This window comes from Budorcas taxicolor, chromosome 4 (genome assembly GCF_023091745.1).
Source record: "Budorcas taxicolor isolate Tak-1 chromosome 4, Takin1.1, whole genome shotgun sequence".
NCBI classification, from domain to species: Eukaryota; Metazoa; Chordata; class Mammalia; order Artiodactyla; family Bovidae; genus Budorcas; species Budorcas taxicolor.
The window spans coordinates 89,784,333-89,928,511 of NC_068913.1; the positions used below are offsets into that span (position 1 = coordinate 89,784,333).

Here is a 144,179-nt window from a genome sequence, read left to right on the forward strand (position 1 = left end):
AGCCGTGTCTCTCACAGTGCAGGCACATTCTTTACCATCTGAGCCAGCAGGGAAGACTGTATGTGCCATACACATGTATTTAATAGTCAAGATAAAGTTAACTGGAAACCTCAGTGCACCTCCGTGACGGTCCAAAGAGTTCCAAGAATTCCTGGGATGAAGGGGTAGGGGCGAGAGGCTTCTCTGCTCATGGTTGTCTCTGGCTCCATGCACCAAGCATGCCTCTTGCAAATCTATGGTTGCCTGGCCCTATTTCTGTCGACAGTGACCTAATGTGACGATAGACCTGTGACAGTCAGCCCTCTTTCTTGGTTTCCACAGGCTCGACATCACGTGAAAATTCGGGAAATGAAGGAAAGGTCGTTATTACAGTGACACAGTGACTTCAAGCATGAGATGTTAAAACAGTAACAGAGGGACTAACTCCCTATTTGAGATTTTTCCCCCCACTGAAATTTTATACAACACGATAGTCTGTATTTTATTGTTAGTTTATCACTCCTTCTTCTTCTCTCATGATTCGTCTTCGTTACTATCCTCCTCCATCACTCCTGGGAGTTCCAAGTTCTTTTCACTCTGTTCTGCACAGCAAATTCAACTCTCTTCAACCCCTGCCCAAGAGCAGCTCCGGTTTACTTTTGCATATGCAAACTGGTCAGAGTGAGGCAGATCAGAAGAAGCTTTAATTTAACAGGAGATTCCCTCAGGTTATGGCCATGAATAGAATTTCTCCTCTTAAAAAAGTCATATCCTCTCCTTAACCACCATAAAAACCTTTGAGGAGTCACTCACAATCTGTTATCTGGACTGTTGTTTTTGAACTGGAGTTTTCCTAACCAGTTGCTTCCTAACTGATTTCTGTCTCCATTCTCCCTGGCCCATTTTTTCTCTACTTGCTTCAGTGATATTTTTTCCCAAATGCAATTTGTGATAATCCACATTCTACAGAATAAAGCTCAGCTCCCTTGCCCTGACAAACGTGGCCCTGCTGATCTTTCATCCTCATCTTGAGGCAGGCAGTAGATGAGGCCCCCAAGGGTAAAGTGATTGGCAACTCATTCCCTATGGACTAAAATTCCAAGACAAAAATAGCAGGACAGTTAAAATTGGGCCCTACCCAGACCACATATTTCTCATTCTCCAAGTCAGGAGATCTCCCCAACTATACATACTCAGGAAAGCTCCTTAGAGATCAAAATGAGAGTGATGTCAAGGGATGCTCTACCCATAGGCCTTTGTGGTGTAATTCATCTTGGCTAAGAGTTGTGTGTGAACTCATGGGAGGATCCTGAGAGAAACCAAATATGGACTGTGACTCAGGCAAACCAAAAGGATTGGCCAAAGGAAACCCGGAAGAAATGCTCCATAAAAGTGATTCAAACTGCCGAAAGGGTGCAACTCAGCGGCTCTCTCTCTCTGAGATAGTTCTATTTACACATACTATACTTTTCCCTACTAATAAATACTTTCACTTGTTTCACTGTGTGTGTGTTAGTCGCTCAGTCATGTCCAACTCTTTGAAATCCTATGGACTGTAGCCCTCCAGGCCCCTCTGTCTGAGGATTTTTTCCAGGCAAGAACACTGGGGTGGATTGCCATTCCCTTCCCCAGGGGATCTTCCTGAACCAGGGATCAAACCCCGGTCTCCCGCATTGCAGGAAGATCCTTTACCATCTGAGCCATCAGAGATTACTTTCTGTCTTAGTGGGAATTCTTGTCTGCAAAATCGAAGGGCCAGGTGCCCTGTCACAGACCACCGGCCTAGTGGCTAGGATCTGGTATTCTCACCACCATGACTCAGCCTCAATCTCTGCCTGGGAACCCAAGCCCAGCCTCAAGTCATTGTAGACCGAGACCACCCAAGATCAATCTGTCCTCATGCTCCCCATACTTAAGCAGTTCACTGAATCAGTGATGCCACCTCTTGACACACACCTTTCACAGACCATCGATCTGCCTGGAATTCCCTTCCCACTCTCTATATCTAGGGACCACCTACTCATTCTTCAGCAGACCTTGAAAGATGAGTCCCTTATTGCACCAAGGAGATGGGGATAGGGGCATCTTTCAAAGGAGATCTATTCTTTTCCACACTCTCCCTGGGTGACCTCATCCAAAGTCTCATCTTTAAATTCCACTCTTACCACATGATGCCCAAATTCTTACCTCCAGGACAAATACCACCCTTATGATTCTAAATCTACTCTTTTAAAAGAACAAGCGCCCAGACAGAGTATATAAGGCTGAACTCATCTTCTTCCTCCATCATCTACCCCTCTTGTATTCTACATTCCACAGTCTCACAATACATCTAGCCTTGCATTATATATGTTATCTGTGTAGATGTCTTAATCTTCCTGCTCACCTACTGGATTCTATATCCTAGAGATCAGGGACTTTATCTTACCTTCATTGCTAATAAACAGCAAGCACTCAATACATGCAAATTGATGGAGATGATTAGCTGTTCAGCAATGAAGAGACAGTGTGATTGTATATCCTTGCCATTCCTCCCCAGGTGGCTAAAGGGTAATGAGGAACCAAAAATAATAGTGGCTGAGAAAGGAAGTGTAGAGGCAAGATTTATCCCAGGGTCTATGACAGGGTGGGGCTTCTCTAGTGGCTCAGTGGTAAAGAAGCTGCCTGCCAATGCAGGAGATAGGTTCGATACCTGGGTAGGGAAGATCCCCTGGAGAAAGAAATGGCAACCTACTCCAGTATTCTTGCCTGGAAAATCCCATAGACAGAGAAATGTGGCTTGCTACAGCCCATGGGATAGCAAAGATTTGGACTGAAAGACCAAACCACTACGACCACTCATGACAGGGCAGGACCTACATGTGGAGACTAGGAGCTCCAAGGATGGCATCTCTAGGGAGCAGCCAAAGGTGGGCTGTCTGTTTGTGCGCATGGCAGGACCAGAGCTCTAAGAATATCTGCATCCACTCTTGCTGGCTCTCTCCCCTCGAAGCCTCACTCTACCTTCTCCCGTGGGATCACGGATCTGTGCTCAGGATACAGTCATGAGTGTTTGGGTGAGCTGAGGACTGACAACTGGAAAACAAAAGTCTTGTTCTCTAAATAAACCATCCTGAGGTCAAGTTTGTATAATCCTTTACCCCCTAACATTGAATTCATTAGACAAATTCGCACTCCGAAGCTGAAGTCTTTACTTTGATCTATTATCTGCTTGTTCATTGGCTATTCTGCACTAATTTTCAGATGACTAATCACTTGTCTCAGATTGAAACCTTGTGTAATTAGCCATGTAGGCTTTATGACAAGTTCAGCAGCTTCTTAGCAACACAACTCTTGTGGTTATATGTTTAGAAGTTTTAAAAATTAGGTATGTATTTGGAAAGTCTGGTCATCTCTGATCAAAATCCTATTATCAGTAGCTCCAACTGTTAAATTTTCTCTCTTTCTGAATGAAATCTCAGTTGATGCATCTGTGCAGTCCTTGTGTAGTCGTTGAGTCATGTCTGACTCTTTGGCATCCCCAGGGGCTGTAGCCCACTTGGCGCCTCTGTCCATGGAATTTTCCAAGCAGGAATACTGGAGTGGGCAGCCGTTTACTCCTCCAGAGGATCTTCCCAACCCAGGGATCTGAACCTGCATCTCCTGCATTGCAGGAGGATTCTTTACCTCTGAGCCACCAGTGAAGTACATAAACACAAAAATGATCTAAAGGCAGGCTCAGATTACAGTTTGGAAGTTTCCCTTCCTGCATTTCTCAAGCATCAGTTCCCCTCCAAGTTGGGGCTGGGTGGCAGCCGCACTTAACATACACGTGAACCAATAATCCAACAAACGGCAGCTGGAGAAACTCTTTACACTGGAGGAAAATTGGGAAAATTAAGCTTTTATTTTTATTTTTTGACATTTAAAGGAAGTGTCAGAGGGAAAATACATTCACTTATATGTATTTGTGAACGTCTTTCTGGCAGATATAGTTTAATCTGCAGCTCTTTATCATCATTTTCAGCTGGAGGGGGGTGTACAGAATATGCAGGAAACCAGCAGAAAACTGAAAATAACACAGTCAGGAGGAGCATGAGCAGACCCTCCAATGCATATATTTATTTTTCTCTGAATGCTGCCAAGACTTTTCGGTGACTCTTCTCCGAGACACTTGTAGGAAGTATAACAACTGTAACAAGAAACTTGACCATCAAAACCTATGGGGATGGTATCTATGCTTTTACCCCCAGAAGCTGTCATTAATATCAATAAAATTTGTTTTTTAAAATGTGAATTATTTTTAAAAGAAGCTAAAGAATAAAAGGCAAAACAAATCCAGCTTCTTCTCCATGTATGATCGTCATAAGTTAAAAGTCACCATGGGGTGAAAAAATATGAAACCAATGAAAAATGCTTAAAGAAAGAGACACATTGACCGAGGTTACTTGAAATTCAGAGACAGGATTCTGAGGTAATTCCAAATAAATTCTTGTGTAATCATTTATTAAGCATTTGGGATGACTCAAATCACTTGTAATCATTTATTAAGCATCTGGGATTATTAAGCATGCCAGTTACCTAAGCTAACATTTAAATGGAAAAAAAAATATTTTGATGGTGATGGGAGGAGGAATGGGAATTGGGGATGAGCAAACAAAAAAATGACAAAAGATTCTATTCATGAATACTCCAAAAGTCTGAGGCTGTAGTAATCTCAAAACTTGCTTTGGTTTTCTTTAGTGGCTGCTGGTTTAGCTGTATGATTTCAACATATTTTTTTCTCTCTTTTTTTAATAGCATATCTAAGAACAAAACTAGTGAAGGTGATGAAATTCCTAAAAGATGATGCTGTGAAAAGTGTTGCACTCAATGCCAGCAAATTTGGAAAACTCAGCAGTGGCCACAGGACTGGAAAATGTCCGTTTTCATTCCAATCCCAAACAAAGGCAATGCCAAAGATGTTCAAACTACCACACAGTTGCACTCATCTCACATGCTAGAAAAGTAATGCTCAAAATTCTCCAAGCTGGGCTTCAACAATACGTGAACCGAGAATTTCCAGATGTTCAAGAGGGATTTAGAAAAGGCAGAGGAAACCAGAGATGAAATTGCCAACATCCACTGGATCACAGAAAAAGCAAGAGAGTTCCAGAAAAACATCTACTTCTGCTTTATTGACTATACCTAAGCCTTTCACTGTAAGGATCACAACTAACTGTGGAAAATTTTTAAAGAGATGGGAATACCAGACCACCTTACTTGCCTCCTGAGAAATATGTATGCAGGTCAAGACGCAACTGTTAGAACTGGACGTGGAACAACAGAATGGTTCCAAATAGGAAAAGGAGTACGTCAAGTTTGTATATTGTCACCCTGCTTATTTAACTTATATGCAGAGTACATCATGCAAAATGCAGGGCTGGATGAAGCACAAGCTGGAATCAAGATTGCTGGGAGAAATATCAGTAGCCTCAGTTATGCAGATGATACCGCCCTTGTGGCAGAAAGCAAAGAACTAAAGGCCCTCTTGATAAAAGTGAAAGAGGAGAGTGAAAAAGCTGGCTTAAAACTCAACATTCAAAAAACGAAGATCATGGCATCTGGTCCCATCACTTCATGGCAAATAGATGGGGAAACAGTGGAAACAGTGAGAGACTTTATTTTGGGGGGCTTCAAAATCACTGCAGGTGGTGACTGCAGCCATGAAATTAAAAGATGCTTGCTCTTTGGAAGAAAAGTTATGACCAACCTAGACAGCTATTAAAAAGCAGAGATGTTACTTTGCCAACAAAGGTATGTCTAGTCAAGGCTATGGTTTTTCTAGTAGTCATGTATGGATGTGAGAGTTGGACTATAAAGAAAGCTGAGCGCCAAAGAATTGATGCTTTTTATTGTGATGTTGGAGAAGACTGTTGAGAGTCCCTTGGACTGCAAGATCAAACCAGTCGATCTTAAAGGAAACTGGTCCTGAATAATCACTGGAATGACTGATGCTGAAGCTGAAACTCCAATACTCTGGCCACCTGATAGAAGTACTGACTCACTGGAAAAGACCCTGATGGTGGGAAAGATTGAAGGCAGGAGAAGGGGATGACAACAGAGGATGAAATGGTTGGATGGTATCACTGACTCAATGGACATGAGATTGAGCCAGCTCTGGGAGTTGGTGATGGACAGGAAAGCCTGGTATGCTGTAGTCCATGGGGTTGCAAGGAATCGGACACGACTGAGTGAATGAACTGAACAGTGTGACAGCATTTCCCTCTGGGTCTTCGCATTGCAAAAGCAGAACAATGCCAAGCCTTCTACATTTGAGTAAAGATAATGGAGTAATATTTTAATTGTTTATTCAGATCATTACTGGTGTCAATGCTCTTAGGAGACAGAGAACTATAGTGGTTTAGGGTACATCTTTTGTATTAAGTCAGACCTAAGTCTGATGCTCAGCTCTGCCGTCTACTACTTGTATGTGTTAGCCACTCATCATGTCCAGCTCTTTGCAACCCCATGGACTGTAACACACCAGGCTTCTCTTGTCTGTGGGATTCTCCAGGCAAGAATACTAGTGGGTTGCCATTCTCTTTTCCAGGGGATCTTCCCAACCCAGGGATTGAACCCAGGTGTCCTGCATTGCAGACAGATTCTTTACCAGCTGAGCCACCAGAGAAGCCTCGATTTACTATTTAACTTTGCGCCAATTGTTTAACTCAACTTTGCAATTGCTTGACTAAAAAATTGGAATAATAACTCTTTCATGTAAAACATTTCATGTCATGCCCAACTTACTAAGTATTCCAATGAATAGTGGTTAGTATTAATATTATGGGGCTTCCCAGGTGGCGCTATTGGTAGAGAACCTGCCTGTCAATGCAGGAGATGCAAAAGATGCAGGTTTGATCCCTGGGTCGGGAAGATCCTTTGGAGTTGGAAATGGCCACTCCAGTATTCTTGCCTGGAAATGATGGGTCCCTTTAAACCTGATTTTTCTCAGCATCTCAGTGATGAAAGGTCTGGCAGTGGTGAAAGCACAGCCAAGGGGCTTCTGGAAGCCCCTTTACTGGCTTCACCATTATTATCAAAAAGTGGTTTGGTCTGAACTAGCTGGGTGCTCACATTTCAGTACCCTCTGCAGACAGGAGACAGGGCCAGGGGATGCCTCGCTGAGGAAGTTAGAAATCAATCTACATTGGGAATTGCAAGCAAGTGTTGACAGTGCCCTCTGGGGACAGTGTTTATTAGAAAAACATTTGTGTGGGCAGGTAATGTACTCCCCATACAAAGCAGAACTAATATTTGAAGGTGTTCTTCCCACCTCCCCCCTCTTTTTGGCCACAAGATCTTATTAATAGTTCCCCAACCAGGGATCAAACCCACACCTCCTGCAGTGGAAGTGTAGTCTTAACCACTGGACCACCAGGGTAGTCCTTACTTGAAGGTGTTCTTGATATCATGAATACTTAGAAGCAGCCAACTTTCACTGTGCCTCCCCAAGTTCCAATAATACCTCACAAGTTTCAAGAACTCACACATGCAAAACCAAGTCCTCTTCTGTGCATTTTATACTCCCTAGCTAGCCCTCTTGGTTACCAACTATTATCTTCTGTCATGGGGGAGGGACGACTGGAGCCATGCAACAATAGCAAAAAATTGGGTTAGATAATTTCCAGGAGAGGTGAGCAGAATAGAGGTTGTTGCTTTGAGTCAGAGAAAAAGTAAAGCTAGAGGATGACTTAAGGGGACAATGCTTTCAGGAGAAGCAGTAACTGAAGACTGGGAAGCAGCCTCGTAATTTTCTGAAACCTGTTGCTTCTCCCGGTTTCCTGTTCAACATTGTGTAGTAGTTTCTATCTTTGGGGAACATGCTGTTAAAAAAAAAAATGCCATTGGGAATTAAGGCATGGAAACCAAAACTTGGGGAAAAGGTTTCTATATTTTGATCTTGACATAGCATCAGTTTTGCTTCTCCAGACTTGTCAGAACAATTCTCATGAGTTGATATCATTGTTAAAGTGTGAAGAATTCCACGGACAGAATATCCTGGCAGGCTACAGTCCCATGGGGTGGCAAAGAGTCTGACACAACTGAAACAACTTAGCAAGCACACACACTTTCTATTTCTAGTTGCGTCAAGGTAACAAACTACAAAAACCTACTAGGGATCTGGCAGACAGGGTTGAGACGGAAGCCTGATCTCTCAATGGGTCTTAAAATTATATGGTCACATGAATTTAGTCTATTACCCTAAGGTAGAAATATATTAATACATGGCATGAGAGATTTATCTTGAGGCTTACTTCCACATTACAGTAACAACAATCATTTAAAATAGTTCGGTTTATAAACACCAAGGTTCTAATGTATAGCATAGGGAACTACATTAATACAATAAATCATAATGGGAAAATATTACAAAAGACTGTATATATGTGTATAACTGAGTCACTTGGCTGTAAAGCAGACTGGTATAACATTGTGAATCAACTATATTTCAATAAAAATGAAAAATATAATAGATAATAAGAACTTACTGTATAGCATAGGGAATACTACTTAAAACTCTGTAATGAACAATATGGGAACAGAATCTTAAAAAGAATGGATATATGTATATGTATACTCACACACTAGCAAAGCAGTGCTCAAAACTCTCCAAGCTAGGCTTCAATAGTATGTGAATCAAGAACTTCCACATGTTTAAGCTGGATTTAGAAAGGCAGAGGAACCAGATATCAAATCGCCAGCATCCATTGGATCATCAAAAAAGCAAGAGAGTTGCAAAGAAACATTTACTTCTGCTTTATTGACTATGCCAAATCCTTAAACATTCTTTAAGAGATGAGAACACTAGACCACTTGACCTGACTCCTGAGAAATCTGAGTGCAGGTCAAGAAGCAACTCTTAAAACTGGACATGGAACAATAGACTGGTTCCCAATAGGGAAAGGAGTACATCAAGGCTGTATATTGTCACCCTGCTTATTTAACTTATACGCAGAGTACATTATGAGAAATGCTGGGCTGGAGGAAGCACAAGCTGGAATCAAGATTGCTGGGAGAAATATCAATAATCTCAGATATGCAGATGACACCACCCTTATGGCCGAAAGTGAAGAGGAACTAAGAAGCCTCCTGAAAGAGTGAGAGTGAAAGAGGAGAGTGAAAAAATTGGCTTAAAACTCAACATTCAAAAAATGAAGATCATGGTATCTGGTCCCATCACTTCATGGCAAATAGATGGGGAAACAGTGGAAACAGGGGCAGACTTTATTTTGGGGGGCTCCAAAATCACTGCAGATGGTGACTGCAGCCATGAAATTAAAAGATGCTTGCTCCTTGGAAGAAAAGTTATGACCAACCTAGACAGCATATTAAAAAGCAGAGACATTACTTTGCCAACAAAGGTCCATCTGGTCAAAGCTATGGTTTTTCCAGTAGTCATGTGTGGATGTGAGAGTTGGACTATAAAGAAAGCTGAGCCCCGAAAAATTGATGCTTTTGAACTGTGGTGTTGGAGAAGACTCTTGAGAGTTCTTTGGACGCAAGTAGATCCAACCAGTCCATCCTAAAGGAAATCAGTCCTGAATATTCATTGGAAGGACTGAGTCTAAAGCTGAAACTCCAATACTTTGGCCACCTGAGGCGAAGTTTGAAAAGACCCTGATGCTAGGAAAGATTGAGAATGGAAGGGGATGACAGAGGATGAGATGGTTGGATGGTATCATTGACTCAATGGACATGAGTTTGAGTAAACTCTGGGACTGATGGACAGGGCATGGTGTGCTGAAGTCCATGGGGTCACAGAGTCGGACATGACTGAGCAACTGAACTGTACATAGTGACTAGAGGAGCAAGTTTTATAGAATCAAAATGGAACTCAAATGCATAATGTTATCTCCCTACCATCCTTTCCCAAGCAGGCTATTGGAATAACTAATGGAATAATGATTGGTTTAGTATTCAGTTAGCTGGGAAGTAATGAAACATATGAAAAATACACAGTCATCCCTCAGTATCCACAGAGGATTTGGAATTCCATGGATACCAAAATTCAAGTCTGCTGAAGCCCCTTCTATAAAATGGTAGTTCAGTTGTTCAGACTCTGCACTCTCATTGCCATGATCCCTGGCTGAGGAACTAAAATCACACAAGTTGCATGGTGTGGCATAAAAAATTAAATTAAAAAAATACAATTTAAAAAAATTTAAATAAAAAATTAAAAAATAAAAAGGCTTGGTACAGGGAATACAACTGGCCCTTCATCTTTTGATGCAAACCCCACAGAAACAGAGGGCTGATTGTAGTGACTCCTCTCAACAAGTTTTTGTTGTTCTGGGTTCTAGAAATCAAAGCAATGAAAATGTCAAGTAAAAAGGATGCTGACAGGGCTCAGGTTGTATGTAGAATTTCTCTTTGCTTGTTGTTTAACTGGCATAAACCATGTCAGGCTGTCCCAGGCATGTTGGCTATAAACTGCAAGGCCCTAGTAGAGATTTTAAAGCATTCAATTGGCTCACAATTTACCTGAACTTTCTAAACATCTTGAGGCAGCAGGACCTTATAATCATGCTCTATGGGATTTGGAGGCATTAATGCATGAACAAAATAAGACTATAACAACAGATCATTTAGAGGTGGCTTGGAAAGTAGTTTCAGGATGAGGTTTATTAGACTGTCATAATTACTTAACTATTAATGTTACCTACATCACAACCTTCAGCAAATACCCACAGCAAAGTTTGGCAATGTTTTTAAGAAAGTTAAAAATTTTCTATCTGAATGGACTATATTGAGCCTTAGTTGAATATACAACTAAGAAGTTGGCCTTTCTACACTTACATCCTTGCTCAATAAACAAACAGAACCCAAATATTCTGTTGCATCAGTTTCTCCCTAACTAGTTATTATCCTTCAAAATGGAGATTCGAACCCACTTAATTTTACTTGCTGAGTTTTCTCTCAATCCCAGTCTTAAACAACGGCTGGAGACACAAATTCTGTGTAGACAAACACACACAAAATTCTTTTCTATGCTCTGCCTCCTTAGACTCCCACTCATTAAAAAAAAAAAAAAAAAAAAAGGGTTGTTTCTTTTTAGGCCTGGAAGCTCATTTAAGGACCCAAGTTGTCAAATAGACAACTACAGAATTGAGACGTTATAAGCGGGTTTGTTGATTTCCCTCAAGTTAAGTGGACATGATAATGTCTTTTCCTTTCACTTAATTTCTTTCAACACCACAAATACTAGATATATTTTATTTTCCTGCCCCTTTTACAGCAAAGGCGAAGTACATGCAACCTAGTTAGAATTCTGTCTCAACAATAAGAGGAGCAAAAAGTTGGATTTCAAGTGTCCAGTTTGTCCTTGTGCTCCTTGGAAGAACTCCTGGTCTTTAAATTGACAGTACAGCTGTTGGCTGATAATTAGGCAGAAAGATTAATACATTCTCAAAGTAATTTTCTGTCAGGCCATTGACCATTAAGTGTTTACAAAATACTTATGTTTAAAGGCAATGCCCATTTACAAGAACCTAATGAAAAGAATTTGGTTGTAGAATAAAAACCTCAATTTGTTTTCAACTCAGTACTAAATGACAGAAGTGTCCTGTGCTGACTGAATGCTTGGACAATGTAGGGTGACTGCTATCACTGAGCCAAGATACTATCACATGCTTCAGAGTCAGGGGCTGGCTCCTCAAAGCCAGCCAGCTTTACTAGGCAAAGACGGGAACAGGAAGCTAGAGGCTTTTATCAACACCCAGCTGACAAGTGAAAAAGGGTGAAATTTGTAGCCGTAAATCTTCCAGAAACAAAGTAAATCTGCAATTTATCCACAACTTAAAAAAACAGTGAAAACAAGAATAAAACAGTATTATGGTATATGGGAAAGATCAACTGATTTAGTAGTCAGATCTGGCTTCTACTATTAATATTTGGCTCTAATGGGACTCAAGCAAGTCCCTCAACTATCCCATATACTCTCTCATCCAGGATATGAGTATATGCTTGATATAACTCGATGGTCTCCCAACTGTTTTTCAGTTGTGACGTAAGTATTTTAGATTGAAGGAAGGAGGGGATCAGAGACTATTGTTATATTTTAATGCCCATCATATATTTAATTTTAATAATCAGTTTAAATACAGAGATATTGATGCTGGCCTTGATGAAAACCCTCAAACATCTATCAAGAACTATGATAAAACTGAATTTAGGTCAAGACATGCCAACCAAATTCAAGATTAGAAAATGCCAATATGACACGTGGAACTTCAGTTTCCATAATGCAATTTGATACTCCTAAAATTGTAGTTAACAAATTAAAAAAAAATCCTTACTAAGGATAAGAAATTTTTGCAGTTGTTAAAAAATTAAGAGTGCTTCAAATTTATCAGAAATGCCCCAATATGCAAACACCTAAGCTAGAAACCACCTATAAGCTACTGTTATATTTTACTCAAAGTAATTGTTATTCATATCTTGACTGATCTTGACAGTGGTATACATGGCTGGTTTAGATTTACACTGGACTTGTGTAAAATGTAGTACTATATATGTATCAATAGACTGATCACTGGTGCAAATTAACATTTCTTTTTTAGTGAGCTGAGTGAGTGTCACTCAGTTGTGTCCAACTCTTTGCAACTCCATGGACTGTAGCCTGCCAAGCTCCTCTGTCCATGGAATTCTTCAGGCAAGAATATTGGAATGGGTTGCCATTTCCCTCAATCTTTCCAATCCAGGGATGGGTCTCCTGCATTGCAGGGATATTCTTTACCATCTGAGCCATCAGGCAAGCCTGATCACTCATGTAAATTGAAAAAAAAAAAAATTTAAGCTGCTGTTGATTTATCCAGATTTGTTATTTACAAATCCAAAATTTTCAATGGGTTCCCTCATGGCAAAGGAAGATGCCATGCAGCACATATAAAAGATACAGACAGTCCTAACATTAACTGCAAAGTAAGTTCCCCATCATATTCATAAGAGCCAGGTTATTATGCCTTTTTCTAGTGGCTTCACTAGAAAGCATACTTAAAGGAAAAAAAATCTAAGAATAAAAGAACAAGAGGTTACAAAAAGCATGCTGTTTTGGAGGTATGATGTGACAGTGTCAATAAGGTAAGTGTGCTAAGTAAAATTTCCATAAAGAATTTTCCATTGTATTGTAATAGGCCTTTTCCCTATAGCTGTCCTTTAAGAACTCCATTTCTGAAGCAGAGTAAGTAATTTCAGGAATTTCTTCATCAAATAGATAAATATAATGTTACAAGAGCAATTCTAAGGCACTTCTCTCTTTAAAAAACTTTTAAAAAGTGTGGTTAATACATTCTTAAGGGTTCACATTTGTACAACAGCAACAAATTTGTAATAGGACATATCATTTTGGAAAATGTTTAAATGTGACTAATGGTTTTAGAAGGCATTTTGTAGCATCCTACACAACACATTCCACAACTCAGCTTAATCTTCCGACACCCACTTGTGCCAGGGTTAGTAGAACAGAAAATTCTATTTATCAAAAACTGAATTTCCTGTTTAAAAGTAAGCACCACCTTTGATAGCAAGCTCTTTAAGTTCCTTCCACACGAATTACTGTATTTGGCTTTTACTGAAACTACCAGTAAACTCCACTATCACTCTGATTTAGGAAAGGACAACATTTTCGGTGTGCACGAATTCCAATGTGACCTTGCAATGTGAACACTCTGTATACCACAGCAGTGGCTCCCAGGGGAACAGCTGAGCAGCTGTCACGTTTCCCGGCAGAACAGGGTGTAACATTCTTTTGCTCACCAAGTTTATTTAATGGCACACTCTAACTCTCAGGGCATGCAGTTGGCTGAAAACTTCAACCATTTCCATTCACTGCTGTGAATCCATTACTAAACAGTTTGAATTTTTTTTTTACCCATTTTAATCTCTTAACAATAAACAAATAAAAACACACTATTTTATACTATTTGGGTCAAATTAATTTTATTATGCTCCATGATGAATTGCCACCAGTGCAACATCCTATTCACTATACATTTCAAAAAAAAATTCACATACTAAACAAAATTTCAGTTGATAAATGGAAATGAATGATTGAAAGTCTTTATGAATCTCATACATACAATATGTGGCTAACTGAAATTGTCTATCACATAGCGTTTAGATATAAAAAGCCTCATGCTAGTTTGTTAAACGCGAAGGCTATCAGACAATCATTTAGCTGGAGTGCATGTGGGAAGCTCTCAGACGACGCACAGGTATAGTGCTGTCCACGGTGCGAGGTGGTGGAGGACTGAAAACATGCAACCTTTACACTAAAGTGGATTTAGTCTTCATGCCTGGACCGAATCCCACAGCTGCTGTTTCAACCAATATTAATTTAGACTTTGTGCAACAACAAAAGTCTTATTTTTTTTTCCTTTAAGAAGAAAGAATAAACTCAATTACCATTGGCAAATTTTATACCCATCTTACATGTTTAGAATTGTGTTTCCAATTCGAAGATTTGATATCCTCTGCTCAGAGCAGCTCCTGATAAATCTTTATCATAACAAAGTTAGCTAGAAAACCCTGCATTCCTTGCCCCAAAGTGAACAGATATCTTAAGTTGGCATTAAAGACATTTCCAAGATATTGTAAAAAATTTATATAATGTCTAAAAGAAAGAAATAAGAAGGAAAATGATCAATATTACTTAAAATAATTAAAACGTTCTATTTACCATTTGCACAAATTCCTAATTTTATTGGTTAGTTGTTGTCCAGCCTCATCCACACCAGACCCACAGAGATTAAGCCACAATTTAAAAAAAAAAAAAAAAAGTAAGCAGAAAAAGGTTTTTAGCAGCAGAGGGCACTGTTTTTTTGCAAGAAACAAAAAGTCTAGAATCTTTCCCATGAGCTTAAATTATTCCTGCAAGGTAGGTAACATTCTCTGAATAACTTAACTATTGTACTGCACCACTTACTGCTTTCAGCAACAAAACCTTTTAAATTATTTCTCATGATAACTAGATGCATGATCACTAGAGATTATGTGATAACTGGTTAAAATTCAAGCCACATCTTGCAGGTCCAGCCTGTCAAGATCATGCCAATAACTAGATTTTGGTCGGTACAATTATAGAGAGCTTAATTTTTAGTCAGATATTGTGACTATAGCAATGAAATACATTTGGAACTACATTCTGTATATGACTCAATGTGAGAAAAATAGGTGTCTGTATTTAAATCAGATCATTTTTCTACCTAAAATTTAAAGTAGGCAGGTACGATAATTAATGCTATATATATGAAACAATCACCCTTAGGCAGACTAGTGTGCTGTAGAGAGGCAAGGAAACCCTAATTTTAACACATCATGTAGCATATAAAACAAATATGAAGGTTGTAAAGTTTTAATTTTCTTTTTAAAAATCTATCATTTGGTTTTGCGTTCCAAGAAACTTGACATTGGGACCACCATTCTTTTAAGAAAAAGGTAACCCTTCACCTGACATTTGACAAAAACCTTGAGAAATTATCAAAATTAAAAAAAAAAAACAACACCCAGCATATTATAGTTTCACCATTTTAGGGTATACCTTTGCCAACTAGGTAAGATTTCTATGGTTGGTATTTCTGAATATCTCAATCCATACAGACTGCAAAATATAAATACTTAATCCTACCTCATTTTTATACTTTTCTGAATTTTATAGTGAATTAATCAAATACCACAAAGTATAGCCTCCTTCAGTTCATGTAGTACGGAATTATCTCTAAGATCCCCTAAACTTTAACCTCTTAACTTTTCTTTCAGAATAATACCAAAAATACTTTTTAAAAATTTTTTGCCAAAAAGAGCCTGCCACATTTACTATAACACAAAAATAACCTCAGTCAAGTATTAGGTATGCAAGGGCTCCTTATGATTCCAGCCTCCAAATACCAAATCTGTACAACAATAGGCAATATTGCTGTAAGAGGTGTGTTACTCCTTTTCCCAACTAGCATCTCTGTAGTGATTTTATGTAGAGCATGTTGCTAAAATTTGAGAACCTGCATCAGTGTAGTGATGTCTAGAGAACTGTGCAATGTATCAGTTTCAACATTCATGTGGCATGTGTTCAAAAAGAAGGGGCTAAATAAAGTAAGGTTTGCATCACTTAAAAAAGAATGTAGTGCTATACTAGATTTTAATAAGAAAATTTAGGTACAGAAAAAGTAGGGTATGAAAATAGTGTTTTCCTTCTGGCATTATAACTACATTACATTAAGGTTTTCGTCAGTCTCACATATAGTATTTAAACTCCCTTGTTGATGGAATGAAAAGCACTCACAAATCAAGTGAGCATCCTGGTGTAAACGTGCACACAGTCACAGGGAGTAGCTTTGCAGAGGATTATGACAAACCCTTACAGATTAAATGAGGTATTGCACAGATTAATAAAAAAAAAGCAAAAAGGCAACAAAAATATACAGCAAATTGGTAGAACATTTACATGATAATTTTACAGAATCCATGGACAGAAAGTAGTGTTTAGTATTTCACCTTAAAAATATATATATATAATATATAGATCAGTCTTCCCATTCATCATCATCTTCAAAATCTTCATCATCATCTTCATCCTCATCTTCATCTAGAAGAGAATCAGTAAGACAATTAAAACATACACATTACATAATTGACATTATGTATTGACATAAAATGACATTACATAATTCTTGCTATTCAACTTCTAAAATATAACCTGGAGGAATCCAGTTACTAAAATGGTTTAAAATGAATCAATAAAATACATCTAAAGAGTATTTGATTGTGAGCTGAAGATTAGGAGTAAGAAGACTTGGATTCTAGTTCCTTAATCTCTATGGAACCAGTTTCAACCTGTGCTTCCTTATGTGTAAAATCACATGAGTTGATCTCTCTGAATCAGCAGGGCTTCCCTGGTGGCTCAGATGGTAAACAATCTCTGCCCACAATGCAGGAGACCCGGTTCAATCCCTGGGTTGGGAAGATCCCCTGGAGAAGTAAATGGTTACCCATTCCACTATTCTTTCCTGGAGAATTCCATGCAGGGAGGAGCCTGGTGGGTTACAGTCCATGGGGTTGCAAAGAATCAGACTGGGCAACTAAAGCTTCACTTTCTCTGAATCAACACACATATCACAAGAAAAGCTGTAAAAAATATATATATACTTGCACATTGTTTAGCTGATTTCAGTTATAATTCCAGTGACAGGTAGGAACTGCATCAGCACTAAAGAAAACAGAGTAGGCACCCCAATACCCAATCTCTTTTTCTACCCAATTCTCTCTTGAACCCACTGGCACTGCTCTTTCTCAGTCACCAAGGACCTACTATCACTAAAAGTAAACTTGAACACGAAATTCGCTCAGTCATGTCCGACTCTTTGCGACACCATGGACTATACAGTCCATGGAATTCTCCAGGTCAGAAGACCGGAGTGGGTAGCCTTTTCCTTCTCCTAAAGCTAAAGCTCAATTCTCTGTTCTCAGTTTTGTGACCCATCACACCCATCTGACCCAGATGATCACCACACCCTCCTTCAAACTTTTCCCCTGACTTCCAAGATATCACATTCGCCAGTCCTCCAAACTCTATTAGACTTTCTCTTCTCTGTTTATACCCACTTCTTTGATGATCTCATCCAGTTCTGTACCTTTAAATACCATGTACTTAATGACATGCAGATTTATATTAACAGTTCACATCTCTCCCCTGAATCTGACTCATAACCAAATGCCTACTCAACATCTACTTTTAAATTTTTAGTAAGTATCTCAAATTTAACATGTACAGAATCAAATTCCTATCTTTCCTTTCAAACTTGCTCAAATCTTTCTCCATTCTATTAATGAAAACTTCACTCTTTCAGCTGCTCAGGTCAAAAACCTCAGACTCATCCATCACTCTTTTTTTCCCAAACCTTGTTTTCAATCCATCAACAAACCCAATGTTATCCACATTCAAAGTATAACTAGTCTCCAACCACTTCTCAGGAGCTACCAATCTGATTCAAACCTGCACCATCTCCTGCTTGGATCACTGCCACTCATTACTCTGCTAAGAACCTTCCAGGGGCCTCCCACCACATTCATGGCCTCCAAAGCCTTACTCTTGGCTTCCTGCCCCCTCTCATACTGCTTCCTGTTTTCTTCCTCATTCTTCTTTCTCTTTCTTCTTTATTCTTCTTGTTCCACCCCTACTGACCTCAGGGAGTTTGTACTGGCTGTACATACTTTTCTGTTTTCTACACGGTTTACTCCCTGAACTCCTTTGAGTCTTTTCTCAAATGATATCTTAGGTAAGCCTCATTATCCTATGATAAATGAAATTCTCTCTCACAGTCTGTTAGTCTTTTCCCTTTTCTGCTTACTTTCTGTCCTTAGTACATATCACTATTTAAAGTGCATATTTTCTAATTTGTTTTATTTATTGTCTCTCTCTTTCTCACTGGAATGCATGCTCCATAAAGGCAGGGATTTTTCTTTTTCTCTTATTATCTCAAAATAAATACTTGTGGACTGAATTAGCCTATTCTATCTTTTTAGCACAGTATAGAAATAAAAATGCCTATTTAAGGAAAACAAATGTTGCTAAAGGATCATAGACATCCACATCCTTAAGGGGAAATCAACAGAAAGAAAACAACATTTATTGAGCACCTACTATGTGCTCAGCAACCTGCTGGTTATTTGCATAATAATTTGCTGTTCATATCAATCATCTGACGTATGAATTCTCTCCATGTAATAAACTGGAGAACTGAGGTCCACCACAGAGAATAAATAATAGATTTAATAAGAACAAAGATCTGCTTCTAGTACATCATGCTCTTCAGTAAATCTCAGCCATTACCACAGCAAAACCCATATTCTTTCTCTCTTTCAAAAATGATACTCATTTAATGGTGGTGTGCATATGTTTAATAACCACAAGTACAAACTATTTTATTCAAATAATGTTTTGGGAAAAAACAAAAAAGAGGAAACAAAACACTAGGGTTCTTTAGTAAACCCCGGAAACAATATAATTTATCTCATATCTCAATCCCAATTCTTACAAATCAGGGAAGCCTAAATTTCTTAAGTCACAAGAATGTCTCAGGAATGAGATACAGCAATGTCAAGTCTTTTTTAAGAAGTTGTTTGCCAGGCATTCTATTAATACTTCTAGTTTGGGAAACAAAACTGCCATTTTTGCCAAAACTGTTCTTCTAATTTATGGTTATGACATAGCATCCATTAAGCTTCAAACAGACTAGTCACAGTCACAACTTCTTAAAATATGCCTGAGAACCTAAATCAATAAGTTATCCAATAGCAGGAAGAAAATCTAGAAAAGACTGTGTCATAGAATAAAAAGAGAAACAGAACTTCAAATATTCAAATTTATTAGCAATACATATACAGATGCAAATATACCTGAAGAATGAATGGCTTTGCTCCTCTTCTGCATCACTTCCATTAATGCACCTACAATTCCTGAAGTGGGTGCAGGTGCTGGTGGTGTAGACTCTGGGGCATCAGTTACCTTGGAAAGGAAAGTTAGCAAAACTGAGTAATGCATCCTTAGCAAAAAGTCTCTCTCTCCAGAAAATCTTTCTCTCTTACAATCACTTTATTATTTTAAAACAAAATAAAACCAAGAAAGCAAACAATCAAGCCCAGGATAGGATTAACGGAATTAAGAAAAAAACCAAAAAAACAAAATTGCTGCTTTAAAAGACTTATGCAAGATATATTTCCCATTCTTAATGTATAGGCCATCAATAGATTTCCAAATTTAGATTAAAAATCAAACTTTCTGCTACTTGCCCTTGAAGTTGGGTTACTTCTGTTCATTCTAATACACAGTGATAAGAAACTGATAAGAAACTGGCTGATAAGCAACTTTAAAACAGTTATCAAAGGATATTGTTTTATAAAACTGAGGACATATTTAGATTCCTAGAGCTACTAGGTGAGAAGCATATTTTAAGATATTTAAGAGCATTTAAAGAGACATATTTTCCTGAAAAAATCAGCTTTGCTAATAAGCTTTATAATTTTAAATATTATATTTAATATAAAGTTATAATATAAATATGTATAATAGACAATATATATACTGTAATTCAAAATGAACCTTCTTTCTCATGTATGTGAAACTTACAGGAGATCAGATGGGTAGCCTTCAAAATGTACCTCACAAGGCAACTAACTTTCCCCAACTAAAGTACTGTTTACTTTATCTAATATAAACTACATTTGGAGAAAAAAATCAATATTAAAGGGACTCATCAAAGAGACTCCCAGACTTGAGAATGAACTTATGGATGCGTGACGGTTCGGGACTTCGGGAAGGTCACATACACACTGCTATATTTAAAATGGATAATCTATTATATAGCACATGGATGGGGCTTGGGGGAGAATGGATACATGTACAAGCATGTCTGAGTCCCTTCCTTGTTCATCTGAAACTACTACAACATTGTTAATCGACTATACCCCAAAACAAAATAAAAAGTTTTCTTTTTTAAAAAAATACCCTATCAATAAGGGTCTCATTTTACAATCTAATTTCTATATAAAATAATCCCTGATTTCAACACTCCCGACTCTTTTCAACCCCATGGACTGTACAGTCCATGGAATTCTCCAGGCCAGAATACTGGAGTGGGTAGCGTTTTCCTTCTCCAGGGCATCTTCCCAACCCAGGGATTAAACCCAGGTCTTTCGCATTGCAGGATTTCTTTACCAGCTGGGAAGCCCCATTAAAAAAGAGCCTACAGGAAATCTGTAGAAACTAAGGGCGGGGCGGGGAATGCAATTTAGAAAGTACTGCTCTATGGGCACTTTGATTAAAATGAGTAGTCATTTATACAAAATACTCACAGTTTGTTAATTTTGTTCCTGACAGTATCCACAGAAAAGTATGTTACTGGTATAATCAAAAATGAAATAGCATAGCTATACTAAATAGTTACACATACACATAGCTACCCTTGAATAACATGAGTTTGAATTGCATGGGTCCACTTATATGCAATTTTTTTTCAATAAATATATTGGGACATTTTTAAAAGATCTTCTACATCTGAAAAAACTTAACAGATGAATCACATTGTCCAAATACATGAAAAAATTAAGAAAAAGTTAGACATGTCATGAATACATAAAACATATGTAGATGCAGGTCTACTTTACCATTTACTACCATAAAGTATACACAAATCTATTGTAAGAAGTTAGAATTTATTAAAGTTTATGCACACACAGGGACTTTGGGAAACGCTACATACACGGCACCATTCCCTGTTAACAGAATTGTAAACAAATGTAAAGATGCAGTTTTAAATCATAACTGCGTAAGATTAATTGCAGAGCACACTGTACTACTGCCCTAATCTTGCAGATACCTTCTGTCGCTAATTCAGTGAGCCAAGCATGAGTATCTACTTGAAACTCCTTGTGATCCCACTAGTGTGAGCAGTTTGTCTCCCCAGTAAATTGTGCATCACAGTAAAAAGTGATCTCTTGCAGTTCTCATGTATTTTTCATTGGATTGAGTGCAATATTGCAATCCTTGAATACAACCACGGGACCCATATGAAGTGCCAACTAGTGATGCTGGAAGTGCTCCAAAGAAGTGGAGAAAAGTCATGACATTACAAGAAAAAGCTGAATTGTGTGATATGTTCTATAGAACATATAAAACCTACAGAGGTTTGCAGCTGCCCACCATTTAAGGATAAATGAGTCGAGCATTAAGGATCATAATGAAAAAAGAACAAGAAATTCATGAAGCTATCACTGCAGTTAGGTGTAGGAGACCAACCCCTCCTTTTCCTCCTCCTCCTCCTCCTCAGCCTACTCAGTGTGAAGACAACAGTGATGAATACCTTTGTGATGATCCACTTCCATTTAAGAGGTGGAAGTAATCATCAGGCCATCATCATGCAGAGTTCCAAAGAACAGCAAGGAGAGATAAGAAACCTTCCTCAGTGATCAATGCAAAGAAATAGAGGAAAACAACAGAATGGAAAAGACTAGAGATCTCTCCAATAAGAGATACCAAGGGAGCTTTTCATGCAAAGATGGGAACAATCATGGACAGAAATGGTATGGACCTAACAGAAACAGAAGATATTATGAACAGGTGGCAAAAATACACAGAAGAACTATACAAAAAAGATCTTAATGACCCAGATAACCACAATGGTGTGATCACTCACTTAGAGCCAGACATCCTGGAATGCGAAGTCAAGTGGGCCTTAGGAAGCATCACTACGAACAAAGCTAGTGGAGGTGATGGAATTCCAGTTGAGCTATTTCAAATCCTAGGAGATGATGCTGTGAAAGTACTGCACTCAATATGCCAACAAATTTGGGAAACTCAGCAGTGGCCACAGGACTGTAAAAAGTCAGTTTTCATTCCAATCCTAAACAGAGGCAATGTCAAAGAATGCTTAAACTACTGCACATTTGCACTCATCTCACATACTAGCAAAGTAATGCTCAAAATTCTCAAAGCTAGGCTTCAACAGTACGTGAACCGTGAACTTCCAGATGTTCAAGCAGGATTTAGAAAATGCAGATGAACCAGAGATCAAATTGCCAACATCTGATGGATCATTGAAAAAGCAAGAGAGTCCCAGAAAACATCTACTTCTGCTTTATTGACTACGCTAAAGCCACTGACTGTGTGGATCACAACAAACTGTGGAAAATTCTTAAAGAGATAGGAATACCAGATCACCTGACCTGCCTCTTGAGAAATCTGTATGCAGATCAAGAAGCAACTGTTCGAACCAGACAAGGAACAACAGACTGGCTGCAAATCAGGAAAGGAGTAGTCAAAGCTGTACATTGTCACCCTGCTTATTTAACTTATATGCAGAGTACATCATCCAAAATGCAGGGCTGGATGAAGCACAAGCTGGAATCAAGACTGCCAGGAGAAATATCAATAATCTCAGATATGCAGATGACACTGCCCTTATGGCAGAAAGGGAAGAAGAACTAAAGAGCCTCTTGATGAAAGTGAAAGAGGAGAGTGAAAAAGTCGGCTTAAAACTCAACATTCAAAAAACGAAGATTATGGCATCTGGTCCTATCATTTCATGGCAAATATATGTGGAAACAATGGAAACAGTGACAGATTTTATTTTGGGGGGCTCCAAAATCACTGCAGATAGTGATTGCAGCCACGAAATTAACGCCTGCTCCTTGGAAGAAAAGCTATGACCAACCTAGACAGCATATTAAAAGCACAGACATTACCCTGTCAAAAAAGGTCTGTCAAGTCAAAGCTATGGTTTTTCCAGTGGTCATGTATGGATGTGAGAGTTGGACTATAAAGAAAGCTGAGCGCAGAAGAATTGATGCTTTGAACCATGGTGTTGGGGAAGGCTACTGAGGGTCCGCTGGACAGCAAGGAGATCAAACCAATCAATCCTAAAGGAATTCAGTCCTGAATATTCATTGGAAAGACTGATGCTGAAGCTGAAACTTCAATAGTTTGACCACCTGATGTGAAGAACTGACTCATTGGAAAAGACCCTGATGCAGGGAAAGATTGAAGACAGGAGAAGGGGATGACAGAGGATGAGATGGTTGGATGGCATCACGAACTCAATGGACATGAGTTGAGCAAGCTCCGGGAGTTGGTGATGGACAGGAAGCCTGGCGTGCTGCTCTCCTTGGGGTCATAAAGAGTTGGACTGAGTGACTGAACTGAACTGATCATGTCATGGGGCCATACCCTTTAGAATTTCAGGTACATAAGTTGACCCTTGGATAGCATGGGAGTTATATGTACCAGCCCCCTGAGCAGTCAGATGTGTGTATAACTTTTGACTCCCCCAAAACTTAATTACTAATGGCCTGTTGTTAATAAAATAAACTTATCTGTTGTTTAAGTGTGCCTTTTTGTAAAAATCTAATAACGACATGACGAGAACTGTATGAAATATTTTTGTATCAACATTGCCCAAGTATTCATCATGTAAGACACAGTGTACAAGATTGAATTATATCACCATGTGGTGCCTCTCATAACTGGAGAAACTGTGTAGCTGCCTATCATCACAGGTAAGTGGTTTTGAAAGAAACAATGTTTCCAATACAGTATTAAGAATATGACTATAGTAATATAGGCCATAAAAATTTTATAATGAATTTATTATTTTATAATAATATTGACTATACTACGCTACCATAAAGCAATCATTATCATTATCAATGTATGAATTGTTATACCTGTAAATAACTATATATTTCTCATATTTTCATTTTCAATGTCTAGTATATTACATATAACATCTAGCATTATATAAAGAATATATATATATAAAAGAATATTGACCAATAATGACGTAGGTACCAACAGACTATTCATCTTTGAGCAGATGATGTAAAGTTATAGTATCAATAAATCCAATTCAGTACTGTAAATGTATTTTCTTTTATGATTTTCTTAACATTTCTCTTCTCTAGCTTAGTTATAAGGATATAGTATATAGTATAACATATATAAAACATACAAAATATGTTAATTTTTATGTTATTGTAAGGCTTCCAGATAACAACAGGCCATTAGTAGTTAAGTTTTGGGGGAGTCAAAAGTTATACACACATCTGACTGCTCAGGGGGCTGGTACATATAACTCCCATGCTATCCAAGGGTCAACTTATGTACCTGAAATTCTAAAGGGTATGGCCCCATGAAAATCTGCTCTTCATCTGGGCTGCGGTCATTCTGACAATAATTCTGCCCACTAATAACTATTCCAAGTTCCTGAGAATCCTTTAGTTAGAAGTAAATGGGAAGAGGGAACAGTTGATTATTCCGAGGCTGATCTAAGTATCATTCTGGATACATGTTAAGAAAAGATCTAACTAAACACATTTTAAAGACCAGAAAGTTTCTTAAATCTGTGCTATGCTAATGTTTAAATGCCTTCATTCAATTAGTTGTGTTTCCTATCTGTCATTTCCTTCCTAGACAGTTTCTAGGATTTAGGAATTTATAATTCTCTACATACTGCAAAATAATTTTCCATTAAAAATTTCCTTCTTTTAGTTCCATTTACTTCATAGAAAAAGCTATCATTTGTAACTGTCTGAAGTCCTGCAGAAAAGTGTTCCTCCAAGAACTGAGAGACCACGTATAAAGGTCTGGAGGAAGCATATGAATGTTAGGTAGCTTAGGCTTTAGGTCCGGGGTCAGGAAACTTCTGCATGGGCCAAATCTAGTCTGCCTCGTCTTTTTGTATAACTATTAAAGCTAAGAATGATTTCTACACTTTTAAATGGTTGAAAGAAAACAAAAATGAAAGACTATTTGTGATATGTGCAAATTATCTGAAATTCAAATTTCAGTGTCCATAAATACAGCTTTATAGAACGTAACCATGTCCATTCATTTATGTGCTGTCTACGGCTGCTTTCACAGAACATGTACGGCTGTTGTACCTGTCGTACAACAGCAGAGCTGAGCAGCTGTAACATACTATATGGGTTTGCAAGCCTAAAATGTTTACTGTCTAGTCCTTTAAAGAAAAAAGTTTGGTAACCTTTGCTCTAAGTGAAAATGAAGTCGCTCAGTCGTGTCTGATTCTTTGTGACCCCATGGACTGCAGCATACCAGGCTTCTCTGTCCACGGGATTTTTAAGGCAAGGGTCATGGAGTGGGTTGCCATTTCCTTCTCCAGAGGATCTTCCCGACCCAGGGATCGAACCTGGGTCTCTCACACTGCAGGCAGATGGTTTACCGTCTGAGCCACCAGGGAAGCCCTGCTCTAGAAGGTGAAATGATGATCTCATCCAACTCAGAGAATCCAAAATTATCTGCCATCACTACAGAAACTCTTTCAATTCTCTGTGGAGTCTGATTCCCTACTAATCTAAATTTCAGATACAGAAACTTTAAAATATAGTTTAGTTTTCATAAAGTTAATGGTCTGACTTTACCAAAATGATTACGATTGGTTTCAATATGGCTACTTTTACTTCTGTGTAGTTTAATAAAGGTTTTTCTCACAATTAAATTTTATTTAAAAGTCTAGAATGATGAATTTTGAACACAGTGCAATATTCTCTTTATGAAGTTCTATAATAGGCAAACTAAAACTATGGTGACACAAATAAGATCAGTGATTCTTTTTGAGAAGGGAGAGAGGCATGAGGGAACTTTCTGGGGTGGTATTTTGATACAGCAATATAGGTTACACAGGTAAAGGTATAAATGTGTGCATTTTATGGTATTAAAAATATAAGAAATTCATAGGGTTAAAAAAAATACCAAGAGAAAAAGTGAAAAAAAAGATTTCTTTCCAAAGACGTCTTATAATATTTTAAAAATTTCAGGAAGACAGGTAGTCTAGATTGAAAGGAATGGATTACTTACAGATTTCAGTTGAATACCCTGTCGTATCTGGTCTAAAAGTGCATCCCTTCCGGAGCAGGACACTGGCCGACTGTTCTGTTCCACTTTTTTTAGCTGAGCACCCTCTCTAATTTGATCTAAAAGAGCTGCTTTGCTTCCTGCAGGAGTTGGAACTTGGTGGTCACCATCAGAAGGGAGGCCAGGGGGAGGTGGTGGCCCTGGTGGAGGCGGAGGCGGAGGCGGAGGCGGCGGTGCCACTGACCCGCTCACTGACAGAGGTGGAGGTGGTGGTGGAGGCCCTGAAGGTGCTGAGGAGGGAAGAGCTGGAAGTGGAGGAGGGTACATCCTGTTTGGCGGTGGTGGAGGGACTCCTACACCCGGCCTGGATGGAGGCGGTGGTGGCGGTGCAGCTGTGGGAGCTCTTGAAGGTGGTGGAGGAGGAGCCCCTCTTCCCCTGGCAGGAGGGGGAGGAGGGCCCGAGCTATGTGGAGGCGGGGGAGGAGGGGGCGGCCCTCCCCTTGATGGTGGTGGAGGTGGTGGTGCTGAAATAAAACAGAAAAAAGAAAGCATGCTTTTCTCCCCCACAAACACTATACTGAAAAAGCAACATATTTCAACATGCATTAAAACAGTATGAGGAAAGGCCTCATCTTTGTATTTTATTTTACAAAGCTATCTGAGCAAAGATGATATCTTATAATTCTTATGATATCTTATAATTCCCAATAATTTGGGAATTCTCAGCCTAAAGATCACTTTCCTCATCTTGAAAAAGTATTCGCTAAAGTAGTAGAATTTAGTTGTTAGAAATCAGCACCACTTCTCAAGGTAAGGGAATAAACACATTTTTATATAATAATAATAAAACTATAACAAAGAAATTAAACATTTTGGTCAATAAGCATCATTTTACATTTTAATAAAAATAATGGTTACTTTTCCTCTTTAAAGAATCAAGTATAGTTAGTTAGCTGTTCTATGCAGTTAATTTACATTCAGAATTAAATAGCTAATGTAGTATAATCTATTAAAATTTATTCAAGTTAATTTGAGCTAAACTCAGCTGAAATGTTCAACTACTTATTCAGGAGACATTAACAAATTTACTGAAAATTTCTAAACACTGTAAAATTCAAGTTAGTAAAATATTAACATTACTCTGGTAGTAATAATATATACCTTCTTATTTTGCTAAAGGTAAAGTGTAAGTTAAAACAGAGAAATTCAAAGTATAAATTTATTCCATTTCCAGAGGCATGATTTTACCAAGAGCGTACACAAATTTACAGAATAATAAACTTCATTATTTTTTCATTAAAGAGTGATAGGAAAACAATAACTTTCTTTTTTTAAGGAATAAAGCTATTTATATTTACTGGTACAAACTAATACATTCCTGATGGATAGTTCTATAGTCTATACAAATATCCACCTTAATTTCAAATAACAGGGTTAGATGCTCAAAAATGCAATGATACCAAGAGGAAAAAAAAAACAAACCCTCACTTCAAAGGAAAGCCAAACATTATTTTCTGATTTCATTTGAGACAATCATGGGAAATATGCTATAAAATATGATATCAAATATAGTCATAAATATGAGATGAAAAAGACAGTAAGGCAAGGCTCACAAGGGTATTGTCCCCTGATACAGAGACTTTTAAAACTGGAAACATGGAGCAGCAAACAGGAGAGTCATCCTACTTGGATATAAGCCGCCCCTGAGGGAAGTGCCCATGATTTACACTCAAGGCATGCTGCTGCTGCAGCTAAGGTTCACCCAATTTTCTCACCAGATCCAAAGCAAGAAGACAAACTTGCTAAGACCAGTCTTTTTCCAACATAGTTTGTAGTAACAGTAAAACCAAGAGGACATGGTCTATGTACGTTATGTACACCCCCTGAATAAGAGAGTACGTCAAATCCTCCAAGCAGATACAAAGATTTCATTTTAATCAATTTAAGGCTTGCATTTCAAAAAGCAATGATATTTACCGGAACTAGTATTTTTTATGATTTAATTGTTTGCTAATCAAGAGGAAAAGGACTCACTCTATTCTACTACAAAAACTGTATTGTTAGTCAATCATTTCCTGTGGTTTTGCTAAGGACTCTGGAACCATAATCTTCTATGTACAGTGAAGAATCTCTTCAGTAGAGAGAATAAAGTTCTTTTGAACTGGGAGTAAGCACACTGATTGGAATAATTTGGGATTCAGCTAATAATCATTCAAGGTGAAGGTGAAGTCGCTCAGTCATGTCCGACTCTGCAACCCCGTGGACTGTAGCCTACCAGGCTCCTCCGTCCATGGGATTCTCCAGGCAAGAATACTGGAGTGGGTTGCCATTTCCTTCTCCGAGACACTAAATTACTGCTCAGGCAAGGGGAGAGCATTAATTTATAGTGAATAAATTATCAGCTATACCAAATTTGGGTACAGCACAAGTTCAGCATTTCTATTCTCTGAAAAGTGACTGGAAATATCTCTATCATTTTCGTGAGGAAAACATCTATTATCACCTTTCTATTTTTATAATCTGTACTATGACTACATAAAAAGGAAAGTATGCCAAAGATATGCCATATCCCAAGGTAAAAATATGAAGGAATTAAAACAGGAGAAGATAGGAGAGATGGCACAACATTAGCTAGGTTCACATGCACAAAAATGTCTACTGGGCAGACACCACACACCACTATGAGAAAGTCTGAAGGCCTACAGGTTTTCAAAACTCTGAGTCACCACAAACACCAGATTCAGAATGACAATGATAGTTCTTAGATATTTAATTAGTAAATAAAAAGCATGACACAAAAGTTATAACAAATCAAACTGCCCATACTATCAAAGCTTAGTGAGAAAGGAAGAAAGACTGAAGCTTTCAGAAAAAAACTTCATCTTGGTAGTTTTTTGGTACACTGTAACGTACAGTTACACTTTATGGAACACTAAAACGAAAAGCTGATATACTTAAAAATAATTATTTCAGATCAAGTTAAGAGTAACCAGTAGATAACTCTAGATATTTGATATTTAAGGGAATTATAAGCAGAAATTATAAACAATATAAATAAATTAATATTTAAAAGAAATGTGTTACAGAATTCAGGAAACACTTTGAAGAACTGCTCTCATACACTCTCATCAGGATTAAGCAAACCAGGCATATATTATTCAACACAGATCTAAATCTATGGAAATACTGACAACTCCCTGAGTTGTCCTTTACCCAACTGCATGTTTATGTTTAGTCCTCCCCGCTTAAAGCTCAACATTCAGAAAACTAAGATCTTGGCATCTGGTCTCATCACTTCATGGCAAACAGATGGGGAAACAGTGGACACAGTGGCTGACTTTATTTTTCTGGGCTCCAAAATCAGTGCAGATGGTGACTGCAGCCATGAAATTAAAAGATCCTTACTCCTTGGAAGGAAAGTAATGACCAACCCAGAAAGCGTATTAAAAAGCAGAGACATTACTTTGCCAACAAAAGTCCATCTAGTCAAAGATATGGTTTTTCCAGTGGTCATGTATGGATGTGAGAGTTGAACTGTGAAGAAAGCTGAGCGCCGAAGAACTGATGCTTTTGAACTGTGGTGTTGGAGAAGACTCTTGAGAGTCCCTTGGACTGCAAGGAGATCCAACCAGTCTCCTTTTCTCCTTCAGAAAAGGAGATCAGCCCTGGGATTTCTTTGGAAGGACTGATGCTAAAGCTGAAACTCCAATACTTTGGCTACCTGATGCGGACAGCTGACTCATTTGAAAAGACCCTGATGCTGGGAAAGACTGAGGGCAGGAGGAGAAGGGGACGACAGAAGATGAGATGGTTGGATGGCATCACTGACTCGATGGACGTGGGTTTGGGTAGACTCCGGGAGTTGGTGATGGACAGGGAAGCCTGGCGTGTTGCAGTTCATGGGGTCACAAAGAATCGGACACGACTGAGTGACTGAACTGAACTGCCCCAAATTAATGTAAAAATATTAAGTATATTTTATGTAGGTTATTGAAATAATGCCAAGTGTAAAAACCTATCACTAAAAATAAGTATAGTAATAATAAAAAAAGCAGTGCTGTAAGAGGTAACCCACAGAATTTAAAAAAAAATTAATTACAGACAAAAATGAACTCTGACTCATAGAAATAAATTTCCTTTCTTACTTTAGCATCTATATACCCCAAACATTAGTTTGAATAAAGGGAAGAAAACCTTACTGGATTAGTTTTGGAGGCAGGATAAATGAGTTATAGCTTCTTTGAAAATAAACACATGCATAATTTAGGACACTGGGTCAAATAACATCCCCCATACATACCACTCCATTGTGGCGGACCTAAAGAGCAGATTATTTATTATAAATTAATGGACTTCAAACAACTGCACAGATACATAAAAAGATATACTGGAAATGATAAGGTTTACCACTTTCTACAAGCCTGATGACATGATTTTACAAAATAATTTTAAGAAATTTGAGTCAGGTCTTACAAAACCTATTTTTATGGCAACTTCATAAATTCTCCCTATTTGTATCATACTTTTGAACGTGCTATATGCTTTGCCTAGGAAACATTTCCATAATAAATCATTATCTGTCTTTTTATTCTTCCTCTTAAAAAATGTATCTTCTATAAAATCATTCTTGGGTGTCTAAAAAGTTCCACACTGGGAGTTAAGATTCTTGAGTATTAAGTTCCTGAAGTATATTTTTGGTAATGCCTATGAAATTTTTCCTTTGCTTTAGGTAATTCAATTGAGGACTTTGCCTAATTTGATATTTTAAAAGCAGCTAGAATAAAAAGCAGTAATAAGGTTTAAAAAAACAAACTCAGTCAAGTTAATACAAACCACTCTCGGTTACAGATATTCAGCTGAGAGGCCAGCAATATGGACTGTCTAATAAATGCCAAGAGTATTTATAAACTTATAAATTCAGACAGTTCAGAGAGACCCTGGAGCATCATCTGGTATAAGATGAAGGTGAGTGATAACAGTGGAGAAAAAGAGAGTCAAGGAACAAACTAGGTCTTCCAGACCTCCATCATTTGCACACTAATTATAACCATGACTTATTTTGGCAGCATTTAAAAACAATGTTGCCCAGATGTTTTTATTAAAAATCCACACAATTTGGAAATGTGATTTTTTTCAACAAAATAAGATAAATCATCATCATACTGTTTTCAGTGGAATTAGCATTGTGTTTCCACAACAGCAATTATGACTGCATGATTGTTTACATTATCTGTTGTCACAATAGATAATAAGATTTCTGAGGGCAGAAACCATATCTTTGTATCTAAATATCCTGAGTAGAGACTAGTGCTAACACAATAATGTTTACTGAGTATATGAATGAATGAATGAATGAATGAATGAATGAACATCAGCAGTGAAAAAGATACAGGTAGGTCAAATACCTAATTTAAAATGTCACTGCACGGGGATGACCCAGAGAGATGTTATGGGGAGGGAGGTAGGAGGGGGTTCATGTTTGGGAACACGTGCACCCGTGGTAGATTCATGTCACTGTATGGCAAAACCAATATAGTATTGTAAAGTAAAATAAAGTAAAAATAAAAATTAAAATAAATAAATAAAAAAAATAAAATGTCAGTTAAATTCTTCAAAAGAATGCTTTGATTATCTGGAGCTTTTGTTTTGCTACACTGTCTTATCATGAGTATGCAAAAAGGAGAAAGAAAAGTAGCCCCCAATGAATAAACTGGCAAAGAGGTAACAGTCATATTAGAAAACTCAGAGTTAACTGTATTTACATTTAATTGTGACAATTATTAAGATATGACCAAAAAATATGGTGACTTAAATAAAATATCAAATCTTAAAAAGGTGCAAGTTGTCTGTGTTTTCCGGTACCAAACGGCGAGTTTTATATTTTAGCTAAGAAAAAAATTTACTTCAAAATAAACAGATTTTACATTATTTATATTCTAAAAATGCTTATTATACATTATAGAATTCATAATGACATTTAAATTACTACTTCTAATTGTAATAAATGCAACTTTGATAGTGGTCTCTAACATTTACCAAGTGAAATATGCAACTACACTTTTTTACTCTAAAACCAAACAGTCAGAAGACTTTTTTCATGAATATAAGACTTTTAAATAGTTAGAAAAGCCTTGACAAGTTTTTTAATTATACTGAAATCATGTAAAATATAGTACACTGGGCTAAACAAGTTATCCCATAAATTACACCATTCTGCTTAAGGAAGGTTCACATGAACATATGTAGCTGTCATCCATGCAACTGACCTCAAAAGATTCAAAGGAAAAATAGTCAGAATGCCTAAATAGAAATAAAAGTTACCTTGCCTTCGTAGTTCATTTTTAACAGCTTCAACACCTCCTGTTTTTTCAATGAAGTCATATATAACTTTTGATGTTTCTCTGTCTTTAAGTTGTGCCTCTGAGATTCCACACATATCAAAAAGATTCTTCAATTCTGGATCCAAATTATTCAGCTACAACAGAGAAAATAACTGCTAACTATAAAATCTATCCCCAATTTTTCACAATAGCAAGTTAAAATTTTATTCTCATATCTGTGCCTTTTATGAAATTATTTTATGTTTATAAATTTTTAATATAGTTAGAATATTTATATGCTAAGTAAATATCTTATAAAAAACAGAAAAAGATAAGAACAAATAGGCTTTATATTCTATATTTTCTTTTTGTTTCCTACCTTTGTAAAGAAAGCATCTTATTTAGATTTTTACCAATCCCTTCATGACTGATACATCTCTAAAGTTCATCTATTCTACCTTGTCCTAAATAAAATTTATTTATAATCACTAATAACTACAAAAAGTATTATTAAATCTATTCAAAAATTTGAGGTCAAGTACCTCTTCATAACCCAAGTAACCCTGTAAAATGCCCAACACAAAGAGGCATTCAAAAATACTGTGGTGCTGTTTATAAGACATGGAAGCAACCTCAAAGTCAGCCGACAGGAATGGATAAAGATGTGGTACATATACACAATGGAGTATTACTCAGCCATTGAAAATGAAAGAATGCCGTTTGCAGCAGCACAGATGGACCTGGAGAGTGTCATACTGACTGAATGAAGCAGATCAAACAGAGAAATACCATATGGCATCCCTTATATGTGGAATCTAAAAAGAAACAATACAACTGAACTTACTTACAAAAAAGCAGACGACTTACAGCCTTAGAGAAGGAATTACGGTTGCCAAATGGAAATGTATACACTGCTATATTTAAAATGCTTAACTAACAAGGACCTACTCTACAGCACATGGGACTCTGCTTGATGTCATGTGGCAGCCTGGATGGGAAGGGAGTTTGGGAGAGAATGTGCACGCTAAGTTGCTTCTGTCGTGTACGACTCTTTGTGATTCTATGGACTGTAGCCTGGTAAGCGCCTCTGTCCATGTGATTCTCCAAGCAAGAATACTGGAGTGGGTTGCCATGCCCTCCTCCAGGGATCTTCTCAACCCAGGTATCGAACTCACGTTTCCTATGTCTCCTGCATTGGTGGTTCTTTACCACTAGAACCACCTAGAAAGCCCCTGGGGGAGAGTGGGTATATGTATATGTATGGCTGAGTCCCGTCACTGTTCACCTCAGACTATCAAAACATTGTTTGTTAATTGGCTATACCCTAATAGAAAAAATAAAATTCTTTTTTTAATTTTAAATATTGTGGTGCTACCACTGTAGTTCTATTAATAAAAAAGTAACCAAAATAATTTTTGATTCTAATCACAAATAATATTTCTTTTCGACATAATTTTTCCAAACCGTGATTATCAGTCAAATGGTAAATACGTAAACTTAGGTAGCCAATTTTCAATTATTTTGCTCAAATGCTATAAATGAATGAATGTTGAAATCACCAAAAAGCGTAATAGAATAAAAAGATCTAGACCATCTTTGGATATTCAGAATGTGACTTGAGTACTTTCAAGTAATTTGGCTTATATTCCCCTCAAATGATCACTTTGAAGAAACAAATTTCTCCTCTTTGGCTTTCAAAACATAGAGATTTCATATTATAGTAGATAAAGCCAAAGAGTTAAAAAAAAAAACTCTCTAAAGAGATTCTCTAAAGAGTCTTAGTTTCTAAAGAGACTTAGCCATCAATGATAGAACAATACATGATTTCAAACCTCAGTGGAATATGAACATAAATGTAAGCACATTCAACCAAACACTAGAACTCACAAAAATGTATAAGAATAAAAGTCTAAAAGTAGGACATGACATTCCCATATATTTAGAGTTATAACATTTATGGCTTGAAAATAACTTACATCAAAGCCAGTATTCGGATCCCAACCCACATGTCCAATGTGTCTAAAGTAGCAGACAGAAAAAAAACAGAAAAAAAAAATGCGTAAGTGACAATAAAAACATAATATACATGAAATCCAACCCAACCAGTGAATTTTTGGCCTGAACTAATGGTTCTCACAGACATAATCATTTTCAGGGAAAAAAAGTGTAAGTAGTCAAGAGACCAGGATTCTAGCCCCAGCTCCACTACTAACTGAATCCTAACATTTTTGCACGATCTTTCTGAGCATCCATTTCCTTAACTGTCAAACTAGCATAAGAATACAAGCATTACATGTGTAAGAGGACAGGAATTCTGTAATGAAGAAACGAAGTAATGCATATGAGAATGCTTGAAATACATCAAATGAATATCAAAGGTTTGATGCCTACAATAGACTGTATGTTTTCCAAAAACTCCTATCTTGAGATCGAATCCCAATGTTATAATTCCTGGAGATGAGGATTTGGGGAGGTAATCAGGTCATGAAGGTGGATTTCCCAAGAACAGGATTGGTGCCATTAAGAAAGAGGCCTGGAGAGCTCTCTTGCCCTCTTCCAACATGTGAGGACACAATGAGAAGACGGCAATGAACTAAGAAGTGGGATTTTACAAGACACTAAATAAATCTTGCCTGCCTCTTTACATCCTCCAGAACTGTGAGAAATAAATTTCTGTTCTTTATCAGCTATCCAGTTTATAGTATTCTGATAGCAGCCCAAACAGAATAGGACAATGCCTTTAGGTAATTTCCAAATATCACCTATAGGGAAAAGTGAGATTTCATTTTCATGCCCAACAATTAGTTGAAAAAGCAACTCTAATTTTTCTTTTCTGATAGGTGGAAAAGTAAATTAAGTAAGATTCATAAAAAGTCTATTGATCAATAGCCTTTAAAAACTCTAACAACAAAATTATAGCTGAAGGTATGCAAGCAATAAATGGAAGGGGTCTCCCAAAAAGAAAACAGAACTTTCTAACAATTTAAAAAAAGAGTAGAAATGAATAAATCAAAAGTAAAGAATAATAAAAGAACTGCCTTACTGGAAATTGCTCGGTGTTCCAATATCTGCCTTAGTTAACCTCTTCTTTTTAGCTTTTCCTTTTTTCTTTTCTTTGGTATGGGAGATATTGTTGATTTGTGGACCATAAAATCTATTTGTGGTAATTTCTGGATTTTTTATGTCAACTGTTGCCATGGGTAGATTAGGACCTGCAAATATAGTCAAAATAATATGAAAGAAATTTAAGAATTATCACAATCATAATTTATAATTTAAATACCTTTTTCTGAAGCAGGACCACTTCAATACTATAAATTACTTGTTTTAAAACCACATGTTAATTTTTATAAATAATAAATTTCAAAAATTCTTAAATTGCAAAAGTCTATAACAAACTCTTAAATTAGCATAGATACATTATTTCAAAGAAAACTTCTACTTTTATAATACTAAATCTCATAAAGTACATGAATTTTCAACAAGAACTTAAATTTATCTGATCCATTAAATTTTGACTATTACAAGCTTCACATCCAACATATTACTCATTAATCAAGTGGCATACATTACATAAGAAGAGTAAAAGAAAAGAAGCATCTTTGTTTTAAATCTAGTACAGAAATCTAGATTTCTTTATTTCAACATTATTAGTCTATGAGGAAAAAAAATGCTTATATAATTATTATTATCATTTTTTCCAAAATGGTAATATTTAAGTCTAGTAGCATCCTCCTCATTACTATACATATACTTTGGCTATCAGAAGTATATAGCTCCAAAATTTAAGACACAGAAATTCTTAAAACATTTTATCTTCCACAAGGATCAACAGTAAAAAGACCTCAGGCATTTTCAGGTATTATTAACAGCATCTCCAGGAGTGACACTAATGTAGCACAGAAAATTTTGCTTTATAATTCATAAAAGCACTCTTGTTCTTAAAGGTATGAAAGAGCAAATGAAACAAATTCATCTTAGAAGTTCCTTTAAAAATTAAACTCAAGGGCAACACATGTTCCTCAGTGATTCCATTTAAATGTATGATTCTTTGACAAAACTTCCTATTAAACCAAACTCCTCTGAGATGATCATGCTAAGTCGCTTCAGTAGTGTCCGACTCTGTGTGACCCCATAGACGGTAGCCCACCAGGCTTCCCCATCCCTGGGATTCTCTAGGCAAGAATACTGGAGTGGGTTGCCATTTCCTTCTCCAATGCATGAAAGTGAAAAGTCAAAGTGTCCGACTCAGTCGTGTCCGACTCTTAGCAACCCCATGGACTGCAGCCTACCAGGCTCCTCTGTCCATGGGATTTTCCAGGCAAGAGTACTGGAGTGGGGTGCCATTAGTAATGACAATTTTAAAAACGTTGTATAAAATATAATCACTATTATGCAGAGAGAGAGTTAACACAGTAGGCCTAAGACTGCTATCTTTAGAAAGGCCTGCTTGCAGGGCTGGCCCTTAGCTGGCATCTAAGGATCTGGGATTTTAAGAGGGTTCTTATTCCCTGATAAGATGGGCTCATTGTGTCTCAACTATTAGTGCTATCAGTGTGTTCTATGCTGATACCTGCTTTCCTTCTGTGAGTCTAGAATCTTGGCATGTACTAGACAGAAGATGCCCACATGACTAGCCCCCAATAAACCCCAGGCACTGAGTTTCTCCTTAACACATTTCATGTGTGCTGCAACAACTCATTGCTGGAGAAATTAAGCACATTTCCTGAGACCAATGACAGAATATTCTTGGAAGCTTGTGTGTGGTTCCCCCCAGACTTAATCCCACGTGTCTTTCCCTTTTTTTAGTTTTTGCTTTGTATCTTTTCACTGTAAGAAATCTTTACTATATACTCAGTCTTGTGAGTCCTTCTAGCGAAGCACCAACTGGAGGGGTGGTGTATGGAATCTCCAACACAACCATAGAATGGCAGATAGAAACCCTAAGAAATCATAGGCTAATGTATACTGCTGCTGCTGTTAATTCACTTTAGTCGTGTCCAACTCTGTGTGACCCCATAGATGGCAGCCCACCAGGCTCCCCTATCCCTGGGATTCTGCAGGCAAGAACACTGGAGTGGGTTGCCATTTCCTTCTCCAATGCATGAAAGTGAAAAGTGAAAGTCAAGTCACTCAATCGTGTCCGATGAGTGATCACTAAATGCCAGCTTGACAATAACTCTTCAATTATTCTGAAAACCTCAAAGGCAACCTATTCATAAACACTGTCTGAAATAAAACATTTATCTCCATAGGAAATTACATATAACTAATTTTTTCTCCCTCAACTCTACTACTGAAGATGAAATACAGTAAAAATAAAATTATAAATGCCGTCTGCCAATTTATCAAACAAATAATTTGTACACAACTAAAAGATATACACAATTCAGCTATTTTCCCTTAATATTCAAAGTCATTAAGTATAGTATGTAAATGTCTAAAAGTTCTATTTATAGTTTCATACAAAATTCTGTGGGAAATTGCTCATATTGGCAAGAAGTAAAAATTCTTCTTGGAAAAAAATGGAAGCTAGTGAACAATATGGATAAAACCATTAAAAGCTGATTTAGCATCAAGGAATAATCTGACAATAATTGGACAAAAATTAAAGGTTAGTTAAGCAATATAGAAGTTTATTAAATAGGAGATAAAGAACTAGATTTTCAAATTTGTTCACATTCAAGATTTGAGTTCACTGTAGTTTCAAAAAAAGGGACTTATTAAAAATAACGAGAATTCAAGTGTTAAAGGGTTGAATTGGGATCATACTAGTATCTTCATAGACTTATCTAGTGCTCACTTTTTACTTCTCATTCTGTTTTCTCTCCTCTTACAATTTATCATTACTCATCATTATCAGCAACACTGTCCAAAGAAGATGCTGCAAATTATCACTCTCCTATCTTTATACTTAATAACATTTAAGAACCCCCTTAATCATTTCATTATAGGGGACTGGAATGCAAAAGTAGGAAGTCAAGAAACACCTGGAGTAACAGGCAAAATTAGCCTTTGAGTACAGAATGAAGCAGGGCAAAGGCTCATAGAGTTTTGCCAAGAGAACACACTGGTCATGGCAAACACTCTCTTCCAACAACACAAGAGAAGACTCTACAGGTGGACATCACCAATGGCCAACACCCAAATCAGACTGATTATATTCTTTGCAGTCAAAGATGGAGAAGCTCTATACAGTCAGCAAAAACAAGACCGGGAGCTGACTGTGGCTCAGATCATGAACTCCTTATTGCCAAATTCAGAAAAACTGAAGACAGTGGGGAAAACCACTAGACCATTCAGGTATGACCTAAATCAAATCCCTTATGATTATACAGTGGAAGTGAGAAATAGATTTAAGGAACTAGATCTGACAGACAGAGTGCCTGATGATCTATGGACAGAGGTTTGAGACATTACAGGAGACAGGGATCAAGACCATCCTTAAGAAAAAGAAATGAAAAAGCAAAATGGCTGTTTGAGGAGGCCTTACAGAGAGCTGTGAAAAGAAGAGACGCTAAAAGAAAAGAGAAAAGATAAGATACCCATTTTTATGTGGAGTTCCGAAGAATAGCAAGGAGAGATAAGAAAGCTTTCCTCAATGATCAGTGCAAAGATAGAGGAAAAAATAGAATGGGAAAGACTAGAGATCTCTTCAAGAAAATTAGAGATACAAGGGAATATTTCATGCAAAGATGGGCTCAATAAAGGACAGAAATGGTATGGACCTAACAGAAGAAGATATTAAGAAGAGGTGGCAAGAATACACAGAACTATACAAAAAGAACTATATTAAAAAAAAGAACTATCTTCATAACCCAGATAATCACGATGGTGTGATCACTTACCTAGAGCCAGACATCCTGGAAAGTGAAGTCAATTGGGCCTTAGGAAGCAATCACTACAAACAAAGCCAGTGGAGGTGATGGAATTCTAGTTGAGCTATTTCAAATCCTAAATGATGATGCTGTGAAAGTGCTGCACTCAATATGTCAGCAAATTTGGAAAACTCAGCAGTGGCCACAGGACTGGAAAAGGTTAGCTTTCATTCCAATCCCAAAGAATGCTCAAACTACTGCACAACTGCACTTATCTCACATGCTAGTACAGAAATACTCAAAATTCTGCAAGTCAGACTTCAGCAATACGGGAACCGTGCACTTCCAGATGTTCAAGCTGGTTTTAGGAAAGGCAGAGGAACCAGAGATCAAATTGCTAACATCTGCTGGATCATCGAAAAAGCAAGAGAGTTCCAGAAAAACATCTATTTCTGCTTTATTGACTATGCCAAAGCCTTTGACTGTCTGAATCACAATAAACTGTGGAAAATTCTTCAACAGATGGGAATACCAGACCACCTGACCTGCCTCTTGAGAAATCTGTATGCAGGTCAGGAAGCAACAGTTAGAACTAGACATGGAACAACAGACTGGTTCCAAATAGGAAAAGCAGTACGTCAAGGCTGTATATTATCACCCTGCTTATTTAACTCATATGCAGAGTACGTCATGAGATATGCCAGGCTGGAAGAAGTACAGTTGGAATCATGGTTACTGGGAGAAACATCTAACCTCAGATATGTAGATGATACCACCCTATGGCAGAAAGGGAAGAACTAAAGGGCCTCTTGATGAAAGTGAAAGAAGAGAGTGAAAACGTTGGCTTAAAGCTCAACATTCAGAAAACTAAGATCATGGCATCCGGTCCCATCACTTCATGGCAAATAGATGGGGAAACAGTGGAAACAGTGGCTGACTTTATTTTTGGGGCTCCAAAATCACTGCAGATGGTGATTGCAGCCATGAAATTAAAAGATGCTTACTCCTTGGAAGGAAAGTTATGACCAACCTAGAGAGCATATTAAAAAGCAGAGACATTACTTTGCCAACAAAGGTTCGTCTAGTCAAGACTATGATTTTTTCCAGTAGTCATGTATGGATGTGAGAGTTGGACTATAAAGAAAGTTGAGTGCCAGAGAATTGATGCTTTTGAACTGTGGTGTTGGAGAAGACTCTTGAGAGTCCCTAGGACTGCAAGGAGATCCAAGCAGTCCATCCTAAAGAAGATCAGTCCTGGGTGTTCATTGGAAGGACTGATGTTGAAGCTGAAATTCCAATACTTGGCCACCTGACGTGAAGAGCTGACTCATTTGTAAAGACCATGATGCTAGGAAAGATAGAGGGAAGGAGAAGAAGGGGACGACAGAGGATTAGATGGTTGCATGGCATCACCGACTCAAAGGACATGAGACTGGGTAAACTCCGGGAGTTGTTTTTGGACAGGGAGGCCTGCCTTGCTGAGGTCCATGGGGTCGCTAAGAGTTGGACACAACTGAGGGACTGAACTGTACCGAAGTCAGTTTGAGGTATATCAGAGTTAGATACTCTCTTTATGCATGTCATCCTTCCTGAAATAGGTGTGTCCAAATAGCAGTAATAAAGGAATAACCAGATTCTCCATTATAAAACAACAGAAATTTGGGAATTCCCTGGTGTTTCAGTGGACTCTGCACTTCTACTGCATGAGGACTGGGTTCAATCCTGGTTGGGCAACTAAGATCCCACAAGTTGTGTGGTGCAGCCGGAAAAACAAAACAAAAGTTTAACAGTTGTAATTAATTTTAGGAAAAAGGAACAGTAAAAATATTTTGATGTTACTTTAGTTTCTATAAAAGTAACCTACTATCCTAAGAATGTCCTAAATGGTATAAAGTTGGTAAAGTTAACAGTTTAAATTATTCAAGCTAGTAAATTCTTTTCTGGGAAATAATAAAGTTAAGATTCTTGTAAGCCTGATTTACAAGTCACTAGAGAAAATAACTCAGCCATCCTGAAGAAAGTCTAGGATGAAGAGGACAGGAATGAAACATAAGTGATATTCAGAATGAATACCAAAGTTTCCCCTCCTCACTGTCCTCCAAAATCAGGTGTGGATATATTGTTATACATCTACCAAGCTGTGCCATTAGCTACTTAGTGTTATTTCACACAAACTTCATCAGTATTGGTTAAAAAACACTATTTAATTAAGTCTATATAGAAAAATTCAGATTTTAGAGACCTATTAAAAAAACTGGTATAAGCTGGGAAATTAGCTAGTTTTTTGAAATCTTTCATTTTAGACAAAAACTAAGGACAGGGTCATCATCAACAGAATGATACTCAGCTGTGTTCTTTCTATAATAAAAACCAAAACAAACAAAAAACAACAATTAAGGATAGTAAGAGGCAGGTGACCTGTCTAAAGTCACAGTCAGTGACAAAGCAAAAGGTAAACTCTGCTATCTTGGTTTCTAGTCCACCTTCTACACAACAGTTAAATGACAAGACTGATCAATAGCGCTAACTTTACAATAAGTATATTTTATGTCTTTACCAGTTTATCAGTTCTTTTATTTTGTGGTCCAACTGTTACAAGAAATGGTTATGAGTTTCAAAATTTAGAAAAAAGGGCTTTTTACACATTCAAGAGACTAAGTATTTGGCTATTTCAGTTGGCAGCATTTACTTTACAGTTTGAAGATGTCAGGAAATAAATTTAAAATAATGTTCTAAAACCTAATTAAATAGTTAAAAGTGACAGACTAAAAAATTAATAACTTGTATAAAGTACAGAATCATTTTTAAAATAAAGTTTATGAAAGATATGGTAACAGAAATAAATCATTTCTAGTAAACTTTACTTATTCCATTTCTGAAATTACACTCATCCTAAGAACATGTATTCTGTAAATACATAATGAAGGGGTGCTGTTTCCCTTCTTTTTCAAAAAGCAGTTATGACAAATTACCTTCTTCTGATGAACAACAAATATTAGAGAAAAGGTTTTTTAAATATTCTCACTCAACAGCATTTCTAGTTAAATTTAAAACTAAAAGAACTAAACTCTTCCGCTTAATTACATAAAAAGCAGAGAGTTCTCACCAAGGTAAAATAGTTGAGAAACAGGTGGCCTAGTGACCTCTGATGTCAAGCAGTCATGAAGCTGAGAACAAATCATTGGAAAGCGTCTAAGTTAAAAGGTGAGGTTGATCAATAAAGAAAAAAAAGAAAAGTGTATGGATTAGGAGTTAATGAGGAAAACACTTGTCCTAATTGTACTTTACGGCAGGAATACATGTAACTTCTAAATAAAGTGTCTTTTTTACAGTTACAATTTGAAAAGGTCGGTTAGACTGATCAAAATGAGGATTGGAACAAAGCCCCTGCATGGACTCTGCAAGGTGGTTAAAAGCATCCACCGCCACCTAGTGGCAGCGCAGCAAATGCAGAAAAGCAACAGGTCATCTTTCAGAGACCTCAGGGAAAAATATGAAAATTTCTATTAATAATTGTATGTGTATCTTATAAATAAATAAGTATGCAAATATTGGCAACACATGCTGTATAATTTTTTAACAATACCATTTTTTAATTTTCTGTTTATTTAATGAAAAAAAGTTTGGGACCACTGTACCAAAAGGTTAAAACTTTGTATCTTAAGATTTACAACCAAGAACCATAATGGTTCTTTTAATTATGAGTATTTCTTAATAGGGGTAATAAAATTGTAAGACATCACTGTCACATAAAGAATACCCAAATTCAAATCATTGTGGATTAGGTGCTTCTTTCAAAAATGTATTTTATATGTATTGATTAAATTACAAAATCAAAGAGTACTTACATCCTTAACTTTAATTATGTTATTTGTACAACATCTACACTTTATAATCTCAGATTACTTCCCCTAAAGATGCTAACACTAGGAAGCCTTCCACACTAGTACTTAATATATGCTCACAGAAGGCCAAATAGTTTAATAAATTAAAAGAGGAGATTAAAATATTGAGCACACAACAAGTGGAAAAACTTCTAATGCTACATTAAAGGTTCACAGATGAAAGATTTCTGGCTCAGCTGCTCTGCTTCCCTTGTTTCTGTGACAAATTAGCTGCACACCTCAAGGCATGTTATGTAGCCTCTCTAGGTCTCAGTTTCTCCTTCAAAACCATCCTGATGTATGTAGCACAGTGGTTACAGCACAGTGGTTAAGGAGCCAGGCTCTGGAGCTAGAACACTTGAGACTGAATCTTGCTCCACTTTCCTAGTTCTGTGACCCTGAGCAAGTCACCTATTTGTGCCAGTCTTCTCACCTACATCAGGGATAATAGCTGCTACTTCATGTGGTTTCTGGACAATGCCTGGCAGGTAGGAAATGACCATTAAAGGGTAGCTGTAAGTATGATCACTGTCACTGTCTTCATCGTGGTAACTAGTATTAAGCACCATGCTAAACACTTTGATTACTTTATTTATCCCCAAGCAGTCCTGTAACCTAAGTATTAAAAATTTCTAATCAAGAGAAAGTCAAAGTATACAATGTTTGGCACATATTAAGTAGTCAAGTTTTTAGAAAAATTCTAATAAGGTAAATAATCCAAAATCTAATACAGCAATGTCTGGTTCATGTTATTCTATCACAAAAACAAATTTAAGGACAAAATCAGAAAGTAATATGTTGGTTTAAAAGAAACAAAAACCAACAACCACCAATAGTTGTCATACATTAAGAACTCTGTATTATATTAAGTGTTTCCCTGAATAATCATCCTACATTCTGATGAGAGAATTGAGATGCCTTTGAAAAAGCAGCAGCTATATTTCCCACTATAACAAAGGCTCCTGGAACAAAGTATCTTTACTATCATAAGATCAGGGATCCCATTTCAATGTGATGAAAGCCATGGATCCTCTCCCCTCAGAGAAAAGAAAGTGAAAGTGAAGTAGCTCAGTCGTGTCCGACTCTGCGACCCCATGGACTATAGCCCATCAGGCTCCTCCATCCATGGGGTTCTCCAGGCAAGAATACTGGAGTGGGTTGTCATTTCCTTCTCATATATACAATATTTAGCACAAAACTTTAGCTAGGGTTTATGGGACCCAGGATGAAACTCTGCACAAAAGATCTAGGACCTTGTCCTTTCTATCTTAGTATCCTGTTTTTATTCTTTAGTGTAACTACATATATTTTAAATAAATCAATCTACATTATTTCAGTTACTAATACTTCAATCCACATTACTTCATTATCAAATTAAAGAGGATTATGTGCAGCTACTATGTGTTCTAAACACATCAGCACAGTAAGCACAGCTACTATTTATTTAAACACACCAGAACAGTTAAGTGTTCATTCTGAAAGGGGCTAGTTTCATATTCACATTGCAAAATAATCTTTTGAAATAAGAAAAAAAAAAGAAACATGAAAGTAGGAAATGAAGAAATATGATAGATAAAATTTACTGTTTTTTAAGGAAGACATTAAGACCAGTTTGTATAATTTTTGAACTTAAATCAACTGTACATAAGGAATTAAGATGTAATTAACAGTGAACGGCACCCCTTGTTGTCTTCCCTCATCCTAGAAAAAAGCCAAAGAATAGTACATTTCTAAGTCCCCACCTATTATTTATTTTAAAATAAGAACACAATGAACTATAATATTTAATCATACATATTAAATAGTAGGTATTAATGTGTATGATGGGGCTTCCCAGGTGGCGCTAGTGGTAAAGAACCTGGCTGCCAATGCCCGAGATGTTAGAGACTTGGGTTCAATCCCTCGGTCGGAAGATCCCCTGGAGAAGGAAATGGCAACCCACTCCAGTTTTCTTGCGGGAAAATCCCATGGACAGAGGAGCCTGGTGGCCTACAGTCCATAGGGTTGCACAGAGCTGGGCATGACTGAAGCAACTGAGCACAATGTCTATGATACTTGTTTCTACAAGGATTAAATTACAATCTAAACTTTGTTTGATCAATAATTATTGAAGAACTTACCATTTGGGGGGTCTCGTCTTTTCTCTGTTGGGAAATAAATTGAAAGAATATTATTAGACGTATGTAATACAAAAACCAACATACAAAATTAACTCATCTAAACTCTGTCTTATTCTTATAAGTGGATAATAAGAGTTTCTCTGAGGAACTGACATTTGGGCACCATTTGAATAAAGCAAGAGAGGGAACATATTTAAAGGCCCTCAGGAGAGAACAGCATAAAGGCAAAACCATAATACTGGACTGCAGTGAACCAAAAGAAGAGTGGAAGGAGAGAGTCAGAAGGGAAACCAGGGAACTGAGCATGTAGGATCCTGCAAGACATGGGTTAAGGAATACTGACTGTATTTCATATATGACAGGAAGCTCTTACAAGGTTTTGAACAGGGGAATTGGCATGATCTAATCTGTTTTTAAAAGTTCTGCCTGGTTACTATGTGGAAAAGAGAGAGTACAGTGACAGCAGAGGGACAAGTGAGAGCGTTAGGTAGTCCAGATGACAAACGACGGTGGCTTGCATTAGGGTGGTAGCAACAGAGGTGGTGAGAAACAGATTCAAGACATGTTTTTGAAGGTAGAGACAATGGGACTCACTGATAGGGTTTATGAAGAACCATTGTGAGCCAGAGTGACAAGGTGGAGCCAATGCCTTTTACTGGGACGGGGAAGACCAGGAGAGTAGGACCAGGTCTAAATCAGGTTGGGGAGCCTAGATTAAGTGTTCTGTTCATACATATAAGTTTGAAGGCTATTCTGACACACAACTGGAACACACAAGTCTGAAGGTCAGGAGTGAGGTCAAAGGGGGTAGATATAATTTTGGGAGTCAGCAGCAAATAGTATTTAAAGCTATGGGACTGAATGAAAGCATAAAGCTAATGAAAACACCTATAGATGCGTAAACACGGGGGCAGACAGAAATAACACTGGAAAACTACAGCCAACTAAGTAGGAGTAACATCAAGAGAACCGCTATTAACCTGTTGCATTCATACTCGTACTCTTGCATTCATACTAGCTTTGACACAATTTTCACTTCATGGAAGTTCAAAAGTGGTTGAAGAATTTCCAGCAAACCCAATTTCCACAGATTTTTGTAATACAAAATTTTCCAAAATCATATTTCCAAAATATTCCAAATTTTCCAAATACCATAAATAAAAATATAATAAAATATTTAGTTTCTAAACAGTCACAATCCTAAAATTAATAGGATTTAACTGAGGGGCAATTTGAAAATCCTGGCAATGGGAAATACAAATGGATTACTCCATCTGGTGGTCTGATGAAGTAATTTTCTGTAACATTTGATATAAGCACATCCTGTGTCCATGAATGTCAAATCTCTGGTTTCCAAGGTGATGTTACATCTGCATCCAGAGAGGGAATACTTCTTAAACTGGTGGTGACACAAACATGGAAATATGCTGAGATAATGTGAAGTTCAGAGTATAAGTTCTAAAAAGCAATTACTTAGAAATATAACACTATCCTGGCTTGAGAACCATGTTAAGAAAAAAAGAACCTTTGGTTGAACTAAAAATGAGAGCGAATGGTGTGAAGTGTTCGCTAGAAATGTTAGCAGAAGAGTGTTTAATCGTATCAGGGGAAGTTTTTAATATCACAGTACTAGTCATACCATGGTTGGAGTACTATGTTCAAACCTGGACATCATATTTGAAGCAGGACCATTTTCTAAATGTGGATCATTTGAAGAAGATATAAAAATCTACAGTGCATTCAGAACACAATATACAGACAGTGAGTCTATAAATTGTATCATGTGAGGAGTAACAAAATGGAAGTGGTTAAGCTAAACAAGTGAAGGCCTAAGGAGGGCACAGTAGGTAGACTGCTTTCAAATTAAAACTGGCTGATTATCTGCTGCTCCAAAAGGCGGCCCCCGTGCATCTAAGTTAAAGAGAGGCGAGGCTGAAGGCTGACTTAGCATGACAGGATGCCCAGTGATGAATCAGCTATCTCCCATGTGGGTTTCCATCTTTCTGCTTCTGAAACACTATGACTAAAAGCTTAGGAACTGTATAAACAGAATTCCTGCACCAGGCGAAAGACACCTTTAGGTGACCTATCTATTTCAAAGTCAATTATTCCATATGGTAAGAAGTGTTTTAAACTTTTTTATATTGAAAATGTCACATAGTTTGACTAAAAGGAGTTCCAGGGAGCCTCTGGCCTACCACCACAACACGTCACTGAAATAGGAACTGAACCTCAAATTCTTCCACAGAATTAAATTCTTCCACAGCATGGAATCAAGCGGTAAACAAACCTAGCTCCAAAAAGAAGTAAAAAACAATAGGTGCCTAATAATTCTATTCACTCATTACACAGAGGATATAATAAGATGACAGCGAGGCAACAACTCAGTTCATTTTATTTTCATTTTGCACATTACCTCCTTCTTGGAAACCCATTAAAATAAGTTAACATGTATAAAATGTAACACATGCCTTTACATTCCTGTGCTTTTTCATGACTTATTCCCTCTTACTGGTAAAGCAGATCCTTGAATACAGTGATTTTCAAACTGGGGTAACGTATACTTGGACGTACAAAAAGACTTTTCAAGGAATATATGAGCATAGCTAGTTTCAAGGGGATCTATTTGCTTGTCACATCTCCCATAAGCTATTTGTCCTATAAGTGATCTGCTTAAGAAGATGATTCTGGAGAGGTTCACTTTTCCTAATCACCTTTCTCCCACTTTACAACAGGGATGCCTGGTATTTGACTACTGTTGAGTAGTTAGTTCTACATCAATGAATTTAAAGCTCTATATTATCCTGCATCATTTGCTAATGTCTTATATATATTAGAGTCTCATGCATTAAACTAAGTTCCTTATGATTTTATAAAATACAACATTAGGTATAAAACACAGAAAAAGCAATGTTTACAGATCTTGTTTGCAATTTTGCATATCTGCTTCTAGGCTTGTCTAAAGTCTTTGTTCACAAAATATAAAATACTTTTTAAAATGTGAGTTACAAATAATGGAATAAAAATGCAAACATTAAGAGTCAGTGTATGTTAAATATTATCAACAAAAAAGATTATTGGAGTTCTCTAAAAAAATCTTATAAAAAAAAACAAACAATAAAAATAGTAGTTTTTTAAAAGGAAAATTAGTGACCTGTTTTGTGTAAAGGGCCAGATAGTAATTACTTTAGGCTTTGTGCTTCACAGAGTCTTTGTCATAACTATCCAACTATGTTGTGGGAGAAAATATAGTCAAGGACAGTATGTAAACCAACGAGCAGAGTTGTTTTTAATAAAACTTTGTTTACAAAAATAGATGGCAGAACAGATATGTCCCGTAAGCTATAGCCAGCTCCCGTTTAAAGAAATTTTTAAAAAATGCTTACCAGATTTCCTTTGTCGTCGTCCCAACAAGTCTGTAACTGCTTTTCGGAATTTTTTTGCTTCTTCTTCATTGGCAAAATTAAGAGCAACTTGACAGGTCTGAAATATTTTCAACAGAAAAGGTAAACAACAAAACCCATAAATTTAGCTTTATTTAAGTTAATAACCAACAAAAGTACATTTCTGAAGAAATCAAGCTTCACTTTACTAGCACACAAGAACTTACTTTATCACTTGAATAATTTAAGAAGGCAAAAAGCATGGAGAAGGTAGAGTAAAAGACTACTATTATGTTACAGTAGACACGCAAATGTTAAACTGATGCTTCATCTTCAATAAAAAAAAGTGAACAGAATTTGATCCTTCAATAGATCTCTGTAAACATTTGGATTTGAAAAGGCAAACACTAGAAACATTGATCAAATGCAGATCAACTCTTTCTTTTTTATGATTTTATTTTGCAGCTTAATTATAGGTATTCACATACATTATTAAAAGTGTGAGAACACACTGACATTATTATGGCATTTAGTCACACTTTTATATATGTACATATATTTACATACAATGAAGAAAAATGTGAAAAATAACAAAGAAAGAAGAAAATACATTTTGAAAAGACAGATATATCATCTAATCCAACCTTTTATTGTACAAAATCTAGGAAATACAAATATGAAAACAAAGAATATTAAAGTCACTCATCGTCTAGTCCTCCCTCAGACAACTCCTGTGAGTATATAGTACAAAAATCATTCTAACATTGTCCCCCAGTATGTTGCTGTTGTTGCCATTGTTTAGTTGCTAAGTTGTGTCCATCTCTTTTGTGACCCCATGGGCTGCAGCCCTCCAGGCTCCTCTGTCCATGGAATTTCCCAAACAAGAATACTGGAGTAGGTTGCTATTTCCTTCTCCGGGGGATCTGCCCAACCCAGGGGTTGAACCCGCATCTCCTGCAGTACAGGTGGATTCTTTACCCCTGACCTACCAAAGAAGCCCTGTTCCAGGTACAGGCAATAAATTTTTAAAATTCTGTTTCCCCTGTCTCACTTTCCCTGGTGACTCAGACAGTAAAGAATCTGACTGCAATGCGGGAGAACTGGATTCGATCCCTGAGTCAGGAAGATCCCCTGGAGAAGGGAATGGCTACCCACTCCCTTTCTTTCCTGGAGAATCCATGGAAAGAGAAGCCTGGTGGGCTACCGTCCATGGGGTTGTCAAGAGTTGGAGAGAAGTGAACAGCTAACATTACTGTATTTTAGTACTCTTCTAGGTCATGAACTATTCTTTCACAAAGTAATTTGTATGGCAATATAATCTTCAATATTTAAAAGTTGCCATGGATTAGGGGTTTCATTTTTATGGACAGGAAAACTAAAATTCAGAGAGTTAAACTATTTGTCCAAAATCACACAGACAGGTTAAAACTATATGCCCAAAGACAGAGAAGATGAAAAAGAAACCTTTTCCACATGCCAAATTATATTTACATTCCTCTCGGAAACCTTTTTTTTTCCCTTTAAATCTTAGCCGTTGCTTCCTATTAAGGCGTTAATATCTGTGACTAGGCTTTTAAAAGTAAAATAATTCCTTACATTTTGTACAATGGATTTACACAAAAAGCACATACTTTCCACAGACAAATGTAAACAAAACTACACTAAACAGGGAAATAAAGGAAATATGACTTACATCTCCAGCAAAGGTATGAAAATATCCTCTAGGACTATTATATACAAAGTTATTGTATAGCTCTTGTTCCCACAATAGTTTCCCATCCTAGAAAAAAACAAAAGTTGAAGTAAGAGTTACCAATAAGAAAACCTCTAGGAATAAAAAAGAAAGGAACAAAAATAAAGGAGATGACTCATATTAGGGCACTGTTTATATTAACAGCCTTTACACACAGAGCACATATATGTACACATAAATGACACATAAATAACATATAAATAATACACACATAAATAACATATCACATAATTTAATAAGTAGCAACAAAACAGTAAATATTGGATAATGTTTCTTCCATAAAAATTACATACCAAGTGAGTTGAACTCAGTATGCTAAGATATAATCTTGTTAGCCAAGCATTTCCAAATATATACTTGGTCAAATATATATCTAGAACAATTACTAGATCATCAATGTTAAAAGTGGTAAGATTCTTTTGTACATGCACTGATTATCAAAGCATAGTTCTATCAGCAGTATTTAGAGTGTACACTATCAAATATTACTCGATTTCATTCTCCTTTCCTCAATTCTGTAGACGTTGAGAGGGTTAACTACGTCTTCTCTGTACTGTTCATTAACAATCTTTGAATTTCTAACTTTTGCAGAGTGGTCTCCTAATTAATTATCATTAATTCTCTAAAATTAATTCTGATCAATTAATTCTCCAAAAGAATTGATGCTTTTGAACTGTGGTGTTAGAGAAGACTCTTGAGAGTCCCATGGACAGCAAGGAGAACAAACCAGTCAATCCTAAAGGAAATCAGTCCTGAATATTCATTGGAAAGACTGATGCTGAAGCTCCAATACTCTGGCCACCTAATGAGAAGAACTGACTCACTGGAAAAGACCTCGATGCTGGGAAAGATTGAAGGCAGGAGAAGGGGACGACAAAGGATGAGATGGCTGGGTGGCAACACCAACTTAATGGACATGAGTTTGAGCAAGCTCTGGGAGTTGGTGATGGACAGCAAAGCCTGACGTGCTGCAGTCCATGGGGTCACAAAGATTCAGACACGACTGAGGGACTTAACTGAACTCCTGATTAAACACTGGGAGAAGTACTATCAATCATGAGCAGAAAGAGAATGATGATTAAAGTGTACAAGGTTATACTATGGTTAAGGGATCCATGAGTGACTGTCATATCGATAGCCCTAGTACAAGAAATATAATTAACCTTAATACCAAATGTGGCTAATTGTAATATTTAGCAATGGTTATCTATAATTGGAGATGACTGGTTAGGGAAATATAATCACAACCCTATTCTGAAATGCAAGGTTCCACCTAGACCACCAATTCAAAAGTATTTTAAAATGCTGTACACACGTAATGGGGCTTCCCTCATAGCTCAGTCAGTAAAGAATCTGCCTGCAATACAGGAGACCTGGGTTCAATTCTTGGGTCAGGAAGATCTCCTGGAGAAAGAAATGGCAACCCACTCCAGTATTCTTGCCTGGATAATTCCAAGGACAGCGGGGCCTAATGGTCTGCAGTCCATGGGGTCGCACAGAGTTGGACATGATTTAGCGACTCAACCACCACCACACATATTATGACCTTTATAATGGAATCTCCTTCTTCTCCTTGGAGTTCTATGTATATCTGCTTTCTAAATAGTGCTTTTCCTTGCTGATGAGAAAAGGACTTAGGAGTGTCTTTTAAACTATGCGTCTGTTCCCCACCCCCCGGAATCGCTGCCATGGTTGAACTCCTGTTAGTAACAAGAGTACACCACATCTCTGAGCTGTCTTGAAGTATGTGAAATGCGTGTTACAAATTACTAATTTACAAAGGGCAGTGACTTAAACTTACTTACTCTCAGGGAAATACTCCGCAACAGACCCAGATGGTCAGTGCACTTTACAAATAAATAAGCCAAAGCCCAGAAAAGTAAAGCAGTTTGATTACACCCTATTTAATCGTAAGTACTGTCTAGAAGTTCAAAGTTAGTTTTATTTTTTTGTAACTACAACCCTATTATACTTATTGCCACACATAAATATTAAGTAAGGAGGCTTACCCACAGAAAATATTTTAAAAGATAAACAGAGACTTCATCTCAGCAAAAAGATGATTTCTACAGTGACTATCAGAGATGAGTTCCTGACAAAGGGCATCCAATCTAAGACAAGGTGGATTTACACCTGAGACAGAGGGATACAAAGCTGGGAAAATCTGAATATACCTATGCTGAGAAACAACATAAAATAGGCAGCAAATACATTACTATAGATATTGTATAATACTTTAAATCCAGGCTGCAGTAAATAAGAACACACCAAGCTAAGATACACTTTCGTAGTTCCCTGAAAGAACTATATATGCTAGTCTGTGATGGACAGGATGGAATAAAAAGAGTATCATTAGAAAATAAGAGAATGTGGGAAAAGTCCAGATCCAAAAGAAAAAAAAACAGACAAACCAGGAAAACCTTTAATGTGTGGATAGATAATATGGGGAACTATTCACATTTGGCTTAGGGTTTACTGCCAATTTGATCACAACGCCCATGCTTCAATATCTTGAATCAAGCTTCACTCTTCTAATATTAAGTTTAATTTAAATATTACATAAAGGATAAACAAATCTATACTAAATTACAGTTGAGGTAGAAAACCTAATCATCTACACTTTAAGTGAAGGCAAAACAAAACTCACCTTGATATCAAATATTCTTAAAAAATAAGATCTCTGTGGATTGTCCTTAACAAGACAAGCAACACCACTGCACTTCTTTGACCACATACAGTTCCGATCTGCTGCATACAACTGTACCACTGCCGAAGACATGGTCTGCAAAACATCAAATTTATAGCCATTAGATTTAAAATTCGCTATGATAACCAAGCCCCTACTAACACCTTGAATGCAATCTCACAAGAGACACTGAACCGAACCCCCTGCCAACCTGCTCCTAAATTCTGGACCCGAAGAAACAAAAACGTAATAAACATTTATCATTATTTTAAGCTATGTTTTGAACTAATTTCTTATGTAGTAACACATAACTAATACAATAACTATACTAAAAATAGTTACTGAAATATGCATTGAGGCTTAACATGTATAAGGAATGTGCTAATAAGCACTTTTAAATATAACTCAATTTTTATTACTATTAAAGCTTCATTTTATGCTTAAGAAACCCAAAGTTACAGAGGATACTTTGCCCAATATCACACAGTTGAGTAGCAGAACTCAAATTCTAATCTAGGCAATTTTTAACTTCAGATCCTGTATTCTTACTCCCAGTACTATATACTGTTTTCCAATAAAATGAAGTGAAATTCAAAGTTGCTCAGTCGTGCCCAACTCTTTGCAACCCCACGGACTATACAATCCATGGAATTCTCCAGGCCAGAATACTGGAGTGGGTAATCTCTCCCTTCTTCAGGGGATCTGCCCAACCCAGGGATCAAACCCAGACCTCCTGCAACTGCAGACGGATTCTCCACCAGCCGAGCCACCAGGGAAGCCCATAAAATGGCCATCTGAGCAACAAAGTAGTAGCTATTGGTAAAGTCTGACTTCCATAAAACAGTTAACCCATTAAGTATAGGTACTAAGTCAAATCTGAAAGCAAGATTTATGCTTATTAATTACAGTGCTGGTAACTTTGAACATATATTGAAAGATGAATTCTAACATATCCTTTTTTTTAAAGATGGTAAAACTGAGGGAAAAAAAGATTTTAAGTGAACTGCACCTGGCCATACTGCTTGAAAGCTATAATGAAGATATGGAAATGATCTGAGTGACTACTGTCCAAATTCTCCCATTACCCTTTTAGACGCACAGGAAAGGAGTTAATTCACTGTGTGCAATGGATACCTTAGAACATGCATTAGGGTTTTGTAGCTGCCACCTCCCTCATGATGATATCATGAGACAGTCAAAACTTTCATTTAATTCTAAATTAAGTTTCCTATATACTACAATCTAACATGGAACTATTCAATCCCAATTTTTGTAAGAGTAATACACCCATTTACAGGTCAGCACTTATAAATCCTCTGAAAACAATAATTTTTTCTGATCCAGAAATCTTACTCCTAAACTAGAAATTAATAATATAAAACTAAAAATTGTATTTTTAATATAAATAAAAACAAAATATTTATATAAATATAAATTAATTATGTTTTAAAAACAGAACACATTTAAATAACCACAAATAGGAGACAATTATGATTTGGTATATCAGTTCAATGAATACTGGGCATTGTGAAAAAAAGACAGACTACATTAAGATTTAGAGATGAAACTGTTTTGGTTTACTTAACTATGCCTGGGGAATGCCTTCTCTTGATAAGAGAATTCCAAAGACCAATTAATAAACTCAGAAATCACTGTTCTGCTAGAGACCAAAATTTCAGAAAGACTTTCCCAGGTAACAGTGATTGATGATGTTTTTAACTTTTGCAGACCAATCTCATCTTTATATTTCATAGACAGCCATGAACAGGACACAAAGCAGCAGGAAAAATTCCACAAGAGCCAGCTGAAAAATTATGAAGACAGCTCAGAAACTAGGACACTGGGTTTTAAAAAAGTAGATTGAAGAATGTGGGTGTGCCCTTGGCCTGTTTAGAACATACCAGTGAGCTGTAAGTGTACAGTCTTAACATGACACCTCCACAGGCATCTTGACCCTAAACCCCTAGCATTGAAAATATCAGAAAAATAGATTTTGTGTCTATTAACCGAAGATGTTAAAAATCAAGTTGAAAACTTTAAAAATCAGATGAGAAAACTTGTTTACCAAGGAAAATTCATATTAATTACAGCTTTTAATATGGTGCTATAAAAATGTGGTTATTTCTAAAAAGAAAAACAATTAGGAATTTAGATACCAAGAAAAAGTCCTAAGAGGCTTCTGACTTTATTTTTTAACTAGAAAACAAGAAGTCACAGCTTGCAAAAGGAAATATATATATATATTATTAAAGAGTTTGAAATTCCATTATGGAAATTTCCTTGTCAAAGGAACAAACATTAACAGTGTAAAACACTGTCTGGATGTATATATGGACTTAATAACAATCACAAATACCCCCAAATCTCATTTAAATATTTACATAAATGTAAAACAAAATCTTAAAACATCAGCTTTTAAGATTTAAAGATCTGGGAAACAATTTTATAATTCTCTATACAAATATGGTTGGCATTATAAACCTTAGTCTAAAACAATTTACAAAATTTTAATACTAAAGGACACAACTAATAAGCAATTTTCAGTAATACAATTTTTAAAATTTGGTACAATGTTACTGTCAGTCTAAGTGTGCCTATTTCATTCCTTCTTAAACTGTCAAAGTCTGAAAACGATATATTACAGCACCTTATAAAAGCCTTTTCTGATTAATTCAGAATAATTATAAAGACTAGCATAACATTCAATATACAAATGCCAGAAATAATAAAAACAGTGACTATCCCTAAAACTCTAGATTGACAGTGGCTTAATTAAGTTTTTAAAAACATTCCTTCCATTCCTTTAAAATAATTATAGCTAATCAACTCAACTACTTCTTGTCTTTCATAATCAAGAAGGTATTCTTGAAAAACAACCTAAGGACAAGTGCGTAGGAAAGGAAATCAGTCTGTTTCTTAAGCTCAATAATGTTAGGGTGAAAATTTGTTAATAATTAAAAGAAAAAAAAGTACTAAATCAACTTTCATAGAAACAGAGTCTGACCTATCTCACTCATTGCTGACATTTTAGTGCTGAGTTATTCCAACAGTTCATCAGTCCTCAGAACTTTCACTGTCAAGGACAGAAATAAAATGGAGGATGAATTCTGGGATGTGAATCCCTACCACTGTCCTTCAGCAGGGCACTTCCACCTCTCTGGGGTTGACTGCAACAGCCAAGAAGCATTTCCCTGATTCTCTAGGTTTAAATGACTTTTCCTTCATGTTTCTAGAAACACAGTATCCTGTATAAAATCTTGTCACATCACACATCTTATTCTAAAGTAGAATAATTTTCTAAATTATTGGTAGACTGTAATTCCCTTCAGTACCTAAAAGTTTTATAAGCCTATATTCTACTTCACCTGTACTTTGCCCCAAGTGAGCAAACACGTTAAATTAAAAATTTCATATATGATTTTGATAATGATACTATGATAATGCAAAGAGATTGACCTTTTTTTTAGGATACACATCCTCAAATATTTGGGGCATCATATCAGCAACTTATTCTCCAGTGATTCAGAAAATAATATACGCATATACATACACATAGAGAAAACCATGGTAAAATGTTATAAACACTTGACAAACATGTTTGAAGGGTATATGGGAATTCTTTGTACTGCATTTACAACTTTTCCATAAGTACAAAATTATCTTGAAATAGAAAAAGTTTAAAGCACAAATGATTCATAACAAGGGGGGGATTGTTCATCCCCTTCCACAGTCAGGACAGTCTTAGGAAGCAGGCTCTCTTTTCAGAGTCAATGCTACCTCCCCACACATACTAGCAACTTCGGCGACCCAAGACTAAGGAAACTGCCACTTCCGAGTACCTCTATATTAACACTTTATTAAAAGGGGTTTCATCTTGAATAAGACTCAAATCACACTATCAGAACAACCACATTATATAACAGGTCAGAATAAGAATTTTGAGCAAAGAAAACAGACATTTCTTTATTGTAGAATCAGCTGACAGGGAAAAGACTGAAAGATATCAGGACTTACAGATCCTTGCTTGACAATCAACTGTCTACAACAAGTACTAAGATGTAATACTTAATAATTGTCTACAATGATTATTGTTTTATTAATGAAAAAAATACAATGGTGTTAAATTCAGACATTTCCAATGAATATTAAGAATAAACTGTGAAAAAAGAAATCATTTGACTGAATAAATAAAAGTCTTTTCTGCAATCACAATGGCCCAGATTACTAGTCAAAACATTTCAGCTTTTTTTAATGTGCATTTGTAGCCCCAAGTTTCTAAAATCTAACTTGCGAAAAATCAATCCTAAGTTTTCTTATTACATAAAAGCTAAGTTTTAAATATATTCTTACTGTGAGGATGTATTTATATGAAATGCCCCATTACTGTCCTGAACATGAAATTTTAATATGATACATAAATGGAATTTTAAAAGTTAAGAAAGGTAAGGAGTTTGGTTGTTTCTCCATTAAAAAAATTAACTATAAAAATTTGAATTTTTATAATTAATTATACAGTGATCTCAAAGAGCAATTTCCTAAATAATTAACTTATAACAACACTTTTGTTTCATGGTAGAAGAAAGCTGAGCGCCCAAGAATTGATGCTTTTGAACTGTGGTGTTGGAGAAGACTCTTTCTTGAGAGTCCCTTGGAATACAAAGAGATCCAACCAGTCCGTTCTGAAGGAGATCAGCCCTGGGATTTCTTTGGAAGGAATGATGCTGAAACTGAAACTCCAGTACTTTGGCCACCTCATGCGAAGAGTTGACTCATTGGAAAAGACTCTGATGCTGGGAGGGATTGGGCGCAGGAGGAGAAGGGGACGACAGAGGATGAGATGGCTGGATGACATCACTGACACGATGGACTTGAGTCTGAGTGAACTTCGGGAGTTGGTGATGAACAGGGAGGCCTGGCGTGCTGCGATTCATGGGGTCGCAGAGTCGGACACGACTGAGAGACTGAACTGAACTGAACCTAACAACCTAATACGGAAACCACCATTTGAAAAATAGCAACAAGATTAGTAAGTGGTAAATACCAGTAAAAATCATCTAGAAAAAGAAAGCACAAATAATTCATTCCGGAAAGAAGAGATTTTTTATCACCTGGTAATTTCCACAATGAGAAATAATCAGAAAAAGAAAAAAAAAAGAGAAGGGTAGAGATTAAAAAAGCATACATCAAAGACAGAAGGCTCCACAAAGAATAGTATTTAAAGAAACCACAACAACAAACAACACTGAGGACTAGATAAGGAGGAATATAAAAGCAGTAACAAACAGAATTGCAACAGGGAAGAAAAATGGAGCAAGACTAAAAACAGCTATTGCCTTAGGAAGAGGCACAAGAAGTCTTTAAGGTCTTACTAGCTATTTAAGAAAACTGGTGCTGGATATATTCATTCATCACATGTTTATTGAGCACTTATTCAGTTCAGTTCAGTTGCTCAGTCCTGTCCAACTCTTTGCAGCATCATGAACCGCAGCACGCCAGGCCTCCCTGTCCATCGCCAACTCCAAAAGTCCACCCAAACCCAGGTCCATCGAGTCGATGATGCCATTCAACTATCTCATCCTCTGTCGTCCCCTTCTCCTCCTCCCCTCAATCTTTCCCAGCATCAGGGGCTTTTCCAGTAAGTCAGCTATTCACATCAGGTGGTCAAGTATTGGAGTTTCGGCCTCAACATGAGTCCTTCCGATGAACACCCAGGTCTGATCTCCTTTAGGATGGACTGGTTGGATTTCCTTACAGTCCAAGGGGCTCCCAAGAGTCTTCTCCAACAACAAAGTTCAAAAGCATCAGGTGCTCAGCTTTCTTTATAGTCCAACTCTCACATCCATATATGACCACTGGAAAAACCATAGCCTTGGCTAGATGGACCTTTGTAGACAAAGTAATGTCTTTGCTTTTGAATATGCTGTCTAGGTTGGTCACAACTTTCCTTCCAAGGAGTAAATGTCTTTTAATTTCATGGCTGCAATCACCATCTGCAGTAATTTTGAGTTCAGTTCAGTTACTCAGCCATGTTGGACTCTCTGCAACCCCATGAATCACAGTACGCCAGGCCTCCCTGTTCTTCACCAACTCCTGGAGTTCACTCAAACTCATGTCCATCGAGTTGGGGATGCTATCCAGCAGTAATTTAGGAGCCCCCCAAAATAAAGTCAGCCACTGTTTCTCCATCTATTTGCCATGAAGTGATGGGACCGGATGCCATGATCTTAGTTTTCTGAATGTTGAGCTTTAAGCCAACTTTTTCACTCTCCTCTTTCACTTTCATCAAGAGCTTGTTTACTTCTTCTTCACTTTCTGCCATACGGGTGGTGTCATCTGCATATCTGAGGTTATTGATATTTCTCCCGGCAATCTTGATTCCAGCTTGTGCTTCCTCCATCCCAGCATTTCTCATGATTATACTCTGCATATAAGTTAAATAAGCAGGGTGACAATAAGCCTTAACGTACTACTTTTCTTATCTGGAACCAGTCTGTTGTTCCATGTCCACTTCTAACTGTTGCTTCCTGACCTGCATACAGGTTTTTCAAGAGGCAGGTCAGGTGGTCTGGTATTCCCATTGCTTTCAGAATTTTCCACAGTTTATTGTGACCCATACAGTCAAAGGGTTTGGCATAGTCAATAAAGCGGATGTTTTTCTGGAACTCTCTTGCTTTTTCGATGAGCCAACAACCGTTGGCAATTTGATCTCTGGTTCCTCTGCCTTTTCGAAAACCAGCCTGAACATCTGGAAGTTCAAGGTTCATGTATTGCTGAAGCCTGGCTTGGAGAATTTTGAGCATTGCTTTACTAGCGTGTAAAATGAGTGCAACTGTGCAGTAGTTTGAACTTTCTTTGCGACTGGAATGAAAACTGACCTTTTCCAGTCCTGTGGCCACTGCTGAGTTTTCCAAATTTGCTGGCATACTGAGTGCAGCACTCTCACAGCGTCATCTTTCAGGATTTGAAATAGCTCAACTGAATTCCATCCCCTCCACTAGCTTTGTTCGTAGTGATGCTTCCTAAGGCCCACTTGACTTCACATTCCAGGATATCTGGCTGTAGGTGAGTGATCACACAATCATGATTATCTGGGTCATCAAGATCTTTTTTGTATAGTTCTTCTGTGTATTCTTGACACCTCTTCTTAATGTCTTCTTCTGTTAGGTCCATACCATTTTTGTCCTTTATTGAGCCCATCTTTGCATGAAATGGTCCCTTCATATCTCTAATTTTCTTGACAAGATCTCTAGCCTCTCCCATTCTGTTGTTTTCCTCTATTTCTTTGCATTGATCGCTAAGGAAGGCTTTCTTATCTCTCCTTGCTATTCTTTGGAACTCTGCATTCAGATGCTTTTATCTTTCCTTTTCTCCTTTGTGTTTTGCTTTCTGTCATTTCAAAGCTATTTGTAAGGCTTCCTCACACAGCCATTTTGCTTTTTTGCATTTCTTCTTCTTGGGGATGGTCTTGCTTCCTGTCTCCTGTACAATGCCACGAACCTCCATCCATAGTTCATCAGGCACTCTGTGTATCAGATCTAGTCCCTTAAATCTATTTCTCAATTCCACTGTATTGTCATAAGGGATTTGATTTAGGTCATACCTGAATGGTCTAGTGGTTTTCTCTACTTTCTTCAATTTCAGTCTGAATTTGGCAATAGGAGTTCAGGATCTGAGCCACAGTCAGCTCCCGGTCTTGTTTTTGCTGACTGTATAGAACTTCTCCATCTTTGGCTGCAAAGAATAAAATCAATCTGAGCACCTATTAGGTTGGTGCAAAGATAATAGCAGTTTTCGACCGTGAATTTAAATCATTATCCAGTTCAGTTGCTCAGTCGTGACCGACTCTTTGGGACCCCATGAACCGCAGCACACCAGGCCTCCCTGTCCATCACTAACTATCACCAACTTCCGGAGTTCACCAAACCCATGTCCATCGAGTCGGTGATGCCATCCAACCATCTCATCCTCTGTCGTCCCCCTCTCCTGCCCTCAATCTTTCCCAGCATCAGGGGCTTTTCAAATGAATCAGCTCTTCGCATCAGGTGGCCAAAAGTATTGGAGTTTCAGCTTCAACATCAGTCCTTCCAATGAACACCCAGGACTGATCTCCTTTAGAATGGACTGGTTGGATCTCCTTGCAGTCCAAGGGACTCTCAAGAGTCTCCTCTAACACCACAGTTCAAAAGCATCAATTCTCTGGTCTCAGCTTTCTTTATAGTCCAGCTCTCACATCCATACATGACCACTGGAAAAACCATAGCCTTGACTAGACAGATCTTTGTTGACAAAGTAATGTCTCTGCTTTTGATTATGCTGTCTAGGTTGGTCATAACTTTCCTTCCAAGGATTATAACTAGGCTCACATATTTATTAATCACAATAGCAACCATTACAATCATCACATTTTCACCAATGGGAAATAAGTTTATTTATTCCTGTGCATAAAAACCCATGCGTTAGGATTCACTGAACTCTTGCAAAGCATTTTCTGCATCCTGCTGGTTGTGGAAGCACTTTCCCTGCAAAAAAGTTGTTGAGATGCTGGAAGAAGTGTGATCTGTTAAGTGAGAGGTTAGATGAACATGGGGCTTCCCTGTGGCTCAGCTGGTAAAGAATCCACCTACAATGCAGGAGACCCAGTTCGATTCCTGGATTGGGAAGATTCGCTGAAGAAGGGATAGGCTACCCACTCCAGTACTCAGGCCTGGAACATTCCAAGGACTGTATAGTCCACGGGGTCCCAAAGAGTTGGACACGACCGAGCAACTTTCACTCACTCACTCAGATGAACGTGGTGGATGAGGAGGAACTTCGTGGCCCAATCTGTTCAACTTTTGAAGCACTGGTTGTGCAACACGCAGTCAGGCACTGTCCTGGAGAAGAATTTGGCTCTTTCTGTTAACCAATGCCAACTGCAGGCCTTGCAGATTTCTATGCATCTCATTGATCTGCTGAGCATACTTCTCAGATGTAATGGTTTCGAGAGCATTCAGAAAGCTGTAGTAGATCAGACTGGCAGCAGGCCACCAGGGACCATGACCTTTTTCTGGTGTAAGTTTGGCTTTGAGAAGTGCTTTGCAGCTTTTTCTCAGTCCAATCACAGAGCTGGTCTTTGTCAGTTGTTGTATAAATCCATTTTTCAATGCATGTCACAATCCCATCGAGAGATGGTTCAGTGTTGCTGTATATAAAATGATGATGCTTCAGAATGACAATTTTTTTGATTTCTGGTCAGCTTTGCAGCCATGACATTAAAAGATGCTTAGTCCTTGGAAGGAAAATTATGACCAACCTAGACAGCATACTGAAGAGCAGAGACATTACTTTGCCAACAAAGGTCCATCTAATAAAGGCTATGGTTTTTCCAGTGGTCATGTATGGATGTGAGAGTTGGACTATAAAGAAAGCTGAGCGCTGAAGAATTGATGCTTTTGAACTGTGGTGACGGAGAAGACTCTTGAGAGTCCCTTGGACTCCAAGGAGATCCAACCAGTCCATCCTAAAGGAGATCAGTCCTGAATATTCATTGGAAGAACCAATGCTGAAGCTGAAATTCTGATACTTTGGCCACCTGATGCGAAGAGCTAACTCATTGGAAAAGCCCCTGATGCTGGGAAAGATTGAGGGGAGGAGGGGACGACAGAGGATGAGATAGTTGGATGGCATCATCGACTCAATGGACATGGGTTTGGGTAGACTCTGGGAGTTGGTGATGGAAAGGGAGGCCTGATGTGCTGTGGTTCATGGGGTCGCAAAGAGTAGGACACAACTGAGCGACTGAACTGAACATAAGGTACCCACTTATTAAGCTTTTTAACCTTTCCAATTTGCTTCAAATGTCAAATAACCATAGAATGGTTGACACTGAGTTCTTCAGCAACTCCTCATAGGAGTTTCAAGAGGAACAGCTTCGATGATTGTTTTCAAGTGGTCACTGTCAACTTCTGATGGCCAGCCATTACGCTCATCTTCAAGGCTCTCATCTCCTTGCAAAATGTCTTGAACTACCACCACACTATATGTTTGTTAGCAGTTTCTGGGACAAATGTATTGCTGATATTGTGAGTTGTCTCCACTGCTTTATGACCCATTTTGAACTTGAATAAGAAAATTGCTAGAATCTGCTTTTTATCTAACATCATTTCCATAGTCTAAAATAAACTGCAAATAATAAGTCATTAGCAAAAAAACATAGTGAGAAACGTACATTAAAATGATGTCTAATATAACCACATTTAAGAATGTATTCCAATATCAAAGGCAAATTGCAACAATGAAAAAAAATCACACCAATCTAATATGAACACAGGCTTGTGATAAATGGGGGTGGGGTGGGAATAAAAGAGGTGTTGAACACAAAAATGAATTACACACATACTCATGAAACGTAAGTTCTAATGGGCAGGCAGATATTAGTAACTATTACAAATGCTATAAAGGGACAATCCAGTATGCAAGGAAAGTGTAACAGCTACCCAGCATGAAAAGGTTTCCCTGAAGTGACACTGTACTTGAAGGGTGAAAAGGGATGAGTCACGTGAGCAAACAGTTTGCGGTTAAGTGGAAAGGAAGCAGCACCCCAGGCAGACAAAGCAACAAAGACCCTACCATGGGAAGTGCTAGCGGAGTTTTAGAAGCTGCGCGGGGTGGGAGATAAGAGAGTGGTGTGGCATGAAGTTACAGACCATATCAAAACAGCATCAAACATCCCTCTCTCTGGTTGAGAGATATCTTCAGACATATACAGCTTGTAGATATGGTACAGTGGGTTAATCGTTCCTCTAACGGCCCTGGATGCCCCCTCAGGGTCCAAGTTCTTTTATCAATATATACACTCTCCTTCCCCCACTGACCCTAGGGGAGTGTCATGTGACTTGCTTTATTTACTTATTTATTGGTTGCAACAAAGGTTCATCTAGTCAAAGCTATGGTTTTTTCAGTGGTCGTGTATGGATGTGAGAGTTGGCCTATAAAGAAAGCTAAGCTCCGAAGAATTGATGCTTTTGAACTGTGCTGTGGGAAAAGCTCTTGAGAGTACCTTGGACAGGAAGTAGATCCAACCAGTCCATTCTAAAGGAAATCAGCCCTGAATATACACTGGAAGGACTGATGCTGAAGCTGAAACTCCAATACTTTGGCCACCTGATGCGAAGAACTGACTCATTGGAAAAGACCTTGATGCTGGAAAAGACTGAAGACGGGAGAAGAAGGGGACGACAGAGGATGAGATGGTTGGATGGCATCACCGACTCAATGAATATGAGTTTGGGTGAACTCCGGGAGTTGGTGATAAACAGGGAGGACTGGTGTGCTGCAGTCCGTGGGGTTGCAAAGAGCTGGATACAAGTGAACTGAACTGAGGTCTTTGTTGCTGTGCTTTCTCTAGCTGTGGAGTCAGGGCTACCCTTTGTAGCAGCACATGGGCTTCTCATCACGGTGGCCCCTCTGGTTGCAGAGCACAGAGTCTGGGTGCACAGGCTCAGAAGTTGTGGCGCATGGGCTTATTTGCCCTGTGGCATGTGGGATCTTTCTAGACCAGGGATTGAACCCATGTCTCCTACACTGATAGGCAGACTTTTATCCACTGTACCACCAGGGAAGTCCTATATGACTTGCTTTAACCAATAAGACTTCAGCAAAGTACAGCTTGAAAAGCCTTGCACACTGTGGCCTGCCCTCAAACCTAGGTGAAAGGTCACACACACGGAGAACATGGCCCCCGGCACGTTCCCGCCTTTGCTGATGAGCCCAGCTTGCAGCAGACCTGCCAGATGAATGCTACTGCACGAGCGAGCTTAGGTGACAGGAGCAGACTAAACACCCAGCCAATACTTACAATTGTGAAAAATAAATTGATACTACTTTTTAAGAAAATGTGTATTTATTTATTTTTAGCTGTGCTGGGTCTCTGTTGCTGCACGGGCTTTCCTCTGCTTGCGGCGAGTGGGGACTATTCTCTAGCTGTAGTGTGTGGGCATCTCACTGTGGTGGTTTCTCTCACTGCAGGGCACAGGCTCTAGAGCATTCGGGCCTCATGTTTATTGCCGCACGTGGGCTCAGCAGTTGCGGCTCAGGGGCTCTAAAGCACAGGTTCCACAGTTGTGGCGCACAGGCTTAGCTGGTCGGCGGCATGTGGGCTCTTTCCAGACCAGGGATCAAACTCATGTTTCCTGCACTGGCAGGTGGATTCTGCACCACTGAGCCAACAGGGAAGCCCTGATATCTCAAAATCACAAAAACCTTAGTGGTATTTGCAGCAATAGCTATGAGATGCAGGGTACTTTTTTAAGATATTAACACTAAAAAGCATGACGTGTAATCCTGGAGAAGGAAATGGCAACCCACTCCAGTATTCTTGCCTGGAGAATCCCACAATCCTAAGCCTGGTGGGCTACTGTTCATGGAGTCACAAAGAGTCAGACACGACTGAGTGACTAAGCACACTGACATATAATAAATAGGTAACTTAGCTCCTTTCTCCATTTCTTTTATATTGAACCTGCACTCACTAAACCACTCACAGCCACACATCGTCACATGGTGCCTGTGATTTAAACTCATACATACACTGTAAACTGTATGGCACAGATCTTCAGCATTGCCTGCAAACAATCAAAATTATAGACGCTAGAATTACAAACGACAAGGCCTGCTGTACTCTTAATTTTATACTTCAAAGATAATTACAGATAAAGGCTCTGAGAGGAATACTGATCTCATTACAGACTGGGTCATCTCATACACACTGGTAGGTAAGGACTCTGTTAAAAAGTGTCAGCACATAGGTATGGCTTGCTCTCTTCTGCCTCTCCCTTTCTTGCAGCTTATGTGGACTTCCTTAAACGTTGTTCTTTTTCCTCTTCTGATGCCTTTTCTCTTTGTCTGCTTCTCTCTTGCCAGGTCAGTTGGATTACGGTAAAACTTGAAGTTCAGGTTTGGGTTTTCAGGGAACGAAGGTGGGATGCTCACCTCAGTTAACCAAAGTTTAACATTACCAGCTGAAACCCAAGCACCTTAATGACAAACAAACTAATAGGTGTATGCGTGTGTACAGTTTCTACTACCACTTTCCTTTGCAAGTAACAGTTCTGAATGAGAGGGTAGAAAGATAGGTATTTTGGTCACTGATAGGATTTGGGTATTCCTGAATCTTAAAGCCAAATTATTGTCTGATACCATTTCACCGTAAATTTATCAAGCATATAATCCAACCCTCTCATTTTATAGATGAGGTCACCTTGTTTTGCCAAAGGTCATATATTGGTCAGCTCTGGATACATTTGTTTTCTGTTCACTATACATGATACCCATGGATTCATCCCAGTTCCTATACTGTCATATTTTTACCTTATCCCATCTAAATGATTCTATAAGAAACATATACCCTTAATATAACTTCATTCCTCTACGGATCCATTTGGTTTAAAATTTTTATGTTATTCTTGGAGAGGGAAGGGAGAGGATGGAGGCGGTGAAGGTAGTGGAAAACAGAAGATTACTAGTGCATGAGAGAAAAGGACTTTTATGAAAAGAGAAAATTCAACCAGATACATGTTCTATGCTCTAAGGAGTCAGGCAGATTTACCAGAAAGTCAGTTAAGTTTAAGTTTCAGGTCCTTTATTTCGAGAAGCCCCTTACAAGGCGTGGCTTATTTCCCTCTGCAAGACACAGGAAGTAGCAGCAACACCACTCTCATTCCTAGGGGGTCTTCTCCAGCTACTTCTTGAAGGTGATCTTGGTATATTTAACCCAAGGATGCCTTATCTCAATGTCTGTCCAGCCCCAGAAATGACCAGTCCCTTCTGGACCACATGATCCACCCAGACCCAATCTTAAACTCTGAGCAAAAGGATCTGAATAAATGCTGTCTAGCTCCCTCCTAGGGGTGGAATACTATGACCAAACTTCATGGACATTTCTGCGGGAGGGGTCAGTGGTCCAGCCACCTGAGATCAGAGAGGTGTTTTTACAAGGCAAGAAGCACCCTCTAAGCAAAGTGAAGAAAAGTAGAGATGTGCTATTACCAGTAACTGTTTTCAAAAAATTCCTTTCAGCTTTACACCTATCAATAATAGGAAACAATAAATTGTCATCAAATGTATTACATAATAAGCAGGAGTCTTTTTCTGTAAAGTCACCAGGCAGTTAATATTCTAGGCTTTGTGGGCCATTCGGTCTCTTTCAACTTAACACTGTAGTGTGCAAACCCAGCTACAGGTAATTTGGAGGTGCTTGTGTTCCAACAGAACTTTATTTACAAATTCAAGTAGGCTGGATTTTTTAATAAAGGCCATAGCTTGCCAAGCCTTGGACAGAGGAATGTTTCTCTCCACAGAAAATATAAAATTGTTGTCATGTACATAGGTGATTGACAATATGTGGTCAAAAACTGTAGATAAAAAATATTAAGGAGGTGTATCACTCAGTAATAGCAGAAATTACAATAGTAAGAATCTATTTTTCTGGATTTTGTGATCTTTATGGTATTTCTCATTTGTTGTGATTCTTCTCTACTTCTGTTTTTAGATTTTAGACCCTTTTTTTAAAGACAGCATCTCCAAACTGTACAAGCTTCAGGCCCCAAGACCTGGATCAGCCTTACTTGGGGTGAGAAAATGATGCACTGGTTAGAGCAACAAAATTCTGAATCCAAAAAAATGAACTATCTAAGCTAATATATTCCTTTTGCCAAACCAAACTTAACAGTTATTTTTTACATACAATGATCTTACCCACAAAGAAAACTGTGACTGAGCAACTTCCAAAATACTACTGAATGAAACAGATCGAAAAGGCCAATGGTTATGTGTTTGGTGAGAGGAGCAGGGTCAGGAGGGAGGGGGCTCCTTTATAATCAGTTTTTCATATAACATTCTTTGCTGTTGTTCAGTCACTAAGTCATGTCCAACTCTTTGTGACCTCATGGACTGCTGCACATCAGGCTCTTCTCTCCTCCAAAATCTTAAGTTTGCTCAAATTCATGTCCACTGGGTCAGTGATGCAATCTAATCATCTCATCCTTTGCTGCCCCCTTCTCTTTTGACCTTCAATCTTTCCCAGCATCAGGGTCTTTTTCAGAGTCAGCTCTTCACATCAGGTGGCCAAAGTATTTGACTCAGGATCAAATCCAGGACCCCTACATTGGGAACTTGGGAGTATTAGCCACTGGACCACCAGGCAAGTCCCATAACATTCCTAATAGATGATTAAATAGCATCTGCTTGAATGCTGGCTGTAATAGGGAAGCTCACCACTTAAGGTAAAAACTATCTCATCACTAAGCAACTCAGTTAGAAAATTCTTAATACTTAACTTAAACCTGGTTTTCTATCAACTGCCACTTGTAGGTATTTTAACCTTTATTCATTTAAATACTCGTTGCGTGTTTCCTATGCAGTTGGTATGGTGCTAGGTGCATAGCTACAATATAAAACTGGAGATGTGTACTGTCCCCACTAATTACAGCATACTTAGTTCTGTACAATGCCAAGAACTCTTTCACTTCCAATAGAAACATGCCCTCACAACCCTATTTCTCAGGTCATCTCCTTTTCAACTAAAATTTATTTTGATCATCATCATCTGATCTCACTTATGGATTCCTTACCAGTCTGGCTGCCCTTATTAGTCTGGTAAAATGAAGCAGATGATATTTAGATGTGGTCTCATCAATGCAGGATATTAGCAAAATGATGGGGGAAATAATTTATTCCCAATCACAAAAAGGAAAGCATGTATAGCTTCATTCTCATCTATCACACACTGTATGTTGAAGACACGCGAGTTTGTTTTTGTCTAACTCATTACCCTTTCTCATATGCTTATCTTCCATTTCAATTCCATGCTCTCAAATGCAACACACCCTGTATCTCACCTCCTTTTACCTGGCTAACTCTGCTCATCTTTCAAATCTCAGTTCAGAGGTCACCTATGGACTCCACTTAACCTACTATTATAGCTTACTATTTATGAGGATAAGCAACATGATCTTGCCTAACAAAACTTTGGTCAGATTCAGTCATCAAAAATAAGGGGGAGGATGCAGTTCCTCTTTTCACTAGGTTTTACAAAGAAGATTCTCTTCTAAAAAGTCAATCAACTGTTTAGGTAATTAAGGTCCTTAGGGCTTCCCTGGTGCCTCAGAGGGAAATAATCTGCCTGCAATGCAGGAGACCTGGGTTTGATCCTTGGGTCAGGAAGGGAATGGCAATCCACTCCAGTATTCTGGCCTGGAGAATACCATGGACAGTGGAACCTGGCGGACTCTAGTCCACGGGGTCACAAAGAGCAGGACAGGACTGAGTGGCTAACACTTTCACTTTCAAACTACACAAATGAACAAATGATTGGGTTAAACATTTTTTGGATAGGAAATACTATCCAAAACAGTATTTGGATAGGAAATACTAAACAATAAAATGGAATATAGAATTAAAAAGCCAACAAGAAGCAAACATGCTGAGAAATTTAAAGTTCATTTGAAAGAAACAAAAAGCCCTGAACAGGAAAAATTATGAGCGCTGATGTAGCTAGTACAGGGGTTTCCCCATCAGTACTCATAGATAATAAGAACAGTTCTGCTGGAAGGAAGCCTAATGGAGTGCTTCCTTAACAAAAGAATTGCCATAAATCCCCTACGGTACAGCCCATGCACTCAGAAAAGAGAGGCAGGCAATAGAGGCAGGCATTATTCAAACTTGCTTATGTGGAACAGTAATAAATTTATAAAGCACTGTAATAAATTTATAAAACACAGAGAAAAGTCTTTAGTAATCAGGAGGGATGAGAAATATATACTCAAAGATAATATACAGTGTAAAAGAAGAGCTATAATTGACTGGCAATAACCCTAAAAAGTCTTACCATGGTCAAGATGAATAAATTCATAAGGTAAGATAGTTTGCATCTAACACAAGGAAATACAACACAGTAAAATATATGGTACCCAAAATGTTCACATAGATAATTTAGCTTATCATATAGAAATTAAAATAAGTTCAGTTTGATGTATTTAAATTAGAGTAATGGAGTAACTCATTTTAGAAAGACTTCCATCAAAACTATTAAAATAAATTTAAATCTTACATTTATTAAAACAAACCTTCAGAACTTTAAAACTGCCCAAAATTACTCAGGCAACTGGAATTTTCTAGATCAGTTAAAAATACCTACTCAATTCATTAAATAAGCCACAGTTCAGCTATTAATGGGATACTAAACAGCTGCCTAAAAAAGAAATGAAGAGGCTCTTTAAGTCTAAATAACACCATTATGTGAGAAAAAAGCAAAATATAAAATGAAGAGTATAGTACAGTATTTGTGTGCAATAGTGGAAGCAAGAATAAATAATTTTCGTTGCTTAAATATGCATAAAACAATCTGGAAAAAGACATGGTGGTTGGTGGTTTAGTCTCTAAGTCATGTCCAACTCTTGCCACCCCATGGACTGTAGCCTGCCAGGCTCCTCTGTTCATGGGATTCTCCAGGCAAGAAGAGTGGGTTGCCAACTGGAGTGGGTTGCCATTTCCTTCTCCAAAAGAAAAAGACAGAAAAAACTAGTAACAGTTGCCAGTTGTTTAGGGGTTTTGTGTGTGTGCATGGGTTTTACCAGGCAAATGCAGGATGGGATAGGACAAAAATATTTCTTCTCATACATTTAATTTTAAACTATGTAAATATTTTAGCTTTTCAAATAATTAAATATTGATTTGAAAAATATATCCACACCAAAAAAACACAAAAGACCTATTCAAGTCATATCATGGTACAAGTCTGAGAAAAATAAAAAAGATAATCTTTCCGGTTTAGAAACTATAACCAAGAAAGAATTTCTAGTAGTTTTCAAAAGTTTTTCCCCTTTAAAAAAAAAAAATTAAAAGTGAACATTGCTGAACAGAACATATTAGAGTGTCTAAAGCTATAAAGAGAAAAGCAAACTTTGGCTAGTACGGGGAGATAGTCTGTGTCTGTAAAGAAGGTAAAGTCTATGATTTCTTTCACAGACTTTCTCTTTGAGTCTTCTGAACTCTTAAACATGATTAATCAAGATAAGCAAGTTTAAAATTCAATCGACTATCCCCCACATTTGTTATAATATAATGCAGCAATTCATAATTATCCAAGCTTTTAAATGCAATCATAGGAATGTGCATACATATTTTATATATAAGCAGATTTAATTTGCTTGACTTTCATATGTACAATCAAGCTGGGAGAAGGGCATGCAAAGAGAAGCTTTAACTAAGAGTAAGGAACAATTTAAATTCAACATACATGCTAACTTAAGGAATTAATGTACAACATTTGAGAGTCTCATACATTATACATAAGAATCAGATAAGCAAAAAAAGAGGGAGGGATAGGCAAGACCTTCCCAAAGTTGTTTTTAAGATTTATACTTTATTATTACAGCTTCACTGGTGGCTCAGATGGTGAAGAAACTGTGTGCAATGTAAGAGAGCTAGATTCAATCCCTGGGTTGGGAAATTCCCCTGGAGGAGGGCATGGCAACCCACTCCAGTATTCTTGCCTGGAGAATCCCATGGACAGAGGAGCCTGGTGGGCTACAATCCATGGGGTTGCAAAGAGTCAGACATGACTGAGTGACTAAGCACAGAACATACTTAATTACAACTTCTTAAAAGACTTAAAAATGTAATGTAAAACATTAATAATGATCTAGTCAGTAATCAGAAAAATAAATTTACTCAATAAACCAGGTTTTATCCTCAGAAAACTCAATGTTGTTAGTTTCAAAAGGCAATTTTTATTCAAAATGTGTGAGCCAGTATGTCTAACTCTGGTTATTATTACTGAAATTGAATGACCATGCATAACTAGATGTTAGACTGCAATCCCTACAAAGGAGTAAGGTATTAAAAGGTATATCATATTAGTTTTCCTTTTAAAAAAACTTTACCATTTAATAGATCAAGAACTTGTGGGTAGCAGGGGCAGGAGACAGGAGGGAATATGAGGATTTTTACATAGTAAGAAAAGTTTCAGTATTCCTCGGTTTTCAGCAAGTGGGTCAATGAAAATAAAGAGAACCAGAAAACAAACAAACAAACACAAAAACCAAGCTTCCAAACACACACAAGACACTCTTCACACCTTTACCATCTGCAAATCTAGGATCAAAGTTGTAACTAAAAAACTGAAACTCCAATACTTTGGCTACCTGATGCAAAGAAAGGACTCACTAGAAAAGACCTGGAAGCTGGGAAAGATTAAAGGCAGGAGAAGGGGATGACAGAGGATGAGATGGTTGGATGGCATCACTGACTTGATGGACATGAGTCTGAGCAAGCTCTGGGAGTTGGTGATGATTTGGGAAGCCTGACATGCTGCAGTCCACGGGGTCCCAAAGAGCTGGACACAACTGAGCGACTGAACTGAACTGTAGTAAAGAGTAAACAATTTTTAATAATGATGCCTAAAGAAGTTTTAGGTCAGTGAGAGATCAAACCATCCTGGACTGTATCTTAACTGGATATTCACTAGCTTTTATCAACATATAATAAACCAACACTGCTGCAGGTGCTGCTTGTTCCCAACCCCCAATACTTCTAATTGTTAGTGACCTGTTGCCTCTCTCCAGGGACAAGCACAGAGGCTACAGCTCTGTCAGTTTAGATTCTCTCCTGGAAATTTAGTTTTCCAAACGGAGTCACAAGACTAAGGAGTTCAGGGAGATAACTGGAGTTGAGAGACGGTCCACTGACTCCTGTCACTATTCTCAGAGCCTCCCAGCCTCCTACTGTTCCTGAAATTTTATTGTTCAATTCTGTTCTGGAGTCCATGGGATCCTCTGGTAGCCAACACATTCCTTTTCCCTCAACATTAGCTGTTTAACATTTCCTTGACACATCCAATGAAGCATTTATCACTGAATGATTTGTTATAGGTTGCTATGTGAGGTCTGCTTCACCAATAAACACTGTTTATCTACTGAAGACAAAGGCCATGTATGTACCCTCACCCCTAGCACAGTATTTCATATGCAGTGTGCACTCATTCACTGAATGAAATAAAAAGGATGGAAAGTGAAAGGATTCTTAGAATCATATTAATTATTGCTACATTATCAAAATTATTTTAAATATTTTTTAGAAAAGTAGCAACTGCTAATCTGTGGTATTTAAATTATTTTTAGAAGAATGACAGCAATTCTCTTCTTGGCACCTAAATTAACCATAAACATCTATACGACATGGTGAAAACCTTCAGTCAATGCAATGCCATTCCTAATATTTAAACTGCCACAAAACACAGGAATCTGCTTCCACCACAATCTCTACCCACAGAAAAGGGGATCATACTTCCACCCACAGAAAAGCATACCAAAGTCAAAATATACTTTGAAAAAGAAGAATGCACTTTCCCCACTAATTTTCAAAGCACGTCAAGGCCAGTAAGATGAGCACAGAAGCAGGAAACAATTTCCAGTATGCTGAGCTAAATAAACAAACTATTTAGTGGTTTTTAAGTGAACCTAAAAAATAGACAGTGCTAATTTTTTAGAGTATAGTCAGTCCCATCCATCTAGATCCAGTTCACATTTATAGAACACGTCAAAGTAGAATATACATTCTTTTCAAACTTACCTGTAATAATCACCAAGACAGACCATGTTCTGGGCCATAAAACACAACAAAAAGGAAATCATACAAAGTATGTTCTCAGACAACAATGTAGAAATCAATATAACAAAGACAGTTGAAGATTTTCAAAACATTTGGAGATGAAACATACTTCTAAATAACAGGTGGATCAATGAAATCTCAAGAGAAATCTTAAAATATTTTGAACTAAATGAAAATGAAAACATGACTTATCAAATTTTGTGGAATGCAGCAAAAGCAGTGCTTAGTGGAAAATTTATAGCACTGAATCAATGTATGAGAAAAGAAAAAAAAATCTAAAATCGATAACATAAGTATATGCTTTGGGAAACTAAAAAGAAGAGCAAATTAAATCCAAAGCAAAAGAAAAGAAGAAAAATAAAATTTGCATCAGCAATCAATGCAATTGAAAATGGGAATAAAGAAATTAAAAGATCAATAAAATTAATATATTTTTATCAAGATTAAATAAGAAAAAAAGAGCTAAGACACAAATTAATAACATGAGCGCCCAGAAGAAGATCCACATAAACACATGCAACTGATCTTTGATTAAGGAGCAAAGACAACCCAATGGAAAAAGGATAATCCTGAAATATGGACAACCACTTACAAAAACAACAAAATCAATCTAGATACTGCTCTTACACACTTCACAAAAGTTAATTTTAAATTGATCATAGAGTTAATTGCCAAATGTGAAGCTGTAAAACCTTCTAAAAGATAACATAGGAAAAAATGTACATGACCCTGGGTTTCATGAGGACATTTTAGAAACAAGAGTGAAAGCACTACCTACAAAAGAGAACAATGATATACTGGACTTCATTAAAAAAAACTTCTGCTCTGCAAAAGAAACTGATACATGAAAAGCCACAGACTCAGTGAAAATATGTATATAAGAAACAAACTATCCAACTAAAACTTGGGCAAAAAGACTAAACAGATACCTCAGCAAAGAAGATACACAGAAAGCAAATAAGCATACAAAAAGATACTCAGTATCATACAGCATTAGAAATGGCTAATTAAAACAATGAGACATGACTATAAACCTATTACTGCTAAGTCGCTTCCCTCCTGTCCGACTCTGTGCTTCCCCATAGATGGCAGCCCACCAGGCTCCCCTGTCCCTGGGATTCTCCAGGCAAGAACACTGGAGTGGGTTGCCATTTCCTTCTCTAATGCATGAAAGTGAAAAGTGTAAGTGAAGTCATTCAGTCGTGTCCAACTCTTAGCGACCCCATGGACTGCAGCCCACCAGGCTCCTCCATCCATGGGATCTTCCAGGCAAGAGTACTGGAGTGGGTTGCCATTGCCTTCTCTGATAAACCTATTAGTATTAACTAAAATCCAAAACACTGCTCACATCAAATACTGGGGAGAACATGTAACAACAGAAACTGTCATTTATCCCCAATAGGAATACAAAATGCAAAAGCTTTGGAAGACAGTTTGGCAGTTTCTTATAAAGCTAAACACAGGTTTCCCACATGACACAGCCATCGTGTTTCCAGATATTTACCCAAGTCAACTGTATATGTACATCCACGCACAAACCAGCATGGATGTTTACGGCAGTTTTACTCACAACTACCAAAAACTGAAGCAATTGAGATTTCCTTTAGTAGGTGAAATGAATAAATAAACTGTGATACATCCACACTAAAATGAAATATTTTTAATCATTAAAAAGTAACAAGCTATTGAGTCATAAAAAGGCATGGAGGAATCTTAAATGCTAAATGAAAGAAACCAGTCTGTAAATACTACCTATTGCATGGTTCCAATTACATGACATTGTGGAAAAGGCAAAACTACAAAGTAGAGAAAAAAAAAATCAATGAATCTTAGAGTTTCAAAAGGAGAGATACACAGTGGAGCTTTTGGTATTTTGGGGGCATGCCATTCTATGTGGTATCACAATGGTGGGGATATGACAAGCATTTGTGAAAACCAAAATCTATAGATCTGTACAGATTTAAATCTCCTTGAACTACAGACATGAACTAATAATAATGCATCAATATTGGCTCATCAGTTTTAACAAATGTATCATACTAATGCAAGCCATTCATTACAGGACAAACTGGGGTGGGGAAAGGAAGACAGGGTATATGTAAATCCTTCAGACTTTCCAAACAATTTTTCTGTAAATCTAAAACTGCTGGAAAAAAAATAAAGTCTATTAATTTAAAAAAACAAAGAAGCTAATTATCTACTAGAAAGTGGTCTTTCAAAAATAATTTGGACCACTACCAAGAATAATCATAGTTGAGGAAACAGGAACAAAGAGAGGAACTACATGAATATTAATTGAAAATTTTTTTCAATGATAAGAATAAAAAAATTAGTATCTTCAGAAATATTTAGTCATTATTGCAAAAGGGGGTATGTTCTTAAAATGCAGCAACTAACAGTACAGTTCAGTCGCTCAATCGTGACTCTTTGCGACCGCATGAATCGCAGCACGCCAGGCCTCCCTGTCCATCACCATCTCCCGGAGTTCACTCAGACTCACGTCCATCGAGTCCGTGATGCCATCCAGCCATCTCATCCTCGGTCGTCCCCTTTTCCTCCTGCCCTCAATCCCTCCCAGCATCAGAGTCTTTTCCAATGAGTCAACTCTTCGCATGAGGTGCCCAAAGTGCTGGAGTTTCAGCTTTAGCATCATTCCTTCCAAAGAAATCCCAGGGTTGATCTCCTTCAGAATGGACTGATTGGATCTCCTTGCAGTCCAAGGGACTCTCAAGAGTCTACTCCAACACCACAGTTCAAAAGCATCAATTCTTCGGCGCTCAGCCTTCCTCACAGTCCAACTCTCAAATCCATACATGACCACAGGAAAAACCATAGCCTTGATTAGACGGACCTTAGTTGGCAAAGTAATGTCTCTGCTTTTGAATATACTATCTAGATTGGTCATAACTTTTCTTCCAAGGAGTAAGCGTCTTTAAATTTCATGGCTGCAATCACCATCTGCAGTGATTTTGGAGCCCCAAAAATAAAGTCTGACATTGTTTCCACTCTTTCCCCATCTATTTCCCAAGAAGTGATGGGACCAGATGCCATGATCTTCCTTTTCTGAATGTTGAGCTTTAAGCCAACTTTTTCACTCCCCTCTTTCACTTTTAGAGGCTTTTTAGCTCCTCTTCACTTTCTGCCATAAGGGTGGTGTCATCCACATATCTGAGGTTATTGATATTTCTCCCAGCAATCTTGATTCCAGCTTGTTGTTTCTTCCAGTCCAGCGTTTCTCATGATGTACTCTGCATAGAAGTTAAATAAGCAGGGTGACACTATACAGCCTTGACGTACTCCTTTTCCTATTTGGAACCAGTCTGTTGTTCCATGTCTGGTTCTAACTGTTGCTTCCTGACCTGCACACAGATTTCCCAAGAGGCAGGTTAGGTGGTCTGGTATTCCCATCTCTTGAAGAATTTTCCACAGTTTATTGTGATCCACACAGTCAAAGGCTTTGGCATAGTCAATAAAGCAGAAATAGATGTTTTCCTGGAACTTTCTTGCTTTTTCCATGATCCAGCGGATGTTGGCAATTTGATCTCTGGTTCCTCTGCCTTAGACACAGGAGGGCCTAGAGGAGCTATCCCACGTTGAAGGTCAGGAACGGTGGCGGTAAGGAGATACCCCTCATCCAAGGTAAGGAGCAGCAGCTGTGCTTTGCTGGAGCAGCCGTGAAGAGATACCCCACGCCCAAGGTAAGAGAAACCCAAGTAAGATGGTAGGTGTTGCAAGAGGGCATCAGAGGGCAGACACACTGAAACCATACTCACAGAAAACTAGTCAATCTAATCACACTAGGACCACAGCCTTGTCTAACTCAATGAAACCAAGCCACGCCTGCGGGTCAACCCAAGATGGGCGGGTCATGGTGGAGAGGTCTGACAGAATGTGGTCCACTGGAGAAGGGAATGGCAAGCCACTTCAGTACTCTTGCCTTGAGAACCCCATGAACAGTATGAAAAGGCAAAATGATAGGATACTGAAAGAGGAACTCCCCAGCTCAGTAGGTGCCCAATATGTTACTGGAGGTCAGTGGAGAAATAACTCCAGAAAGAATGAAGGGATGGAGCCAAAGCAAAAACAATACCCAGCCGTGGATGTGACTGGTGATAGAAGCAAGATCCGATGCTGTAAAGAGCAATATTGCATAGGAACCTGGAGTGTAAGGTCCATGAATCAAGGCAAATCGGAAGTGGTCAAACAAGAGATGGCAAGGGTGAATGTCAACATTCTAGGAATCAGTGAACTAAAATGGACTGGAGTGGGTGAATTTAACTCAGATGACCATTATATCTACTACTGCGTACAGGAATCCCTCAGAAGAAATGGAGTAGCCATCACGGTCAACAAAAGAGTCTGAAATGCAGTACTTGGATGCAATCTCAAAAATGACAGAATGATCTCTATCTCCAAGGCAAACAATTCAATATCACAGTTATCCAAGTCTATGCCCCAACCAGTAACACTGAAGAAACTGAAGTTGAACGGTTTTATGAAGACTTACAAGACCTTTTAGAACTAATACCCAAAAAAGATGTCCTTTTCATTATAGGGGACTGGAATGCAAAAGCAGGAAGTCCAGAAACACCTGGAGTAACAGGCAAATTTGGCCTTGGAATGAAGAATGAAGCAGGGCAAAGACTAATAGAGTTTTGCCAAGAAAATGCACTGGTCATAGCAAACACCCTCTTCCAACAACACAAGAAAAGACTCTACACATGGACATCACCAGATGGTCAACACCAAAATCAGACTGATTATATTCTTTGCAGCCAAAGATGGAGAAGCTCTATACAGTCAACAAAAACAAGACCAGGAGCTGACTGTGGCTCAGATCATGAACTCCTTATTACCAAATTCAGACTCAAATTGAAGAAAATAGGGAAAACTGCTAGACCATTCAGGTATGACCTAAATCAAATTCCTTATGATTATACAGTGGAAGTGGGAGATAGATTTAAGGGCCTAGATCTGATAGATAGAGTGCCTGATGAACTATGGACGGAGGTTTGTGACACTGTACAGCAGACAGGGATCAAGACCATCCCCATGGAAAAGAAATGCAAAATAGCAAAATGGCTGTCTGGGGAGGCCTTACAAATAGCTGTGAAAAGAAGAGAGGCGAAAAGCAAAGGAGAAAAGGAAAGATATAAGCATCTGAATGCAGAGTTCCAAAGAATAGCAAGAAGAGATAAGAAAGTCTCCTTCAGCGATCAATGCAAAGAAATAGAGGAAAACAACAGAATGGGAAAGACTAGAGATCTCTTTAAGAAAATTAGAGCTACCAAGGGAACATTTCATGCAAAGATGGGCTCGATAAAGGACAGAAATGGTATGGACCTAACAGAAGCAGAAGATATTAAGAAGAGGGGGCAAGAATATAGGGAAGAACTGTACAAAAAAGATCTTCACGACACAGAGAATAATGATGATGTGATCACTAATCTAGAGCCAGACATCTTGGAATGTGAAGTCAAGTGGGCCTTAGAAAGCATCACCACGAACAAAGCTAGTGGAGGTGATGGAATTCCAGTTGAGCTCTTTCAAATCCTGAAAGATGATGCTGTGAAAGTGCTGCACTCAATATGCCAGCAAATTTGGAAAACTCAGCAGTGGCCACAGGACTGGGAAAGGTCAGTTTTCATTCCAATCCCAAAGAAAGGCAATGCCAAAGAATGCTCAAACTACCGCACAATTGCACTCATCTCACATGCTAGTAAAGTAATGCTCAAAATCTCCAAGCCAGGCTTCAGCAATACGTGAACCATGAACTCCCTGATGTTCAAGCTGGTTTTAGAAAAGGCAGAGGAAACACCAACTAACACATACAGAGTATATTGATGGAAAATTAATAAATAACACCTTACAATTAAAATTCAAAGACAAATGGCACAGTATCTGGTATACAAAAAAAAACAAAAAAAAACTACCAAGCATGTGAAAAAGCAGAAAAATGTGATTCACAGTGAAGATAAGGATAAATCATGAAAAACTGATACAGATGTTAGAAATTATAGACAAGGACATTAAAACAGTTATCATAACTGTAATCTGTACATTAGCTAGAGCAAAGACAGAACATGTTAAGTACTTAGAAACATAGAATATACTTTTAAAAATCCAATTAAAACTCAGGAAATGAAAACCACAATATCTGAGAAGAAAAAGCCAACATTAAATGGTATTAACGGCAGATTAGACACTGTAGACAAGAGACCACTGACTTCACATAGCACTGGCTACTAACTCAAAGGAACAGTGAGAATGAGATGGAAAGAAAGAAAAATGAGCTCTACAATACTGAGGTCTACAGCAACTTCAAGCAGTTTACATGTGTCTAGTTTTTTTGAAGTTTAGCTTTTCTTTGGCGGGGGGAGTGGATATTGGGGGGAAAAAAGCCTGAAAAATTTCTAAACTTGATGTCAATTTATTAAAAATTCACATATCCAAGAAGTTTAAGAAATCCCAACATTATAAGAAAACTATAGCAAAAGCACATTATAATCAGAGTCCTTAAAACCAGTAATAAAGAGAAAAATCTTAAAAGTAATCAGAGAAAAAAAAGACATACTGTGTACAGAAGATTAAAGAAAATGACAACAGTAGAATTCCTGTCAGCAATAACTGCAAATCAGAAGACACTGGAGCAACATTTTATAGAAATTAAAAAAACCTACCAATGTAGAATTATGTATCCAGCGAAAACATCTTTCAAGATTCAGGGCAAAATATAGACTAGATGTTTTTCACTTCCCTGGTGGTATGAAGGATCAGAACCCAGTTGCCAATGCAAGCGTTTGATCCCTGGTCTAGGAAGACTCCACATGCCTGGCGCAGCTAAACCCACGCACCGCAACTACTGAAGCCCGCACACCCTAGAGGCAGTGAGCTGCAGCTACTGAAGCCGGTTAACCTAGAGCCTGTGCTCTGCAACAAGAGAAGCCACTGCAATGAGAATCCCGACCACAACTAGAGAGCGGCCCCCACTCTCTGCAACCACAGAAAGCCTGGGCACAGAAACAAACAGCACAACCGGAAGTTAAAGAAAGAAAGAAAGAAAGAAAATACTAAATAAAATTAAATTTAAAAATATAGATTTTTTTCAGAGGCACAAGGCTGTAAGAATTTATTAGCAGCAGACCTGTACAATAAGAGATGTTCGGGCGGGCGGTGGGGGCGGGGGGGGGGGGGGTGGAAAGTAGGGGAGACAGGGAGGGAGGGAAGGAGAGCAAGAGGGAAAAAATATTTGGACTTAAGAAAACTGACAGCAGAAAGAAATCTGAATCTATACAAAGCAATTAAAGATTACAGAAATGATAACAAGTGGATAAATACAAGACTTTCCCCCCCTTACTTTCAAATCACCTTTAAAAATATTTAAATCATTAGAGCAAAATAACAATGTATCATGGAATTGAAAGGTAAAATGTATGGCAACAATATAGCACAATGTCCTGAAGGGAAGAAATGGAACTGTGCAATTATATAAAGTTCTTTCAAAAGTGATAAAATATCCTTTGAACACAGACCACAGTAAGTTAAAGACATACACTGTAAGCCCTAAAGCAACTACAAAAACAAAAGTTACAAGAAACCAAAAAACGAGATTAAAAGAAAACTTAAAAACTACTAACTCAATCTAAAAAAAGGCAGAAAAAAGAGAAAATGAACAAAGACGATGTGAGACAAATAGAAAGCAAGCAGTAAGATGGTAGATTTTAAATCCAATCATATCAATAATGATTTAAATGTAAATGGTCTAAACATCCAAAGTAAGTATTACCAGACTGGTCTTCAAAAGAAAAACCTAACTATGTGCCACATATATGAAGCCTATTTTAAGTACACAGACACAAGAATATTAAAAATAATGCCAAAAAAGATTATAACACTAACTAAAAGAAAGCTTCAATAACAGTTGATTTCAGAAGAAAATATGTCAGAAACAATGGAGGTCATTTCATGATGATGGTCAATTCTTCAATAGGACATACCTGTTGTAATGTTTACCCTCATGATAAACAGGCTCAAAACAAATGAAGAGAAACTGATATAACTGCAAGGAGAAATTCATAACAATAATGGAAGAATTTAACAGCTTTCTCTCAAAACTGGTAGAGCAAGTAGACAGAAAATCAGTGAGAATAAAGAAGACTTAAACTATGCTACTGATCAACTTGATATTATTAACATTTGCTGAACACTCTACCATGGTGCTAGTGGTAAAGAACCCACCTGCCAATGCTGGAGAAGCTAAGACACACAGGTTCAATCCCTGGGCAGGGAAGATTCCCTGGGGAAGGGCACAGCAACCCACTCCAGTATTCTTGCTTAGAGAATTCCATGGAGAGAGGAGCCTTGCGGGCTACAGTCCCTAGGGTTGCAGAGTCAGACACAACTAAAGCAACTTAGCATGCACGCAACACGGCACCTAACAACAGTGAAATACATGTTATTTTCAAGTGCATGTGGAACATCAATTTAAACCATATTCTTACACATAAAAAGGATCCATAATATTTTCTAACATAATGGAATTAGGTTAGAAAAGAGTAGCAGAAGGATTGGAGAAGGCAATGGCACCCCACTCCAGTACCCTTGCCTGGAAAATCCCACGGATGGAGGAGCCTGGTAGGCTGCAGTCCATGGGGTCGCTAAGAGTTGGACACGACTGGGCGACTTCATTTTCACTTTTCACTTTCATGCATTGGAAAAGGAAATGGCAACCCACTCCAGTGTTCTTGCCTGGAGAATCCCAGGGACAGGGGAGCCTGGTGGGCTGCCGTCTATGGGGTCGCACAGAGACAACTGAAGCGACTTAGCAACAGCAAAAGGATATCTGGAAAATCCCTAAAACCTGAACACTAAATTGCATGCTTCTAGAAAACAGCAAGAGAAAATGTGTGGATCAAAGAAATGAAAAGGAAAATTAGAAAGTAATTTAAATTAAATGAAAATACAACATATCCAACACATGAGATGCCAGTAAAGCAGTATTTACAAGAAAATGTACAGTACTAAATATCCAAGTTAGAAAAAGGTCTCAAATCAATAACCTGAGTAGTTATCACCTTACAAAAGAAAGGCAATTTAAATTCAATGAAAACAGAAAAAAAAATCAGAACAGAAATCAATAAAAAACAAGAAAAACAGCAGAAATCAGTTAAACTAAATCCTGTTTTGTTAAGAAAATCAATAAAATTAACATACCTCTAGCCAGGCTAATTAAGAAAAAGAAAATTATATAATGTCTATTTATTTCCAAATAACACAGGAAAGAGAAAAGTGACTGGAGATATAAAGCAAACAAGACTAGCATGAGTTGATACCCATTATCCTATTTTATAATTTGCATATGTCTAAAAGTTTCTATAATAAAGATGGTTAAAAAAAGGGGCAAGAGATAAATTTATATGTATCTCATATAATAACAGACTCTTTACAGGTAAAGTGCAAACACGCATTCATACACATACCTACAAATAAAAGGGAAAGGAAAGAGACATGTCAAATCCTTGAGAGCTTTCGATGGAGACTAATTATATTAGGAGATGAGAAGTATACAAAGGCTATTTTACCTTTTAATTCCATATAGTCATTGTGTGCGTGTGTATTTTTTAACAATGAGTATAACTGGGGTCATTTTTGTACCTAAAATTGAAAAAAAAAATTGATGGCTAGTACACTTGATGTGGGGGCTTTCCAGGTGGCTCAGTGGTAAAGAATCTGCCTACCAACTTAGGGGCCACAGGGAACACAGGTTTGACCTGGGTCAGGCAGATCCCCTGGAGGAAGAAATGGTGACCCACTCCAGTATTTTTGCCTGGAAAATCCCCATGGGCAGAGAAGCCTCGTGGGCTTACAGTTCATGGAGTCAAAAAAAGTCAGACGCACCTGAGCGTGCACATACACACAATATGAAAATTATATAACTATGGAAGGAAATCAGGAAATTTTTAAAAAAAAGACTTGCTTTCCAATGGAAATCCTCACTAAGCCGATTTTTTCTAAATTAACTGACGAATCCAAAGCTATTTTAAAGCAAATATTTTTTGATGGGAGATGGGGTGGGAGGTAAAGTCGTGAAAAAAGTACCAAGTACACGCACATAATCACTTTGAATGCTAGTAAGGGTATGCAAAAAACCTTCAAGCTAGGCTTCAGGAGTACATGAACCAAGAACTTCCAGATGGACAAGCTGGGTTTAGAAAACGCAGAGGAACCAGAGATCAAATTGCCAACATTCACTGCATCACAGAAAAGTCAAGGGAATTCCAGAAAAAACATCTACTTCTGCTTCATTGACTACGCTAAAGTCTTTGACTGTGTGGATCACAACTGAAAAATTCTTAAACAGATGGGAATACCAGACCGCCTACCTCCTGAGAAACCTGTATGCAGGTCAAGAAGCAATAGTTAGAACCAGATATGGAACAACTGACTGGTTCAAAATTAGGAAAGCCTGTATATATCAAAAGAAATGCAAAAAAGCAAAATGGCTGTCTGGGGAGGACTTACAAATAACTGTGAAAAGAAGAGAAGCAAAAAGCAAAGGAGAAAAGGAAAGATATACCCATTTGAATGCAGAGTTCCAAAGAATACCAAGGAGAGATAAGAAAGCCTTCCTCAGCAAGCAATGCAAAGAAATAGAGGAAAACAATAGAACAGGGAAGACTATAGAGTTCTCTTCAAGAAAATTCGAGATACTAAGGGAACATTTCATGCAAACATGGGCTCAATAAAGGATAGAAATGGTATGGACCTAACAGAAGCAGAAGATATTAAGAAGAGGGAGCAAGAATACACAGAAGAACTGTACAAAAAAGATCTTCATGACTCTGATAATCACGATGGTGTGATCACTCACCCAGAGCCAGACATCCTGGAATGCGAAGTCAAGTGGACCTTAGGAAGTATCACTATGAACAAAGCTAGTGAAGGTGATGGAATTCCAGTGGAGCTATTTCAAATCGTAAAGGATGACGCTGTGAAAGTGCTGCACTCAATATGCCAGAAAATTTGGAAAACTCACCACTGGCCACAGGATTGGAAAAGGTCAGTTTTCATTCCAATTCCAAAGAAAAGCGATACCAAAGAATGTTCAAACTACCACACAATTGCACTCATCTCACACACTAGTAAAGTAATGCTCAAAATTCTCCAAGCCAGACTTCAGCAATACATGAACCATGAACTCCCTGATGTTCAAGCTGGTTTTAGAAAAGGCAGAGGAACCAGAGATCAAATTGCCAACATTTGCTGGATCATCAAAAAAGCAAAAGAGTTCCAGAAAAACATTTATTTCTCCTTTACTGACTATGCCAAAGCCTTTGACTGTGTGGATCACAATAAACTGTGGAAAATTCTTCAAGAGATGGGAATACCAGACCACCTGACCTGCCTCTTGAAAAACCTGTATGCAGGTCAGGAAGCAGCAGTTAGAACTGGACATGGAACAACAGACTGATTCCAAATAGGAAAAGGAGTATGTCAAGGCTGTATACTGACACCCTGCTTATTTAATTTATATGCAGAGCACATCATGAGAAACACTGGGCTGGAAGAAGCACAAGCTGGAATCAAGATTGCTGGGAGAAATATCAATAACCTCAGATATGCAGATGACACCACCCTTATGGCAGAAAGTGAAGAACTAAAGAGCCTCTTGATGAAAGTGAAAGAGGGGAGTGAAAAAGTTGGCTTAAAGCTCAACATTCAGAAAACAGAGATCATGGCATCTGGCCCCATCACTTCATGGGAAATAGATGGGGAAACAGTGGCTTTATTTTTTGGGCTCCAAAATCACCACAGATGGTGACTGCAGCCATGAAATTAAAGGACGCTTACTCCTTGGAAGAAAGTTATGACCAACCTAGTTCAGTTCAGTTGCTCAGTCATGTCTGACTCTTTGCAACCCCATGAACCACAGCACGCCAGGCCTCCCTGTCCATTACCAACTCCCAGAGTTCACTCGAACCCATGTCCATTGAGTCAGTGATGCCATCCAATCATCTCATCCTCTGTAGTCCCCTTTTCCTCCTGCCCTCAGTCTTTCCCAGCATCAGGGTCTTTTCAAATGACCAACCTATACAGCATATGAAAAAACAGACATTACTTTGTCAACAAAGGTCAGCTGGTCAAGGCTATGGTTTTTCCAATAGTCATGTATGGATGTGACAGTTGGACTATAAAGAAAGCTGAGTGCTGAAGAATTGATGCTTTTGAAATGTGGTGTTGGAGAAGACTCTTGAGAGTCCCCTGGACTGCAAGGAGATCCAACCACTCTATTCTAAAGGAGATCAGTCCTGGGTGTTCATTGGCAGGACTGATGTTGAAGCTGAAACTCCAATACTCTGGCCACCTGAGGCAAAGAGCTGACTCATCTGAAAAGACCCTGATGCTGGGAAAGATTAGGGCAGGAGGAGAAGGGGACGACAGAGTATGAGATGGTGAGATGGCATCACTGATTCAATAGACATGAGTCTGGGTAAACTTCAGGAGTTGGTGATGGACAGGGAGGTCTGGCATGCTGTGGTTCATGGGGTCACAAAGAGTCGGACACAACTGAGCGACTGAACTGTTTATGTGAAGGCTGTATATGTCACCCTGCTTATTTAACGTCTATGCAGAGTACATCATAGGAAATTCTGGATGAATAACAAGCTGGAATCCAGATGGCCAGGAGAAACATCAACAACCTCATACAGCAGATAATTCTACTCTAACGGCAGAAAGTAAAGAGGAACTAAAGAGCTTCTTGATGAAGGTGAAAGAAAGTGAAAAAGCTGGCCTGAAACTCAACATTCATGAATCTAAGATCATGGCATCTGGTCACATCACTTCATAGCAAATAGAAAAGTGGAAGCAGTGACAGATTTTATTTTCTTGGGCTCCAAAATCACTGCAGACGATAACTGTAACCATGAAATTAAGACGCTTGCTTCTCGGAAGAAAAGCTATGACAAATCTAAACACCATATTAAAAAGCAGAGACATTACTTTACCAACAAAGGTCCATCCAGTCAAAGCTATGATTTTTCCAGTGGTCACATACAGATGTGAGAGTTGGACAATAAAGAAGGCTGAAAGCCAAAGCACAGATGCTTTCAAAATGTAGTGCTGGAGAAGACTCTTGAGAGTTCTTTGGACTGAAAGGAGATCAAACCAGTCAATCCTAAAGGAAATCAGTCCTGAATATTCACTGGAAGGACTGATGCTGAAACTGAAGCTGCAATACATTGGCCACCTGATGCGAAGACCTGACTCACTGGAAAAGACCCTAATGCTTGGGAAAGATTGAGTGCAGGAAGAGTAGAGGATGGCAGAGAATGAGACAGTTAAGATAGCATCACTGACTCGGGATATGAATCTGAGCAAACTCAGGGAGACAGTAAAGGACAGGGAAGCGTGTTGTGTTGCAGTTCATGGGGCTGCAAAGAATCAGAAATGACTTAGTGACTGAAGAACAACATAGGCACATAAAACAGCTAGAAAATATTGACAAGGAGAGTAACGAGGGACTTGTATGCTGTGCTTAGTCGCTTAGTTGTATCTAACTCTTTGAGTGACCCATGGACTGTAGCCACCTGGCTCCTCTCTCCATGGAGATTCTCCAGGCAAGAATACTGGAGTGGGTTGCCATGCCCTTCTCCAGGGGATCTTCCAATCCAGGGATCAAATCCAGGTCTCCCACAGTACAGGCAGATTCTTTACCGTCTGCGTCACCAGTGAAGCCCAATGAGGGACTTAAAACTAATCAAACTGTATCATCGTTATAAAGCTATACTAACTAAAAATTCTATACACTGACAAGAAAATTAAAAAAAAAAAAGAATGCAGAAATGGAGCTAAGTACATCTGATAATGTGGTAAATTACTGGGATAGCATTTCAAATAGGTATGGAAAAATGAACTGCTCAATAAGTAGCATTGTGGCCATTTGTATTATAAAAATGTAATACTAGATTTCTACGACTCTTGTTTTCCAAAGTCACTTCCAGAAAGATCAAAGATAATAGGTATAAAATAAAACAATAGATGTACTAGGAAAATGTGAGTATATATTCTTGTAATTCTGAACTAAGCCAGTATTAAATAAAAACTTGATACACTTGAAAGACTATCACATTTAACTACACAATATTAAAAACCTATGCGATGACCAACAATATTTCTGTCAAAAAATAAAATGATGACTGCTGAAAAATATTGTACTATAAAATTACTATTCCTAAATAGTTCTCAGGTCACTAAAAAAAGCAAATAATTCAACAGAAAAACAGTCTAAAGACAATAACAGCTAATTACAGAAGAAATATAAATGACCAACAGACTCAAAAAGACAACTTCTTCAGAAACTACGAATCAAACAATGCGGTTTTTTTTCCACCAGTGAAATGGTCAAATGCAAAAAATACTTTAAACTCTAATGTTGATGTGACTAGACAGTTTCATAGTAACTGTTTTGGAAGACAATTCAGCAGTATCCGTTACTATTTTTTAATGCTCATGCTCTCTGACTTCATTTCTTAGAGTTTACTCTATAGAAATACCTGGAAAGGATACACAGAAATAATATTTGAATCTTCATTACAACACTGTTTTCAAAGGCAGAAGCTTGGAAAGTAAAAATACAGTTTGAGTTGAACTGTGTGTCTCCCTAAAAAAATACACTGATATACTAACCCTAACCCCTGTTTATCTGTGAACATGACCATATATCAAAAGAGATTTTTCAGGGCTGACACTAGTCCAATAACTGGTTTCCTTACACAAAAAGAAGACAGAGAAACAGACAAGTAGAGAACAAAAAGAGGATCCTCTGATGATTACACAGGTAGAGACTGGAGTGATCAAAGTATAAGCCAAAGAATATAAAGAGTGGTCAGCAGATGCCGGAAGCTAGGAGATGGATGGGACAGATCTTCTCTCAGGGCTGCCAAAAGGAACCAATCCTGCCAACACCTTGACTTTGGACTTCTAGCCTCTAAAAATGTGAAAGATTAAATTTGTTTTTTAAGCCACACAGTTTGTGGTATCCTGTTACACAAGCCCTAGAAAACTGTCACAGAGGTTAGTAAGCTGTAAGGAATACATGAAATATATGATGCAGTAATTAAAAGGGTGTAGCCAATATAAATGAGCACGGCAATATCTTAAAAATACAAAATATAAGTGAAAAAGTTAACCTGCAGAATACCATTTTCTGGTAATTTATAAAGAAAGCATCTTTCTTCCCTTTAAACTCCTTACTGAAATTGATCAAATGCTGGTCAAGTCAAATATGGGCTAGACTGCATACCTCTTTATCTTCACAGGCACTGACACCTTCACAGATCTACTTCCACTCCTAAGGCCTCGATAATAAGCATTACACAAAGGATTCCAACAGCTCTAATCCTACAATTTCTACTATCGAGCCATTTCCACAAGGAGGTTCCGTTGTCATCTTGAATTCACTTTCTGATTCACTCAGTGTATTCCTACATGCAGCCACTACCAGTCAGTCCAGGATCACTGCCCATGAAATCTAGTTCCATTCCAAAGCTTTGGAATCAGAAACCCCATCATGACAAAGTAGGAAAAATCACTGTGAGTGATAGGTGGTATCTGCCATGAGAACTAAGGCCAAGTATTTACTCATCCTTTTTCTGTTCTAGATGTCACTACAATTCAGGTTCCTTAGCCAGGCCAGGTCTGGTCTGCTAAGATAATGAATAAGAAAATATTTAGTAAACGTTAACGCTTAGGAACTTCCCTGGTGGCTAAGCAGTAAAGAATACACCTGCAATGTAAGAGACACGGGTTTGATGCCTGGGTTGGGAAGATCCCCTGGAGAAGGAAATGGCAACTCACTCCACTATTCTTTCCTGTGAGATCCCAAGGATATAGGAGCCCGGCAGGCTACAATCCATGGGATCGCAAGAGTCAGACAAGACTTAGCGACTAAATCACAACCAGAAAGTATTACTCAAGTATTCTTAGTATGAATAAGAATTTCCAGTTTTTCCCATTTCGAGATACTTCCTTTCTTGACACTGAGTCAAAATCTTTGTGACTTCTTCCTTTATATGTTCAGTTATGTGTTCAGTCGCTCAGTCGTGTCCGACTCTTTGTGGCCCCATGGACTGTAGCCCTCCAGGCTCCTCTGTCCATGGAACATCCCAGGCAAGAATACTGGAGCAAGTTGCCATTTCCTCCTCCAGGGGACCTTCCCGACCCAAGGATCAATCCCACATCTCTTCTGTCTCCTGCACTGGCAGGCGGATTCGTTGGGACTGTGCCACCTGGGGAGCATGACTTCTCCCTACTTAGGAACTAAAGCTCAATCCCTAGGTCTGACATTCAAGGTCTTCTCTAAAATCTGGCTGCAATCTATCCTTCGAACTTATCATTCAGTATCTCCTTAAGCAAATACCATTCTCAATTCTAGCCAAGCCAGTCTATTCAGTATTTTCAAATACTCCCTGCAAATTTTCTACTCCACAGTTGCTCACATTTCCCTACACTTGAACTGAGTGGCTTCCTGTACTGACATAAATTCTACAGGCCACTCAAGACATCATGCTCAAGCCCCACAGTGATGTATTAAAACTCACAGTGATATACCTACTTCTTCTAATATTCAAAACTTTACACTGGCTTGCAAAACTATCTTTAGGTGCATAATTTTTGTCTTCCCTGACTACTTAGTAAAGAACTAAGAGGTAAGGACTACATCTTCCTTACCCTTTTCATGTATTCCAAGTACTGAGGCAAGTCCTTGATTCTTGATTATGATGCTATTTTATTAATAAAAATAGAGGAAATCATTTGATTAGCTTCATGCACTGCATACAAATCAATCAGCTCCTTTACTACTATGAAATTTCTTAGGTATTTCAGTACAGAGAGAGAATTTCACTTAAATTTATTTTGGAACCAAACAAATGATAAACAACCTCACTTCTACTTTAACACTTAAAAATACTAGATACTTTTAGCTTCTCCAAGTTTAACATAAAAGTTTTAACTTTAAAACACTTCATTGTCCTAAAGTTACTGCGTATCTGTTTGATGATCATTTTTTTAAGGCATTTTATTTTCCCAGATGTCTTCTGTGTTTCTCTTTGTTTCAATTTACCTGGTCTTTAATGAGTACTCCTTTTATAGAGACAGATTTCTATAGCAATCTTCAGGTCAAGTAAAAAATAAGTTAAAAAGCAAAATCACCATGGCAGACAAACTGAGGAGCCGAGGACACTGAAAACAATTAAACTATTATAACAGACAGTCATACCATACTGAAATATGAAGTTACTCCAAAACTTTCATTGGATTCTATTTTCTAAAGAGAACTTTTTTAGATCCACCTCCTCCACGTTACACCAGTTATTTGGTCTCTTAAAGAAAAAAAAAGTCATAAATTCCTTTATAACACATCATAAAGTGAAACTGGTGTTTTCTAATAATTTTACTCTCTTATATTAACACTATAATGATGTAACCCTCTATTACTTCCAAGAAGACTGATGTAGATACAATAAATAAAAACAGAATACATTTTTGTTACACTAGATTTATGAATATAGTCAAATACTCCAAACATTTTCTAATCAGTAAATAACATTTAACACTTAAAAAATAGCAGATCATTCAGTCACATGGCAGTAAGAATTTTATTTATGTTAGCAATATATATTAGTCTGGACAAGACTGTATGAACTTGTTTTGCTTCTAGAATCTTTACAGTGATATTAATAATGCTGAGTTCTAATCTGCTAGATCAAAGCTATGACTCTCAGAATATTTACAGTGAAACTGAACTCTTACCTGCTCTTATAAACCTCAACTTTTAGTCTCCCTAAAATAACCAAGTCAGTTCACTATAACTATTGCGTCTAACACTTAAAAACTAAAAACTGAAAGAAAAAAAAGCAAATTATTTTTAACCTTAGATAATAAGCAATAAAGAGTAATATCAAACTATCATATCACTAATACAGTGTCATGTAAGTAATCAGGTTCTAGATGGAATTGGTTGACAAAATATTGGAATTGGTAACTCCATCTTAATTAAAAGGCATACTTATACTAATATAAAAATACCTTGCACTTAAAATAAACAATAATAATTCAAAGTTAAGAGCTGATTATTCCATTACTAATGCTGATTAATTCTGTTAACCCTGGTCTTTCTGAGGTTAAAATGCCTATTAAATTGTGATGCTAAAGAAAAAGTGAGTTAGAAATGGGAATCTGCAATGAAATGGATGATCTACCTTGCACTTAGATATATATTATCTTTGTCTCCACTGTGCAAAACAGAAATATGCCAAGGTTAACAGAAGGGCTGATCTTTCTCTGCTAGAGTCCCTGGCAACTAGAATATTTAGAGTGGTAGAACATTAAAGGTGGAAAGACTGTGGTGTGTTCTGTCCAACCACTCAGTTTCAGATCAGGAAAGTGGTCAGAAAAGTTAGGAAGATGGAGATTCTTGTCCACATTCATAATTAATCAGTGGCAGAGTGTGGACTAAAACTCAGGAACTCCTCTTATACAAGTATCCCCTCTTCCCTTTCCGGTCAGCAACCAGAAGGGCTAAGGTTACCCAGAAATTCGCCAAATAGATTTGTTCCAGCTGCTGCTTAACTCTTATTTACATACTCTATAATGTACTGACTTTCAGCCAAAATGTTAGTATTAACTTACCTAAATCAAAACAAAAGTAATATACAGTTCAAGATTTTACTGTAAAACCACCCTGCCAGTAACAAGAAATCTAAACCAAGCAGTCAACAGTATTAATGACAACATTCTTTCACATGCTTCTCTAAATTCCCAAAACACTTTATAAGTGGCAGGCATTCTAACTGCTTTACACACATCATTGAAATCTCTGATAATCGTTGGCTAAGTTCATTTTACAAATATAGACACCAAGGCTTATACTTGTGAAGAAGTCTGCCTATACTACAGAGCTAAGATAAACCCAGATCTGCTGGATTCTTCTAAATCTCCTGTGCTTACAGCCTATCCTGTATGAAATTCACTTTTGTATTCACCTTTTTCCCTCTTCATTAGCTTAGGTTGTCTTCCTGTCTTTGTCTCTTCCAAATCCAAATCCCATGAATTTTAACCTTTTCCCTCCTAACATAAAACTCAAGGTGAAATATAGTCCCAGAACTAACTTCCCTCCGGGACTGCCTCAATTTAGGCCTTCATCAAGACAAGATCTCTCTAGGCACCTCTCCCTCTAAACCTATTTACGAATTTAGAACAGAAACAAAGTTAACTGTTGGACAGCTACTGCTACCAACCATACTAGTTAAGCAGAAGAATTAAACCGCTTTATTCTCCTAATAAATGAAGACCAAAGTCCAGATACCATGCGCATTAGAAACTGAAGGTTTTAACAACCTGATCAAGCAATGAGAAATACTGAATGAACTAAGGAGTATACAAGCTAACTATTTTAATTTTGCAATCAAGAAGTATGCAGTGATCTATATGCTGGTTATTATCAAAATTATGTAAGACTGTAGATGTAAAGTCTAATCTCACAGAATTACATACAGGGTGAGAAAAAAAAACACAAAAATTAAAAGACTATAATAAGCAAGTTAAAGCAAGTGCTAAGGAACTAAAAATAAATACATAAATAAACATTAAAATTAGTTAATTAAAATTTCTTAAATATCACTAAACCTTGAAAACAAACCAAGTGAATATGCAGGGAATGGGAGCAGTCAATAACATTTCTAACCCCAATCCAAATGGGAGATGGTTGCTGAGAGATAGTATAGGTTTTGTTTTTTCCCCAATTCTTAATATTGTCCTCGAATAAGGAACATATATACATATTTACCTCTTCTTGGCCAGATGGCTATACTCTTTATAGAAAATAATGAATCACATGACAGGAAAGGCAAAAGAACTAACAAAACAAGACCTAATGATCTTGTGTTTAACCCTTCTTAATAGTTCTAAGAAAATACTAACAGCTATGAACTGCACCAGAACTATTAACTTTATGTAAAAGTATATTAACATATATTTATATATTTACATATGGCTTTAAATGAAACCTCAGCTTTCTCAAAATCTATTTTTAAAAACTGTGGTAAAACTACAGATTTACTGAAGAGTCACATCCTCCATGAAAACAATCAGCAACTTAGAGTTTCACTAACATCTAGGCATATTTACACAGTGACATACGCATGTTTCTACATACTTTTTCTGCTGATTGTTTCATACGTGCCTCTTCCCCAGTTTCCTCCTCTCATGCCCTCTAAGGGGGATGAAATTCTATTGGGAGTCTTTTTGTCCTTGACCCCACCAGCACTGGTTTAATTCATACCCTCATCATATTTCATGGAGCTTACTGTAAACATGTATCTGACCTCCTTTGCCTCCAATCCTTCTATAGTGACTCCACCTTCCTCCTCGAACTTTAAAAGTCAAATCTGATCTTGTGGTATACCACTAATCAGTGCAATACTTCCTCAACTGCATCTCTCTTACATCCACATCTATGAAATAAGCATTGTTATTTTAAGGGGATGAGAAATGGCATCCTGAAAGAGCTCAACTTAATTTAATCATAACTCAGAGAATATGGGCCAAAAATTGAGGGAAAACCTATTAACATTTCCAACGTGCTTCAGATCACCCTATCAGAAAACTGTGAATTTCAGCAGGGATTCTCAAACTGTGATGTAACTTAGTCTCTATTAAGCTTGCTAAAAACAGAAATGCCCAAGTTCCACCTCAGACCAACGAATCTGAATATTATTTAGGAATCTGACCTAGCCATACACATTTGTAATAATCTCCCAATGATTCCAACACATATGTAAACCTGAGAACCCTTCTTGCTCCATAACATACTATCAGTAGGTCCCCTGACTTCCCAAGCTGTTTCATACTTCTCACAACCTGGGGGGAGCAGCTGACCCTCCGAATTTCTAGATATGAAGGACTGACTGACAGGGACTTGAGCATTCAGTGACGACTCTACTTTCTAGTCTTAAATATTCAAGTACTGACCATTCTAAAATGCTTTTACTCATCCTCTCTTGTGATCTCCTAAACCTTTATAAAAATAACAACATCCACACATTTATGCACAGTCCTTCTGATACACACAACCACCCAATGAGATGTATCCCTATTCTAGAAATGAGAAAACCAATTCTAGGACACGGGGCTTAAGAAACTTATCCAAATTGACACTACGAATTTAAACCCCGGACTGCTGATTACAAACCCAGGATATTTCCCATTGTAACATGCAGTGTCTTACCAGTAACTGTGAAGTACTGATATACTTAGCAGTTTACACATTAGTTTCTTTCTCTAGATTCAGTAAGCTGAGGGTACACATCAACTCTGATTTTGACCTTGACAATTAGCTGTGTGTGTGTGATAGTTGCTTAGTTGTGTCTGACTCTTTGCAACCCCATAGACTGTAGCCACCAGGCCCCTCTGTCCATAGGGCTCTCTAGGCAAGAACACTGGAATGGGTTGCCATTTCCTTCTCCAAAAGGAACTATAGAAAGGAAGTGAAGTCGCCCAGTTGTGTCCGACTCTTTGCTACTCAATACTAATTTGCTGAGTGGAAGAAGGAATAAAACTCCTTGAGAGCTACGACTATAACTACTCCAGCTTCATTTTCTTGATAATTCTTAGAGCTCTGAATGCACTTCTTGCTTAACAAATTTGGTCTGACCTGTAAATCTCACTGCATGATTTTTTTTTTAATGAGATAAAATATTTCAATAATGTACAAAATACTGCATGGTCAGCAAAGGGGGGGAGGGGAACTGTTCCAGAAATTAAGATCTCATTCTTTACTGTCTAATAATTGGAGACTTCAAATATTAATCTTTGCAACCATTTCATACAACAAGAGCAGGTAACTCCAACAGTGTGGTTCTAAATGACAGAAATCCATTCTTTATCTATCGCTGTATTCTTACATGTCTGTCATTTCTTTGACACCAGCAAACATTATAGGAAATGCAGAGCAATTAGTCAGTATGCTTGTGTATAAATGTAATGTCCCTCCCTGCCTAATGTGTCTGGTATGTAACACATAGTACAACTACTTCCTTTTCTGAGACAGATTATATAACATAAGTAGTGTACCAGAAAATTTTTTTAAAAAACTTTTCATTTGCAGATAATGTCACATTCAAATGGCTGGAGATTTTCCTAAATTGAAAATATGCACAAATTAGGGCTGCTTTAAGAATCCTTAATTGTATCAGCTTCTGGTGAAAAAAAAAAAAAGTCATTATTTCTTTAACATTACTTTTAAATAAATAACAAGTAAGAAAAAAACTTCTAAAACAACATGATGTAGTGGAAAGTACAACACAACAGGCATCAGGAGTCCTGCTTTTCTAGTTCCGGTTACATTACTAAATTGCTGTGAGACAGAGGGCTCACAGGCTCAGTTATCTTGTTTGTTTAAAAAGTGAGTGGGGAGAGTGAAGAGGGGGCTTGACTGTCTTCAAAGCTGTTTTCCCAAATCCTGATTCTAAGGCACCTTTTTTATTCTAATCAGGTGTAACTTTTGAAATATGAAACACATCTGCACGTAACATAATGATTCAATCTCCTACCAGGTGGAACAGGATACAAAGGGTAAACTCCTAGAAAGTTAACAATTAATCTAGTAACGTCCCAGAACTTGTCTAATCCTAACTTCTTAAACAAGCAGGTGCAGTCTGGGTGACACATTTAACATTAGAAGGAAAGCTGTAAAAGGTACAGCTCTGTTGACATTTCCCTCGGTGGTTCCGGGGTGCCAGTGGCAGACTCTGCAGGTGTTAACCAGTAAAGTGGGGAGAAAGGGAACTGAACAGCGTTTCAACAATCTGAACCACAGCTCAACTCGGCCACCCCAGTAAGATGCAGGCTGACAAGGTCTACCCCACAGAGCACAACCTCCCCACCCCCAGAAGCGCCAGCAGCCAATGTAATGAATGCTTCCGTCAACAACACATTCCCCTTCCCACAGCAGAGCAGCTGGCTCCAACCAGCCATCTGGAGTTGGAACAGGCCGCACAGCACCGACCTAAGACCCATTCTCAGATCCCAAAAGGCCAAGAACTGCTGGAGATCGCGGTTCCCCTGAGCTTGGTTCTGGGAGAGCAGCATCTCCGACCAATGCAAACAAACAACAACAAAAACAGTGGAGAGGAGAGAAACCAGGCCTGAGCGAGACTGCTGGAGAAATAAACCTCGTTTCTCTGCAGTAGGGAGCAGCAGCATTACCTGCTCCCCGTTCTAAACCGATGGACTCGACTTCATTCCTTCCTGAGATCCTCAAGGGAGAATAAAAGACGACCTTACGGCCCGATTCATTCATATCTGAGTTTCGGTCCCCGACCCACACCCACTCCTGAAACCAATGGCATTGTGAAGCAAAGTACCCCCACATCGGGGTCGTAGGAGGAGAAGCGAGAGCCAGTCCAGGAGCCCAGTTACTACGATCAAGCAGCTCCTATAAAAAGATCCCCGCAAGGCCTGACAGTAAAGTCTGAACCAGCAGCAGAGGCACGGACCCGGGTCCAAGCGAGCAGGGCTCCAGAACAGGCCTGCGGACCTGACACTTCCCTGCTCCCCGGGCAGGTCCGAGAGGCGGCCTCCGGCCCGCACTGCCCGCACCCAGGGAGCCGGGTCAGAGAAAGGCCTGGCCAGCAGTCCGATTCTCCCCGCGCCGCTCCCGCCTCCTTCCCCACTCCCACCTCCCGGCGCTCCCTCCCGGGCCCGGGAGGCTAAGGTCGGGGGCGGCGATGCGGGTCTCAGCCACTGACCACACATTTCTTGCCGAGGAAGGTGAAGAGGGACTCGTTCTCCTGCGGGGTGAGCAGCAGGGACCCCACGTTGGTGACCCTCCGCGGCGGCGGCGGCTGCTGCTGGCCGGAGCTCATGGTTTCGCCGGCGGGGTAGGGAGGCCAGGGCCGTCTCCTCCGGCGAGTGGGCGAGCGCTCGTTCCCCTTCTGGGTGACAGGGGCGGGAGGAGGGGAATCAGAGGCGTAGCATCTCGCAGCTCCTCCGGCGCAGGGAGGAGGCCACGGAAGGAGGAGCCGACGGCGGGCCGCTGTGAGAAAGGGAAGCTCCCCGTTCCCGCCGGGGTAGGCTCTGGCCGGATGGTCGTTGTCCTCGCACTCCGGCGACTGCGCTAAACTCCCAACTCCTCCCCCAACCTTCCTTCGGCGGCAGTGGCGGCGGCGGCGGCGGCGGCGGCAACGGCCTCACAATCCAACATGGCAGCGGGGTACGGGCGAGACCACAGGACGCGAGACGCGGGGGAGCGCGCCGGAAACGCGCGGCTGCGGGCCGGGCCCGGGAGGAACCCCACCTCCCCACGCCGCGCCTGGCTTCGCCTCGCCGGCCCGAGGCCACGCCCACTTCCGGCTGAGGCGCGGGCTACGGGCGCTCTGCGGTCTGACGCGGGGTTGTGGGTCCGTCGCAGCCTTTGGCGTCCGAACTAGTTCCTCGGCTAGTCGTCCTCTACAGAGGCTTGAAGAGAGGAGGTGGCTCGTCTCCGCCAGCGAGCTGTCATCCCCTCTTCTGAGACGCACACCTTTGCGGAGCGTCAGTACAGACCCAGGTCTCCGTCCCCGAAATAGCTTTTTTCTGAGACACGAGAAAAAAGATTTTCGAGCTCCTGTCAGAAAATTCTGGAAGCTGGAGACGGAAAATGAGAGAAGGGACGCCCTTCCCTGTGTTCCTCGCCAGTTCGCTCAGAGCCGCAGGTGCCTGCGGTTTCTCAGACTTTGTCCCAACTTCAACAGTGGAAATGGATGAACAGGCCTCTGCCAGGACTGTGGAAGAGACCTTGCTGATGGACGTTCCTAAAAAGCAAAGGCACTTAGAAAAGGTTTCTACTGCCCGCTGGTATTTCTCAAAAGGATACATGTATTTGTAATATTGCAGTTTGGGTTCGTTTCTCTATGGGTCCTCCACACATTTCCCTGATGTTTTATGAATTGAAAAATATTTCTTTTTCCCCTCCTCGTGTTTTTCTTCTCAGACACCAAAGGCCTTGTTTTCTTTTTATCCAAAATGAATGTACCCATTTAGAGATGTCACTCAGAAAAATACATCTAACTTAATCCGAGATCTCAGGAATCTTTTAAAAATTTATATTCAATATTGGAAACTAGAGTAACTTCCTTTGCTCAGTAGGTTAAACACTAGACAGCTGGCTTAAAACGAATTTTGGTAATATGGAGATGATAAATAATACACACTGCTCTGAATTATAGAATAAGCATCTCCACTTTAAACAAATTAGCATTTATTGTATAATCGTTACTTACCATCGTGTTTGCTTATTTTTAAACAAAAAACATGTTAAACTCAAGACATGTATCCTTTGACAAAGAAAGCTGGTAAAACTATTTGATTTTAATATTTCTGAAAGCTCCCAGTACAAATCTTGGGTGTACTAAACAGATTGTTAAGCCATTATCAATACTCTTTAAAAAAATTATTAAAGAATGAAGGCTGCCTTAATGAAATTAACTGAGTGGAAATAAATCTAAAAGGAAAATGTAATCATAGTTCTATGAGTCCTCACATAAAATATGGATATGTCAAAGTTACCTTGGTTTACAGTGTTAGGAAAAAAAGTGATTTTGAGAAAGCAGGCAGACTTTTTGTAAAATAATTAGGTTTGGAAAGTCAGTAGAAATATAAACAAGGAGTTGCCGTTGAACTTAACTAACAAACTTACAAGCTGAATCAGTTTGTCTCGTATCAAAAGTGAGATTCCTATAAATTAAAGCCACAGTGACGGTGGAAAGCAGGATAAATTACTGAGAAGTAGAGAGTAGAGCCCTAATATTTTCAAACCTATGAACCAGGATAGTAACAAAAGTATAGGCTTCAGATAGTCCTAAATTGGAGTTCTTGTGCAGCCATTACAGCTTTACGGACTTTGGCCAAGTTGCTATCCTGAGTTTGTTTCCTCATCCATAAAGTGAAAATAATTTTTATTTAATAAAGGTGTAGGATAAACATAATTAAACTTATTTCAGAGTGATAAAATTTACCAACATAGCATGTGTAAAGAACCTGATACAGAGTGGTTAGTCGAATACTATTTGTCCTCTCATTGATCATCGTTGCCTGTGGTCTGCTCTGCCTTCCCTTAGCTAAGGGAACTAGCACTAAGTTGAAGTGTATATTTTTACCTTTGTTGTAGCTAGGCCTAATGCTTGGAAAACTGCCCTTCACATTTGGAACTCTGTGTAATTCTGCAAATACATAGTGGTGAATTTGGGACATAATTTCTTTGTTAGCAGAATTTCTAGTTAGGCTATATATTGTGCCACATAGGTTATATATGTCCCAATCAGCTGAAATTATAAAACTGTAAAAAACGATAAATCCAGAGACAGGATCATATTAGTTTCTAAATAATAAAAACTGAAGGGTAGAAATTTTTATGCCTGCCTACCAGCTTCTAAAACTTGTAGATTATCAACCTTTTGAATACGGGAGAAAGATGTGGAAAAGGACTGTGAAAAGAGAAGATAGACGGGAGAGAATAAATGATTCCACAGTAGCTGTGAGTTGTGGAATCTATCCCATGGTGAGAACTGTGGGCTCTGATCTTTTCAGTCTCCTTACCCTAGACTATTTATGTTTTAATTGTTTGGTTTTTTTTTCCTTTCAGAAAATTTTTGACATCTTATTTCTAAATTAATTTTCTATTTGCCCTTCTCTTTTTCCTTAGAAATGAGAATGGTAAATTATAATGACCATAGGCTTTTGTCTCAAGCCCAAAACATTTTTTTAGCTTTTCTTCCTAATTATAAGTATGTTTTGTCAACAAAATTGCGATTTAAGTATTTTCTACCCTTGCGTTGTTATTTTTGCTTGCCTCTAGGCTTTTTCCAACTCTTTGTTCTTAAAATGTGAGATACATAAGGGTGAACACTGCATTGGAAATAGGACTTCCTTATTCTCATGAACAGGTGAACAAGCAATATTTGAATTTTCCTCCTTTAGCATGCATACAAGGATTCTGTTTTTCCATGTTCACCCTCAGACCAAGCAGTACCAGCTATATTTGTTTCAACAGTTTTAGCAAGTCCCCTTCTTTTTTTCATTCTTGATAATGTATCCTCTTTTTGGCAGAACACAAGACACCTTTCTCTCTGTTTTATTTGGCAAGTTATTTTCTTATCTCAGATTCTTTTTACCCAGTTTGAGAGACTGGATTTGATCCAGGAAATAAGGATTCTATTTCCCTTCAACTAAGTGTCTTGAAGTTTGTAAGCTAGGTTAAGAAGACTGGGGATTTTATCTTCTTGTATGTATAAAATGCATAAGCTCTCTTAAAATGTCGATGAATATCACTAAGAATAGGCAGTTTTGTTCAACATTTCCTATTTGGCTCTCATTGACTCAATTAGTATCTATTTTAAATTTTATTTTCAGCTTGCCTTGCTGAGATCCTTTAAGATTAACTCTTCATTTTAACAGAAAACGTTAGGGTAGCTTACTTATGAAAACGAGGGCATTTTTTCCATTTCATTATCTTTATACTTTGCCAGTTTCTCCTGTCCTGCTGCTCTGTTAATCCACTTCTTTATAAATGTCATTGTTGATGTACTGTTACAAGTCTTCTGAAACACCCTGTTCCCTTTGCTAATGTTAATTATTTAACGATGTAGTGACACCCTTCCTTGTAAAGGACTGTCCAGGTAGCTGCACCCAGGGATCTGTGGCATTCAGCAGCCATTGTGGTCTTAATTACCAGTCGAGGGTTCTGCTTTCCCATGGCAGAGTCCCAGTTATAGTGACAGAATAGCAGTAAACTTGGATACTGCAGAGGTGATGAATATCATTTCCCCCATGCAACCTCCAAGTGCCATGGCTTTAGGATTTCACATAAAGTATCTCTGCACATTTATGTGAATGTTGCATATAGCAGTGTTTAAGAGAATTTGTTTTTGTTCTCCCAAGTTAAATGTTTCATTTTTCCTCAACTAAAATCTTGATAAGTAAGCTGGCAAATGATTTTCCTCTCCCTTCCTTTTTAAATTCATTTTGAGTACAAGCCTTTCTGGGGCTTACTTTTTAAGAAATAGCTTATATACAACTCATTCAGATTTTTTATTGATCTTTGTGGAAAACTGAATTCTAAATTGTGCTAATAAATTATTGGTGATAGTTACTACCGCTGGTCTCCAGATACCTAAAACATAACCTTTATTCAAGAAATGATTTCAAGACCTATGTATGGTATAGTCCCCAATATGCTTCTTACTGTTCTTTTTTTCCCCCACTGCTCTTTTACTTTAATGAATATTCAGTGTCTCAGTTGAATTATTCCAAATAAAAGGGGAAAACATTGACCTCTTTATTATAATATACTCACAGTCAATCTACATATGGATGAGTAAGCAGTTTGGATAATATTGATGATTTGAAGATACCATGCATCCCCATGAATACCTCACTGAAACTATCAAAATAAAAAATATGAACTCATCTATCATATAACTTTCTTGATGTTATATTGATGAAGTTTGTAGTTTCTATTTCAGTAATTTTGGGGTTCATTTTTATTACTCTTTTCATGCTTTGGGTTTATTAGTAGCTCATTTTCCATTTCAGAGTTGAAATCTAAGTTTATTGTCTTTATTTTAATTGAGATATAATTAACATAAAACAGTTTCAGTTATGCAATACAATTCAATGTATGTACATACTGAAAATACATATAGCTTTTAGAAAATCAATTTTTAGCTTTATTAAAAGTGGTACATTCATATGAATTAAAAAATAAAATGATACTGCAAAGGTTATAACAACAGGGAAACCCAGAAACTCTGTGCTTCATTTGCTATCCCCTTTGCTCCCCCAAGAGTCATCCAGTCTGAACTGTTTCTTTTGGCACTTATATATGTATTTCTAAATAATATCTAAGCTACTATATATTGATTGATCAACTGAAAGAATTATTTATCAACTTCATATTATATTTGCTGAGGATTTATCTCTCTTAGATTCAAGGGATTAGATCTGATAGACAGAGTGCCTGAAGAACTATGGACAGAGGTTTGGGACATTGTATAGGAGACAGGGATCAAGACTATCCCCAAGAAAAAGAAATGCAAAAAAGCAAAATGGCTCTCTGAGGAGGCCTGACAAATAACTGTGAAAAGAAGAGGAGCAAAAGAGAAAAGGAAAAATATACCCATTTGAATGCAGAGTTCTAAAGAAGAGCAAGCAAAGATAAGAAAGCCTTCCTCAGTGATCAGTGCCAAGAAATAGAGGAAAACAATAGAATGGGAAAGTCTAGAGATCTCATCAAGAAAATTAGAGCTACCGAGGGAACATTTCATGCAAAGATGGGCACAATAAAGGACAGAAATGGTATGGCCCTAACAGAAGATATTAAGAAGAGGTGGCAAGAATACACAGAAGAACTGTACAAAAAAGATCTTCATGACCCAGATAATCACAATGATGTGATCACTCGCCTAGAGTCAGACATCCTGGAATGTGAAGTCAAGTGGGCCTTAGGAAGCGTCACTACAAACAAAGCTAGTGGAGGTGATGGAATTCCAGTTGAACTATTTCAAATCCTGAAAGAGGATGCTGTGAAAGTGCTGCACTCAATATGCCAGCAAATTTGGAAAACTCAGCAGTGGCCACAGGACTGGAAAAGGTCAGTTTTCATTCCAATCCCAAAGAAAGGCAATGCCAAAGAATGCTCAAACTACTGCACAATTGCGCTCATCTCACACGCTAGTAAAGTAATGCTCAAAATTCTCCAAGCCAGGCTTCAATAGTACATGAACCATGAACTTACAGATATTCATGCTGGATTTAGATAAGGCAGAGGAACCAGAGATCAAATTGCCAACATCCACTGGATCATGGAAAAAGCAAGAGAGTTCAGAAAAACATCTATTTCTGCTTTATTGACTATGCCAAAGTCTTTGACTGTGTGGATCACAACAAACTGTGGAAAATTCTGAAAGAAATGGGAATACCAGACCAGCTGACCTGCCTCCTAAGAAATCTGTATGCAGGTCAAGAAGCAACAGTTAGAACCAGACAGGGCAAAACAGAATGGTTCCAAATCGGGAAAGGAGTATGTAAAGGCTGTATATTGTTATCCTGCTTATTTAACTTACATGCAGAATACATCGTGCTAAATGCCGTGCTGGATGAAGCATAAGCTGGAATCAAGATTGCTGGGTGAAATATCAATAACCTCAGATATGCAGATGACACCACCCTTATGGAAGAAAGTGAAGAAGAACTTAAGAGCCTCTTGTTGAATGTGAAAGAAGAGAGTGAAAAAGTTGGGTTAAAACTCAACATTCAGAAAACTAAGATCATGGCATCCGGTTCCATTACTTCATGGCAAATAGATGGGGAAACAAAACAGTAACAGACTTTATTTTGGGGGGGCTTCAAAATCACTGCAGATGGTGACTGCAGCCATGAAATTAAAAGATGCTTACTCCTTGGAAGAAAAGTTATGACCAACCTAGACAACATATTAAAAAGCAGAGATATTACTTACCAACAAAGGTCCATCTAGTCAAAAATATGGTTTTTCCAGTAGTAATGTATGGATGCTAGAGTTGGGGTATAAAGAAAGCTGAGTACTGAAGAATTGATCCTTTTGAACTGCGGTGTTGGAGAAGACTCTTGAGAGTCCCTTGGACTGCAAGGAGATCCAACCAGTCCATCCTAAAGGAAACCAGTCCTGAATATTCATTGGAAGGACTGATGCTGGAGCTGAAACTCCAATACTCTGGTCACCTGATGCAAAGAACTGACTCATTTGAAAAGACACTGAAGCTTGGAATGATTGAAGGCAGGAGGAGAAGGGGATGACAGAGGATGAGATGGTTGGATGGCATCACTGACTTGATGGACATTAGTTTGAGTAAGCTCCAGGAGTTGGTGATGGACAGGGATGCCTGGCATGCTGCAGTGCATGAGGTCAGAAAGGGTCAGACACAACTGAGCAACTGAACTGAACTGCCCTCGGAAAGTTAGTAATGGTTGAATGGATTGGAACCATAAGATAATGTATCTTGATGTCATCTATGAATAGCTTTTTAGCTAATCCATTAAACAACATTATAATATATAATATATATAATAGTATACTATGTTGTCAAAGCCAGTGATATATAGCTTTTCTATTTGGAAATTATCATTACTTTTTTTTTTAAACGAGTATAGTTGTTTTACAGTGTTGTTAGTTTCTGCAATACAATGAAGTGAATCAGCTATATGTATACATATAGCCCCTCCATCCTGGACCTCCATATCATCCCTCACCCCAGTCTCACCCATCTATGTCAGCACAGAGCACTGAGCTGAGCTCCCTGCGCTATACAGCAGGTTCCCACTAGCTATCTGTTTTACACATGGTAGTGTATATATGTCAGTCCCAATCTCTCAATTTATCATATCCCATTCCCCCCACCCAGTGTCCCTGTGTCCATTCTCTACATCTGTGTCTCTATTCCTGCCCTTCAAATAGGTTTATCTGTACAATTTTTCTAGATTCTATACATATGCATTAATATATTTGTTTTTCTCTTTCTGGCTTACTTCACTCTATATGATAAACTCTGGGTCCATCCAGTTCTCTACAAATGACTCAGTTTTGTTCCTTTCTATGGCTGAGTAACTTTCCATTGTATATCATTACTTTTTAAATGTCTATCTCCTCCATTATTAGTCTTAAGTCTCTCGCAGAGCTCAGACCATGACTTACTCATCTTGATACAATATCTTTTTAATTCTTTATATTGAACCTGTATGCATTGTCATTACAGTCAGTTCAGTTTTGTCCAACTTTTTGTGACCCTATGGACTGTGGCCTACTAGGCTCCTCTGTCCATGGATTTTCCCAGCAAGAATACTGGAGTGGGTTGCCATTTCCTCTTCCAGGGCATATTCCTGACCCAGAGATCAAACTCAGTGTCTCCTGCATCTCCTGCATTGCAGGCAGAGTCTTTACTGATGAACCACCTTGGGAAGCTCTAATTGATTTACAAGTATACATTTAATATTGTATATTATATTGTATAATATTGAACCTATATAATATTAATAATAATAATAATGTAAATCAAATGATCATTTTTGATCCACAGCACAACATTTGAGTATTTTTCATGAGTTACAAAATAGCTATACAGGCTCTGAAATCAAGTCAAGAAAACTTCACATCTTCTCCAAACTCTGCCATACACTACTAAGCATGTGATATTCCAAGAGCCCTTGGAGAGAAAATACAATCTGCAGAAATCAGCACACAACCTAATGGGAGCAGGGAGGGGGGTTGTGGCTAACAACAATGAACAGGAATGGCCTCAACCTTAGTTGCCCAGCAAACTAATGCACGTCCAGAGTATGAAATGCTGTGTTTTCGTTTTTGTTTTTGTTTTCCTGAGCAGTCTTAGGTATCCAGGGGCCCCGTCTGAGAGGAGAAATACAGAGCATATTGTTAGGGGCTTCTGGGAATAATCGTTTTTAGCTCGATTCAGTTGCCAGAACAGTAAACCAAGGTTGACTTGGTCTGGAAAGCAACTTTGGAATGAAATACTGTAGTGAGAACAAGAACCAGAACAACATACAATACACTGGCCATCTCTAGGGCCTTAAGGAGATAGACCAGTAGTTCTCAAAATGTGTTTTCCCCTCCTGGTAACCTCACTTGGGAACTTGTTAGAACTGTAAAACCTCAAGCACCACGTTGAATCAGAAACTGAATCAAATGCTGAGGGTAGGCCTCATCAGTCTGTTTAAAAAGAACCGTCCTGGTGATTATGATGTATGGACCTTCATGAGGATATCCAGAGGATTAAATTTACCTCCACCAACAACCACCTCCTCCTCCCCCAACATAGAATACAAGAGTTGGTTGCTATTTCCTTCTTCAGGGGACCCAGGGATTGAACTCAGGTCTCCTAGTTGCAGGCAGATTCTTTATCACTGTGCCACAAGGGCACAGTCCATTTCTTTTAAAAAAGCTGAATGTCTTTCCCCATGGAACTTATTATACAATTTTAAGATGAAAAGGACTTTGCCAAGTCGCTTCAGTTGTGTCTGACTCTGTGTGACTCCATAGATAACAGCCCACCAGGCTCCCCCGTCCCTGGGATTCTCCAGGCAAGAACACTGGAGTGGGTTGCCTTTTCCTTCTCCAATGCATGAAAGTGAAAAGTGAAAGTGAAGTCGTTCAGTCGTGTCTGATTCTTCACAACGCCATGGACTGCAGCCTACCAGGCTCCTCCGTCCATGGGGTTCTCCAGGCAAGTGTACTGGAGTGGGTTGCCACTGCCTTTTCCTCTTTAGCAATCGTTAATCAATTCCTTTCATTTCACAAAGAAGTAAACGGAAGCACAGAGAAGTTGAGTAACTTTACTGAGACTAGAAGAAATGGAGTAGCCCTCATAGTTAAAAAAAGAATCTGAAGTGCATTACTTGGGTGCACCTTCAAAAATGACAAAATGATCTCTATTTGTGTCCAAGGCAAACCATTCAACATCACAGTAATCCAAGTCTATGTGCCAACCACTAATGCTAAGGAAGCTGAACAGTTATATGAAGACCTACAAGACCTTCTAGGACTTACACCAAAAAACAGATGTCCTTTTCATCATAGGGGATTGGAATACAAAAGTAGGAAGTCAGGAGATATCTGGAATAACAGGCAGGTTTGGCCTTGGTGTACAAAATGAAGCAGGGCAAAAGCTAAAGAGTTTTGTCAAGAGAACACACTGGTCATAGCAAACACCCTCTTCCAGCAACACAAGAGAAAATTCTACACATGGACATCAGCAGATGGTCAATACTGAAATCAGATTGATTATAAACTTTGCAGCCCGAGATGGATAAGCTCTAGCAGTCAGTAAAAAGAAGACCTGGCGCTGACTGTGGCTCAGATTCTCAGCTCCTTATTGCAGAATTCGGGCTTTAAGAAAGTAGGGGAAACCACTAGGCCATTCAGGTATGACCTAAATCAAACCCCTTATGATTATACAGTGAAACTGATGAATAGATTCAAGGGATTAGATCTGATAGAGTCCCTCAAACTATGGACAGAGGTCCATAACATTATACATGAGGCAGTGACCAAAACCATTCCCAAGAGGAAATGCCAAAAGGCAAAGCTGAGGAGTCTTTACAAATAGTTGAGAAAAGAAGAGAAGTGAAAGGCAAGGGAGAAAAGGTAAAGATGTACCCAACTGAATGCAGAGTTCCAGAGAATAGCAAGGAAAGATTAGAAAGCCTTCTTAAGTGAACAATGCAAAGAAATAGAAGAAAACTATAGAATAGGAAAGATTAGAGATCTCTTAAAATTGGAGAAGCCAGGGGAACATTTCATGCAAAGATGAGGATGATAAAGGATAGAAACAGCAAGTATCTAACAGAAGCAGAGGAGATTAAGAAGAGGTGGCAAGAATGCACAAAAGCACTAAACAAAAAGGTCTTACTGACCCAGATAACCATGACGGTGTGGTCACTTACTTAGAGCCAGACATCCTGGAGTGTGACATCAAGTGGGCCTTAGGAAGCATTACTAGGAACAAAGGCAGCGAAGGTGATGGAGTTCCAGTTGAGATATTTAAAATCCTAAAAGATGCTGTTAATGTGCTGCACTCAATATGTCAACAAATTTGGAAAACTCAGCAGTGGCCACAGGACTGGAAAAGGTCAGTTTTCATTTCAATCTTGCAGAAGGGAAATACCGAAGAATGTTCAAACTACTGTACCATTGTGCTGTTTTCTCATGCTAGCAAACTACTTCTCAAAATCCTTCAAGCTAAGCTTTAGCAATAAATGAACTGAGATTTATAAGCTGGAGGGTTTAGAAAAAGTAGAGGAACCAGAGATCAAATTACCAACAACTGTCATATTATAGAAAAAGCAAGGGAGTTCCAGAAAAACAACTGCGTCATGGATTACACAAAAGCTTTTGATTGTGTGGATCACAACAAACCGGAACATTCTTAAAGAGATGGGTATACCAGACCACCTTACCTGTCTTCTGAGAAACTTGTATGTAGGTCAAGAAGCAACAGTTAGAACCAAATATGGAACGACACACTGGTTCAGAATTGAGCAAGGAGTACATCAAGGCTGTATATTGTTATCCTGCTTATTTAACTTCCTTGCAGAGTACATAATGAGAAATGCCAGGCTGGATGAATCACAAGCTGGAATCAAGATTGCTGAGAGTAATATCAACAACTTCAGATATACAGATAGTACCACTCTAATGGCAGAAAGTAAAGAGGAAATAAAGAGCCTCTTGACGAAGGTGACAGAGCAAAGTGAAAAAGCCACTGTAAAACTCAACATTCAAAAAACTAAAATCAGGGCATCTGGTCTCATCACTTCTTGGCAAATCAGTTAAGTTCAGTTGCTCAGTCGTGTCCAGCTCTTTGAGACCCCGTGCACTTAAGCACGCCAGGCTTCCCTATTCATCACCAACTCCTGCAGCTTGCTCAAACTCATGTCCATTGAGTCAGTGATGCCATCCAACTATCTCATCCTCTGTCGTCCCCGTCTCCTCCCACCTTCAGTCTTTCCCAGTGTCAGGGTCTTTTCTAATGAGTCAGTTCTTCACATCAGGTGGCCGAAGTATCAGAGTTTCAGCTTCAGCATCAGTCTTTCCAATGAATATTCAGGACTGATTTCCTTTAGGATGGGCTGGATTGATCTCCTTTCAGTCCAAGGGACTCTCAAGAGTCTTCTCCAACACCACAGTTCAAAAGCACCAATTCTTTGGTGCTCAGCTTCCTTTACAGTCCAACTCTCACATCCGTATGTGACTACTAGAAAACCCATAGCTTTGACTAGATGGGCCTTTCTTGGCAAAGTAATGTCTCTGCTTTTTAATATGCTGTCTAGGTTCAGTTCAGTTCAGTTTAGTTGCTCAGTCATGTCCGACTCTGCGATGCCATGGACTGCAGCACGCCAGGCCTCCCTGTCCATCACCAACTACCGGAGTTTATGCAAACTCATGTCCATTGAGTCGGTCATGCCATCCAAACATCTCATCCTCCATTGTCCCCTTCTCCTCATAGATTCTCTTCCAAGCAGCAGGTGTCTTTCAATTTCATGGTTGCAGTCACCATCTGCAGTGATATGGAGCGCCCCCCTCCCAAAATAAAGTCTGTCACTGTTTTCAATGCTTCCCCATCTGTTTGCCATGAAGTGATGGGACCAGATGCCGCAATCTTAGCTTTCTGAATGTTGAGTTTTAAACCAGCTTTTTCACTCTCTTCTTTCACTTTCATCAAGAGGTTCTTTAGTTCTTCTTCACTTTCTGCCATAAGGGTGGTATCATCTGCATATCTGAAGTTATTGATATTTCTCCCGGCAATCTTGATTCCAACTTGTGCTTCATCCAGCCCGACATTTTGCATGATGTACTTTGCATTTAAGTTAAATAAGCAAGGTGACAATATACATCCTTGATGTACTCCTTTCCCTATTTGGAACCAGTCTGTTGTTCCATGTCCAGTTCTAACTTGCTTCTTGACCTGCATACAGATTTCTTAGGAGGCAGGTCAGGTGGTCTGGTATTCCCATCTCTTTCAGAATTTTCCACAGTTTGTTGTGATCCACACAGTCAAAGGCTTTGGTGTAGTCAATAAACCAGATTTAGATGTTTTTCTGGAACTCTTGCTTTTTTTGATGATCCAATGGATGTTGGCAATTTGATCTCTGGTTCCTCTGCCTTATCTAAATCCAGCTTGAACATCTGGAAGTTCTCGGTTCATGTACTGTTGAAGCCTAGCTTGGAGAATTTTGAACATTACTTTGCTAGCATGTGAGATGAGTACAGTTGTACAGTAGTTTGAGCATTCTTTGGCATTGCCTTTCTTTGGGATTGGAATGAAAACTGACCTTTTCCAGTCCTGTGGCCACTGCTGAGTTTTCCAAATTTGCTGGCATATTGAGTGCAGCACTTTCACAGCATCGTCTTTTAGGATTTGAATTAGCTCAACTGGAATTCCATCACCTCCACTAGCTTTGTTCATAGTGATGCTTCCTAAGGCCCACTTGACTTTTCATTCCAGGATGTCTGGCTAGAATGTGAATAGATGGGGAAAGAGACTTGGCAAAAGTGGAAACAGTGACAAATTTTATTGTCTTGGACTCCAAAATCACTGCAGATGGTGATTGCAGTCATGAAATTAAAAGATGCTTGCTCCTTAGGAAAACTATGACAAACCTATACTCCATATTAAAAAGCAGAAATATCACTTTGCCAACAAAGGTCCATATATTCAAAGCTATGGTTTTTCCAGTAGTCATGTACTGATATGAGATTTTGACCATAAAGAAAGCTGAGTACCAAATAATTGGTGCTTTCGAACTGTGGTGCTGGAAAAGACTTTTGTGAGTCCCTTGGACAGCAAGGACATTAAACCAGCCAACCCTAATCAACACTGAATATTCAATGAAAGGACCATTGCTCCAATACTTTGGCTACTTGATGCCAAGAGCCAACTCACTGGAAAAGACCCTGATGCTTGAAAAGATTGTTAGGAGAGGGCAACATAGGAAAAGATGGTTGGATGGCATCATCAACTTAATGGATATGAGTTTGATCAAACTCCAGGATATAGTGAAGATCAGGGAAGCCTGGTGTGCTAAATTCATGAGGTCACAGTTAGTCACAACTTAGCAACTGAACAACAACAGTAAGATAGTGCAAAAAAGAAGATAAACCTATATTATTCTTTTCATTATTACAAATAATCTGTTCAGGCTTAAAAATGAATATTTAAGCCTGTTTATTAGTCTGCATTGTGCCCCTGCATCTTAGAGGGGCACGATAAGAATTATAATCCTATGAGCATAAAATTCCTACTTTTAATTACCTCAGTAGAATATAATAGGTAACTGGTGACTATGATTCATGGGCTTATTGCTCTAATATGTATAATTCATATTCAAAACTAGATTGTGGATACTTCTCTAGTTGTCTAGTTTTTGAGACTCCACCCTTCAGTGAGATGGACACGGGTTCATCCCTGGTTCAGGAACTAAGATTGCACATGCTTCTTGGCATGGCTAAAAAAAAAAAACCAATATATTCTATACTACTTGATAATTTTAAATCAGTCATGCCTCTCAATTCCCCTTTGCTGGAAGTTACTGTCATTTTTTTAAAGTACTTAAGTATTTGAACGCTCAAATAATTTAGCCAGTGTCAGTGGTCATGTTTGAATAAGTTCCTTCTTTGTTTTGGCGTCAAGGGACCTTAGCAATTATTAGTTCAAACTCTTCATTCACTAATGCTTAAAAATGGAAAAAGCAAAAAAGTATAAGAGTATACACTGGATATCTTTGGTTTATTATTTAGCCACAGCTGTCAGTTAAATGTGTCTAAAAGTTTTATTGAGAGGCAGTATAATATAATGAAAATACTGCAGATGTTATAGTCAAAGAGACTTAGGTTGATGACCAGTTCTTCAGATCCTTGACTAAGATACTACTTCAATTTGAAAAACTGAAGTTACATTTTTTTTTCTCACATTTCCATCTTTCTGCCTTTAAGAGCGTTAGGAAGATAAACACAGTGGAATACTGGTACTTCTTTTATCACCTGGACACCCTTGGCACTGAATCTTGTATGTTTACTTTATATTCAGTTAGACTAAGAGTCTGAATCGATGAAAGAGGAAAACTGTAATAAGCAGGAAAACTGACTTGATGTGATGACTCAACTCCTACGTAATAATGGTGTCTATGTTGTTGTTATTTAGCCAGTAAGTCGTGTCTGCCTCATGCGCTGTAGCCTGCCAGGCTCCTCTGTCCATGGAATTCCCCAGGCAAGAATACTGAAGTGAATTGCCATTTCCTTCTCCAGGGGATCTTCCTGACCCAGTGACTGAACCCACATTTCCTACTTGGCAGGCAGATTCTTTACAATTGAGCCACCTGGGGAACCCAGCGTCTATGTGCACCCACATTATAAGGTCTGACACACATGAGGGGAATGTGTCCTCCTATCATGGTTTCCTGTTTTGATGCAAGTTCATACGCATCTCAGTATTATGTTCCTCAGGCTCTCCAAGCACCATTGGATTTACTCTAGATCTACAGCTCCAACTGGGAAGCTCCATAAAGCCATCATGCACAAGTTCAAACGCATGATCTCTGTTACAAATCTTTCTTCTTCAGGTGCTTAATCTTGTCTTAGTGAATAACACTGATATGTACTCTTTTCCAGTCAAAAACCTCATAACCATCCTGTCCTCTGATCCCTTACACTACCTCTGTCCTCTCATCTCCAGCTACTATAGCTTATTAATTGTACCTCCTATTCACTGTCTATCATCACCTATTTTTCATCTCTTCTGCCCATGCCTCAAAACAGCCTTTCGATACCTGTCCCTACCAACTTATTCAACCTCTTGCTCTGGTAACTCCTCCCCCTGCACCCAACCCCTCAGTCTTCACACTCCATCAGTCTTGGAGTTGCCTCAACAGGCCGCATTTTTCACACCTTATTCCCTCTGCTTGGAATGTCTTCTCTCCTGTTTCCTTAAGGTTGTCTCTGTGGCAAGTTTGTACTTCAACAGTCAGTTCAAGTATTTATCACTTTTGTGAAGCCTTTTCTGAATTTCCCAGGTAAGATGCTCCTTTCTCCTCTGTGCCCACATGGAATCTTGCATGAAATTCCACTACAGCTTAAAGCAAATCAAACTTATTTATATTTATGTTTCCTCACTTGACTCTAAGGTGATAGACCTTGTATTTTTATGTGCATGCAATCCCATATATTTGTATTTTTCAGGTACCTGATCGCCTGCTGCCTAGCACAGATTCTCAATAAATATTTGTTGACTAAGAATTGTAGAAACATAAAAGGGAAGGGAGGAAGGAAAGAAATAGAGGGAAAAACTAAGGAGGACTGTTCAGAGTTCTAAGAAACTACTTCAGATCTTTGTATGTCTCAATCTCCTTTTCTTCTAAATAATCTTGGCTCTCCCAATGCAAAATTTCTGAATCATGGCTGAAACTTCTGTTCTCACTCATCAGGATGTAAATGCAGTAACTACCCTCTGCAGCCAGCTAAGTTCCTTCAAAATTCTCCTATTTTCATTGGAAAATCTTCTGCCATGTACCAACTTCCTCTCTAATCTTATTTACTTTTCTCTGACACTCTTGATATATATAACATCTCATAAACGAAGAAACCAAAAATTTGTTTTGAATGTGGTAATGAATCTGAATGATAAAATACATTCAAGAGTAGTGATGGATTGCCCAGGAATTATGTATTATATTTAAGTAATCTGTCTGAATATATTTCTGCTGTAAAAATGCAATAGTAAGGGTTTAGAAGCTTATTATTTTGAGCATTTTATTCACTATTCAAAGTATATATTAATCAAAAAGCTTGTCAATTTCTCATAGAAAAATGAACATCTTTCTGGAAGCTCTTGTCTTTTATTTCCTTATGAATTAACAAAACTACAAGTGATAAGTAAAGATAATGAATTGTCACATTGAGAGTGAAGAAAGGTGATAATCAAGTGGTGATGTTGCCTGTATGGAATAACCTTCTTTTTTTCTAAGCAAGTTAGGCAGGAGTAGAAAAGAGGGCGGAGAAGGCTATGGCACCCCACTCCAGTACTCTTGCCTGGAAAATCCCATGGACAGAGGAGCCTGGAAGGCTGCAGTCCCTAGGGTTGCTGAGGGTCTGACACAACTGAGTGACTTCACTTTCACTTTTCACTTTCATGCATTGGAGAAGGAAAAGGCAACCCACTCCAGTGTTCTTGCCTGGAGAATCCCAGGGACGGGGGAGCCTGGTGGGCTGCCGTCTATGAGGTTGCACAGAGTTGGACACGACTGAAGTGACTTAGCAGCAGAAGCAGCAGCAAAGAGGGATGTCATGTCAGTATAAATGAAGAGAGAGATTGACAGTATACAGTTGTTTGGGTTATAATATGTTATGGATTTTTGCAAGTTAATTGTTTGAAGTGTAATCATTAGTGGAAAAATCACTGCTCTAAAGACAATATTGGTTATCTGTTAATTCTATGGGAAATATGGTGAGATGGAAACTTAAGATCTTTTACTCTAATATTTAATATTTTACCTTTAATTCCCTTCTTAATTTCCATAAATTTCTAAGAAGTAATATATGCTAATAAGGCAGTTTTTCTTGCAAATATGTATGCAAGTAAAAGAAAAGTAACAAATCTTTAAATTATCAGAAATGAAGGTTTAAAGGAATAAGTGCTTTTGTAATACATCTTTCTAGAGTCTGCATTTCTTCAACTAATTCACTACAAAAACAGTTCAGGTCTTTGTCTTACCTTCTGGTGTCTCAGACAGTAAAGAATCTGTCTTCAGTGCTAGAGAACTGGGTTCGATTCCTAGGTCAGGAAGATTCCCTGGAGAGGGAATGGCTACCCACTCCAGTATTCTTGCCTGGAGAATTCCATCAATAGAGGAGCCCAGCAGGCTATAGTCCATGGTGTTGCAGAGTCGGACAGGACTGAGCTATGACTAGTTTTCATATTTGTTTAAACCAAGGCTATGATTAAAATTGTTTCATACATAAAATAGAAAACAGTGTACTCTTTTTGCTTTCTAAGTACAGCAAAGCATTGTCCCAAGTTCAAAGCAATGTCTCAAGGAGCTTTATTCTTTGGGTATGTTCTATCACTCTTCTGTTAGATCAGGTTTTATTTTTTAACACTTTGCTCTTCCTGTTTCATTTGTTTCCCAAAGTATGCCTTCCAAGATCAATTCCTGATATTTCTCTCATTTGCTTATTGTTGTTGTTCCATTGGGCTTCCCTGGTGGTGCAAGAATCTGCCTGCAATGCTGGAGATCCAGGTTTTATTCTTACCTCAGGAAGATCCCCTGGAGAAGGGAATGACTACTCATTCCATTATAATTGTTCCTTATATTTCTTTCTTCAATAAATTGTTAGGTTTCCCACTCTTCAATTTGTATTCCTATAGTTCCTAACTGAAAAGATCTGCTAAAAATGAATTGCTAATAACATAATCTCTCCTATGGGACATTATGTTGATATCTTACCTATTATGAGAAGGTTCCTAATTGTAGTTGATACAAAAGTCTTTGAATTACAAACAAGCCTTTTCTTTTTTGCCATCAATAATAGTTGTCTTTTGTTCTCTTGATTTTGAAAGCCTCAGAGTCTGTCCTCAATTAGAAATGTAGAACACCAGTCCTTCAAAACCACTTAAGAAAGCATTAAACCATTATTTTTTGCTATTCAGTTACTCTCAATACCCAGTGAAAAATGTGGGATTTTGAAAAGTTTTCAAAGGAAGTGCTCTCTATTGAAACCCCTAAGTAACTTAATTTTTATTTTTGCATTAAATTAGATTCCTGGGAGGCTGCATGGTTATACTGCATTAACTTAAGCCTCCTATAGAACCAAATGCGCTAAGTTATAACGTAAAAACTCTTGACTTTAATGGAAGATTGTTGTAAGAAAAAGTATTATGGATTTACTTTTATGTTGATGATAAGACTATTGTCCAGAATATTTTACTTAAGTTATAAAAGTTAATAGTCTTTCTGTAAGATTGCTAAGAGAAATTTCTTTTGGATTTTACAGAGAATCAGCTCTCCAGAAGCATTGGTACATTTTCTCTTTTCTGATGCTACTTGTAAAATAATGTGTTTCTTTCCACATCCCACCCCCACAAACCCCACTTGCCTTACCTCAGTCTGCTCAGATATTCAGAGCAAAATTTAATGCTATCATGTCAACTCTGTCAATGCTTTCAAAATTTCAGATATTTGCATAACACCTTTATGCAATATTCTCATAGCTCCAGAAGAATTTATATTCTAATCTTAATCAAGCCAGGTTTTTACTTTTAGAGATGTATTTTAATAGGATACTTGGATTTGGCATGCTCACTATATTTTTAATCTACTTCAAAATATTGTTAAGGTGTCAGAATAAATGAATTTTATAATGTTTAAAATCTTCTCACATATTATCAGTAGTACATATATCAGACATTGGAAAATACTGGACTGTATTAACTTAGGATTGGCTTGTTTTGCCCTCCTATATCTGGTTCTGATTTTCTTTTAAATAATTCTATTGTGTATGCCTTTTGTTGCCTCAAAATGTCTTTGCTAAAAGGGACTCTTTCCTGCAGGTGTCAGGAGCTAAGTGCAACTAGCTTATGTAAAGAAAGAAGAAGGAGAGGGAGAACTGGGTCTATTAACTGACAAGTTTGAGATAGATCTCTAAAGGCTTAGCTGGATCTATCTTCATTGATGTCAGTAGGTCTCAGTCCTTTATTCTCTACCTTTCAGCTTTGTTCGGTGTAGCCATGATCCTTGGGCAGTCTCCCTCAATGTGCTAACTCCCTGCAGCTCCTGGGCTTATCATCTACCAGTTTAGCAATAGTTCCAGGGGAAAACACACAAGCAAGCTCCTCTTTTCCTGCAACTAAAGCAAAAGTCTTACATCTAGTTCTCATCACCCTGAAAAGCATCATGTTACTTAACTAATCACTGTGGCATGGAGTTTTGCAGTGTTCTGACTAGTAAATTTGCATCATGTGCCTGGGGCAGATGGGTCAGCTCTGTCCACATCATATATAAGAATCCTAGGGTAGATAGTTTCTAAAGTAAAAGAGGGGCATGGTTACCAGCTGTAATAGACTAAATGTTTTTATCTCCTTTCCTCCTATGTATTGAAATCTTAAATTTAAGAGAAATTTCTTTTGGAATTTAGTTACAGAGAATAAGCTCTTCAGAAGTATTGGTACATTTTCTCACTGGAATTTTTGAGAGATAAGGAGAAAGGAGATAAAAATTCCAAAAGAAATTCTCTTAAATAATCTTTCTGTGTATTGGAATCTTAACCCCCACAATGTGATTCTATCAGGAGGTGGTGCCTATTGGAGGTAATTTGGTCGTCAGGGTGATTTCAACAACTATATATAGGGCCACTGTGCCTCAACACTATGGATATTTTGAACTAGAAAATTCTTTGCTTTGGAGGGTATTTTAAACTAACAGATTGATCATAATATCAGAGTCAAAGACAGCTCCTTTATTTTTTGTTTAGTTTTTAAAATATCTTTAGTTTTATTAAAAAAATTTTTTGTTGGCGTATACTTGATTTACAGTGTTGTTTAGTTTCTGCTATATGGCAATCAGCTATACATATATTATATAAATATATATATTTACACACATACTCCTTTTTAGATTCTTTTCCCATATAGGCCATTACAGAGTACTGAACAGAGTTCCCTGTGCTATACAGTAGGTCCCTATTATCTATTTTATATATTGTAGTGTGTATACTGGAGAAGGCGATGGCACCCCACTCCAGTACTCTTGCTGGAAAATCCCATGGACAGAGGAGCCTGGTAGGCTGCAGTCCATGGGGTCGCATAGAGTCGGACACGACTGAGCGACTTCACTTTCACTTTTCACTTTCATGCGCTGGAGAAGGAAATGGCAACCTACTCAAGTGTTCTTGCCTGGAGAATCCCAGGGATGGGAGAGCCTAGTGGGCTGCCATCTATGGGGTCGTACAGAGTCGGACACGACTGAAGTGACTTAGCAGCAGCAGCAGTGTGTATACGCTAGTCCCAGTCTCCCAGTTTGTCACTTTCCCACCTCCAAGGATAGCTGTTTAAATAAATGCAGGCATGTTTAACAATGTCTGTGCAGTATAGGACATTTAATAACATCTCTGGGCTCTACCAACATCAATAACCTCAGATATGCAGATAATACCACCCTTATGGCAGAAAGTGAAGAGGAACTAAAAAGCCTCTTGATGAAACTGAAGGAGGAGAGTGAAAAAGTTGGCTTAAAGCTCAACATTCAGAAAACTGGTCCCATCACTTCATGGGAAATAGATGGGGAAACAGTGGAAACAGTGTCAGACTTTATTTTGGGGCACTCCAAAATCACTGCGGATGGTGATTGCAGCCATGAAATTAAAAGACGCTTACTCCTTGAAGGAAAGTTATGACCAACCTAGATAGCATATTGAAAAGCAGAGACATTACTTTGCCAACAAAGGTCCGTCTAGTCAAGGCTATGGTTTTTCCAGTGGTCATGTATGGATGTGAGAGTTGGACTATAAAGAAAGCTGAGCGCTGAAGAATTGATGCTTTTGAACTGTGGTGTTGGAGAGGACTCTTGAGAGTCCCTTTGGCTGCAAGAAGATCCAACCAGTCAATCCTAAAGGAGATCAGTCCTGTGTGTTCATTGGAAGGACTGATGTTGAAGCTGAAGCTCCAGTACTTTGGCCCCTCATGTGAAGAGTTAACTCATTGGAAAAGACCCTAATGCTGGGAAGGATTGGGGGCAGGAGAAGAAGGGGACAACAGAGGATGAGATGGGTGGATGGAATCACCGGCTCGATGGACATGGGTTTGGGTAGACTCTGGGAGTTGGTGATGGACAGGGAGGCCTGGCGTACTGCAGTTCATGGGGTTGCCAAGAGTCTGACATGACTGAGTGACTGAACTGAATTGGGCTCTACCCAGTAGATGCCGGTAGCATTCTTCATTTTAATGGCCCCAAAATGTTCCCAGATATTGCCAAATTCTCCCTCTTCTCAACTGGGGAGGAAAAGTTGCCCCACTTGAGAACCACTGCACTGTATGTAGATATTGATATACAAATATAATGACACTTATAGTTAGAAATGAGCCTCATGATTAATGGTTTGTGATTAATGGTAAAATGCTATTGGTGGTATTATAACCGCTCCATGACCAATATTTTCTTCCTTTTTACATCTACATTAAGACTACCCTTTGTTGTATGAAAGTGAAAGTAGCTCAGCTATGTCTGACTCTTTGCAACCCCATGGACTATACAGTCCATGGAATTCTCCAGGCCAGAATACTGGAGTGGGTAGCCGTTCCCTTCTCCACAGGATCTTCCCAACCTAGGGACTGAACCCAGGTCTCCCACATTGCAGGCAGATTCTTTACCAGCTGACACACCAGGAAAGCCCAAGAATATTGGAGTGGGTAGCCTATCCCTGCTCCAGCAGATCTTCCCAACCCAGGGATCAAACCAGGGTCTCCTGCATTGCAGGCAGATTTTTACCAGCTGAGCTACTAGGAAAGTCACTGATAAAATTTATTGAATTTATTACTTGTGCTTCTGTATCTTTACCTCATGGATTCATAATTATTTGCACTCCAAATTACAGAAACCACCTCTACTGCATGTCAGAGGAATCTGTCAGTTGCTGCTGTCACACATAGTTCTATGGCCATTACTTACATGTGAAACTGTATTTGATTTCAGTCCATCCAAATTTTTCTTGTTTTCAGCCCATCATCCACATATGTTTGTAATTCTGTATTTTTCCTCCGTACGTGTTCTTATAGTTGAGCTATACTATAGCATTATACCTTTCTGCTAGTATATTGGTTGCAACTTAGAACCTTTTAGTTATAATATTTTTGGCATTTTTGTTATGGGTAGTTTGTACATGATTCAATTACTTGGATTTGAAGAGAAGTCACTAAGACTAGAAGTGAGTGGTTAGTGGATAGAATCCATGGGTAACTGCATGTTCAGTCACAGTTCAAATGAAGTGGGCACCAAAATTTACAGTGGGTGGAAAGAGCATCATCAGACACTTAATACTCTGGCATCTAGATGCAATTGTTGTCTGAGGCACTGGTGTATAAATAACAGTGTTTCTAACCATTAAAATGACGTTTCTGGTACACAAATTCAAACCCAGAGGCTGCAACTTTAAAAAATAGATGGCCCCTTATCTGAGTGGTGGGAATGATCAAGTAGGCAAGAAATTAGAATAGAAACTGAGAATTCTGGATAGCACAGAGGTCCCATTAATTCAATTACGTGGTATAGAAATCGTGACTTATGGAATAGTTAAGTGAAACCAGTGCTAAGTGGGGTATCTTTGAAACAGAATAATAGAAAATTGTCATAGAAAGAGAAAAATCAGGTAATAATTAAATTTTACCTGATGAAAGTGCCTACTCAGGCACTTTCTGCCTCAAGTCAAAAGTGAAAGAGCCCAGAGAGCTATCTTTGCACTGATGGGCAGTGGAAGCTAATAATCGATGTTCCAGTTAGAATACTAGATTTGTTAGCAGGCTGTACCACACCCATGAAAAAAGATTCATAGCATCAGCTATTGATGACATAATATGATGTCTCCTAAGATTTATCGGTTGTCTTGATTTGATTTTCTTTTTCCTGTGTCACTGGAACCTTTATTCCCTCAGTAGAATATTTTTATAATGGTTTAAATCTATTCTTATCTAGGGAAGCTACTGGCAGTCTTTAATCTTTTTCTTGACTCTTGTTCAGATTTATTGTTTCCTTGTTCATATTTGGCAGTCAGTTCAGTAGTTCCGGTACATGCTCTGCTTGTATGAGTTCCTGTTTGTGCCCTTGTATGGGACAGAATTGCACACGCTGTAGTTTATCAGGTTTGAGCCTAGTTCTACATTTTTTTAAAAAATTAGACATTTGCTATTTTAGTTATTTAATAATTATAATTAGGAATAGTATATAAAGAAATAACATAAAGTTTGTTTTGTTGTACTTTTTAGTTTCTTTCCCTCTTTTCTATGTAAAGTTAAGATACATATAAATTGATCACTACCTTATTGGTTTTTAAATTTTATGTTAAATTGTACTAGTTCAGTTTTACACTGGTTTAGACTTTCACTTTTCACTTTCATGCATTGGAGAAGGAAATGGCAACCCACTCCAGTGTTCTTGCCTAGAGAATCCCAGGGGCGGTGGAGCCTGGTGGGCTGCCGTCTATGGGGTCACACAGAGTCGGACACAATTGAAGCAACTTAGCAGCAGCAGCAACCGAGAAGGATAACTACAGTGTGTTTATATATTCATCACATAGAATGTTTTCACTTAGCCTGCATTTCTCACATAGCGTTAGCTTTCTTTCCCAGTTTTACTTTAGTGTGTGTGTGTGTGTGTGTTTTCTTTACATCAACCAGTGCATTGTTTGAGTCAAATCTTTACTAATTGCTTTACTTAAATCCCTTAAGCTTATGATTCAGATCTCACAAGATATCACAGAAGTCTCAACCTAGATGGGAAATTTTGAGTTGTTCAAATTGAGCTGTCTTTTTCTTTAGCAATGTTCATTCTTTGTTTTAATCTTTCCCCTCAAGTTCTCTGCTTTTCTTAACTAATAAATGTATGTAGTCAGTCAGTCAGTGAATTCATGTTTATCCATCCATTCATCATATATTTACTTCATGCTATGTTCTGCATGACAGCTGGCTAGGCAGTGGAGAATCAAGGGTGAATGAACTTTGCTTCATAAGCTGGAGTCTTGCTTCTATGCTTTGCTTACCTGTGAGGTATGCTCCCCTGTCCTGCGCCCTTCAATTAGTGAGCAAATCCTGTCAATTCTGCCTCTTTCTTACTAACTCTGTCTGTATGCCTACCTGTCTCTGTTACTGCAGTCATAAATCTGTGTTTTGTCTTTGAGTACATGGCAACCCACTCCAGTACTCTTGCCTGGAAAATCCCATGGACGGAGAAGCGTGGTGGGCTACAGTCGATGGGGTCGCAAAGAGTTGGACACGACTGAGTGACTTCACTTTCACTTTCACATAAGTCTACGTTTTGTCATCAGGATAAACCACAACTGATGAATCTCTCTTTCTTTGCTTCTTATTCAACTCTGTAGTCATAGGATCTTCCTGAAAAGCAAATCAGCTACTCATAAGCCCTTCTATATCTCCTAGTCTCCTACAATGAAGTTGATATCATGAACGTTCTTCAGGGCTTTTACTGATCCAACTCAAGTATGTCTCACCTGCCTTATCTCTTGATATTTCCTCCCTGAAACGCTTTAGGAACTAGAACATGTACTGTCTCACCTCTGGGTCATCTAAAGAGCTTTCCATTTTGTCTCTTCACCTCCACAGTCTTGATCTTTTCACCTCCTTCACCACCCTTTTCCCAGATAATTCCAATTCATATTTAATGTCTCAACTTTGATATCACTACTTCCAGTGTGAAAGGAGAATAAAAATGGAGTTGATATTGCTAAAAGAGCTCTCTACAATGGAGCCAATACAACTTTAAGAAAGTGTGGCTTAAATGCACATCTCAGCTTGGATGGAATCTGACTTTTGACCTGAAATCATCCAGAACACCAGCCAGAAATTCAAGACACTTATCAAACCCTTACCCTAAAATAACTCAAGACGGGTTATCTACTCATCAGACCCCTACCTTAAAATAACTTGTAATTCCATAAGGAGAAATATTTTCTGACTCAAGTTAGAGTTAATCAGAATTCTCACCAGGCAGCTTTTAACAACCTGTGGCTTTTTTGTCTTTTATAAGCCCCTGATTCTTTGCCTTCCTTGAAATACTCTTTTAGAGTTACCTGAATCTGTGTCTCTGAATTGCCTTAAGACCCCAAATAAACTCTTCTTCTTTGCAGCATCCTGCAGGTTTTTTAGGGGGGAAGGAGGTGGAATTGATACCGGTGCAGCTTTTTAGGTATCTCTTCTATGGGTACATTTACCATAGACCATATTGAAATTTCTTCTCTTCTTATCGTGTTCTGCATACCCTTATCTTGTTTTTATGTCTCTTCTTGTCTTTATAAGAAACAAGGGAAATGTCTTTTCCACTCTTTTTACCTGGAACCTAGCTTAGTAGTTGTTACATTACAGGTGTTAAAAAAGTACTTGTTGAATGAATAAATGATTGAACAACAGAACAACTCATAAACTGTCTCAAATATTAAAAAAAAAAAAAAAACACCCTACAAGTCTTAAAATATACCCTGTCCCATACTCCATACTAGGATTGTAAATAGAAAATAACCAACGACTTTGTTAGCTTTTGGCCATATCTGGAATAAGAAAAAAATAAATAAGTGTAGGAAAAGAACCACTTTGCTTTGTGTCATGTATAAAATGCTAGGTGCAGCCAGATTCAACAGGGACTTAGATTTAGATTTCTTCATTTTAATCTCTGGATTTCTTCCCCCCTCCCATTAACTAATACACAGAAAGAGTGCCCCCACAAACACACACACTTTTTTGTTATCATTCTCCATATGAATCCTTAAAATAGCAAACTTGCTAGGCAACCGTTATAATGGAATGCTCACTGAGCCAGAAGTAGAAGACCGACAGCAATTAGGAAAAATGGGACAGACTACGTTTCTCTCAAATGGAGGCTTAAACTGGTTGGGCCACTTTTTCCATCTGGAAAATTAAAAGAATTGGATTAGAAGAGGCTTTCCCAGAGAAACCAAATATTGAGATAGCCAAAAAATTCATTTGCGTTTATCCGTAAGATGTTATAGAAAAACCAGAATGAATTTTTTGGTCAATCCAATACTTACTATTCTATATTCAATTTTAAATAGGGATTAATTTACAAATTTTGAATTGATATAAAAGTTTCAGGAAAACATCTACTACATAAAATAAAGGTATATTTCTATAGATCTCTGCATTTAAATTACCTTAACTTGCATGTAAATTCTTACGTGACGGGAATCTCAACTTCAAAGTGGACTGAGCCCACTGCCAGGATTTAGGGATGACTAAGGATTTCTTGAAAACTGGTAGGACAGACCTAAAAAGAGTCTGCTTTTCATGAGTTGATTGTCATGAGGGAATTGGTTGGGGCTACGGAAAGTCTGAGGAAGTTTAGTGCATGGAGACTTGCTCACTAGAAACAAATGCTGTGGAGGGCACCATGTTCCTTCCTGTAGTTGTTATTGTTTAGTCACATAAGTTGTATCTGAATCTTTGCAGTGTCATGGACTGTAGCACACCAGGCTCCTGTGTCCTTCACTATCTCCCGGAGTTTGCTCAACTTCATGTTCATTGAGTCAGCGGTGCTGTCTAACCATCCCGTCCTCTGCTGCCCCCTTCTATTTTTGCCTTGAAACTTTCCCAGCATCAGAGTCTTTTCCAATGAGTTTATTCTTCACTTGCTCTTATCAAGTGGCCAAAATACTGGTGCTTCTGCTTCAGCATCAGTCCTTCCATGATTATTCAGGACCGATTTCTTTTAGGATCGAGTGGTTTGATCTCCTTGCAGTCCAAGGGACTCTCAAGTCTCCTCCAGCACTGCAGTTCAGAAACATCAATGCTTTGGTGCTCAGCTTTCTTTATGGTCTAAATCTCACATCCAAACAAGACTACTGGAAAAACCATAGCTTTGAATACATGAACATTTGCTGGCAAAGTGATGTCTCTGCTTTTTAATATGCTATCTAGGTTTGTCTTGGCTTTTCTTCCCTAGGAACAAGTATCTTTTAATTCCATGGCTGCATTCACCATCTGCACTGATTTTGGAGCCCTGGAAAATAAAAATCTGTCACTGTTTCCACTTTTTCCCCTTCTATTTGCCATGAACTGATGGGACCAGATGCAATGATCTTAGTTTTTTGAATGTTGAGTTTCAGGCCAGGTTTTTCACTCTCCTCTTTCACCTTCATCAAGAGGCTCTTTTGTTCCTCTTTACTTTCTGCCATTAGGATGGTATCATCTTTGCATATCTGAGTTTGTTGATATTTCTCCTGCCAATCTTGATTCTAGCTTATGATTCCTTCAGCCTGGCATTTCCTATGCTACACTCTGTGTCGAAGTTAAATAAACAGGGTGACAATGTAGAAGTTAAATAAACAGGGTGACAATATACAGGCTTGTCGTACTCCTTTCTGAATTTTGAACCAGTAAGTTGTTCCATATCTGGTTCTAATTGTTGCTTCTTAACCCTCATACAGATTTCTCAGGAGACACATAAAGTGTTCTGGTACTCCCATCTCTTTGAGAATATTCCATAGTTTGTTGGGATCTACACAGTCAAAGACTTTGACATAGTCAATGAAGTAGTTTTTTTTTTTTTTTCTGGAACTTCCTTGCTTTCTTCATGATACAACAAATTTTAGCAATTTGAACTCTGGTTCCTCTGCCTCTTTGAAACCCAGCTTGTACAACTGGAATTTCTCTGTTCACATACTGCTGAAGCCTAACTTGAAAGATTTTGAACATTACCTGTTAGATTTCCCTGGTAGCTCAGCTGGTAAAGAATCCACCTGCAATGCAGGAGACCCTGGTTCGATTCCTAGGTTGGGAAGATCCACTGGAGAAAGGATAGGCTACCCATTCCAGTATTCTTGGACTTCCCTGGTCCTCAGTTGGTAAAGAATCCACCTGCAATGCAGGGGACCTGGGTTTGATCCCTGGGTTGGGAAGATCCCTTGGAGAAAGAAAAGGCTACCCACTCCAGTATTCTGGCCTGGAGAATCCCATGGACTGTATAGTCAATGAAGTCACAGAGTCAGACATGACTGAGTGACTTTCACTTTCACTTTGCTAGCATGTGACATGAGCAAAATTGTATGATAGTTTGAATATTCTTTGGCATTGCTCTTCTTTGGGATTGGAATGAAAATTGACATTTTCCAGTGCTGTGGCCACTGCTGAATTTTCCAAATCTGCTGACATATTGAGTGCAGCACTTTAACAGCAATTGTCTTTTAGGATTTTAAATAGCTCAGCTGGAATTCCATCACCTCCACTAGATTGTTTGTAGTAATGCTTCCTAAGGCCCACTTGACTTCACACTCCAGGATGTCTGACTCTAGGTGAGTGACCACAGTATTGTGGTAAGCCAAGTTTTTAAGACTTTTTTGTAGAGTTCTTCCGTGTTTTCTTGCCAGCTCTTCTTCATTTCTTCTGCTTCTGCTAGTTCCTTACCATTTCAGTCACTTATCTTGCCCATCCTTGCATGAAATGTTCCCTTGATAGTTCCCATTTCACTGAAGAGAATCTTTCTAATCTTTCCCATTCTAATCTTTCTAATCTTTCCCAGTCTATCGTTTTCTTCTATTTTCCTTGCATTATTCATTTAAGGAGGCTTTCTTATCTCTCCTTGCTGTTCTCTGAAACTTTGCATTCAGTTGTATATATCTTTCCCTTTCTCCCTTGTCTTTCACTTTTCTTCTTTTCTCAGCTATTTATAAAGCCTCCTCAGACAACCAATTCACCTTCTTGCATTTCTTTTTGTTTGGGATGGTTTTGGTCACTGCCCCCTGAACAGTGTTATAAACATCCATCCCTAGTTCTTCAGTCACTCTCTCTACCAGATCTAATCCCTTGAATCTCTTCATCACCTCCACTGTATAATCATAAGGGGCTTTATTTAGGTCATACCTCATGGCCTAGAGATTTTTCCTATTTTCTTCAATTTAAGCCTGAATTATACAATAAGAGTTCATGATCTGAGCGGCCTTCAGCTTCAGGTCTTGTTTTTACTGACTGTATAGAGTTTCTCTGTCTTTGGCTACAAAGAACATAATCAATCTGATATGAGTATTGACCATCTGGTGATGTCTATATGTAGAGTCATCTCTTGTGTTGTTGGAAGAGGGTGTTTGCTATGACCAATGTGTTCTCTTGACAAAACTCTTTAGCCATGCTTCATTCTGTACTCCAAGGACAAACCTGCCTGTTATTCCAGGTATCTCTTGATTTCATACTTTTCCATTCCAGTCCCCAAAAGATGAAAAGGACATCCTTTTTTGGTGTTAGTTCTAGAAGGTGTTGTAAATCTTCATAGAGCTGGTCAACTGCAACTTCTTTGGCATTAGTGGTTGGGGCATAAACTTAGATTATTGTGATGTGGAATGATTTGTGTTTGAAACTAACCAAGATAATTCTGTCATTTTTGAGACTGCACCTGAGTGCTGCATTTTGGACTCTTTTGTTGACTATGAAGGCTACTCCATTTCTTCTAAAGGATTCTTGCCCACAATAATAAATATGATGGTCATTTGAATTAAATTCACCCATTCCTATCTATTTTAATTCACTGATTTCTAAGATGTCTATATTCAATCTTGCCATCTCTTGCTTGACCATATCATTTACCTTGATTCAAGGACCTAACATCCCAGGTTCCTATGCAATATTGTTCTTTATAGCATATGACTTTATTTTCACCAACAGACATTCCACAACCTAGTGTCATTTCCCCTTTGGCCCATCCACTTCATTCTTTCTGGAGCTTTTAGTAATTGCCCTCAACTCTTCTCCAGTACCATATCGGACACCTTTTGACCTGGGGGTCTCATCTTCTGGTATCATATCTTTTTGACTTTTCATACTGTCTTTGGGGTTCTCTAGGTAACAATACTGAAGTTGCTTGCTGTTTTCTCTTCCAGTGGACCACGTTTTATCAGAGCTCTTCTCTATGTCTCATCTAATTTGTGTGGCCCTGAATGACCAGGCTTATAGGTTCATTGAGTTATGCCTGGGCACTAGAAACAAATTCTGTGGAGGGCACCATGTCTCTTTCCTGATCTATTAAATGAGAGCCTCTTGGGAATAAATGCTTTGGGTGGGGAAGCTGAAGGAACTTTTTATGACAGAAGATGAGATTTGGGAGAGGGACATTTTCTACATTTTGGAGCACAACATTGCTTCTCTGAGATGATAAATTATGACTAATGTGGTTCCATTAGAACACAATGGAATGTGGTTCCATTTCTTATCCTTCAACTGCAGATTTAGAATGCACTGGGATACACAGCCTTTGACAGTGATGATGCATTCCTTCAGGCGGTTTCTCAACTGAAGTAGGCATGGTGATTGTCTGTGAACATAGGCAATATATCCCTGGAAACTGAAAAAAATACCGTGATGAAGGAATATTGCAACAGAGTATTGTTATGCAAGGGCTTCTGGGTGACTCAGTGGTAGAAAATCCACCTGCCAATGGAAGAGATGTGGGTTTCATCGCAGGGTCAGGAAGATCCCCTGGAGAAGGAAATGGCAACCCACACTAGTATTCTTGCTTGGGTAATCCCATGGATAGAGGAACCCGGTGGGCTACAGTCCATGGGGTAGGAAAGAGCAACTAAACAAATTTTTCTGTGGAAGGCAGAGAACAATAAGCTCACCAAATCTGAGTAATTGCTATCAATAAAAATTCTTTTATATCCCTTAGGATGATGACACCAGGGGAAACTTGGATTAAATTTACAAAAGGATCATATGAATACAGTTTCTATGGCATACACTGCCATTGGGCTATTTTTAAATTTTTGCTTATTTTACTTTTTTATTCTAGTACAGTTCCTCTGTGTATTATATGTTACAGATGTATAATGTTGTGATTTGCAATTTTTATGTTATTTCATTCATAGTTATTATACACTATTGCTCATCTTCTCTGTATTATAGCTTATTTTATATATAATAGTTTGTACTTCTTATTCCCCTACCCCTGTATTGTCCCTTTATTTTTCCCTCTCCCCACTGGTAAGCACTAGCTTGTTCTCTATAGGCTTGAGTCTGCTTCTTTTTGTTATATTCACTAGTCTGTTGTAAACTATTTCATGATAATATATATGACATCATACAGTATTTTCTTTCTCTCTTTGACTTAATTTACTTAGCATAATGTCCTCCAAATCCATGCATGTTGCTGTAAATGGCAAAATTTCATTCTTTTTTACAGCTGAGTAGTAGATGGAATTCCAGCTGAGCTATTTCAAATCCTAAAAGATGATGCTGTTAATGTGTTGCATGCAATATATCAGCAAATTTGGAAAACTCAGCAGTGGCCACAGGACTGGAAAAGATTAGTTTTCATTCCAGTTCTAAAGAATGCTAAAGCTACTGTACAGCTGCTCTTATTTCAGATGCTAGCAAGGTTATATTCAAAATCCTTCAAGCTTCAACAGGCTTCAACAGTATATGAACCAAGAACTTCCAATTGTATAAGCTGGGTTTCAAAGAGGCAGAGGAACCAGAGATCAAACTGCTAAGATTTTTTGTATCATGGAGAAAGCAAGGAAGTTCCAGAAAAAAGCACCTACTTCTGCTTCATTGACTACGCTAAAGCCTTTGACTGTGTGGATCATAAACTGTGGAACATTCTTAAAGAGATGGGAGTACCAGAACACTTTATGGGTCTCTTGAGAAATCTGTATGTGGGTTAAGGAGCAAGAGTTAGAACCAAATAAGGAACAACTTACTGGTTCAAAATTCGGAAAGAAATACAAGGCTGCATATTGTCACCCTGCTTATTTAACTTCTATTCAGAGTACATCATGTGAAATGGTGGCTGGGTGAATCACAAGCTGAAATCAAGATCGCTGGGAGAAATAGCAACAAGTTCAGATATGCAGATGATACCGCCCTAATGGCAGAAAGTAAAGAGGAACTAAAGAGCCTCTTGATGAGGGTGGAAAAGGAGAGCGAAAAAGCTGGCTTAAAACTCAACATTCAAAATCTAAGATCATGGCATCTGGTCTCATCACTTCATGGTGAATAGAAGGGGAAAAACTAGAAACAGTGACAGATTTTATTTTTTTGAGCTCCAAAATCACTGTGAATGGTGATTGCAGCCATGAAATTAAAAGATGCTTGCTCTTTGGAAGGAAATCTATGACAAACCTAATGTGTGTGTGTTAGTCACTCAGTCGTATCTGACTCTGCAATCCCATGGACTGGAGCTCTCCAGGCTCCTCTGTCCATGGAATTCTCAAAGCAAGTATACTGGAGTGGGTTGCCATTTCTTTCTCCAGGAGATCTTCCCAACCTAGGAATTGAACCCAAATCTTCCACATTGCAGGCAGATTTTTTACTGTCTGAGCCACTAGGGAAGCCCTATGACAAACCTAGACAGTGACATCATTTTGACATCATTTTGCCGACAAAGATCCATATAGTCAAAGCTGTGGTTTTTCCAGTAGTCATGTATGGATATGAAATTTGGACCATAAAGAAGGCTGAGTGCTGAAGAATTGATGCGTTCAAATTGTGGTGTTGGAGAAGACTCTTGAGAGTCCCTTGTACTGCAAGGAGATTAAACCAGTCAATTCTAAAGGAAATCAACCCTGAATATTCGTTGGAAGGACTGATGCTGAAGCTGAAGTTCCAGTAGTTTGGCAACCTGATGTGAAAACCTGATTCATTGGAAAAGACCCCGATGCTGGGAAAGACTGAAGGCAAAAGGAGATAGCATCACTGACTCAATGGACATGAATTTGAGCAAACTCTGGCAGATAATGAATGGCAGGAAAGCCTGCTGTGCTGCAGTCTATGGGGTCACAAAGAGTAGTGCACAACAACTTGAAGACTGAACAACAACAGCAAATGGTAGTTCTAGCCTTAGTTTTTGAGAAACCTCCAAACTGTTGTGCACAGTGGCTATCCCATGTTACATTCCCATCAACTGTGTATGAGGGTTCCCTTTTCTCCATATTTTCCCCAACATTTGTTATTTGTGTTCTTCAAGGAGATCCAACCAGTCCATTCCAAAGGAGATCAGCCCTGGGATTTCTTTGGAGGGAATGATGCTGAAGCTGAAACTCCAGTACTTTGGCCACCCCATGCAAAGAGTTGACTCATTGGAAAAGACTCTGATGCTGGGAGGGACTGGAGGCAGGAGGAGAAGGGGACGACAGAGGATGAGATGGCTGGATGGCATCACTGACTCGATGGACTGAGTCTGAGTGAACTCTGCGAGTTGGTAATAGACAGGGAGGCCTGGCGTGCTGCGATTCATGGGGTCGTAAAGAGTTGGACATGACTGAGCAACTGAACTGAACTGAGCTGAACTGATGATAGTCATTCTCCCAAGTGTGAGATCAAATCTCATTTTGGTTTTGATTTGCATTTCCTTGATGACTCGTAATGTTGAGCATCTTTTCATGTAGCCATTTCCATCCGCATTTCCTCTTTGGAAAAAAATGTCTATTCAGTTCTTCTATTTTTCAGTTGGGTTGTTTGTTTCTTTGATGTTGAGTTGTATGAGCTATTTATGTATATTGGATATTAATTCCTTATTGGTCATACCATTTGTAAATATTTCCTCCCATTCAGTAGATTGTCCTTTTCGCCCATGGTTTCCTTTGCTATTCCTTTTCAGTTTAATTAGATCTCATTTGTTTATTTTTGCTTTTATTTCCTTTACTTTAGGAAAGGGACCCCAAAAAATATTACTTCAATTTATGTCAAAGAGTGTTCTGCTTATTTTCTTCTAGGAGTTTCATAGTATCTGGTCTTACATTTAGGTCTTCAATCCATCTTGAATTTATTTTTGTGTGTGATGTTAGAGAATCTTCTAATTTCATTCTTTTCCATGTAGCTGTCCAGTTTTCCCAGGTCCATTTATTAACAAGACTATCTTTTCTCCATTGTATATTCTTGCTTCCTTTGTCATAGATTAATTAACCATAAGTGGGTGAGTTTATTTCTGGGCTGTCTATCCTGTTCCATTGATCTTTGTGTCTTTTGTTTGTTTATTTTTTAATAGAAGAAATTCTCCTATCACTCTTGATGTGTGCAGAACTGTAGCCACTGGTCATTTTGGTCTGTTGAGTACTTGAATTGTGGCTCATCTGAATGTAAATGTGCTGTAAATATAAAATACTGATTTCTGAGACTTGATATTAAAAAAAGAATGTAAAATATCTTAATATTTTAATAATTTTAATATTGATTGTATGTAGAAGTAATATTTTGGATATGTTGGGTTGAATAAAACATATTCTCAACATTAACTTCACTTCTTTTTACTTTTTAAAATATGGCTCTAGAAAATTAAAAACTATCAACACATAAGTGACCTGTATTTTATTTCCGTTGGACAAGGCTGACTGATAATTAACATTTGAGCCCTAAAACATATGGCATTTATTTGAGTTTTTAAATTATGGATGCAAAAATTTTTTGGTTAATAAAATTACAGACTCCTTAAGGATAAGTTCTGTGTTTCTGTTTTTCGTTTTTCCAGGTACTTGTACCACTGATAACATGTAATAGATTTTACTGCATGCTTGTTAATTTGAATTGATATAATAAGACAATTTGTTTATTTCCATAAAACTGTGAAGTACTTTTAGACTGTGGCCTAGAAAAGTGTATAAACAGACCTTTGTATTGTAAAAAGTATTCAGCTCAGAATATGTGTTAATAAGTAACAATTATTTTAATTCAATTGTGAGCTTTTTCCATTTTCCATTTTCTTGCTTTATATTTTTAAAATGCAAGTTAAGAAAGGTTTTAGAGCAGTTTTATTCATCAATGTGTTTATTTTCTATAAACCTTTTGATAACTTAGTATAATTGGGAGAAATTTTAGCTGAATTTCTAAAATTCCAAATTAGTATATTTCTTTTTAACTACTTATTTTGAAATAATTTTCCTATAGAAGATACATAAATAAGAAACTCCTGTGTACCCTTCAATCAGATTTATCAATTATTTATATTTGCCACATTTGCTTTATTATTCTATGTTTTGCCATCTATCTATCAATACTATTAATGTTTTCATGAACCATTTGAGAGAGAGACACAGACATACTTCTTTACTCCAATTTATGTTATATCTCCACCGTCCACCCCTTATCGCCCGATCCAGGGTCTAATTCAAGAGTATGCTTTGCGTGTAATCGCCACGTCTTTTTCAGGTGCTTTAAATTAGAACAAGTTCCCCACCCTTTTCTTCCCATATGGGCTTTCATGACAGTAATTTTTTAAGAATCTGGGACAATTGTTTTATACTGTGTTTTTTGATGTGAGTTTCCTAGTGATTAGAAGCAGATTATGAATGTTTTGAAACATGTATAATAAAAGTGATCCTGTGATAGCCTCAGGCCTCACATCAAGAGAACATGATGTTGGTTTCCCATTTTGGTGATGTCAGCTCTATAAAGGTGGTGTCTACTAGGTTTCTCCACAGTAAAGTTACAATTGCGCTTGAAAAACTGTATGTTTTTAATGAAGTGTACTTCATAAACCCAGGGATCGGGGTTCAATCCCTGGGTCGGCAAGGTCCCCTGGAAAAGGAAATGGAATGGATGGAGGAACCTGGTGGACTACAGTCCATGGGGTTGCAAAGAGTTGGACACACCTGAAGTGACAGAGCACAGAACATTTTTAGAGTACTTATTGAATTTGTTACAATATTGCTTCTTTTTTATGTTTTGATTTTTTGGCTTTAAGGCTTGTAGACTCTTAGCTCCCATCCAGGGATTGAACTCGTACCCCCTGCACTGGAAGGTGAAGTCTCAACCACTGGACTGCCAGGGAAGTCCCTGTAAAGGGGCTTTGAGAACAAAAAGTTTAAGAGCCATTGTCCAAGACCAAATGAAATGCTGACACTGCTGCTATAACCTGGAAATTTCTTAGGAAAGTGGCAGTGAGGGGGGAATTAAAGCTGAGATTCTTAAATTAAATCTATCTTTTGAACAATGGCTGATGTTCACTCAGTTTGCGACCCCATGGACTGCAGCATGCCAGGCTTCCCTGTCCTTCACCATCTCCTAGAGCTTGCTCAAATTCATGTCCATTGAGTCTGTGATGCCATCCAACCATATTGTTCTCTGTCAACCCCTTCCCCTCCTGCCTTCACTCTTTCCCAGCATCAGGGTCTTTTCCAATAGTCAGCTCTTCACATCAGCTGGCCAAAAGTATTGGAGGTTCAGCTTCACCATCAGTCTTCTAATGGGTATTCAGGGTCGATTTCTTTTAAGATTGACTGGTTTGATCTCCTTGCAGTCCAAGGGGCTCTTAAGAGTCTTCTCCAACAGCACAGAACAATGGTATACTCAGTATAAGCCTGAGATTTTCTACAGGAAATTCTTACCTTTTGGAAGTATATAATATAATGAGAGGTGAAATAATGTGATGTCTGAAATTTCTTTAATACAGTGGTGGTGGTGGTAAGTGTACAGATGAAATGAAATTGTGCTTTCAGTTGTTGAAACTGTGTGATTGGTACTTATGGATTCATTATAAAATTCTATTTTGAGTATGTTTGAATATTTTCAAATTTATTTCAAATGTTTCATCTCTACATAAACATTTTAATGTTATAGTCTTAGACACGAATAAAGCCTAATTGTTTGAAATGTCATAATAATTTAATGCATATAAGTTACAGTTTTTTGGATATATGTAAATACCTTTCTTCTAAAAAGTTCAAACTGATTTACCTTGACTGGTTTTTACAACATGAACACTCATTATCTGTTTCTTTGACCTTTGCAACATGTTAGGGAAATTTGCAAAATAAAAACAGATAATTGAATACACATCAAAAGCTCATACAATGGAAAGCAATAGTATTGAATTTTTGGAATTAGCTGTAACACAGTATATATTATCAAAAAATCAGATAGATCTGAGTTTGATTCCTGGCTCTGCTACTTTATAATATTTATAATAACATAACACTAACAGAAATAACGTACTAATGAGGCCAACATTAACTGAGCTTAATATGTGACAGGTTTTGTGCTAAATCTTTACATTAGTATATTCACTGAATCTTTTCAACAAAATCAGAAATAACTTTTGTTTTGTAAATAACTTGCCAGATGATCACATTTGGTAAGAGACTGAGTAGAAATTTGAAGCTGGGGCATGGATCAGCTGGATCAGCATCCTGGTTTTATCCTCCACTGCATGGCCTTGTCTTATCAGTGACTGCCATGAGCAAGTTATTTATTCTCTCTCAGCCTTAGTTTTATCTCTCATAAAATAGGAATTTAAATAGTAACTACCTCACACGCACAGGGATTACATTAGATAATACATGTAAAACACTTGATACACGTGGCTAGCATGTAGGAAAATAAGAAATGCCAACTACTATTATTCTCATTACCTAGTTTGCTTCAATAAGTATTTGTGTTGACAACAGTGACAGGAAAATCAGAAGACTATTAAACACAATGATGTATTTTATTTTCACCCAGAAATCATCTGGACAGCCAAATACAAAATATGTCAGAAGTTCTAGAAGTTGCTCTCCAATATGGTAACCACTAGCCACTTGTGGCTACTGAGCACTTGAAGCGTGGTTGATAACTGAGTTAGGCTGTAAGTACACACATGTGTAATACACACATTCAAAGGTTTAGAGTGAAAAAGAAAATATCTCATTCACATTCTTGAATTACTATAGCTATGTTGAGTTAAAAATATTAAAGTTAGCTCCACTTGTTATTTTTAAGTAATTTTCTAAGGTGACTACTGGAGTGTTTAAAATTACATAATGGCTCTTGTGTTTTGGGGACAGTGCTAGTCTGGAACTTGGGTTACTTCTAAGTGGCGTCACGCTTATGGAGCTTTTTGTATCCTTGTTCAAAAGTGTAAAATACTGTTACCTTCCTGAAAGTTAAAATCATTTACAATATGGCCAATCCTAGCTGTTGAGTGAGGAATTACATTGTGTTCTGTTCTTCCCCAATTCTATCATCACTTCCATCATTCATATTATAGACTTTCAAAGGAGAAGTTGTAAAAATGGTGAGGATGGTTGTGCTGGAAAAATTGAAATATAACATTTGCTTAATAGTTTTGAAATTTTCATGTGCTGTTACCATCCACTCAAATACTAATATTGGATGTGTATTAATATACAAATAGTTTTCAGCTTTGACTTGCTAGTTTAGCTTTTCTCAAAGTGTATTCCAAAAGAAAACTAATCCTGTAGAATTAGGGTGATCATACATCCTGGTTTTCCTGGCATAATCTCAATTTATACCTATTGTTCTGATGCAAATATTAACGCTCATGCATTCAAAAGTGTCCCAGTTTGAGCAATAAATTACATGGCCACCCGATCTTCTCTGATGAAAAGATTGTTTTGTCAAATAAGTTTGGGAAATGAATCATACTCCACTCTCCTTTTAGAAATTTACAACACATACCGGGATTTGATAAGTCATACAATAAAGTAACTTGTTTAATTTCATTTAACTCATTGTTTCCTAAATTTACTTGATTGTGGAATTCCTTCTTTCCTGGAATACATATTCCCTAAGATGCATGCATGCTGAATTGTGCCAATTCTTTGCAAAAATTCTGTGGACTGTAGCCCACCAGTTTCCTCAGTCCATGTCCAGGCAAGAATACAGGAGTGGGTTGCCATTTCTTCCCCCAGGGAATCTTCCTGACCCAGGGATCAATCCCACATCTCCTGAGTCTCCTATATTGATAGATGGATTATTTACCACTGAACCACCCGGGAAGCATTAATATCCCAAGAACATACTTAAAACTGATTTAACCATACTTAGAATTTTTCAAGGCCAGATTTTTGACTAATAGTTGCAATTATTTTTATCACTATGTAAATAAATATAAAGTATTTATATAATAAACCTCTACCTTTTTTCTAAAGTGTAGCAGTGATGTGAACAGATACCTGTTTAAGGAAATGTCTTTTATTTATGATCAGGAAATCCAACACTGAAATCCTGATTCACTTAAGTAAATATTCACTGTGTGCCTTTTATATATCAAACCCCGGCCTACTGCTGATAATTTAAAGAAGAATTAGGCCATGATCATTATCTTCAGTTTGAATAGAATTACACGGATAGATTTGCCTCCTCTGCAGGGACTTTTCCCCAACTTTTGGTTGGTTAGCTCTGTTTTCTAATTATATTTCTTGTTCTTGTCTAAAACTCTGGAAATGTTATGAAGTTTAGTGGTAGACCACATATTATCATGTTAGGTGCTTTAAGACAGGTATAAACAGTGTTAGCAAAACAGAGAGGGTAACTGCTCAACCGTCCCCAGGGTCATTGAAAAGTACTTCACTGAGGAGGTGCTATGTGAGTTGTTGTTTAATCACTAAGTCATGTCTGACTCTTCTGAGATCCATGGAGCCCAGCAGGCTGCTCTGTGGGAGAAGAGAGCATTAAAATATTGACAGACACAGAAGGAGTAGAAGTATTTACAGGCAAGAGAATTATTTGTACAAAGAAGCAATGCCAGAAAAGTTTGTCTCATGCTGATGGGAGTAGATTAGGTGTGTTGGGGACAAATATAAGTTTGAGAAGATAATTGTGAACCACCTATGTAGGCTCTTTAAACAGTATTTAAGGCTCTTGAAGAAATCTTGAGAAGTACCTATGCTTCTCATTACTATGACTTTATGACCTGGCTGAGTACTCATCTGTATTCAGCCATCTGTTTTGAAGATCCTGAAAAGCAACTTTCATAGGCATGTTAAAACTCTACCCAAAAAATACAATATACTGAATCACCACTGTGTGTGACAGCATTTAGTCACTCCCCTTCAATAACATAATAATCATACTGTGTTTATATCTCATCTTATTATTTTGGCAAGGACTTCCTCTAGAAGGTACATGGTTGCTGCCATTGCTGGTGCTGTGTGCTTGTGTGTGTGTGTGCACACACAAGCATAGGCATATAATAGCATTGTATATATGTAAGAGGGGGCTTTATTCAGCAGTTTGAATGTCATTTAGTTTGAATGTTTTTTAGATAATAAATAATTATCCTAGTATATTAAGGTGTTTCTAGTTTTTATCTTTTTCAAATTTTTTAATTGCAGTCTATTTACTAAAATAAGATGGCAAGGATAAACTGAAAACACACATACACAATAAAAAAATAAGATGAGTGGTTTCAGCATGTTCTAAATTAAGCACAGACTTTTAGTATGCTCCGTAATAGCAGTGTGACAGTAGGTTTTAGAAACTACTGGGATGTTTGGAATCAAGAATCTTTGTTTTCCAACAGTTGAGAAGTTGCTTAATTCCACTAGAAAGTGTGACACCAGCCCCACACTGGCCTCACTTAACGATTAGCCAAATAGAAACAGAAGTTTAGAGATTTCACAGCTGCTGACAAAGAGTCCTTGGAAAGAGTTATGTTGGAATATTCTAACTGTTGCTAAAGAAAGGAATTAAAAAGGTCAGAAATAAGAAACCAGGAAGAAAACAAGCCTGTCAGCATTCAAAACTGATTACCAGGGAATTACTTTGTGGTTAAAAATCCACAGTGTTTCAGCAACTTATTTAGGAATGTTTATCCCAAAGGACTGTCACTGCATGTATTTTGCTACAAATAAATTTGCTTACCTTAACTCTATCAGAACTTTACAAACCACAACTGCTTGGGTTTGAATTTGCCAGTTTTCACAACAGCTACCAACTCCATTGGAAAACAGGAGCCTTCCAGGATGTGGGAGGGGCCCTGGTAGTCCCAGCGCCCAATTATGTGGCTGTCCCTTTTGTTATGGTTCACATTTTAGAAGAAGTCACATAATGAGGTGCAGCTTCTACCATTAACAACTGGGAGCCTGATAATTGTGTGGGAAGTGGAAATGTGCTCGTCGTGTCTGACTCTTTGCGACCCCATGGACTTTAGCCTACCAGGCTCCTCTATCCATGAGATTTTCCAGGCAACAGTACTGGAGTGGTTTGCCGTTTCCTTCTCCAGGTCATCTTCTCGACCCAGGGATTGAACCCAGGTCTCCCGCATTGTAGACAAACGCTCTACCACCTGAGCCACCAGGGAAGCACAACCCCTTACACTGAGGGCTTCCCAGGTGGTTCAGTGCCTAAAGAATCCTCCTGCAATGCCAAAGACACAGATGTGGGTTCCACCCCTTGATTGGGAAGATTCTCTGCAAGAGGGCATGGCTACCCACTCCAGTACTATTGCCTGGAGAATCCCATGGACAGAGGAGCCTGGTGGGCTACAGTCCATGGCGTCTGAAAGAGTCTGACGTGACTAAGTGACTGAGCACACAGGCACCTCTACACTGAGTGTCAAAAAGAGAGCATTAAAAAAGGGAAACGGTGTTCTTCTAATCGAAACCAGTCTGATAATTTACTTTCATTCTCTGTTGTTGTTCAGTTGCCAAGCTGTATCTGACTCTTTGCAACCTCATGGACTGCAGCATGCCCTGTCTCTCGTCACCTCCTGGAGTTTGCCCAATTTCATGTCCATTGAATGGGTGATGCCATCCAACCATCTCATCCTCTGTCATCCCCTTCTCCTCCTGCCCTCAGTCCTTCCCAGCATCAGGGTCTTTTCCAATGAGTAGGCTCTTCACATCAGGAGGCCAAAGTATTGGAGCTTCAGTTTCAGTCCTTCCAGTGAGTATTCAGGATTGATATCCTTTAAGATTGACTGGTTTGATCTCCTTGCTGTTCAAGGAACTCTAAAGAGTCTTCTTTAATTTGCTATGATTCTCTAATTTCATTCTCTAATTTGCTTTGATACCTGTGGCATAAAAAATTATTGAAAAATTAAATACAATGATTTCTTTGAACAAACAAAAGAATCTTTCACTGGGATTAGAGAATCATAGTGCCTATAAAGGGGGGTACTGGGCTGGACATGAATTGAGCTTCAGAGAACCTGTACTCCATTTTCTACTTATTTATTGTTTGCTTAGTCTCCTCTAAGGTAGTTTAACTTTCTCAGTTTCAGTTTTATCATCTTTCAAATGGAAGTGATGATACCTGTAGCACAATGATGTAGGGATCAAGAGAGATAGTGTATTGCCAAACTATTTCATGAAAACAGTAATTTACTATTCTGCCTCATTTTCCATCCCTGCCATAAACACAATTTTGCTGCTCTGAGTTCCTTGAACTCAGAGCTAGATTAAGGAGTTGGCCACATGGACAGCCCCAGCCCAGTGCCAACTTCTAATAGTACTGCACAGCCCTGAACTACATTGAAAATATGTTGCCAGATGATGGAGGCTTTGACCTGCTGTCCTCAGCAAAATGTAAAGGTTTTATCCCACTTCTGCCAAAAGAGGCAAGTCTTTGAGCAGATATAAAAATACAAAACAAAGCTCTCCTTGCTAGAATTAGCTCTCTATACTGAACTTTCTTGCAAATAAGCAGTAACAAATAACCAAAATGCCAAGGTCCAGGGCGTAGGTCACAATGCTGCATAATGGGGATATGATTCATCTTTTTATTTAAAATTTTTAATCTATGAATAAGCATGCCACTAAGTGGTAACATTTTTTTTTCCAGAGCATTGACTATGCTTTGACCAGTGGAAGTCAACCAGTAAAGGAATTTGCTTTATGCAAAATTTTTTGTTGCTATTATTTTCCACACTCTTTGAATACATCCTCAACAAGTATTTTTGTATATTGGTTAAAAGAGGTGCCAAACCATTTTCCTGCCAATGATGCTCAGATTTTCTTGCATTTGTGATGCTTTTCCCATGTATTTCCATCTACAAATATGTTATCTTTACTCCACTTTGTTCACTACTCATCTTTTGAGTACATTAAAACTAATCAGTTCCTCTATTATACCTTCCTGTCCCCCTTAGTTCTCTACAGGGAATTATAATATTTTCTTGCTTCTAAAACAGCAACTTTTTTTTTGAAAATCAAAGCAAAGCAAATAAAATGTTAAATATATGTATCAGTTTTAAGATATGTTCCAATAGCAAAACACTAAAGTGATCAAACAAGTTTTAAAATCTGGGGAGTGGGGTAATTGCTATCTCTTCGGAGCATTTCAGGCACACAGTATACTCTCTCTTTAGTATTTCTCTATCTATCTGACTGTAAGGAATATGAATTTGTCCCATGAGACTCACATGAAGCAAAAATCATATTGCCTTATGTTGAAAAATCAAAATAAACCTTGCTCCGAACCCTCTTGCTAGCATGTTTCATACTGACTGATACTAGAGAGCTCTTCCTTGAGATGGTTCATGATTCCCAGGGGACATTGTATAGTATCCTGTGTCATCAAGGAGGAAAAGATTCTTGAGTTGAGTTCATTCTAGTTGCCTAGTTGTCCTGCCCGTTGGTCAAGCCCATGCAACCTAGTTTAAGTTAGGCTACTTTCTTGCTATGTAGTACCCTACCTCCATGATCGTCTCAGCCCCAGAAGCAATCTCCGAGACGCAGAGAACCACAGAGATAGAAATTGAGTCGGTCGTCTCCTACATCCATCCCCTGTCAGGGGTCCTTCTGCCTACTGAGATTCTGAGTGGGCATAAAATTCAAGTCCCCATGCACCTCAGGAAATCACCTCTAGGTCTCAATCACCCCCCTTCTTCAATTCCAAATAATAGACCTCTATCCATGCCCTTTCTGTGATAATCCAGTATTATCTTCCTCAGTGGGCCTGAATCCAGAAAAGTTAAACTTCATTTCTAAAGAATTCTGTTTGCGTTTTTGAGCAAGGAAGGGGCAATCGCAATATAAAGGGAGAAAGATCTTACCTTTTCAGCTGCAAGATAGTAAAGGGGATCATCTATTTTACCACAGTGTATAGACAGAAGGGAAAACTAAAAGTAACATTAAGCAACAATCAAGATTTAGCAGTTGAATTAGTGTGTATGTCCACCCTCTCCCAATAACCAGTGGTCTTCCTGAGGGTGGGAGCTATGTTTTCCTCATGGATAGGTCCTCAACTCTCAATATAGTTTTATTATATGTTATCAATCAATAAATATTGGATCCATGGATTGAGTGTATTATAGATGATTATAGATTACTTTCAGAGTAATGCTGGCTTTAAGAATTTTTAGGTGCATTAAAGTGTAAAGCTAGTTGAATAGAACTCAGAAAAATATTTTTGCTCTCCAACCATACCATTTCAATGAATTTTCCTTCTGAGATACAAGGAATATTGCTTGTCAAACATGTAAATTGGAATTTAAGTATTCTGGGACCTAAAATAGATTTCAGCTCTGTTTTTTACTCCAGAAAAGTCATTTTATCTTCTTGTGCCACTGTGTCTATTCACAAAATGCTAAGTTAGTAAAGTGTTCTGAATTTAGATGAAAAGTACACACTGTTCATTGAAGGCATAAAAATATCCTTGAAAGTGAAATATTTGATGCTGTACACAGATACTTGTACTTTGCTTTTGTTACATATTTAGCAGTGAATTTATGTCACTGATAAATATCAAGAACATTTCATGGGAGAACAAGGTAGTACCTTGGTTACTATGAAGTCACCAGAGTTCACTTCAAGGCCTGTGTGATTTCACTACCTCTGTTCATAAAATTCCCTCATTTAAAATGTCATTTTAAGCCAACTTTCAACCTTGTAGCTAAAGCCCCATGCTGCTGCTTTTCTGCTACTGCTAAGTCACTTCAGTCGTATCCGACTCTGTGCGACCCCATAGACGGCAGCCCAACAGGCTCCCCCATCCCTGGGATTCTCCAGGCAAGAACACTGGACTGGGTTGCCATTTCCTTCTCCAATGCATGAAAGTGAAAAGTGAAAGTGAAGTCGCTCAGTTGTGTCCGACTCTTCACAACCCCATGGACTGCAACCTACCAGGCTCCTCCATGGGATTTTCCAGGCAAGAGTGCTGGAGTGGGTTGCCATTGCCCTCTCCTCATTCTTTCGCTACCTAATAAATATTCACCACTGGAGCTCTGTCACATGTGAGTGATCACAGTCACTCTGATAGAAACTCCTTATGGGACTTGTTATAGACAAATTAGAGAAAAGAGCTTAAACTCAAAAGACCAAAATGACCCACAAAGGTTTATTTATGCAGTATGTATTTATCAAGATATCTTAGGCAAGGAGCTACTGCAGGCCCTGATGACAGCTCTGATTGATCAGTGTTATTTCCAGATGTAGGACTGCTGTTTCCAGGTGTGGGAACAACACAAATGCAAATAACTACTTCAGGACATAAGGTGATGAATACTGTAAGAGGAACAGAGTCGAAAGGGGTAGTGACAACTTTCAGCTAGAGGAATTGGACATTTCCCCTCAGGAGAGCCACTGAACTGGGCCTTAGAAAATGGGTTGCATACCATTCACACAAAGGATGACTAGCAGAGAAGGTATTCTAAATGCAAGGAGTGCCTTGAGCAAAGGCACACACTCAGGCCTCAACAAGCAAATCTGCTCCCCCAAACAATAGCAAATGTTCATATTTCATCAGTCTTCCTACTTGGGTATATTCAGTGTGTACTTTTCACTAGAATAATAGAAGACATTATCATGAAACATACTCTATAATAACTATATATTCAAAATTGACCTAGAGAATATATGTTAAGAATAAATAGTACTTTCTGAGTTTTCTTTGATTGCTTTTCACATTTTTCTCGTCAAAGTAAGTTCTTCGTTCAGAAGAGCTATTTATTAGAGAGAATTCTTGAGAAGCAGAACCAATAGAATGTGTGTGTATGTGTATGTGTGTAAATATGTGTGTACATGTATATGTATACAGATATACATATATCTGTATATACACAGATGGTCTGCTCTCCATATCCACAGATAAGACGGGCCAACTGTATTCATTGTACTAAATCATTTTATTTAAAGGATTTGAGTATCCATGAATTTTGGAATCCCTGAGGACTTTGGCAATCAAACCTCCATAGATACTAA

At 38.2% G+C, this 144,179-nt stretch overlaps 1 protein-coding gene across 1 annotated transcript; it reads right to left on the reverse strand.

The window, feature by feature from the left end:
* Positions 1-16,517: 16,517 nt before the first annotated feature.
* Positions 16,518-98,183, reverse strand: WASL (WASP like actin nucleation promoting factor). The gene is made up of 11 exons (XM_052638585.1): positions 97,777-98,183; positions 53,282-53,416; positions 50,575-50,661; positions 48,885-48,981; positions 45,499-45,522; positions 35,720-35,888; positions 34,653-34,695; positions 32,678-32,831; positions 26,360-26,880; positions 19,390-19,498; positions 16,518-16,579 (listed from the first exon to the last, which is right to left on the reverse strand). The coding sequence occupies exons 1-11, from the start codon at positions 97,891-97,893 to the stop codon at positions 16,518-16,520; spliced, it is 1,518 nt and encodes a 505-aa protein (XP_052494545.1). The 5' UTR covers positions 97,894-98,183.
* Between the last annotated feature and the right edge of the window lie 45,996 nt (positions 98,184-144,179).

Coding starts and splice junctions, on each gene's coding strand:
- WASL (XM_052638585.1), bottom strand. CDS start 97,893: ATGAGCTCCGGCCAGCAGCAGCCGCCGCCGCCGCGGAGGGTCACCAAC. Junction 35,889..45,498: donor AAGACGAGACCCCCCAAATG/GTAAGTTCTTCA, acceptor CTATATTTGCAG/GTCCTAATCTACCCATGGCA. Junction 19,499..26,359: donor AGGGTATTCAACTGAAATCT/GTAAGTAATCCA, acceptor TTCCTTTCCAAG/GTAACTGATGCCCCAGAGTC.